We start from the raw sequence: 113,097 nt of genomic DNA on the forward strand, positions 1-113,097 counted from the left end.
TCCTTGTCTAAATCTATTATCTCATTAGAGGTTACTAAATGGTGATTTTGTAATTCTATCATTCCATTTGCATTTGTTAGCCAGAATTTGTCGATGATAAACTTAGGCTTAATCATAGTTGTTTTTTTAAAAAAAAAAGAAGGCAGGATAAATACTTGACTATTTTCTTTCACTTATCGGATAATGATATTTTGTACTTTCCTGTATGGAACCCTAATAAATGCTGGATTTCTACATGGTCAAAGCTCTACAAGGTTTGCAATAAAGAATTGCAAATAAGGAATTACGATCCTGGAGCCAGAAAATACAGAGTTATTCCAATCTCTACTTGGGGAATTACGGGGAGTCCACTTAATGCTCCACAGCAATACTTCATAAAAGTCCCCCTACTTTTCCCTTCTAACTTTCCTTCTCCCTCTCCTTCCTTGTTCTTTATTAAATAGATCAGTTTAGCCTCTCTGCCCAAGTCCTTCCTTTTCCCAGCCTCTCAGACTCTACATCTCTCTCTAACTACTCCCTCCCCCCAGTTCTGATTCTGCATCACAAAATGTCCAGGAACTGGGCTGGCAAAGACTGAACCCTCTAAACTGGAAAGGGGGAAAGTGGGATTGGATTCTGAGCTGGAAACCTTTTGGTGGACGGGTAAGTTAGGAGAGAAAAAAGGGAGGAACACTCACACTAATAAACCTCATTTCCATAACATGTATTTTCTGCAATGAACGTGCATCACACATGGTGTGATAAAAATTAAATACATAAAATGTTTTTAAAATAAAAGAGATGGTAGGGAAGGAAATGAGCACTATTCTTTTTCACTTTCCAGTTGCCCTTCCTTTCCAAATACACTGCCGGCTGCATCCTTGACTTGCTGTTCCAGGGAAAGTGAAGTGGAACCTTGCCTCTGACTCAGGATTCCAAGTGTTTCCCACCTCCACAGCAGTGGGGGTGGGAGTGATGGAGTCTGCTCATGTAACAGTGCAGAGGAGCCTCTGAGAAAGGCCACTGGGAGCCTGCGCAGCTGGAGAGACTGCTGCTTTCAGGTCTCACTGGTTCAAATTGTTGGGCTCACCATCCTTTCCTGCAAGAAGCACCTTCCTGGGTCTTAAGGAGACCTCCTGAGGGCTATTTAATTTATACATCTTTGTATCTCTTAGGGAAATCTCAAGGCATGAGGAGGGTGGTAATGTCTCCTCTAGGTTTCCTCCCACCTCGGGAGTCTGGATGGGAGCCAGAGCCCCAAGACACAGGGCCCCGTGTTACCCAGGCCCATCCGTCCAGGCCCTAGAAAGACGCTGGTGGCAAGTCTGAACTAAACCCAGTGAATGCTCCTGGCTGGGTTTTCACCTGTGTGGCAAAACGCAGGGAAGTGCAGGTGTGGGCAGATATTTGTGGTCTCAGGCTATGTGAGCAGGAGTCCCGGAAGGTGTGGAGAAGCCTTGGTGGCAGCAAGACAGTGTTGAGCACATGAGTTCTGGAGTCACACATCCAAATTCTAATCCCTCACTCTGCCACTTACATTACTTAGTGATCACAGGCAAGTTCCCTACTTCTCTGAGCCTCAGTTTTCACCTGGAGAAAATGGGCATAATGGTTCCGTCTCACTGGTTTGTGGTGAGGATTAAATGAGACCATATCTGCTGAGTGCTTGGCCCACTCCCATTGGGAGCTATTGTCATTGAGGAGCCCCATAAACCTCAATTTCTTTTTCTCTAAAACAGGGATAACAGTAGGATCTATTAAATGAGATAATAAATGAAGCGGGGTTGACCCGCTATTAACTATTAATAATATTAACGCATTCCCTGTTTTGCTTGAGGTGACAATCTGATAGTTCCCCCTCCTACTGCTTCCTCCCTCACCCTGCCCCAGTTGCCAGGACATGACTATTCTGGTCTTTTTGGACAAAAGGACAGAAGTCCCACGGAAAGAAGAATGACACCCAGAAAAGAGCACGAGAGGAGATCAGGGGCCTCTCTCCCTCCTCAGACTGCCTCTCCTTCCCTCCTGCTGCACTCAAACCTCGGGCTTTCCTACTAGCCTCTCTCCCTAGCAAACCGCTTGCCCAAGGGTTCATTTTAGAGACTTCTATAATCCCCAGAGGATGAGTATTAATCTTCCCCACCTACAAGATGAGTGGCAGCTCGAAGCCAAGTGCTTCCCGGCCAGAGAAAGAAATGGAAGTTTCCTTTTTTGCTCCGTGTCTCTCTGCCCCTCCCTTCTGCGGGGGAGCCGTATGTGCTCACTCTGGAGGGACGAAGCCGGGGCTGGCGCTAATGCAATTTTGTCCAGATGAGGCTGGCAGCTGGGAACCACTTTCCCTCGGCTTGCCCTCTGCTGGGGAAACTCCATGACGGAGACAAGGCAGCTGGCAGGGGGAAGACGCAGGTTTGAGGATGAGGACACTGCTGCTGCTGCTGCTGTGCCACGCAGGGCCACGCAGGACCCCGTGGCCACAGAGACTGATGCTGATGCCCATTTCGTTCCTGAGGACCTCCTAGAAAGGCAATGCCTTGGGACCTGGGGGCAAGGATTTCGTTATCAGTAGCACAGTCACAAATACAAAGGAACACAGGACTTTTGTGTGGGATTGGGAGTCTGAAGACCTAGGTTCCAGTCTCAGTGCTACCACTCCACGGCCACGTAGTTTTGGTTACGTTGCTTAAGATCTCCGCCCAAATTTTAGTTTCCCCGTTTGTAAAATGTGTTCTAATACCTCCCTCAAAGAACTGTGGGAAGAATTAGTTTAAATAATATATGGGGAAACTGGAACACGGGAGATGGTTAATAAATATTCATTTATTCCACAGAGGGACTGAGGAGAGAGGAAATCACTGGATTCTGGAGGCTTTTTAGCTTATCAGCTTATTCTACAGGTTTAAGCACCGGCCATCATGCATTTGTTGGGTGCCTGATTTTAGTGAAGAAGTGTGTTTATCATTCACCATGAGATCCTGAGTGGCTCCCTAAATATTCTGGGCCTCAGAGCTGGTTTCTCTGGGTGGCCAAGAATCAACATGTAGGACAGAAGGAATCTGTTTCTCAGAGATCCAGTCAGCATCTCCCTTAAGCCCTTTGCTGCCCTCCATAAACCAGTCCTTCTTTTGTGCCACCAGCACCACGTCCCCATTCTGGAAGAGGCCAGAATGACACAGCTACATGTCACCCTGTGATCTACACGGGGTGGGGGGAAGGAGCTATGTCCCTGCTAGAACTGAAAAACATCCTTGAGGGCTGCAACTTTTACAGGGAAGGTTACCATGCCAACGACAGGATGAAAGGAAACAAGGCCGTGGGTGACACATCTATTGTGTGTGTCCACAAACTTGCCTGGAACCTCTTAGGGGCTGCTAACTGCAGGATGGGTCTGCCACCGAGAGGCAAGAAGGTTCAGGTTAGATTTAAGCGGAACTCCAGTACAGGCAGAACAGATGAGCGCAGGGCAGGGCCAAAGGGAGGATTGGGGAATGTTTCTCTGAGATTGATACCCATCTCTTGTTGAAATGTGTGGGTGTGGTACTGACAGCAGGTGTGGGAGGGGATGATGTCCTAGATACCAGTTTCTGGCTGTGATGGGAACTTCAACTTCCTCCAGGTTATTTTTGCCCTTGCCAGCCTGTCCAGGAGGTCAGCTAGGCTCTGGGGTAGGTAGAGAAGAACAGCAGGCAAGGAGAGCAGGTCATTGGGGTGGTGGCTGAACTGAGAAAGGGGAGCATTAGAGGCACAGATACGCCTCTGGAAGAAGCACCAAATATTGGCAACAAGTTCCCATAGATGCCAAAGAAGGGACAGTCTCCTCCAAGAGGGCAGGACTTCCAGGAAGAATGGCCAAGCTTACCTAGCCCTTCTTATCTCCTTCTCCCCATCCCCCAGTTGGGAAAGTGCACAGAGAACTGAGGAACTGACATGAATTAAGCACCTACTTCGAGTCAAGCACTTCTCTTTCTCTCCCTCTCTCTCTCTCTCACACACACACACACACACACACACACACACACACTCACAGACGCCCCATTTCGTTTCATTTGATTACCACAACAACCCTGCAAATCAAGAATTATTATCCCCATTTTACCGATGAGGAAATTGAGATTTAGAGAAGGTAAGTAGCTTTCCCAGCATCAGTCAGCTGGAAGGGGAGAAGCTGGGATTGGAACCCCGTCTGTCTGAATCCCACAGCTTGGAAGGGAAAACTCTAGACCCTAAGGTAGCCCCATTTTCTTCTGGAAAGATATCTTCTGGAGGCGTCAGCTCCACATAGCCCCCAGGCACCGAAGTGGCTAGGGAGAGGCTAAAAGGACACAACAGGGGACTGGGAATCCCTGCCCCCATCCCCGCCACACACAATTGTTAGGGTGAATGCGCTGCCCCTGCGGGCCGTGCCGCTCCCGGACGTGCTTAACAGGCATCCTTCTCATTTTTATTCCCCACCCCTCGGAGGAGAGGAATCTGAGGCTCAGAGACTAAAGCGTTTTGCCCAAGGTCACAGAGCAAGTGCCTGGAACCGGGAATCAGTCTCGGCTCGGTCAGGCGTCAAAGGCGGCCTGGACCCCGCCTCCCGCCCCCACTTCCCGTAGCTCCGGCACCGAGGGAGCTGTGCCGGGTGCTGTGCGTACCTCCCGGGCCAGGAGGGGTTGGGTGGGGGATAGTGGGCCTGGCGCGGGGTGGGGGTGGGGTGGGGTGGGGCGGCGCGGCGCGGCTCCGCCTTGCGGCGGCGGAAGCAGCCTCCATCCCGTGCGCGCTCCTCGCCCCCGGCCCGCCCCTCGCCATATATGGCGCTTCCTCTCGGGACCTTGCCAGACGCTTCCTCCCTGCCTGAGGCCCATACAAGGCCCTTCCTTCCCGGTGTGTCTGGCAGACGGCCCGCGGGCGGCTGTGGGCGGGAGCTCGGCCCTCCGGGTCCGCCCGCGCCCGGGAGCCGGCGGCCAGGGGACCCGCTGCCAAGGAGGGGGCGGCGGCGGGGCCGGGAACGCGCGGCCCGGCCTAGCTGAGGTAAACGCGGGACAGGCGGACTTGGGCGTCCCGAGAGGGTCTGAGGTTCCCACTCTCACCACCGGTTTTATATTTTGTCCCGCTTTTCCCCTTAATTCTCTAAGAGCAGCTGACTTTGCTGGAGTTCCTCCCGCGGCTCCCGGCCCGGGGCCTAAAGCCTGAGCTTGCTGTGAGGGCCTGTCCTCGTTCGCCGCGCGCCTCCGCTAGCATTTTGCTAGTCGGTCTTCGGTATTTCTCTCGCCCTGTCTTCCCGCTTGCTGTTTCTCGCTCCTCCCTGCCTTTACTCAAGCTGTCCCTTCTGCCTGGAATGCCCTTCCCACACCATTCTGGTAGAACTGCTACTCACCCCTTACTTGTTTCAGGCCTCTGGCCATCTGGAAGTCCTTCCCACCCCACGGGCCTGGGATGCACCTAACACATCGGTTATTTATTGAGACTGCGATTCGATCTTAACTTCTCTTCGCATTCCTGTTGCCTGGTTCAGTATGTGAGAGTTGTTATTATATCTGAGCGAGGGGAAAGAGGGAAAGGACCCTGTTGTCAGGGTAGCCACAGTGCCTTTTCACCTTGGACAGGGGTCCCCGACTTTAGGTCCAGCCGCTAACATCTTCACCTGCTACGCTCCCTGTGGTCTGGAGCTTCATGAGCCCCAGAACCCAACATGAATAGTTTGTGTGGAAAGTTGGAAGGTTGGGGTGGGGGAGACAGAGACGGGGCAGGTGTACACCTGCAGTGCCACTGTGGTCTGGAGTGGTGCCCACTGGGTGCCTCCACCACCCAGAATGGCTTCACTTGCTCAGCCTGACAGCTCTGGTTTATCCACTGCAGGAGCCAGCAGGCCCCCACAGGCCCTGGTACAGTGCCTCCAGGGACTTAAACCTGCCTCAGCTACGTGATTACCCTGATCTATCTGCTGGGAGAGGGACCAGATCTCAGCAGAGACCAAACCAGCAGCAGTTCCTGAACACCCACCCCCCAGTGCTTCCAGAAGTGCAACATGGACCAACCTGTGAGCATTTGCTCCTCCTCAGGTGAGGCAGGGAGATAAAAGCTCAGAGCTTGGGAGTAACAAGTCAAATAATATGCCAGGGAGGGGGCTTTTGGCACTAAGAAGCCTCTGGACTTGATCCAGAATAAAATCACTCACCGACTTCCAGTCTCTGGTGGTAAGCACATGCACACGCTGCGAATAAGGCCAAAATAGAAGGAGTTTTGTCTGTCTCCCTGGCCTCAGGGAGTGCCTGTGAATTGGGTGCATGGAGAGGAGATGATCTCTAAGGCCCATGACTGAAGGTTTGGGGGTTAGATTTTGGAAAAAAAAAACTGGGTCTGGGCCTGGGCTGCACACCCAGGGACTAGGACGCCTCTGGACTTGTTCCTACCTAAGGCTGCAGGCCCCCAGCGGCCTCTTCTTTCCAGTTATGATCTGGGATTGTGGGTAATGTAGTCCCGTGGCCAGCTTCTCTGGGGTGGTGGTTCTTGCCCTTCCCTCATCTAGTCTCCTTACACCTGCCAGCTACCACCCCCTTCTGCTCTAGGCTGAGGGCAACACAGGGTGAGAAGGCGGTGCTTACTCGTTGCAGGGCTGGGAGATTCCCAGCTGGAAACCAGCAAGCTATTTATAGCTGAACCTAGCAGAGGAGGAAGGCCTGAGAGAAGCTGGGGAGCTCCGGCAGCCTCCTCTCCAGCTACAGAATTTGCAGGAACCCCAGACCTCTGCTGGGCAGGCCTTGTGTTCACTTCTGGGTGAGAGGGCTTTGAGCCTGGGAAAATCCTATGGAGCAGTAGCGGTCCTGGGCTGCTCCCTGTCTTGAGAGACACAGATACTCCAGTGGCCCTGGGGCCCAGCTTTTAGGCCTCTGTATGGTGGGGATATTTGGAACCTGAGTATCGATAAGCTGAGACTTTTTGCAAAAAAAGCGACTGTGACACCCAGTGTGACAGTTGCCTAGGATTTCTTTGCATTTTTCTTCTCGCTGTTTTCCTGCGCTTGCCTCTTCAACCAAATTAAATTCTCTTTAAGGACAGGAACCAAACCTTCTCTTGCCAATGGCACCAACCCTGTCTTTATGCTATAATGAGTGATCTTGCCCAAAGAAAAGTCAACCCTCCCTATCAAGACTAGGGGTGTGACTTTTGTTCCCCCACCCACCTAATCCTCTGCCAGCACCCTGTGCTTTTCCCATCGAAGCACTGAATCTTTGCTTGACTGGGTCCCCCACTAGATTAGGCATTCTGTGTTGACATGGATGACGTCTGTCTTGTTGACTGTCATATCCCTATTACTTGCACAATAAACAATTGTTGAATGAATGACTATGAACCTATGATAGCTAATTCCTTAGATGGAGTATTTGATACATGCTTCCTTGTCACAGCGTTTTACATATTGGGAAACAGTTTCGGCCATTTAAATGTCTTTCACCAGGACTTTCCTGGTGGCTCAGTGGTTAAGAATCCACCTGCCAATGCAGGGGACACGGGTTTGATCCCTGGTCTGGGAAGATGCTACATGCCGTGGAGCAACTAAGCTCACGCGCCACAACTACTGAGCCTGTGCTCTAGAGCCCGCGCGCCACAACTACTGAGCCTGCGCGCCCTAGAGCCCCACGCACCACAACTACTGAGCTCATGTGCTGCAACTACTGAAGCCCGTGCGCTCTAGGGCCCGCGTGCTGCAACTACTGAGCCCACATGCTGCAACTACTGAAGCCTGCGCAGTAGTTGTGGCACACAGGCTTAGTTGCTCCGCAACAAGAGAGCCCGTGCTCCGCAACAAGAGAGCCCGTGCTCCGCAACAAGAGAAGCCACTGCAATGAGAAGCCTGTGCACCACAATGAAGAGTAGCCCCCGCTCGCTGCAACTAAAGAAAGCCCGCACAGCAATGAAGACCCAGCGCAGCCAAAAATTTAAAAAAAAAATCAAAAAAATTCAAAAAAAAATTTTTTTAATTGGAAAGAAATCTTTCACCAAGATCTTGATTAGTGGTAGAGCTGTTAGGAACTGGTGTCTGACTTCAGAGTAGCACTTAGCCATGGCATGAGGCTGCCTGCATGCTGGCACCCAGTAGGTACCTCTGGCTCCCGAGGAGCGAAATGGGTGAGGTGGGTTAGATGAGATGGGCAGACATGGTCAAACTGGCCTGGCCCCATGATGTACTGGTGCAGCCAGCCAGGAGAGCTGCCAGGGAATCCTCCTAAGAAGCTTAATGAGAAAGACCTGCTCTGATCTGCCAGAGGGGAAGTCCTGACGCAGTGGCTGTGGGGCTATAGAGAGGGCAGACAGACTCTGAGATCTGAGCAGCAGTGTTTGGGGGCTCCTTAGCTGTTACCAGGGACCTCCTGACTCTGAGTTCAGTAGATTTTTTTCAGTCTTCATCTTCCTTGAGTAATTCTCAGCAGCATTTGACTTGTAGGTGATGATCTCTTCTTGAAGGCCTCTCTTTCATTGCTTACACATTTTGACATACAAGGCTCTATTTGGATATTAAGTGTTCCAGTACTTCAGGACTCAGCCTCATGCTCTCTTCTCTAACTGTACTGTGTCCAGAAGGATCTCTTTGAAAAACAAATCTGAATTTGTCACTCTTCTGCTTAAAACACCTCAGCGGCTTCTATTCTTCAGAATAAAATTTCAAGTTCTCAGCAAAGCCTTTGAGTCTCAACCCAGTCTGCCCATGCTGGCCTCTTCTAGCTTCATCTTCCACCACATTCCCCTTTCATTCTCTGAGCTTCATCCACACTGCTCTCCACCTGCCTCCTCAGCTGTACTCTCTGCCACCCCCTACATGTTCTCACTGCCTGGGATGCTCTTCCTCCTCTTTGCCTAGCTAACATCTCCTGTGCTCAGTTAAAGCACCAGTGTCTTCAGAAAAGCTGACAGCCAGGTCAAAATGCCCTGTGACAGACATTTACCTGTGGCCCTCCCTCAGGTGTTAATTGCAATTAGGGTTTCATATTCACTGGAATAATGCATTGGAAGCTCAATGGCTCTTTTGCTCATGACTGCATTGTAGGGTTTAGCACAATGCTTGGCTGTAGTAGGCTGTAGTTATTTTATGTAACAAATGAAATAAAAGCTTAGTTTATTTAACAAAACACGCTATTTAAACCTTGAAGAAACTGAAAGAAGTTAAGTATGGTCATGCAGCTAGTATATGGCAGAGTGGGACTTAGATATGGCTTCAGTGTCTGTGTTGTTAACCCCCTGCACTATGTTATCCCTCCACCTGTTAAGTACTTTCTGAAAGTAAAGAGAAATGGAAGAAGGGAGAAAGTATGTGAGAGAGACAAAGGGACTCCCCTTCTCTCCACTCTAGAAATAGAGTGGGAGATTAAGAATAAAAGATTACGTTTCACCAAAAAAGACATATGAATGGCTGATGAGCACATGAAAAGATTATGAAAAGATGTTCAACAACATTAGTCATCAGGAAAATGAAAATCAAAATCAGAATGACACCAGTGAACAGTCTAAAAAGGAAATTAAGAAAATTCCATTTACAGTAGCATCCAAAATAATAAAATACCTAGGAATAAATTTAACCAAGGAAGTAAAAGATTTATACATAGAATACTACAAAACAAAAGAAATTAGAGACTTAAATAAATGGAAAGACATCTTGTGTTTATGGATTAGAAGACTTAATATCTTTAAGATGGCAATACTACCGAAAGCAATTTGCAGATTCAGTGTGATCTCTATCAAAGTTCCAATGGCTTTTTTTTGCAGAAATGGAAAAGTTGATCCTCATATTCATATAGAATTGCAAGGATCCCTCCCAGTACCTTAGTGTGTTCACCAAACTGGAAGCTCTCTGAACTCCATAATTTAGGAATTTTTATGGAAGCACCATCATGTAGGCATTATTGATTAAATCATTGGCCATTGGTGATTCGATCTCAAGCCCCTCTCCCCTCTCTTGGGGTGGGGCTGAACCTTCCAACCCTGTAATCCTGTTTTTTTTGGCAAGCAGCCCCCCTCTTGAAACTATCTGGGCATCTCACTAGCATACAAAAGACACGCATCACTCTAGAAATTCCAGGGATTTTAGAGAAGCTGTGTACCAAGAACAGGGGACAAAGACCAAATATATATTTCTTACTGTATCATACTACTCAACGATAAAAAGCAACAAACATGCAACAACATGGATGGATGTAAAAAATCCATCTAAATGAAGGAAGCTAAGTGAAAGAAACCTGATGTAAAAGACTACATATTGCACTATTCTAGTAACATGAAATTTCTAGGAAAGGCAAAACTATAGAGACAGAAAGCAGATCATTGGTTGCCTAGGGTTGGGAGTGAGCAAGGATTGACTAAAGGGGCACAAAAGACCTTTTTGAGAGATGGACACTGGATTGTGTAATGTTTGCACAACTACGAATTTATTTCAAAAAAATCACCAAGCTATACTTACAGTGGGTTGAGTTTATAGTTTGTAAATTATACCTCAGTAAAGCTGTTAATAAACAATCAAGAACAAAAGTGACAGCAGGGTGAAAAAAGTGTCCTAAAATCTGAATGGTTTCCTGGCCTTTGGGTCAAGTCAGGACCAGCACATCTGCCTTTCCAAACTCGCCTTTCACCTCTCCAGGCTGACCCTGGCTCACAGGGCAGCTTGGCCACCCCCAGATGAAGTAGGGGTGCCCTCCCCTCATCCTCTAATACTCCTCAATTTTATTGTCATTCTTGCTGTCTCCCCTGCTGGAGTGTAAGTGCTGAAGGGCAGGGAAAGTGACTGTTTTTCACCACTGTATCCTAGCATCTTGCACAGGGCCCAGTACACAGGAAATGTCTCTCAATGCTTGCTGAATGAAGGAATGAGACCAGAGTTGATCCAAGCACAATGTAAGGAATAGAGGTGGCAATGAGCTATGTCTGTGGAAACAGAGTCTGGAGGAGACTGAGTTTCTGAGGGCCTTTGCTCAGCTCCCCAGGGAGGAGCAGAGCCCCTTCCTTGCCATCTCTCTCTAGAATCCAAGTTAGACAGGGGTGTGAGGGAGGGCCTCTAGCCCTGAGCACTGGAATGCAACTCCTCTTCCTCAGGTGACATCCTGTCCTATTACAAATAGAGTCCCCCTTTGCAGGCCCTCCACTGGGAATTGTGATGTGAGGTGATTGGTCCATCCCACTCCTCAGCCTAGCCTGGGAATGTATTGGGTTGGCCAAAAAGTTCATTTGGTTTTAAGCAAAAATAAAAGACACATTTTTCATTTTCACCAAGAACTGTATTGAACCATGTATTCCTTAACCAAACGAACTTTTTGGCCAACCCAGTACTTAGGTCTGGACAGCCATATAGCTTGGGGCAGGCATTCCAGCATCAAGACCTGATTTCTCCTCGTTCTCAAGCCTGGCTCCCACCTCCCTTCCCCCATGTAGCAGAATATTCCTGCATCTTGCCTTTACCTCAGAAGATACTTGCCATTCCTGTTTGCAGGGCCTCTCTCTGAAGTTTCCACCCTCTTTTCCTGATCTCCAGCCTTCCTTGAAAATGGGTTTGCCCCCTAGGTTTCCTTTGGGTTAGGATGAAGAACGAAGCAGAAGAGGCTGAGCCCAGGCAGGGTATCTCACCCAAGTGGAAGAGCCGGAAGTCTGACTGTAAGGGAAACCTAGATGGGGCTAATATGGAACCCTGGGGGCTGGAGAAGCAAGTTAATCTACACACTCAAGCCAACCCTGACTCACAGGGAAGTGACTTCAAAACAACTTTCGTAACTCCACCTGGATGTTGGCCACCTTTCCCCTCCCAGCTCTGTCTTTGGCTTCAGGCCACTCCCTTACTCTCTCTGATCCTCCCTTTTCTCATCTCTAACAAGGGGGAGAAGGGGCTTAGATGAAGAATAACAAGATCCTCCATGTGTTAAAGAGTACTGAATTTGGAGTTGTAATATCAGCTGCTCATGTTGGCTCTTGTCATCTGCTGCATGAACATGACAGGTCGTTGTGCTGCTCTGTGGGCTTCAGCTTTCCTATTCCTAATTAGGGGATTGGAATAGTAAGGTCCAGGGCCCTTGTAAGTGCTAAAATTATGATTCCTTAAGAAGTGAAAGTATGGGGCAACAGAAGGGTGTGGCTGTAGATAAACAAGTAGAGTCTGATGACACTTGTCCCTTCTGTGAATGGGTTTTAGGCTTTCAGATACAGCTTTCCCTTCTTCCCATCACCCCCTTGGTTGCTCAGTGAGCCAGGGGTCAAGGGTCCCCCAGGAAGCCCTGTTCTTCATACTGTCTCATCTCACCTAGCACTGGTCCAACCCCAAAGCTGATTTCATCTCTGAGGAGTGTGATGGACAGCACTCCTCTCCTGGCACTGCCTCTGCTCGCTTCCTTCCAGTCTGGGCCCAATTCCCAGGCTCAGCCCCCTTGCCCCTCTGGCTGACTCAGTAGGGGTTTCTCCTCAACTGCGCACCCTGCAGCAGAATGAACTCTTCTAGATGCTGATGTCTGAGTCAAACCCAAATTCTGAGTAAAAACCAAACTTGAATGAAAAATCAAACTAAAGTGTTTTAGATACCTTGTGAATCAGTTAGAACCTAAACACTCATTATATCACACTGTTCTATGATGGGTGTTCATGATGACCCTAAAATGTTAAATGATGCTTTTATGTTTTTCTTCCATATTTCTGAAATTTCAAAAATTCCCTTAGTGAATGTCTCATTTTAACCCCCGATACTTCAGTGTATATTTCCTAAGAAAAAGGGTATTCTCGTACGTAACCACGTATAGTTATCAAGTTCAGGAGATTTAACATTGATACAATACTTTTATCCATAGTCCACATTCCAATTTCATTAATTGCCCTACTGACAACGTGTTTTTAAGAGTAGGGGCAGATGCCCTAGTCGCTGAGAAATTCCGTTATGTGTGTACATTCTTCTTTGAAGATGCTGGATAAATTACAGGGATCCTCTAGAGTCCAAGGGAGCTCCTTTTATCCATTCTCAACTGTGACTGTGGGCTAAGCTGGGCTGATCAGTCAAAAGGTGTGTGTCCTGGGGGAAGGACATAACTTCTAGATGGATGCCTTCCAGTTGCTTTCCAAGTTGTTGGTTGTCTCTGAAGGCACAGAGGTTGGTGAGGTGAGTCGACTTGTCTTCTTAGCAGTACCAGCACCTGTTCTCTTCTTGAGTGAGGAACAACCTGTATTTGCATTGACTTTGGAACCACATGGGCAGATATACAGCAGTATGTAGCACATTGTTTTTCTAAGAATTAAATGAGATGATGCATGTGACATGGCACCTTGCCCTGGTGCATGGTAACCGTCCAACAAATGTTACTGTCGTTATTTTTCAGATGGGTAGCTTGAAGCCCAGATTGAGACTCCTGTTTCTCCTCTCTGTTCACTCATCCCTACTTCCTTTGGTAGTTTCCCTTCTCCATATAGCCAAATTTTAAAGGTAAGCAAGCTGTCCCAGTCACCTCTTAATGCTTGTCAGAAATCTCCCCACCAGAAGCAACTTTCTTCCACAACCAGTATCCTTAACTCTAGCACCACCTCGTGGTTGCCATTGCAAACTCACCCAGGTCACTTCCTGAGGACCAAGGTTAGGATCATCTCCCATCTGAGTGAGCCCTTGCTAAGTGCCAGGCATTGTACTATGTGTATTTCACGTGACTTACTGCATTTAATCCTTACCACAGTCCTTATGGAGTAGGCATTGTTACAGGTAGGGAAATTGCTGCTCAGAGACATGGGCAAAGCCTTACTGGCAGGATCTCTTTTCCAGTCAGATGTCAGATCTCCTGCTCACCATTATATCCTGATAGCTTTACAGCTGGAAAGACTTAGATTCAAAGTCATCCTTACACTGATAAGGAAACTGAGGGGTAGGAAAGGACTTACCTGAAATCAGAAGTCCAACTAATGGCAGAGGCAGAACCAGAGATGTTTGTCCAAAGAGCTGGCTCTTTGTCCTGGGCTCTTAACTGAACCCCAGGATGAGCTTGCCAAGCAATTTCAGACTCTACCTGAAGCAGAGTTCCCAGACACGTTTGAAGCTTATTGTCAGAGAACCTTGGAGATAAATGGTTTTCACATATACTTCTAGTGCCAGTTATTCAGCCATACCCTTAATAACTCTGGCACCCATTGCTTCCACACTTCTTGGCTGGTCAGTTCCTATGTCCCTGGGAGGCACAGTCCCACCAGGGTGGGACTTGGCAGGTAGGAGTCCCAGCAGGCGCTCAAATTGGCAACAAGGGAGAAGCTGGCATGAAGCTTAAATTCCACCTTGGCATTCAGCCCTGAATACACTGTGCCTGTCTGGGAGCCCATGGCATGAGAACTGGAGCCAGAGAACAAAAGATGGCAAGTGCTGCAGGCCCAGACAGGCAAGCACAACAGCCCACATAATCGGCACTACTGTGCTGCCTTCTAACTTTTCACTTCAAACAGCAGCTAGGAATGCATCAGGAGAAAAAACTGTACCTCCACCATGCATGGGCATGTCTGCCCCTTCCCATAGGGTGATTGGGTTTCATCAAGGCTATCATCTAAATCAGATGAGAAACTGGGCAAAAGTATGCTGAAAAAGCAAAGTGACACAATAGGTTCCCTTACTGGTCAATTTTGTTAAACATTGACTTCTCAAATTTGGAGAAATTAAATCACGTAGCACCTTGATACTTCAACTAGACTTCCTAAGCTACCAAATAGGAGCTCTAAGTACCTCCATTTTTGGGAAAAGCAAATGAAACAAAAACCCTCTTCTGTTTTGATACAGCCTAGAAGCCCTACTCCACTGAGCCAGCCTCTGACTTGCTCTCGAATGAGGTTATTGCTCTCCTACCCGGTGCCAGGTATGCAAGGTCAAGGTGGGGAGGCTTAGTTTCTGTTCTTCCATCTGGACCATTCTATTGACTCAAACGCAAGCTGATACAGAAAGAGAATCAACTTTGGAATTAGGCCTGGAATAAAATTTGGCTTCACCACTAAAGAGCTGCTACTTAACCTCTTTTGGCCTGTTTTATTATAAAATGGGAAGCACCATCTACCTCCATGGAATGTTGAGGTAACATGGCATAACACCTTTTCTTAAAAAAGGGCAGGTTTCCCTTTGGCATGCATGTAGAATAGAGTAAGATACAAATTAGTTCGGCCCTAGCAACTGGAACCTCTTTCCTCTGGTGTTAACACTGGGATCATGACCTCAGATACCCTTTGCATATACCTTCTATAGGCAAATGTAGCCAAAGACAACTAAATCTAAGGCTGAAAAGTTAGTAACTATGATGAAACTGACATGTGCCTTAGAGAGCTCACTCACTGTTCTCCACGGTTCAGACCTTTCTTAGGAACAGTCCTAAAGAATCTCAAGCACACAAAGTATATTCTTAAATATGGTTTAATACTCTTCTCCATTTCTGTACATCACAACACCAAGATTTTGCTGCTTAGGATCTCTCCGTAGAGGCTATAGAGAATGCAAAGGCTACGGTTTTCACCCCCTCTTATTTATGTGTTTGTATGTGTAAGTGTAATACATATCAGTATATATTGATACACACATCAATATATAATGCAATATATATCACCAAAGAGAACACATTGATTAAAGAAATACAAAAATTTGGCATCATTTCCAAACTTAAATAGTAAAAATAAAAACTACAAAAGGAGCTGCATACCCTAAATGTATCATGTGAAACAACAAGCATATTCAAAAATGTAAATTTACATCCAATTTCTCTGGTCTTGTCATATCACATTAGACCCATTTACAATGGCAAAACCCTAAGGTACTGCTATGAAGAGAGCATGTTTGCTTGCTCTTGGGTGTTCTGCAAACAAACAGCAGAGCCCAAAGCAAAAGCCTGCTCCGGTGAAGCCTCCCGCGTTGGTGAATACCAAAGAATTGACTCTTCTCACTGGGGGTTGAGACATCAGGTTATACATAGATAGTCATTTGGACCTCAGAGTACAGTGTGAGAACCAGAAGCTTTACATTTAAGACATACTCCCTTCATTCAAGTGAAACAGGATTATTGGAACGATAGGCAGGTCTGTAACCTGGGAACAAGGAGCTGGTTCAGACCAATAAAGCTACGAGTGACTGAGTCAAGTCAGTGAAGAACAGCAGTCAGGCACTAAAGTGTTAAAAGTACCCAATTTGAAAACCAAATGCACCCCACTACCCTAGCAGTGTGGGGTGATACCAATTGACTTTTAAAACCTTTGGTCCTTCAAAGTCCATTTGGTATACTTTTTTCCATTGCTACCGCTGGGCACGTCCTACACACTTTGTTCACTGTCACCACCTCAGGCACGCCATGACCTTGCATGTCAGCTGGGGTCAAGTCCGATTTACAGCCCAGCTGTGAAGCATAAGCTTCAGGTTTTCAGGCCCACTTTTGGATCCAACGTGGTTAAGTCCTTGGTGCCAGAAGCTGTGTCCCATCCCTTCCCACCCATGCCCTTCCCACCCTCCTCCCATAATTTCTCCTATGAGAGGTGCTTGTAAGTCCCATATTTGAAACAGATGCTCCAACCCCACCAGGACGTCAGGGGTTTACAATTACATGCACAGTCATACATGTCTTGTCTGTCGTTCCTGTGAAAACCTTGCAGTTCATTTTTAAAAAATCAAAACATTCACATAATCTCATGCCATCCAACACAAGGAAAACATGACCACCTCCCTTTTGCCAAGGACAGACCCAAGCAAAATAAAATATTCTTTAAATTTCTTTGCTTCCACTTAAATTGCATGTTTTATTTCTCCCAATCCCAGCAATAGCACAGAAGCCCCATCATATCCATCCCAAGCTGGTTTCTAGTATGCAAGATTATGCAAACCCTTGTCAAAGCAATTGATGCTAAGGGCTCCCAAACCCCGGGCACAAATGCGCCTGCAAAACAGATGGAAGGAAACAGAGCACTGGCCCAAATGCTTCATGTGTCAGTTTATCTTTGCAATACAATCTGCATCCTTGAAACTGACAGTCTGGAGGGGAGGGGTAGTATGAGGGAGTAAAGTTGAAACTGCCTCCTATTAGCTCACCCTTTCAACATTAAACAGAGACCAAGAGAGAAATGGTTCCAACATTTCACCACATGTATTTCTTCTTATGCAGTCTAAGCTGAGAATGCCATGTAAATGGGTCACTGCGAAATGCAGCAATTTAATTTTTCTCCAATCAAAATAAGAAACAAACCAGTATGATCTCATTTCTATTAACTTTTGAAGGTTTACAGCAGTTAAAGTATTTTGCTTCTATGTATGAAGGTTAAAAAAATCATTTTTTTTTTTTTCATAAAATACAAGAGCAACCAATTTCACCATCAAGTAAAAGTAAAAACTGGGATTCTTTTTTAAATTAGTCCAAAGTGGCATTTAGGAACTTAGTTGTAGGCTGCTGCGCTGACACCATGACAAACCAAAGTGTAGGGTTGGGTCTGGTTTTTGTTTCGCTTTTCTTTTCAATATCCAATGCTCATGGACTAAGTTCTGGAAATGTTCCAATTGTAAGGCAGGGATCTGTTTGGATTCCACCACGGGTATGCTCCTTGGGTTGGATGCTGGAGGGTGAGGCACGTTTTGCCGGACCCATGTCGACTACCTAGTAGTCATCAAGGTCAAAAAATTCATCATCTCCTCCTTGGTATTCCATTCCCTGGAAATCTACTCGGTACCGCAAGATACCTGGGGAAACAAGCAGAGTCAATAGCTGTGGTTCACAGAACTGGGGGGTGGGGAGCACGTTCCCTCTATTAAGGGAAGCCCAATCCCCTTGCAGAATTATAGAAAGCAAAGAGATGATAAAAAGTGGTCCCAACCAAGGAACCTGCAGCCATGTGCTGCCTCAATCCCCTGCCTCAGTGGATGATGAGCACACCTCACCTGAAGTTAACGTTATTTTGGGATAGCCAGGAAAAGGCTGTGGCCCGAGACCCTGGCTATTAGTTTTCTGATTTGCTACTCACCTCCAATTCCACCAAATCCTTTCACAAACTGGGATCCTTCTTGTGACTTATCTGTGACAATTTCCAATGTAGCTCCAAATTTTTTATAGTTGTTAGCAAACCACTCCAGCAGGGGCATGCTCTCAATCAGCTCATGTTCTTGTCCTGTCTGCAGGGGCAGCCACGATACAGAAACAATGGGATTAGGATATATCAAGACAGGAACGCTTGCTCCCTTGCCTGCCAACATTCTCCTTGTCCCTGTCATTATATCTATGTGTGTGAAACTAAGCAAATTACGGTTCTGGTGATATAATTGCAACAGCATGGAAATTCTGATTACTTGAAACAACATTCCTCCCCAGGCTCTAGCCTCAATAATGAAATGTTAACACACACTTAGCAGTTTTTCAACTTATGGTTCCTCCTGTTGTCTAGAAGTCAGGCTGTTACAAAGTGTCTCTAGGCAGCACTCATTCAACAGCCGAGACACGCCAGAACTGCTTTTTGGAGCAGCCTTGTAAAAACCAAAGTCCTTCAACTCAGAACTTGAAGAAGCTACCAATTAAAAGGGACCTGTGCTGACCAGGTAACACTTGAAGCTGTGGTGATGCAGTTAGGCCAAACCTGTAGAAGCTGCTGTAGTAGAAGAGCTGGTAAAGTAAATGAAGAAAGCAGCACAGATTTCACAGTGCAGGAGAGGAACTATTTAATTAATCTTCCTCTCAAACATTTTTCAAGTATGAGAATGTTTTCTTTTAAAATAAGGAACCACAGTAACCATGACCTGGCCTCCTTCTTTGGAATCAGATCAGTATGTGGCATACAGGAGCTGACCACCTCCCGGTACTCCCCCCTGCCAGCAAGTATGAGGTTTGGTTTTCCAAGGCTGATGCTACTCTGTGCTGCCAGGGCTCTAACATACGGATTTATGTTTCCTTGTATGGATCACCAAACCAATCACATACCTCTTTGTCTGTAAAATGAGATTTATCCTTCTCTTGTTCTGGAGTTAGATAGAGAATTTTCTCCTCTGCAGCATTGGGGAAAAAAGAATGTGTTAACCTGCTTCTCATATACTAACAGGTTTAAGTTCCATGAGATGAAATCAGGTTAGATGAAAGAGCTCCTGAACTCATTCTAGCAACCTTTTCATAAGAACATTAGTCAGCATGCAATGAATGAATGTCTACCAGGTACACTGCTCCTATCATAAGGAAACACCAAAGATATTTAAGATATAGCCCTTGTCCTCAAAAAATTTAACAATCTTAGGTAGACATTTATCAGTTCAATTGGATACAGACTGAAAGACTGGGGAACACGGTATAGATCTGCCTTTTGATTGCTCCTGAAATCAGCCACCTTTCCCAAATCTCCCCCCCAGGCTTCTTGAATACACAGGTCAGTAATAGTCATCTTATTTTCTAATTCTCATACCTTCTGTGCCTTGGCAATGAAGAACATATCTCATTATATCCAGATTTTCATAGACTATTAGAATCTCTACAGCTCCCATTTCTAAAGCCTTTAGTGTATCTTCAACTCCAAAACAGTACTTGCCCGTGTCCTGGCTGATTTCATCAAAGTATCGCCCTGTGGTTAGGGACAGGTCATTAAGAACATATATTAAGGTTTCTTTTGTAGATACAGAGCTTCTTACTCAAAATCAGGGAGAGAAAAAAGTCAACTTAAAAATAAGTAAGTGCCAAATGTCAGTGAAAAATCACACTGCTAGTTGAGGCTCCAGAAAATGACTCTGAAGAGGTAACAGTTGGGCCAAATACACAATCATTTGGAAATGTGTGTCAAATTAGAAACAAAGCCAAACAATGGCCCCATTAATCTTTAATTTGAGCTCTCTATTCATCACTCTATTACAAAGGATAATTAATATGGGAAATCTAACTGAAGTTTGGTTCCTATTGCCAAAGGGTAAAAACAGTAGAAAAACAAACACATTTATTAGACTTAACAACTAAAGAGAGATTAATGATTCCACTGAGGAGGACTTAAATTAAAATGCTAAATCTTCCTTTTACCTTTTCAGTGTTTTGTTTCGTACATATATAAATACACATATACATACAAAAACATTTCACAGTAAGTAAGTTGCATTTCACTGATACCTATTAACTTCTTCTCTTGAATGAACTTCACGTTGGAGAGGACTTCAGTAGATAACTCAATAGCTTGGTTGAATCCATTTTCACCACCATAAGATATATCAACTAATTTTAAAACTTTTGATTGCAACCTCTGACACAATTAAAAAAAATTTAAAAAGCACATCATTAGTACTTCGAAACACCCTTACCAAGACCCATTACCTTTTAATGGCATGCAAAACTAGCAACATGATCAGTGAAGCCTCAAGAGGAGAGGAAAGAGCCCAATTTACTCTTGAATAGGTCTCACTGAAGAACACTGCCAGGATAAACTTCCTTAGCCAACGATACCACACATTCTGTCAGACCTATAAAAGCCTAACTCATTAAACACAAACAAAACAAAGTATCTTGTGAAGGAAAGGAGGAACTATTGGTTCCTGCTATATAAGGTGGTAGAGTATATAAGACAGCTTCTTTAGTGAGCCTTCTACTGTAATGCTACTACCCCACACCAGAAGAACACCTTGGGAATGTGTTATGGCCAGCCCAAGTCATAACCCAGTAGAGCTTTCTGGATTAAACACTTTAGGCTTAATCAGCTCTGTCATATTGCTGCGAGGTTCAATGCTTTACTTACCTCCAGGAATAAGTTAGAAAAAGACAGGAAAAACCAGTCCTAGTTTCTTTGAAATCAAACTCCATTTTAAAGCCAATTATGGCAACCCACTAAAATCAGGGGCCAACATAGGGTCCAGAAAGATACCATCCAAAAAATGGCTGATTTCAAAAGAAAAAAAGTCCAGAAAGACATGGGGGAATATCTCCTAATATTCCTAATAATACACATGGAATTTTGTCCACTCAGAGCTAGGTTTTTAACACAGAATTTTTCACTGTAAAAGTAAAAAAGATGTGCATGTCCCGCACTCAAAGAACTCAACTACTCCCACCTAAAAACTTACATAAAGGAGCATCTACTTCTCACTTACCTGATCAAACATATCAGATTGACTTAGTTCAGTTTTAAAGTCAGCTGATCCAGCTAAAACAAGACCAGCAACATTCACTTTGTCCCCAGAAATAAACAGCTGCACAGCAGTCTCAGCTACTTTCCGAACATAGTTATGTCGCTTTTCCATTCTTAAACGGGCAAAACGCAAGGCTGATTGACCTCCTCTACCTTTGACAAAGAAAAGTGGTGAGAGAAAAAGTCAATTATTAAGAAGTACAAGATGCCCTGCTAATTAAAAAGTAACTATATAATCATGCTATTCCCCAAGGAAAGGAGAAAGAGGAAAATCACTATTCCCTTAACTTAAATGTTTGGTATAAGCTATTACTGGCTTTCACAGAGTGACCACTAATTCTCTAGTCAAAAGAGCCACAAGCACCAATGAGTCACTGCATGATGCTTCTCCCATCATCTGGATTTACTTTCCCCTATTTATACAATTTGCTTCTTTAATGTTAGACAAAAAGCAAAGGTGCTCATGTTCTCTTCCTAGATTACCATGTTTCTTTGGGAGATCCACGGTGAATTTGTGCAGAACTTCTCTTGTATTTCCTTGGAGTGTGCCAAAAAGTGCACCACTACCATCTATTACAATGAAGCCAAACTTGCTATCATCTGAAAGTAGTGCTGTAAGAGCCTGAAAAGCAAACACAGGTACCACACAATAAACCTCAAAACTTTGCTAAAGTCAAGACAAAAATCCAAAAGGACATATACAAGCCCTCTCCACTCACTTAGAATGGTATGTGTACTACAGAAAAACCATTTCATGGAGTAATTTATAGACTTCAGCTATAAATATGTAACTCATATGGACAAATTTGAACCAGATGCAGGAGAAAACCAACAATATCAACGTGAAGCCTTTTTACAAAGCTGACCTAGGCACAGGAATGCAAAACTAATACAGAGTTACAGGGCTCAAATTCTTCCTAGGTCCTTGATTTTAGACTGATGATGGTCTAGGGAACATAACGTTCAAATTCAAAGTCTAACCTCCAAAAGTTGACTTTCTGTTACCATTAATAACCCCAGCATTAATAGGCGGTGTTCACTATGGCAAATAAGAGTATCTTGTAAATCAACTCTAGAGTAGTACTCACTGAGTACAAAACCCAGAAACAGTGTATAAAAAGATCTAATTTTTAAATGTTTTATTTAACTATGTCTTGAGTATCATTAATGATATCAGGATCTAAAACTCAATTGTATATTGAAGGTACTACAGGTAATAATTCTGAATTTTTATGGGGGAAAATCCTCCTTCTGGGTTAGCATTATATCATTGTATTTCTGCCTCCTGAAAGAGAAAATATTTAAATAGTCCTGGGACCCATATAGATGGGCAAGACTTTCCATGATGGAGTTTAAATTCTATAGACTTGGTGGATGACTAATTACTAGGTGGCAGCCTCTTTAGCACTAAGAAATTATTACCCATACCATTTAACTGAGGAAGAAAACAGCTCCTTCAGGAACTGACTGGAAAGCAGATTAATCACTAAGAATCACCCTTTAACCAAAGCACGCCTGATAATTAGCATTAAGACATGAATATTGGGCTTCTCTGGTGGCGCAGTGGTTAAGACTCTGCCTGCCAATGCAGGGGACACGGATTCGAGCCCTGGTCTGGGAAGATCCCACATGCCGCGGAGCAACTAAGCCCATGTGGCACAAACTAGTGAAGCCTGCGAGCCACAAATACTGAGCCCATGTGCCACAACTACTGAGCCCACGTGCCACAACTACTGAAACCTGTGCACATAGAGCCTGTGCTCCACAACAAGAGAAGCCACCGCAACGAGAAGCTCGCACACCGCAACGCAGAGTAGCCCCCGCTCGCTGCAACTAGAGAAAGCCCGTGCACAGCACTGAAGACCCAATGCAGCCAAAAATAAATAAATAAAATAAATTTATAAAACAAAGCAAAACAAAAAAAATAAAATAAAACGTGTTGGCGGGTATTAAAAAAAAGACATGAACATTGCCCACGTTAAAAATTTTGCCTTATCCCAATAACCTCTGATACGCAGCTTGATTAATTTAGGTTTTTAACAAGCCTGCTCATCAGGGAATAGACTTATCCCTTATAAGAATGTATAAATATCCCAATTAAACACGACACAAGTTGTATTGTTCAGTATGCCACATTCGTATGTAGTTATTGACATAACACCTTAAAGCCAAAATAAATAAAGCTAGCACGATGAAATGGTGTCTTGGAAGAGGAGTTAAGGTTTAGAAAAACCAATGAAGCTAACTTAATAAGTAAGCTAAAACTAGGTAACATGAGTACCAGGTACTATTTAAATCAACAAGATTTAAAATCTGCTTTCATCAAACCAGACAACAGTTAAGTGGGAGAGGGTGGCAAAGAGCTTCTCCAATGAAGCTTTTGCCAGAAGGAGGCTATGATAGCCAAGAGAAAATCAGTCTCCACCATCTATGCAACCGCTCAAGGTCTGACTGGAACTGAACTTCCTGTCAAGTTAGCAAAATCATCCATTGTAAACTATGTCGAAATGTCAGTTCTAATTCCACTGTAGAGGTTTTCCCCTAGGTCGATGAAAGGCAAGAGACTGAACTAGGAGCCAGCTGTGAATTCCTGATTGTTCTACTGTTGACTGATTTAGGTCACTCTAATGAGGTTTCCTTTCCACCCTTAATGTTCATCATATTATGGCAGCTCTTGTCACTCAAAAGTTTTATGGGGGGGGAAAAAAAGCTCTTATGGACCTGCTAATAAAGATTTTACAATTTGTGAGCTGAAAACTAAGAGAGCGAGAAATGTAGGCAAGTATCATGGATACATAGGGAGACATGGAGATCAGGTAACCAATTATTTCTTTGCTTCTAATTAGTTCTTCAAACCCAGCTTAGCACTTTCCTCAAACATGCTGAATGATCATATCATTCAGTGCCATAATAATGTAAAAAAAAAAAAAAAGCCAGCCTTGTAAAATGGCACAATTAAAACAGCCTGGCAATTCCTGAAACGGTTTAACAGTTAACCATATGACCCAGAAATTCCACTCCTAGGTATATACCTGCCCCCAATGAAAACATATGGACATACAAAAACTTGTACATGTATGTTCAAAGCAGTATTATTCATAACAAACAGTGGAAACAACATACTCATCAAATGATGTTAAATAAGTAAAATGTGGCAAATATTATTTGGTAATAAGGAATGAAGCACAATACATGCCACAACATGGATGAACCTTGAAAACGTGCTAAGTGAAAGAAGCTAGGCACAAAAGGCCACCCATTCTATCATTCCATTTATATTGAAATGCCCAGCACAAGCAAATCCACAGAGATAGAAAACAGATTAGGGGTAGCCTAGAGCTGAGAGATCTTGGTGTATGGGGGAAGGGAGGGAGGACTGGGAATGACTGCTAATGGGTATGGGGTTTCTTTCGGGGTAATGAAAATATTCGATGAACTTCTTACCTCTGTATGGAATTTGTTGTCACACAAATACAATGAAGTATTAATTGGTTTGAAAGGTTCAAAGTCAATGTTGACTTTCTTTTCTTTTCCTTCTTCTGTTACAATTGTACCACAGTAAACAACCAGGCCATTTGGAGGTACTGCAAAGAACACAAACAATTTCTCTACTTATATCCACACCTAATTGTCCTCAATTAATAGAAAATGTTCCCACAGCCTGTTGTTCCTGCCCCTTTAAATCATAATTTAAATAAAGTGGAAATATCTGTAAATCTCTCAGGCAGATTTCTCTCCCTAATTTTGAAACTTGAGATGTGTTAAAAAGGAGGATTTATTATTTTAAGTACAGTGAATACTACTTAACTTTCAAAAAATAACTTAGGGGGGAAAAAAAAGACCAAAGGGACAATGCTTATGGCTGGGTGAAGAAAACACTAGTGACCAAAAGCATCATGGCAGGATCAAAGTGGAAAATACAACCAAGACAAACAAAGTAGAGGAGGTAAATGATCAAGCTCCAGATTACCTTTGTTATAAAGTTTGAGTCTTTGTTGTACAGATGTAATGGCTCCCAGGACTGAAAGGCGGTTTACTCGTGACTTAATGTTAGATGCAGTTCCAAACTCATCTGCTAACATTTTTGCCACTCGTGAAATCTGGTCTTTGGGAGGAATGATCAATGATATCATGCTTGTGCCATTGCTGTCGAAGAAAGCATAGCATTAGAGGTTTAAGTACCACATAAGTAAAGAGTTATCATTAGTAAAGGGAGTTAAAAGTGAGACGCCCCTAAAATAGTAGAAATAAATCACTCTCAAGGTGACCATGAAGGTAGGGGCTACACCACTGTAATCAAAGTGTACCCAGAGCTAGGAATTGTGTTCAGAATACAGTAGGTGCTCCAAAAACAAACATATATAGAACAATGGAACAGAATTGAGAGCCCAGAAATAAACCCACACACCTACAGTCAATCTTTGACAAAGAGGCAAGAATATACAATGGAGAAAAGACAGTCTCTTCAGCAAGTGGTGCTGGGAAAGCTGGGCGGCCACCTGTAAATCAATGAAGTTAGAACACCCCCTCACACCATACACAAAAATAAACTCAAGACGCTGAAAGACTTAAATACAAGACATGACACCATAGAGCTCCTAGAAGAGAACACAGACAAAACATTTTCAGACATAAATCATACCAGTGTTTTCTTAGGTCAGTCTCCCAAGGCAATAGAAATAAAAGCAAAAATAAACAAATGGGACCTAATCAAACTTGTAAACTTTTGCACAGCAAAGAAACCATAAACAAAACAAAAAGACAACCTACTAAATGCGAGAAAATATTTGCAAATGATGAGACTGACAAGGGCTTAATTTCCAAAGTATACAAACAGCTCATACAACTCAATAACAAAAAACAAACAACCCAATCAAAAATAGGCAGAAGACCTAAACAGACATTTCATGAAAAGATGCTCAACATTGCTAATTATCAGAGAAATGCACATCAAAACTACAATGAGGTATCGCCTCACAACAGTCAGAATGGCTATCATCAAAAAGTTTACAAATAACAAATGATAGGGTGTAGAGAAAAGGGAACCCTCCCTACACTGTTGGTGAGAATGTAAAATGGTGCAGCTACTATGGAAAACAGTATGGAGGTTCCTTAAAAAACTAAAAATATAACTACCATATGATCCAGCAATCCCATTCCTGGGCATATATCCAGAGAAAACTCGAAAATTTGAAATGATACACGCACCCCAATGTTCACAGCAGCACTATCTACAATAACCAAGACATGGAAGCAACCTAAATGTCCATCGACAGATGAATGGATAAGGATGTGGTAAACACATACACACACACACACACGAATACTACTCAGCCATAAAAAAGAATGAAATAATGCTATCTGCAGCAAAACGGATGGACCTAGAGACTATCATACTAAGTGAAATCAGACAGAGACAAATACCATATGATATCACTTACATGTGGAATCTAAAAATATGACACAAATGAACTTACTTACAAAACAGAAACAGACTCACAGATGTAGAAAACAAACGTATGGTTACCAAAGGAGAAAGTGGGTGGGGGAGGGATAAATCAGGAGTTTGGGATTCGCAGATAGTATAACTATAAACTAGTATATATAAAATAAACAACAAGATCCCACTGTATAGCACAGGCAACTATATTCAATATCCTGTAATAAACCATAATGGAAAAGAATATGAAAAGGAATACGTATGTATAACTGAATCACTCTGCTGTACAGCAGTTTGATTTACAATCAACTATACTTCAATTAAAAAAAAATATGGTAGGTGCTCAATTATTTGAATGAATATTAGTTATGTAATATGTAAAGAAGGCACTTTAAGGGGTTCTTGGGAAACACCTCATTCCCTGAGGAATGAAGAGAGAAGCTTTGATAAGGGTGTGACAACAGGCTTGAGTTTGACCTTGAGTCTATGGCAGAGGCTTGGAATCTGGTGGTTCTTCAGAGGATGATGCCATCATAGGATGGTGCAAAAAGTCTTTCCAAAGTCTAGATGAAATACCAATTTAATATCCTGGTCCCCCCCTTTAAAATTCCTGGTGGTCCAGTGGTAAAGAATCCGCCTTCCAATGCAGGGGACGTGGGTTCGATCCCTGATCCCTGGAACTAAGACCCACATGCCGCGGGGCAACTAAGCTGCGCACCACAACTACTGAGCTCGGGCGCCTCAACGAGAGAGCTGGTGTGCCGCAAAACTACAGAGCCCACGAGCCACAACTAGAGAAAGAAAAAAAAACCCACACGCCGCAACAAGAGAGAAGCCCGACATGCCACAAGGAAGAGCCCACACCGCAAAGATCCCGCATGCCGCAACTAAGACCCGACGCAGCCAAAAAAATAAATCAATAAAATAAATATTAAAAATAAATAAAATTCCAGGCTCACCACGAAAATTTATAATCACTAATTTAGCACCCTAAGTATCCTTATAATGGGAAACGAGAGCCTTGGATTCACACAATGTCACACCCACACACACACACCTCTCTCTAAATAAATGTATCTCTAAATATATTTTACATATTAATCACTTTTGAGTTTGATTAAAAAGAGCAATGCACTGAAAGTCTGATCAACTCTGGGTACTCAAGCAAATTCAAGTTTCTACAACTAAAAACCAGGACTAAACCCTGACCTATGGAGGACACCCCCAAGGCCTTGTCACATGGGAGGTCCCTTATGAGCAGCCACCAGCCTCACTCTTACCTTAATACTGATGCCAGCAACATATCTTTTGTACCTAGACATTCTCGAGATACTTACTAGCACCACCAGTTAAGAAATACCTCATTTCAGTATTCCTAGTTCTCCTTGAAGCAAACATAAAACTACATTATCAGGCTTCCCTGGTGGCATAGTGGTTAAAAATCCACCTGCCAATGCAGGGGACACGGGTTGAGCCCTTGTCTGGGAAGATGCCTCATGCCACGGAGCAACTAAGCCCGTGTGCCACAACTACTGAGCCCACGCGCCTAGAGCCCGTGCTCCACAACGAGAAGCCACTGCGATGAGAAGCCGGCACACCGCAAAGAAGAGGAGCACCCGCTCACCACAACTACAGAAAGCCCACGCGCAGCAACGAAGACCCAATGCAGCCAAAAATAAAAAATAAATCAATTAAAAGAAATCCTATGATAAACCATAATGAAAAGAGTATAAAAAAAGAATGTATATATGTATAACTGATCACTTTGCTGTAAAGCAGAAATTAACACTGTAAATCAACTATACTTCAATAAAAATAAAGTAAATAAATAAATAGAGTCAATTTATATTTTGAAGGCAAAAGCTGATCTGATGAGTCAAAGCATGTTAAGAAATGTGATTATCATTTTACAGACTGTTTCTACATGATACTTAATGAGTCTGTAGGAAAGTTACTTCCTGAGATTCTTATAGATCATGCCCCTAAAGGCTATGACAAGTTTAATCATTACAAGTATTAGTGTCATAATGAAATGGGTGGGGGCTTTCTTTAGATAAATTGGGAAGACTGCCAGAAACACCTAAACTTTCCCCCAATCACCGAGAGTATGTAATCTCACATATCCAGTGTCTGGTGGACGTTGGCAAGAAAAAGAAATTAGAAAGATGGGTACAGTGTCAAGTCAAATGGGCTTATGTGCCAAGTGGCATAAGAAAGAAGGGAAGAGACAGTGAGGGGAACAACATCAAAAAGTAGAGAAAACCCCTCATATTAGCTTTGTAACTATAGGTGTTTAAAATCTGGAAGTGTCTGGAAACTATCTTTCTAGAGTAAAATTAACTTCACAAATGTGCACCTTGGTACCAGCATTGGAAAGGGACCTCACTTACACAAGACCCTGCCCTTTGAAAGTTTTCTCCTAGTGGTAAATTCCACAAGTCCCTTAGTCAGACAAGTTTTCTTTAGAAGGAGACAAGCTGGCTATCAAGGTCTTCCACTATCAAAATAGTTGCTCTCAGACTGTCAGCTAATGTCTGTCTCCAAAAGCACCACTGTTTCTGTTGGGGTATCTACTCCAAATCTAGAAGGCTGGTTCACAACCTTTGTGATACTTCCCCCAACAAACTACAAGTCGATTAATGACAGTACATGGTAAAGTATGGTGTGTGCTCTGCTGCCACCCCTTGGATAGGGGAGCAAATATTCTAGCCAAGCCAGAGAATCAAACAAATTTATGATAAGTAGCTTTAGTTGTTACCACAAACACAAGCAAAATGATCATTAAAAAAAGCTGCTTCCAAGATACACTTCATGTAAGATAAAGCATATCCACACACCACACCTGATCTGTAGTTATTTCTTCATCTATATAAATGTATATCTAGTTCCATTATTTAAATCACCTAAAATTTCAAATACAGTACTGACAAACCAGAGTGATTCGGAACAATCCCTTGCTCATGCACACACACATTTACACTAAGTCAGATGTATCGCTCTCATACAATTCTACCTGTGGCCATGTTCCAGTTTCTGAATTAGATAGAAAAAGAATTCTCAAATGAAACGAACTGGTATCTTCTATTACAAAAAAAGAAAAATGATCTTTACAGTCAGTGAGGAGTATGCTCTGGGTCCTATTTTTCAGCTATCAAATGTAACAAACTGCTTTACTTCCAATATTTATCTTGCTAAGTTCCTGAAGAGGAATTTCCAAAAAACTTTTTGATAATTCCTTCTGGAGTTCTGCCAAATCTTATAGGCCAAAGAGGAGAAAAGGAGTTTGCTTTACCTAGGAGGGGCTGGAAAAATTGGGCAAGTAAATTTAACTTCAAACTTGTTCTAGGTTGTAGGTGCCACCTGTATAATATGAAAATACACAAGACAGGGAAAAAAGAAGACAGGTTAAGCTGCAATATGGGCTTCACTGGCTTGTATTTGTTTTCAGATGAACAATTCTCAAAAGAGCATATTTGTCTACCCCAGGGCTTTTGGAATCTTTAGGGACCAAGGGAGTTAGTTACTTCTCAAAAGAAGGGCTCAGTTTTAAAAAGCTCATGTGCTCTGATTTACAGAATAGTTTCCTAGGAGATGGAACTGCAAAGAGGCAGTAAGTAGGAAACGTAATGAGAAGGGGCTCCAAGGATAGCAGGGGTGAAGGCTCAGAGCTCAGGAAGCTAATGCGCACCAAACCCCAAAGGATGTAAAGTTGGAGGCTAAAAAGGATGTTGGGATAAATTAACTGAGTGAACCCAAAATGCCTAAAGGAAATCCCTAAAGCAAGATAATCAGGTGGAGGACAAAGCAATGACCTTAAGATAAGCAGCTATTTACTTTCCACTGCAGATAGGTTAAGAAGATAAGCATCCATTAAGCAACTTCACTGTATAGCAACAGAGTTGGGCAACCTTGCACTCACATCCATTTAACATCCTAGAGAGGACAAAGTGGTAGAGATACCTAAGAACATAATCTTGTTATAGGATTCCACTTAAAAAAAATGGTTTGGAAGTATAGCTTGCCAAAAAATTTTGTTTGGTAGATTTCTACCAAGTTGCTAAATCTGAAACACTACTTGAAAGTTAGTCTTGGCTTCTTACTCATTTTGAATTTTGACTAATATTTAAAAAAATTACCTTTCACTAGTTTCCCCTTGTGCCTCTCCCTACCCAGTCTTAAGGGGGAAACCTTAAGTTTTTGAATTCATCTGACACCTGACTGGGGATGAGGAAACAAGGATTATTTAAATGGATGGCTTTTACTTTAGAAATTTAAAGGCCACATTATAATCTCTGATGTTTTGTATGTTGGGTTTGATACAGCAAATTAAAGTTTTTCTAGGAATTCCCTGGCAGTCCAGTGGCTAGGACTCTGCATTTCCACTGCAGGGGGCATGGGTTCGATCCCTGGTCAGGGAACTAAGATCCCGCACGCTGCACCACGTGGCCAAAAATAAATAAATAAAAAAAATTGTTTTTAATTAAAAAAAAAAAGGAGGCTTCTGGTTTTAAAAAATAAATTAAAAAAAAAAAGTTTTTCCAGGAAAGCTTCCAAACAAAATAAACAGTCCTCCCTGCCCACACCCCCCCAAGCCAATCAAAGTTGCTAGACCAGTTTGTGTAAACACCAAAATAAAACCAAGGAAGCTGAGTATTTCATTTAAAAGTAGAGCAAACAGTCCTAAGGGGAGAATGAGAAATAAAGCTCTCACTAAGGAGCTGCTGGCAGTGTATGCAAACTACGCCTTTAATTTTAATAGTTTTCATCCACTCCTCTGCTTTGTCACCATGTCCCTTTCCCAAAGTCAAAAGGCTCTCATTCAAGAGCCAGTGAATTATGAGGTATACAGCAATGATTCACATGCAGGTTGTAAAAACTGAGCAAAATAAGACACAACATACAATGTGCCATGTAAGGCCTCTAGGGGCCTCTGTTCTCAGATCCCTTCTTGTTTCTCATCATTTTAGGGGCACTTTCCCTTTTCAAAGGAGAATTCAGCAGTGCTTCCACCCAGAGGACTAACTTCTGAGAAATAAAACAGCTGGGAGACAGAAGGAAGTAGCTGTTAAGTAGACTAAATACGGACAGTAAATAATACTAGACAAAACTCAGGAAGGAAGGGAATTTAAAGAAATAGCTGACAGCCTTCTGTTCCCTCATTCTCAAAGGTGACCGTTGAAAGGAAAGTTTCTCTCCCTAGAGTAGTACCACCAGTCACTTACCTAATCCAAGGTTTCATGGCCCCTAAAAACTATGGACAGGGAAACATAAGGTTCAGATTGTCAGGACTGAAAGGTCTCTAAATAAGAAAACACAAGGTAAGCAGAGCAAAGCCTGGGCTGTGGGGTATATGTTTATGTAACTTTGCGGCTCTCAGGGTTCCAGCCTTAGGATTCAAGAAGCCTGCTGATGCAGATGGTCATAAGAGTGACAAACAAAAAGAAAAATCTAGGTACTCTTTGACCTGTAAAGATCTCACCAGTGCTCATCATTAACAATGCTCAAGAACACCTTTAAAAAGGTAGGTAGGAAGAAAATGTGGTACCCACAAGCTTGTCCACTGGCCAATTTGCATGAGAGTCCCAGAACCCTTGGAGAGCTTTCTAAAAAAACAAAACAAAAATGCTCAGGTACAAAAAGATCCCCCCTTCCTCTATATTCTGACTCAATAGCTCTTGAACAGGGAGAGTGAGGGTGATAGTGATTATGGGTTAAGAGAGTCTCAGTTCTCAAATGGATTGATTTAAACAGAATCAGGTAGATTTTAATGCATAACTAGGGTTAAGAATCACCGTGTCTGGGTTGCTTTCTATGCCTTTAAGCAGGACCTCTTAGCCAGCTGAAGTGGAGATTCCATGACTTCACCCCTACCTAAAGAGAAACTCAGAGCCCAATTGCTGCAAGTAAGCTGCTGTCATTTACCCTAGCAGTAACACAACTCCAGTGAATTGTGATGGCTCAGATGTGCCCAACTTTTTCCAGCCAGAACCCTCTCATCAAATCCCTGCCATCCATCTTATCACCCCTACATAACAGAACTACGTTCAGGTTAGGGCCAGGAGCATTTTAGAGACTGCCTACTATACTCTCTAGTTGGGACTTACAAGTATATGCCCCCCAAGAAGCTTTCATCTCAATGTTTGTCTGGGATATGCCTAGGATATGGATGGCCAAGGTTTCCTCTATCGCCTTTCAAGCTCACAAACCTCAACTTAAATCTCAGACACAGCATTCTGAGATTCACTAAGCTAGCTACATTATATGGATCACCAGCTGAAAATCAATCAGTTCCTCTCCAATTACTACTCCTTTTGTCATTTTATTCACCATGCTTTTATATGAGTTTAATATGGGAACGTAATAGGAGGGTGGTTATGAGCAAAGGTTTCCGAATCAGACAGATTTGGGTTCTTGTCCTGTCCTATCGGCACAACCTAGGGCAAATTACACATAAATCCATTTGGGACTCAGTTTCTCCTTACTTCACAAGGTCATGAGGATTCTGTAAGAGAATATATGTCAAGTGCCTAGCATGGAAGCAGACAGATTGCTAAATGGTAACTAGATGGAACTTGATAGCTTCTTGTGCCCTACCCCCCCCACCCCGCCCTTAATAGTAAAAGCCAGAATTAAGGGCACAGCACAGCTGGGCAGGGCGGGGCGGGGTGAGGTGGGGAGCAACACTGTTAGGTGGTGCTGTAGTCTTCTTTGAATCTGAGTAAGTCCAAAGAGGGAGATAATAGTTGACTTTGTGGTAGGTGGTAATCACCTTTATTGGGTTACAGAACCTGCCAAATCTTCCAACAGAACAAAAGAACCAAACCAAAACACAGTTCAAAACAATATGGTCAGAACACTAGAAGCTGTTTTGTAATTTATCACAAGGGAGAAATACAGAAATTCATTTCCCTCTAAAACTTTAAATAGCTTAAGTGGCTTCATCTTACAGCTGTGGCATGGGTTAAATATTCTGATATAATTCAGAGACAGTCACTTCTATCTGGTTATCAGTCACTTCAAAGATCTGACCTGTTTTCTCTTCCACCAAGCAACAGTGAAACAACACTTACTTACTGAAAGCAGAACTCATTTCAGGACATAGTGGATGCTCAAACATTTGAGAATGAATAAATGGTTAATTGCTAACATAAAAAATAGGGTCTTCTCTACATAGTCTCTTCTAAGTGGACACCAGAGATTTATTTTAAGCTACTAAATAAAATACCAATTAAAAGTTTGACAATCTTTGGAGAGGAACTAACATGTGCCTAGAAATGACTAGTTGTCCCTGCTTTAGCTTCACTAAAATGCTCACACCATCCCATCAGTCTTTTACCACAACAAAACTAACACTTTCAGAATGCCTTCTTTTGCCACCTTTAATTGGTTCATCCTCACCTTGATGCCTGTCCCCCATATTACCTATGATGCAGTTAGGAGGTGGATGGGGCTGCTTTTTATAAAGAGCTTGTAGAATACCAAACTAAGGGAGGATTCTGTTACTGTTCAAAGAGGCTAGACAAAGTTACTAGAAACTGGTTTTGTGCAACTGACCTCAGGGTTAGATGCCATTACCAGATGGGACAAGTACCAATATCTGAACATGCTGAGACATTAAAGCAGTCTCTATCCTAGAGGATACAATAACTCAAGATGTCCCAATATTTTACAGAAAGTAAAATTTACAGAAGGTTCATTTTATCCTCAAAGCACTAGGATTGCTGTCCTCCAAAACAAAAATGTATATATCTAGTAGAGTATTTTTTCTACAATTACAGGAATTTACTTTGTCATAAAAAGAAAACTAAAAACAAACAGATCGACCTAGTGGAATATTCCACCAGGGAGCAGCAGAAGCTGGAAAATTTCTCTCGCATTCTCACATCAGTGCAAAGCCAGGAGATATCAATCACAACCAACATTAGGGACTTACTAACAACCAGTGTTCTACACAGGACTGTATAAATGAGAAAGTCCACTTCTTATCTTTCTTGGCCACTATGCAAGTACTTTTCAAATAAAAGAAAAGCCACAGCCTTCCTGTTAATCTTCTTTCTAATACACAAATGAGCTTCTGGGGAAGGATTTAAAACTTAAGTTTTTTCCCTCACCAACGATCCTCATTAAAAACAAACATGTTAAAAAAAAAAAAACAAACAAAAAAACAAACATGTTCAGTACCCAAATTCTTCCTAGGGTAGATTTGCAAACAGCGTGCCTCTTCCCTTTTATCTTTACTCCTCAGTCTCCACAGATCTGCTCCCTCTAGTAAATTGCAGATCTCCTTGGACAAGAATCCTCCTTTCAGAAGAGAACAGATGTTTCTATTCAGCAAAAGAAATACTAATCAAAGAGCAAGGCAGTGTGGTACAATAGTTAGGATCAGAGGCTCTGGAATCAGGAAAGTGGGAACAGAATCTAGTAGCACTGCCCCGTACTAGACTGTGATACTAGGCAAGCTACTTAATCTCTCTGTACTTCAAATTTCTTCATCCATGAAATAGCAGTAATAGCTTTTCTCACAGAGCTGTTGTGAGGAGCCAAAATGTATGCTATTCAACCCATCTTCAGAAAACTAGTTTCATTATTTGATTAACCCTGTCTTTCCCGAGGAGCCTTCTTGCTTAAGTAGAGTCATAAAGGCCAGAAGATGCCAGAGAATGGGATAGCCAAATAGGAAGAAAACTTTTTTTCTTCTTCAGTAAAAAGCTAAAAATATCCAGAGGTATTAAGGAATTAATGTTTGGGGATCAGTACATTTTCACTACCTGCAAACTAAAGTTTATTTAGGCTGAAAGGCAAACTGGTGTTGGGACTGTCAAACTCTGTCAAGCCAACTTTACCAACAAGGCACATATATGCAAATACTCTGCACTATTTCAATACTCCGACAGCTCACCAACCATCGACCAACACAAAGCTTTTGAATCTAATTTTAGGCTAACTGGTTTTTAATCAAGAATGAATTTCAGTGACCATTTCAAAGTCTCAGATCAGTTACAGCTCCACTACATCAGTGTATCAAAGATACCGTATCAGCCAAATAATACCAGTGCCCACAGTAACATTCTTTGAAACACTTGCCTTGCCTAGGAAATCTGCTCAAGTAGTTAAACAATCTGTCCGTTTTTGACAACGCCCAATGCCTCATTCAAGACCCAAATCATCTGCTTACACTACATCTCCTTCAACATGTACCATGTTATTCTGGGGCCAGAAATGGTTCATATTATCACTCCAAGGTTGTGTATCAGACCATTCTCACGGTATTACACACTGCTCCCCTAAATGTATAAATGTCCAACCTACAGCGGATGTTTGATGAAGCTTGTAAGCTGACTGGTTAATAGTAAAAAATACATTTGTGGGCTTTGTTTTTCATATACTTAGATGTGAGTTCGGGGGAAAATCTAATTTACAAGGCCACAGACATGGCAAGAAAAAGACAATCTTTTGTTTTGACTAGGATCATTCTTCTAAAGGAGACCTTAAAGGATAAAACAAAAATGTGAAAACAGAAGAGTACAGGACCAGTACCCCCCAAGTTATCTGCATGACAAGAAGTTGTTGTCAGGCACCTGAAAATGTCAAGTCCCCTGAACTGGGTAGAAAAGATGGTGATGAGTAAAGACAAAATATACACTGGATGAAAGCTACATGTCTAAAAATTGGTGTTAAAAAAGACATAAAACAATTTGGAGGTTAAAAAAAAGGACAAAGCGAACATGTAAATACTTATAAGACACCTATTACATACAAATTAAGGAGATAAAAGAGAGACGGCTGGATTAAAGCACAGAAAGCTTGATCAATCTATCAATGTAAAAGAATCAAGTGTTTTTATCTTTGTAGCCAAAAGAATAATAATGAAATTATGGCTTTTAATCAAACTCAGTTATGTTTAGAAGTGAGAAAAAGAATAATCATTGTTTATCTCGATTCACTTAGATTCAAAGAAAAAGATACCTGTTCAGAAAAAGAAAAAAAAAGAGGAAAGTTTCATTCCTGATAGGCAGTAAGCTAGGGTTCGAAGTATGTCCAGTGGCATAAGAGAAAGCTGTTATCAGAGGGAACTTCATCATGCTCTCTGAGGACAGCTGCCCCAAAGAGAAATCTCATAATTTCCAACTTGCTGGAAAGAGGAACCTTGAATCCCCTCTAAATCCTTTCTCCCCCTCACTAAAAGAGCAGGCTGCTGAAGAATTAAGAGACACCTATCGAATGTATTCTAGAAGAAGGTTCTATTCTGAGATCCCTGGAGAACAGGCTGGACTCAGAAAAAATTTCTGCTGCCCAAGTTCTCAGAGGGACAGTTCCAGCAGTAGGTCTAGGGAAAAGAGGCAAATTTCTCCTTCTGACTCTTTAAATAGGATCTAAAACCATTTAGCACTGCTACAAAACCCACATTTTAAGTTTTCTCACAACCAAACATGTTCTGAAAGGTTTGCCACACTGAGCACACCCGCAACCCCAAGCTCAAAGAAAAAGGGCCCTCTGCTAAAGGGGTCCAACTGGTGTGTGTGTGGTTGGGGGGAGGGGGGAGAAGGGGGGGGCCCTGGAGACCTACATTGCATTCTGCCTTAAACGGTATTCTAATTAGGTACTCCTGCTTACCTAGGAATGTGTCCAGAGCAAGCCTTCCTTTCCTGGAAGGGTAAGTGTATCTGCCATTACAATGAGAAGTCTGTCAAGAGTTGAAATTCAAAGAAAGTAATTGTTCATTAGGTTCACAGTGCACAGAACACCATGCCAGAATACAGCGGCTGTTAGGACTAGATCTGAGTTAAGCAGGCCTATGACACTTGGAATGGACTGAGGAACACCACCACACCCTACTCTTATCTCCTCCTCTTCCCTTTACTACCTCTTTCTTGCTCTCTTCTCATGGCTCAGACCTGTTGGTGGCATCTGTATTTTGACCCCTTAGTGAGAAGCCACCAAGACCTCTGTAGTTATTTGTTCTACACTCATCTCTTCTCAGGAAATTAAAAATATTCTAATTCTTGACTTTTCTCTAGTGGGGTCTTTTACCTGTCTGTTAACAATCAGAGACAGGAGAGGCAGGGGAAGCCAGAACACAGGATGAAAAAAGCCTTTTAAGAGCCTGAATATTCTGGTATCAGTATGAAAAACTACAAAGTATCACTCTAGTTACAGTCAGCTCTTTAAGGATATGGAGAACAAAAGTAAAAATAAAAGTACCTGAAATTCATCGCTTTGAGAACGTTCCAAGTGTCATTTAGGTGAGTGTTCTACTAATCAACAATTTTCACTTGGGAAAGGTACCCAAACACATTTTAGATACTTTAATTTATTCAAATCATATAAACAATCTGTCTGTATTATTTGTCTTTAAGATTTAAAAAACCTATTCAACGATCTCATAAAATTACTAACTTCTAATTCAATATAATGTGAGGAATTTTGTGGAGATTTTGGTCTTTGTCCCCGGCTTTTAGCAAAGCTCTTAAATCCCTTAGAACTTCCTGAGATGGGAGTTTATGTTATTCATACGGAGTGCCAATGAAGTGACTTAGGTTGGGGCCCCTAGGCAGACTTAGGATGGAGCTGGCCACCAGAAAGACCAAGTTTTTTGAGGGCTGAACTTTCTGCTCTATCCACAGACCTATGGGAAGGGGAAGCTGCAGAGTAAGCTCTATAAAAAAACCTCTTGAACAAGATTTAATGAACTTCTGGGTTGGTAAACCCAGGTGGCATACCCCAGTTTCACAAGGACAGAAGCTTCTGCACTCGGACCCTTCCAGACCTTGCCCCATGTACCACTTCATCTGGCGGTTCGTCTATACCCTTTATATATCCTTTGTAATAAACCGGTTAACATAAATAGTTTCCCTGAGATCTTTGGGCCATTCTAACAAATTACTGGACCCAAGGAGGGAGTCATAGGAACCCCCAAATTATAGCCTGTCTGAGAAGTAGGGTAGGGTATGACTTGCTTTGGCATCACAAGTGTGGGCAGTCTTGTGGGACTAAGCCCGTTACCTAGTGGAATCCGACACTAACTCTGGGTAGTGTCAGAATCAAATTCAACTGTAGGAATGCTCAGTTGGTGTCCAGTGAGAATTGGAGAACTGCTTGATGTGGGGGGAAAAAACCACACATCTAGTATCAGAACTACTCAGAGTAGAGGAAAAAGAGTCCCCCCACCAGTTATATTTGGGGGCAGGAAAGACAGTCGTGTAAAGCCAGGTAATTTATTTCCTTCAAAGTCAAGATATCTACAAGTTGTTTTTAACAAAAGCTTTAAAAATGCCCAAAGACCACAGAAGACTCAAATGAAGCTGAGAAACTGCACTGATCTTCAAACATGGGTTATCTGACTGGGCCCTCATTATATATGAAATATATAAGACTCCCTGCCGAAGGTAAGTGAAAAAATATTCTAATACCCACAGACACAATTTAGCCCAAGTTAACCTTGTCTGTTCCCTGGTTACATTCACCACTGTCCTTGGTAGTAACAGGCTCTGGTTATGATTTTATTACCTGAAAACTATAAAGCTTCCAACACAATTTCTGCGGCTACCTCAGAAAACATTAGGAAAAAACAACCTAAATTTCCCATCTACCTTTCTCCTACATATCTTCACCTGGTTTAGTTCCTTATTCAAAATACCCACAACCATGGTTTCCATCCACATGGTCCTAGTTCCAGTTGACTTATGTACACATTTATCCTTATTAAGCCAACTACAGAGAATACGCCAAGAGCAATCGTAAACCGGGAAGAGCTATCATTAACTTTAAGTGGGACTTATATATAGGAAAAGAATTAGCTGGTTATTTTACTAGCATACACAGAAACCAACATTCTACCAGGCTTATACGAAGCTAAATATGTAGGTTCTACCCAACTTAAATTCAAGTTATATGTGTAACACTCTTTTTAACTCAGAAAATTAAGTATGACAAAAAGACTACAAAAAGACTCCTAGCAAGTTCCCCATTTTAGTCATTTTGGCTCCTGTAAGTGGTCTTCCATAGCATAAAACAGTCTGTTATAGCTCAGATTACAATTTGAGTAAGTGTTGTCTTGCATTTTTTTTTTTTAAACATAAAATATATCCATTGGGCAGTATAGCACATTGGTTCAAATCCTGGGCATTGCTACATTCCAGAAAGTAAGATATTTAACCTTGCAGCCTTAGTTGGCCTTTCCCACCAAATGGTGGCAACACTTCTTGTGAGGGTTAAATAAAATAATGTATTGCTTAACACAGTGTCTATAACATGCTAAGTGAGCAATAAATTATTGTGCTTAGAAACTTCACTCTGTTCAGATGTACTTAATCAGTGAGACCATTTTACAGGTGGTTCCCCTTTAAAAAAGCTACATTACGTTGGGGTCATATATCAAGATAATCACATATTGACTATCTCAATTTCAAAATTACTCTTATCCCAGCATACCTTAAGAGCCAGGGTTAAAAACAAACCAATCTGTGATTCTCATGCCCAGAACTGCTGGGGGGTGGGGGGTGTGTCAGGGCGGGGGGGGGGGGGCGGGGGGGGGAGTGGAGAAGAAATCTTCATTTCCAAAGCCATTCTACTAATCTGCCAGTAAGTGCTAATAACCATGTTTGAACACAACCTGTTTTCTCCTGAAACCCACAACTTGCCCCTTAAACACCAGCACAGATAAATTCATTGTGCCATCCAGTTTGTGCTTAAAGGCCATCACGCTTCTCCTATTAGTATTTTACCATTAGGTAAAGAAGGAAAAACATTTCTCACTGTACACTATGATAATCTAATGAGTCTGACTAACACAACTCAACCATGATAATACAGTCTTGCTGTTCTCAAAAAGAAATTGGTATATACCAAGAACCGTTTGAGTCAAACAGAAGAAACTTGTGACTCCCTTACTGATACCCAGAGATGGCCAAGATTTTACATTTTCATGGGATCAAGATGTAACCAAATCCTGAATAAAAGCAAAGTAGGCAAAGCAGGACATGATTATGAACCACACTGTTTAGAGGACAGCTTAATCTTGTATAAAAACTACTACTTCGAAAAAAAGTTCTGCAAAGAGAACCTCATTTTTAGCATGCTTTAAACTTTACTGGACTTTGCTAATCAAAGGACTAAAGTCTTTAAAAGCTTTAAAAAGGAGCTTAAAAGTTTCAAGTGGCTAGGTAACATGGGTAGGAACAAATTTAAGAATGAGCTTCCTTCATCAAGCAGTAAAAGGAATGCTGTTATTAAGCACTGTTATCTTCAATGTCACTTCACTTGGACAAGAAGCAAATTATAGTTTGAATTCATATTTTAGACTTCCTCAGAATATGTAATGTATTCAAATTCTAATGTGTGAACCTGCTTTCGAGTTAAAGTAACAAGAGGGACTTCCCTGGTGGTGCAGTGGTTAAGACTCCACGCTCCCAATGCAGGGGGCCGGGGTTCAATCCCTGATCAGGGAACTAGATCCCACATGCATGCCACAACTAAGGAGCCCATGTGCCGCAACTAAGACTGAGCGCAACCAAATAAATAAATATTAAAAAAAAAAAAAAAGTTAAACTAATAAGAGAACAAACCCAAGGGGTACATCCAGCTTGAAACAACAGTAACAACAGCAAACTGTAAAAGCCATACTCAAGTGAAGGATTCAAGTAACGTAACAGCAGGTGCTAGTGAAACAAAAGAACCCGGCTAATTCCTGGGAGTGCATCATAATGGGTCATGACCTATATTGCTCCTCCTGTACAGTATTCTCACACTTGGGGAATAATTATTCATTCTACCATGTAGCAGACAATCATCTGTGTTCAAGTTCTGGTTAAGATTATTATCTAGGTCTGAATGTCGTATTAAATTCAAAGAAAAACAAACCTACGGAATGAAAAATAAGCTGCTACCTTCAATTCATATCAGAGAAAGTGAGCAAAAGTCCCAGTAACTGAAGAGGACTAAACTTTCAGAAGTTTCACCCCAAACAGAACTGTCACTAATTACTAGGAACAAAACACAATGGCAGAGACTTCCCTGGTGGCGCAGTGGTTAAGAATCCGCCTGCCACTGCAGGGGACACGGGTTTGAGCCGTGGTCCGGGAAGATCCCACATGCCACAGAGCAACTAAGCCTGTGCGCCACAGCTACTGAGCCTGCGCTCTAGAGCCCGCGAGTCACAACTACAGAGCCTGCGTGCTGCAACTACTGAAGTCCGCGTGCCTAGAGCCCGTGCTCCGCAACAAGAGAAGCCACCACAATGAGAAGCCCGCGCACTGCGATGAAGAGTAGCCCCTGCTCGCCACAAGTAGAGAAAAGCCCGTGTGCAGCAAAGAAGACCTGATGCAGCCAAAGATAAATAAATTTAAAAAAAAAATAAATTTATAAACAACACAATGGCAAAACTGTTAGCCCTGGGCCTTCAATGGAACTAAGCATACTTTATTTCATAAAGCAGTAACAACTATGAATTTGATGAATCCTATCATTGCAAATCTACCAAGCAAAGACAAACCTGGGCTGGAAACCAGAATGTCCAATTCCTGTACTGAAAACAACTTTTAACATGGCCCAGGACAAGCCACTCTGCTATTCTAAGAATGCTGAAGACGTACAAATATGTCATGTTCCAAACACTTTTTCCCCCCCACTTCCTGTAAGTAAAAAGTTTCTATGACTGGGAAAAGAACAAAATAAAGTAATATAGTGAGAGAACAGATATACCTCTGACACACCTTCCCCCAAAGAACAACTTTTTTTTTAATTAAAAAAGAGCATATAAAGTCAGTTTTAACCTAGTGTACCCTTCCCAAAACGGACACACCTAATAGTTTCTTACCCAAATTTACAAAAAAACCCTCAAAGCCCGCTTAATCCAGTTCTGAATTTCAACAAGCATTAATACTAATACATCAGCACCTCTACCCCAAGAGTTCCAGAGAGAGGCCAAAAGAGACCCTGTTGGTACAGTTCACATGAACGGCCCCATAACTGGAATTTCTCCTGTATATACAGATACACACCTGTCAACCAAAGCCTCCCCCACTCCCCGACCCCGCACACATTTTCAGTTTATAGGGGGGTCCTGTAACAGCTAAAACCAAGAAACTACGGAGTAATTAAAGGACTTGGAGGAAGTCATATTGGGAGAGTTGTAAGACCCAGAGAAATCAGAGGAAGTCAGAAAAAGGTTGTCCCTGACAACCCCTCCTTCCCGCCCCATCCAAACTTCACCCACTCGGGTCTCAGAAGCCCGGGAGGGGGAGGCCACTCGGGTCTCAGAAGCCCGGGAGGGGGAGGCCATTTTAATGAGGCTTGGCTGAGAAAAGTGAAGGAAGGAGAAGAGAGGAAATCAGGGAAGGCGTTCGGAAAGCAAGGCCGGGCCCTTTTCCCCAGCAGCACCCGAGTTGGGTGGCAGCACCTGGAGCTCAAAACGGGAGGTTCTGGATTCAAGCGCCTGAGAGGGGTACAAAAGTAGCAGTGGCCTACCACGAGGGGGTCGAGTGGCCCGGGCCCCGGGAGCGGGACCCCTTAGCCCTAACAGGGGAAAGGGCCCCTTCTCGGACCAACCGCGCAGACCCTCGCCCCTAGGACTGGGGCTACTACCCAGAGGTCCAGAAGGCGGGAGTTGGCTAGTGCCCGGTTCTCCTCATCCGGCCATGCGGCGCGGGGGCGGCCATCCTGAGGGGTCCGGAAACCAAGAGGGCATGGGGGGCCCAGACGCGGCGCTCACCCGCGGGCCGCCTCCAAGCTCTTAATGAGCTTTTTGATCTTCCATATCTCCACGTTCCTGTCGGCAGCACTGGGGTCGTCCGCCATCTTCTCGCCTCCTCCTCCCTAGAGCGGCCCGGCGGGGCCCGGAGACACCAAGACCACAGAGTTAGCGCCGCCGCTGGGGCAGAGCGGCCCCCTTCCTCACCACCCCCGAGAGTCCCTCCTCTTCCCGCCTTGCGCGGCCCGCCGCGGTGGTCGCTGGCCTTTCCCTCCCCATGGCTTACCTAAGGGCCCAGTCCTGGGCGGCAGCGGCTGCTCCTCCCCGGCGGCGGCTCCGCGGCGGCGGCTCTGACGTAGGACACCGGCTCCCTCTTTCCAGGCAGCTGCATGTGTTGCAATCCGCTCACATGGGGCCTGTGACATCACTTCCTCCGCCAGGGGCTGAGTGGAAGTCGGCAGGCGGAAGAGAGGGGGCCGGTGAGGAAGAGAGGAAGCTCTGCGCGCGCCGCGACTTTCCATTGGCTCTCTGGGCCGTGGCCTAGAATGAGCTCGCCGATTGGCCGCAGCTGGGGCCGCGCTGCCCTGTGAGGTAGAAGCCGGGGGCGGGGGAAGTACCTCCTTCCTTCCGGTCCGGAGAGCCGAGAGCAGGAAGCGGGCGGAAGCAGGTGGCTCTCGCGAGGATTTACTCGGAGCCCCGCCTGGCTCAAACGGGGGTGTTTCTTAAAGGGCAAGGCGCGTGGGTCGTCGTGTTTTCTGTCCCACCTTCTTGAATAGAATGGACATCTGAGGGTCTGCGACACGCCTTTACGCTCGAGCCGGGACGCGCGGTTTAAATTGCGTGTGAGAAATCTCAAAGAAGCGCCTCGCACTTTGCTGCTTCATAGCTAACGAAGCGCTCGGGCCTGAGTGCGTCACGGCTGCGCGGACTAGTGTTCAGACGCTCGGCCAGGGTGTCCGGATTAGGAAACTTCTCCTGGGTAGTCCGGCACCCCGACACCCGCAGGGGCAAAAGAGGCACGTTCCTTCCCGCCCCAGGGCTGAGGGGTTCTCTTTGGACCTGGAACTTTATGGGGTGGGGTATGGAGAAAGCAGGGGCTGTCTGAGGTTGGAGACCTGAGGTATCTGATGCCATGAATGGTTTGGTCTGAGCTGTTGAGAGTGGAGGTGGGGAGAGTGTTGAAGCAACGTGGGCAGCTGTCTTTTTGAGTTAGGAGTTGTAGTTGGCTACTTTATGTCTCCACCTTAGCTGGAGTCATTCAAATATTTGGGCCTAAACTGTGTGCCAGGCCTGGTTTTCATGAGGAGAACCGAACAAATCACAGTGCCTACCTTCGTGGAGCTCTTAGTTTAGTTGGATTTATAGCCGTTTGTGATTTTATACGTTTGTGTAAGAAAATAATTGCACAAATACATAAGTACTTCAAAATGGTGTGAGAGTGCAATGAATGAGGAGTGAGTGAAAACTCTAGAATGAGACCCAAAGGGTGAACAGGAGTTTGTCAGGAGGGAGCATAGCACATTTGAGGAACTGCAAAAGCTGGTGTGCTGGAGCAGGGTCAGTAATTTGAGAGATAATTGTAGCTTACATTAGGGTGATGACAGTGCAGATAGAAGTGAATGATATTTGAAGGTTAGAATGGATAGGACTGGATGATGGGTTGGATGAGGAGGAAGAGCAAGAATGACGACGGCCAGAGTACTGAAATGGTTTCCTTTACTGAGATGGGCAAAATGAGGAGCAGGTTGAGGGGGATTATTGAAAGTTTCATCTTGTGCTTATTAAATTTGAGATTGCTTATGAGACATGCCAGTGGTGCTCTCAGGCGGTTGCATTTGTGTGAGCTTTGAATCCTTTTTGCATGTTATCTCAACTTTGTCCACACCTTGGAAATGGGGCTTTTACCCCCATTTTCATACATTGGGAAGCTCAGGCAAAGAAAGGTAAAAGGGAGTTGCTCAGGGTGAGGACATGGAGGGCAAGTCTTCTTTCCCCCAGCAAATGAATTCCCAGAGTGGAATCTCTTCTTTAGGTTCCATTTTGTAATTTTCAGCATATGTTAACTCATAATATTTATTGTACTTCTACTGTGTGCCATTCACTCTGCTTAGTAATGGGCCTTCTTAAATGGTCATAAACACTGCTTACTGACTGGTTGTCTACCATGTCCTTTGATTTTCCCTACTTCGCTCCCTTTGCCCCAATTCCTACTTTTTATGCTAGGTTGCCTTGATTTTCTTTTCCTGCTCATTTTTATGTTTATAGTGTTGCTTCAGGTCCATGTGTGATGGCTTTACAGGCTTTCTAGACTAGCTCACAGGCTTTTCTTTGTGATTCATGCTGAAGTAAGCATGGTGACATCCCAGATAGAATTGCTGTTTGTTAACCTTTGAATCCTTGAAATTCGGTGATTACCAAGATATGCAACTTGGTTTTTTTAAAAATTTTTATTGCAGTATAGTTGACTTACAATGTTGTGTTAGTTTCTGCTGACAGCAAAGTGAATCAGTTATACATATATCTACTCTTTTGTAGATTCTATTCCCTTATAGGTCATTACGGAGTATTGAGTAGAGTTCCCTGTGCTATACAGTAGGTTCTTATTAGTTATCTATTTTATATATAGTAGTGTGTATATGTCATTCCCACTCCCCCAATTTATCCCTTTCCTCCCCTTTCCCCCTTGGTAACCATAAGTTTGTTTTCTACACCTGTAACTCTATTTCTATTTTGTAAATAGTTTCATTTGTACCATTTTTTTTAGATTCCACATATAAGTGATATAATATTTGTCTTTCTGTGTCTGACTTACTTCACTAAGTATGACAATCTCTAGGTCCATCCATGTGTCTGCAAATGGCATTATTTTGTTCTTTTTTTATGGCTGAGTAATATTCCTGCAATTTCTTTCTTAGAATATTCTAAATCCAGGCAGTTTAACTGTAGCCCTAAAAGCTTACTTGCCTAGTTGCTGCAAATTCACCATCTCTGCACTTAGAGTTGGAAATCAGTGTGTTAGAGACAAAAGCTGGCATGGATCTCTAGTAGAAGAGATTTGGGAGGAATAGAACAGGGATGCTATTTCCTTTGGCAAGGAGGAGGCCATGACCATTCAGTGTTCAGGAGGAACCTCCTGTAATATAACGGTGATAAAGATTTTTTTCAAAATGCAGAATATATAACCTCTCTAGGCACAGGTTGTCCTCTGAAAAATGAAGGATTTGTTCTTGATGACCTCAGAACTTTTCCTCCAGCTCTAACATTAGGTAATAATTTTAAATATGGGGTATAGGTGACATTCCTAGTAAATAGGTGGGGATTCAGGGGAAAGGAGAGGGATGGATTGTTTTGATGTTGAAAACACCTATAGCAGCTTGAGAACAAAGTGCTGTTAGGTACAGAATGAAATAATTGGTTGCTAATGTGGAGGCCAGTTTAGGAGTAGCCAAGTTGGAGAAGGCGGGAAGGGATGGTTGTGGAAAGGTTTGCTAAGGCAAACCCATGGCTCTTCTGGAAGTCAGTGGGGTTAAAAGAATTCTGGAGCTAGGAAGTCTTAGTGTTGAGGCTTCACTCTCCTCCTTACCTTGAACAAATCACTTCTTAAATCTTGCAGAATCTCAGTTTTCTTGTCTGTAAAATGGGGATCCCATCTATTTTGTTGGGACTATTGTTGGATTGAATAATTTGTGTGAAGTTCCTAGTACCATTTACAGCAAGCATGTGTCACCAGTGAATTTTAGTCCTCTTTTTAGTTTTTCCTAATTTGTTCTGTCCTCTTCTGCTGTTTTCTATACTCTTTCTATTGAGGATCTGTGACACTACTCACTTCATCATTCTCTAGCAGAAAATAAGTTTGAGAAACTAAAGGAAGAACAGATCCAAAGTACAATTCTTAGGGATTTTTTCCTTCTGGTGGAAAGAGGGGACCAGTAAAATAGGTCTGTGGGATATTATCTGCTGCTTCTATGGCTGGTGTGTTAATGATTGTTAGAAATTTAGAACTTTTCAGAGTTGGAGTTTAAAATATTGGGTATTTATAATCCTAACTATATTAGTAGAATGGATGACGTTTTCCTAGGTATCTTAGTAACTGCGTGTGTTTTCCCTAACCCCGTCCATCCATCAAAGAGTTACATATAGTATGTTGTTCAAAAAGAAAAAAAAAATGTTTCTTTGCCTAGAAAAATAAAAAAGTTTGAAAAATCTCTGGATTAGACTATCTCTAAAGTGCTTACAGGTTCATGAAGTAGAGGTCAATAATGTGTAGTCTGCCCTCAATTCTTGGCTGTACTTAAGCATAGTGAATTTAAGGACTGCAGTTCTGTAGATTCCATCTTTAAATAAATAAAAAAATCTTACAGTAAGTAAAAGTCTATGAAGAAGACCTATATGGTACAATATAAAACTCAAAGGATTGAAGATTTGTGTAAATTGACATAAGGCACAGTTGCTTAATTGTGGAGTGCAGATGTGTGTGAAAGTGACTTGAAATGGGCCAGTGTAAGGTATCATTTCCTCCCCTGTGGACACCTAGTGGTGAAATGTAACCTTTCAGTGGGAAGGGGGACTACAACTAAGGAATGACAGCAGTTTCCTCTCTGGATAACCAAACATCTTTACACTAATTTGTAGCCTTGTTAAATTAAGCAGATATGGACCATTAAATGCTTTACCTTATAATGATTTCCAACTTTAAGAAAATGCACATAGAGAACTTTTTTTCTCATTCTTTCAGCTCTAGAAAAATTTTTTTTTCTTTTTTTAGAATCCTTGTTCTAGGGAGCATTCACTAGCTGGAGTAGGTCTTCCCATAACACGAAAGAATAATTAGCAGAGTGAGATTGAGCCATGCCATTGGACCACCTGGGGAGGAGGTAAGTGCTTAATGTTTCCAGTGCTGCCTGTCTTGACTCAGTAGAGATCCTTGTAGAATAGCTAGACAGATGCTGATCTTTTAGTTCAATTCCGTAAATACTTACCGCGTACTAGTTTTCTGTCTAGCAGAGTGCTGGGGTAAGTGCTGAACATTCTTTTTAGAGGTAGTGCAGTCCTTAAATTTATGGTCTTTTTTTAGGGGAGAAAAGATATAGGAATGTTAAACAGATAGATAACTGTATAAAAGAAGTAGCTGTTTATAGGACTGAGGCAGAAATGAACAAATTGAGCCTGAAACACTTTGCTATATCAGTAAGAAAGGAAAGGAACAACAAGACTACTGGGGGTCTTTTTTTTTTTTTTTTAAGTACTTTTAATACCCCGATAGACTTTTTGTTTTTTTTATTGAGGTATAATTGACGTATAACATCATATTAGTTTCAGCTATACAACATGATTCGATATTTGTATATATTGTGAAGTGATCACAATAAGTCTAGTTAAAATCTATCACCATATATAGTTAAATAATTTTTTTTCTTGTGGTGAGAACTTTTAAGATTTACTCTCTTAGCAACTTGCAAATATGCAATATAGTATAATTAACTACGGTCACCATATTATACATTACATCCCCAAGACTGATTTATTTTATAACTGGAAGTCTGTATCTTTTTGATCCTCTTCACCCATTTCACTCAGCCCCTGTCACTCCCACTCCGTCACTCCCACCCCACCCCCAACCCCACCTCTGGCAGCCACCTATCTGTTCTCTGTATACATGAGCTTGTTTTTTTCAAGACTCCATATATAAATGAGATCATACGGTATTTGTCTTTCTCTGTCTGACTTATTTCACTTAGCATAATGCCTTCAAATTCCATCCATGTCATCACAAACAGCAGGAATTCATTTTTTTTTAATGGCTGAATAGTATTCCATTGTATATATACACCACATCTTCTTTATCCATTCATTCATCAATGGACACTTAGGTTGTTTCCATATCTTGGCTACTGTAAATAATGCTGCAGTGAACATGGAGGTGCATACATCTTTTCAAATTTCTGTTTTTGTTTTCTTTGGATAAATACCCAGAAGTAGAATTTCTGGATCCTATGGTAGTTCTATTTTTAATTTTTTGTGGAACCTTCATACTCTTTTCCATAGTAGCTGCACCAGTTTACATTTCCAGTCATAGTACACAAGTGTTCCCTTTTCTCCACATCTATGCCAAAACTTGTTATTTCTTGTCTTTTTGATAATAGCCATTCTACAGGTGTGAGGTGATACCTCACTGGGGTTTTGATTTACATTTCCCTGATGATTAGTGATGCTTAGCACCTTTTCATGTACCGTTTGGCCATCTGTGTGTCTTTGGAAAAATGTCTGTTCATGTCTTCTGCCCATTTTTTGATATTTTTTTGCTATTGGGTTGTATGAGTTCTTTATATATTTTGGGAACTAACTCCTTACCAGATATATGGTTTGCAAATATTTTCTCCCATTCAGTAGGTTGCCTTTTCATTTTGTTAATGGTTTCCTTTGCTGTGCAGAAGCTTTTTAGTTTGGTGTACCCCCCCCTTGTTTATTTTTGCTGTTATTGTTTTCGATTTTGGTGTCAAATCCCAAAAATCCAAGACTGATGTCAAGGAGCTTACTGTCTATGTTATCTTATATAAGTGTTATGGTTTCAGGTCTTAACGTTCGTGTCTTTAATCCATTTTGAGTTAATTTTTGTGTATGGTGTAAGATAGTGGTCCATTTTCATTCATTTGCATGTGGTTGTCCAGTTTTCCCAACACCATTTATGGAAGATACTGTCCTTTACTAATGCGGTCTTGTCAAAACTAAGCCAGTAGGAAAAGCCTGCCAAGGCCAAAGTTAGAAGAATTTGAGCATTAATAAGAATAATTGCAGTGAATTGAAGCACATTAAATAAGTTAAAATCCGTGAGTTCACAAAGACACCCAAGAAATCTCACTGGTCTCACCTTTGATTAATACTACAGATCTAACTCATCCTAAAATCCAGTACATAAAGAAGCCTTTCCCATATGAACTCTACCTCAGGGTAACTAGTTACTTGTTATGAGGGGAAGTTTCTCACTAGAGAGGTATTCCATATAAAAAAATGAAGAAAAGATAGAAGTAGAATAGTATACCTTTAATGAAATTAGAGATCTAGGTAATGATCATCAGTGGCTGCTAACATCACAAAAGAGCCAACCAGAATTATATACCCGCTGATGAACTAATCTTGTCAAAAAGCTTAACTTGAGTCAGACCAAGTGGGGATGGAAGAGAATGTTAAATGACATCATAAGAATGCAATCAGTGAAATGTAGAATGTAGGAGATTACAGGACTACAGGACAGGTGGCACAGTTTCTTCAACAAATAAATTGCAAAGCAGAGGAAAAAGAGGCAAGGAAACCTATAGTTTAAAAGAGACTTAAGGGGGCTTCCCTGGTGGCGCAGTGGTTGAGAGTCCGCCTGCCAATGCAGGGGACACGGGTTCGAGCCCTGGTCTGGGAGGATCCCACATGCCGCAGAGCAGCTGGGCCCGTGAGCCACAATTACTGAGCCTGCACGTCTGGAGCCTGTGCTCCACAAGGGGAGAGGCCGCGATAGTGAGAGGCCCGTGCGCCGCGATGAAGAGTGGCCCCCACTTGCCGCAACTGGAGAAAGCCCTCGCACAGAAACGAAGACCCAGCACAGCCATAAATAAATAAATAAATAAAAATTAAAAAAAAAAAAAAAGAAGAAGACTTAAGGGACATAACCAATATAGGGTATGGCCTTTATTGGCTCCTGACTCTTTAACAGTTGAAAAAGTTATGAGACTTCCCTGGCAGTCCAGTGGTTAAGACTCCACGCTCCCAGTGCAGGGGGCCCGGGTTCAACCCCTCGTCAGGGAACTAAGATCCTGCATGCCACGTGGCGTGGCCAAAAAAAAAAAAAAAAGTTTTTGAAAATATTGGGATAATTTGAACATTCAAGTTTTTGCCATTAAGGAGTTGTTAATTTTTTTCGATGTGATCATATTGTTATATTTTATAGAATAACCTTTTTAGAGTTACAATGTTAGAGTAAAATTATGATTTCTGGAATTTGCTTCAGAATAATCCAAAGGAAGATGGGAGAAAATATTAAAAGCTATAGTAAGTTCCTGAATTGAACATTAAAAAATTGAAAAATAAGAGTATAAGAATTTGAGTGAAACAGCCAGTGTGGGCTGAATGGCGAAGGCTTCATAGAAGAGGGTAGACCAAGGATACCTAAGATATGGAAAGGCAAGACTGAGGAGATGGCTAAAGGCAAGGGGGACGTAGACCAAGGCGTATGGCTTGAATTTAAGCAGTTAGACTAGTAAGGTAGATTGGTTTCCCATTTAGGAAATCTGTGGTTCTTAACCTTTTGGTCACAGATTCCTTCAAGAAATCAGTAAAAGCAATGGACCGTTTCCCCAGAAAAATTAATATTTGCAGTCTTGCATTTTATAATCAGTGGTTTATGGACCCCCTGAAGTCACTCACGTGGACTCCCCACTTCCCAACCATTGCCCCAAATCTCTACCCTCTGGGTCAGGGGCTCCAAGAACCTGTTTAAGAGCTTACGGTTTAGGTGGAACATTTCCTGTTTCCTGGGATCTCACTCAGCTTAATTATTAAAGGTTGGTTCAGCTGCAGTATTCTCTTTAGTGTGAAGATAGATTTCCATTTCCTGACTTACTGCAGCAGAAATGGGATTGATGGTGCATTGTAATTAGGTTTAACAATATGAAATTGGTGATATTCAACTGTTTTTGACCTACTAAAATGGCTGTTTCAATGGTTCTTTCTGTAAATGCTACATTACCTCCTTCACAGGTTGAATAATGTAGGTTGCCTTATAGCTCCTCTATTTAGGGCTTTCACTCATTTCATTGTTCTTCTGATACCAGAGGAAGGAAAGGTAGAGACATAGCCTTAACAAAGCAGCCTTAGGACTGGAGAATGGAGTCACAGTGGTATCTGAAATAGTGAAGGGTCTTTGCTTGAAGCAGTTTATTTTCAAATTTTGAGTTGTCTCTTTACTCCCGATCTTCTCATGTACCATTTGTAAGGACTTGCTTTTCTCTTTACTGCTCCTTCTTGCTATAGAATCCCTAGTATAAATGTTATACTTAAAATTAAGCCATCCCCACAGATTACTTATTAAAGGTTATCTTAAGAATGAAGTGTGGAGCAAAGCACAGAATTGATATCTTGTTCTCCCTGGTAATTGATGCATTGATTAAGACACAAGACTTACGTAGTATCCCTACCAATAATGTGTACATGACGCTGAGCACAAGGAAATCAGCAAGTGAATCTGAACAAAGGGCTCTTCTGTAAAACAAATGGCCTGTACCCTTCAAAACTATCAACATCATGAAAAGACAAAAAGGCAAAGGAACTATTCTTAGGAAAAGGAACTAGAACTAAATGCCATGTGCAATCTTTGATTTGACCTTAGATGAAAAAGTTGAGACAATCAGGGAAATTTTTATATGGACTATATATATGGTAGTTGTATATCAGTGCTAAATTTCCTGATTATAATATTTGCGGGGAGAACGTTAAGAGTGCTGAAACATTTAGGCTGAAGTGTCATGATGTTCAGAAAACATTAATAGAGTGAACACACACAAGTGTGAGAGTGCAAATGTGGCAAAATGCTAATTGAATCTAGGTGAATGGTGTTTTATGTGTGTTCATTATACCGGTCTCTTAATTTTCTAAGAATAGGTTTGAAATAAAAAGTTGAGTAAAAACTCCACTTGGGTGAATTTTTTCAAGAGAGTCAGCAACAGAATTGGAATTTATACCTAGGAAGTATAAAAGAGGGTTGCGCATTTATTCTGGTCATTGGTATTCCCCCTTTGCTGGCCCAGGAATACCTCAGGCCACATTTTTAGTCCTCTAAACATTACTATTAATTTCTCCTTGAATTCTTTTCCTAATTAAGACTTATCTTTTACCAGTTAAGTTCTAATTTCTGGGTTTGGTTTGTTGCCCCTAGAACTCTTGACAGATGAGAGTATAATCTATACATAAAAATTAAGGCCTTTCTCTCTCAAGCGGAGAAACCAAACCACCCAAGAGTTTTGGACAGTGGGAGAGACTGATTTGACAAAAGATTTGAGTGCTTAAGTGCTAAGCATTGTTCTAATGTTGGAAAATAGCAGTGAACAAGTTTCTGGCCTCTTGAAACTTAAAATGGTGGGTCTTAGTCCGTTCAGGCTGCCATAACAAAATAACGCAGGCTGGGTAGCTTATGAACAAAATTTATCTTGCAGTTCTGAAGGCTGGGAAGTCTGAGATCGGGGTGCCAGCATGGTCAGGTGAGGGCCCTCTTCCAGGTCATAAACTTAAATGTGTCCTCATATGGTGGAAGGGGATCAGGGATTTCTAGAGCCCCTTTTATTGATCTACCACCTCCCAAAGGCCCCACCTCCTAATAGCATCACCGTAGGAGTTAGGATTTCAACATAGGGATTTGGGGGACCTAAAAATTCAGACCATAGCAATGGGGGGAAAGACAAATTAGGTGGTAATAACTGCTGTGGAGAAAGAGTAGGGTAAGGATAGGAAATGACAGGGACTTGAAGGCAGCATGTTTTATGACATTTCAAAACCTTATGACTAAATTAAAAAAAAAAAAAACCTTATGACTTATGAAAAAAGTGAGGGATGAGTCAGGTAGAAATCTGTGGGAAGACTGTCCAAGCAGGGTCAAAGTGCAGTAGGAGAGTAGGGGAAAAGAAAGGTATTGAGGGGTCAGATCACGTGTTGTACTGTTGTGTAGCAAGGGTGGAGTTTTAAGTGGGGAAGACAACTGGAATAATCCCAGGAAGTTTTCCTTTTGGAACCTATCAAGCACTTGTCACCACAAAAGGAAGACTGTATCTGAATTTAAATTTTTGTTCAAGGCTACTTGTGCTGATTATTAGTTTTATTAGTAGGTAACCGAAATACTACTATATTAACCACTCATGGCACAGCTTGAGACAGTTATCTGTGGGTACCTGCCCAAGCAGCTCTTCTCCCCACCTCTCTAATAAAACCCATTTTGTTCAGGGCATGCTTGGCTCCTCTCACTGATCTCAAAGATGAATCTTGAATAATATAAACCAGTAGTTCTGAATTGGGGTGCTTTGGAAATGCTTGAGAGGCTTAGTTATCAAATGATTGGTAAACACTAGACGCATTTAGTGAACAAGGGCCAACCAGAGATGCTAATTATCTTCCCCAGCATGCCACAAAACAATCCTTCATAAAGAATTACTGCACATCCCACAAGGTTCCCACCAAGTGGTCATGTGGCTGAAAATTTGAACCTATTATTTCTCATATGAAACCTCAAGAAGCTTTTAAAAGGGTGTTAATAAACAATTTTCCAGAAACGTAATTATCACGTAAACAATCTCAATTTTTTTAAAAAATTTATTTATTTTTGGCTGTGTTGGGTCTTCCTTGCTGCGTGCGTGCTTTCTCCAGTTGCGGTGAGCGGGGGCTACTCTTCGTTGCGGTGCGTGGGCTTCTCATTGCGGTGGCTTCTCTTGTTGCGGAGCACGGGCTCTAGGCGCGCGCGCTTCAGTAGTTGGGGCACGAGGACTCAGTAGTTGTGGCTTTTGGGCTCTAGAGCACAGGCTCAGTAGTTGTGGCGTACGGGCTTCATTGCTCCGTGGCATGTGGGGACTTCCCGGACCAGGGCTTGAACCCTTGTCCCGTGCATTGACAGGCGGATTCTTAACCACTGCGCCACCAGGGAAGCCCTTAATTTTTAAGAAATAAACTTAAATAATTCTTAAAACTTCTGAGTTCTAAGATGCAGTCACCTTCCTGGTTCTGAAGTTGTTAGCATGTGATATTTAGAACTACATAGAGAAATTAGGACAAGGCAAGTCACTGAGGATGAAAAAGCAAAACTATAGAAAGAATCTGGGTTCCTGTTATTATTGAGCCACTGAAATCACCTTAGGACTTAATACTAGACGTGTTTCATTACTGTAAGCCAATTCTGGTTGGACTTATTTAGAGCAGAAAGCAGCCTGGAAATAGAGGCCTGATTTTCATGTTAGAGAGCTAAAGACTATTTCAACATTCCAAACCTCAGATGGGGCTAGGGAGGGGAAAAAAAAAAAAGCCTCCTCTGAACCAGACTTGTCTTTGGTGATAATGCTTATTATTATACCGGCCTTCCCAAGTTTTCAATTTGTTAGAAATTCAAATGCCAGTGTTAGAAAATCCTGTATCGAGGTCAGGGAGTTGGGAAATGTGATTTATGTCATATTTCTGAAGCTAAATCTCAGAGCCTCACCCCTCACAGAGAAGAGATCAAAATGCTTTTCCTATTTATTTTTTTAAAAATCCAGAATGGATCAAAAAGAACAGTCATCAGGGATACAGGTGCCAGACACAGGCCAAAGGGTAGCTAGGAAAGTATGCCTTCAGAAAGTTTGGGAGACTTGTGTTTTAGAAGCTGGACCTCACATAAATAGCTAGCTTAGTTTTCCATTGATTTAGCTTCCCCTGCCCTACCTCCCAACATGGCACAGCTGGCTTGCCTTGCAAGGCCTCAGTTGAAGAACTCCGTATACACACAGGCTGGTACAGCAGTACTTAGGTAACTAGAAGGATCTCATCCCCCTATGGTCTCATTCCAGATACTGTCTTCAGTGTGTGAGATGGTTTCACCTCTTTGAAAATACAGCCACTTCAGCACAAAACAACGTTAAATCTTTAGAATGATCAATAAATCATCTTTCCCCCCATTTTACATGCAACTGAAAAAGAATGACAGGCTAGGGACAGAATACTGTGAACTTTGTACTGTTGGGAACTATCACTTGTTAAATGATCATTAGCTAATGGTCACTAAATTTACATATTCAGGAAATTATATATAGAGTACTGCAAAAACACAGTAGAAGACTGAAGTTTTGCCCATTTCAGCTCAGGAAATCCCTTCACTCCCAAGCATCATAATATGTTGTCCTTTCGACTCCAAAGTTTACTGCTGTTACTGTTTCTCTTCCTTCTGATCTTCCTTTTGCTCCCCAGTGCCAGAACTTCCAGAGCCTTCCCGTTCAGATGCCATCTATAAGAAAACATGAGAGTCACTTGTTTAATGTTAAGGGTGACAGTTTGCTCTCTGATGAACTAAAAACGAAAAAGCCATATCCTGACTGTTCCACTCTCCCAGTTTTAGTGATTTCTTCCCTTTGACCTCACCCTCCCTCCCTCCCTCCCTCCCACCCAAAGTAGTCAAGAAGGCAGGAAGAAGGATATTTCCAATTCCAATACTCCCAGTTCCATAAATGGCTATGTAGGAGCCATCAGTGACAGTAATCAAGAGCAGTTACATCAAGTTAGGAGCAAAATAGTCATTGAGTAAAACAGCCTTGTACCTTTTTGTATGCCATTTCGAAGAGCTTCAATGATGCTTGCTGAAGGGAAGATGCTGCCTGTCTTATGTTTTGTCCTGTTTCACTGTCTTTTCGAGCGAGGAGCTCCCTCATTTTGGAAATCTCTTCTTTTAGCTTGTGGCACTTAAAAACAAAACAAAACCAGACCCTCACTTTTTCTGGTTCTTATCCCATAACACAGCAGAATGTTTAGAAACATTTTTTAAAAACTAAATTCCTATCAAGACCCATACAGAAAAATGACCTTCACTGACATTGGTAATGATGCCTCCCAACTTCTTGAGCTATTTTAAAAGAGGGTTTACCTCATCAGCAGGCAATTGGTCCTTGAATTCTTCCATCTTGGTTTCTGTGTCATGAATGATTCCTTCAGCCATATTAACTGCTTCAACTCGTTCCTAAGAGAAATTAAAAATGTAATATGAATGAAGACTTCCCAATCAACTAGTTGGCTGAATGTCCTCACTAAGAAGACAACATGAAAACCGCGACATACAGTTAACAGAGTATAAACAGTTAAGAGGGAGATATCACTGTGGTCTGAGATGTCTGTTAAGGTTTTAGCTGGATTCTGTAACATGAAAATTTTGATATGGGGAGTCTGAGAATAAGAAAGGCATTTCACATAGAAGTTATGAGCAAAGTAATCACCTTCTTTCGCCGGTCTTCCTCAGCATACTTCTCTGCATTTTTAACCATATTTTCAATATCATCTTTGCTTAACCCACCGGAAGACTGGATCACAACTATAGTGAAAAGAAGGCACCTTGTTATTTCCCAGGAAAATTATATGCTTCTTCCTCTACTGTATTAAAAAAAAGAATCCTCCTCTTCAGAGTAGCTTGATGTGCATTATGAAGAAGGGGAATATCCTACTGTCCTACAATAAGCAGAGGGAAACCAAGGGTCTAAAATATACAGAGAACAACTAACTGTCCTACCTACCAAAACTTCAGCAATCCAGAGGCTCAGTGCTTGCCTTTTTTGGGGACATAAACACCATACCTGTTAATGTGACACTGATAACTGAGGAGAAAGAGGGCAAAGAGGACTCATCATCCTCCCCTGAGGCTAGGGGAAAAGATAATGCCCAATCTAGAGGGTCTAGTTCCCAACAGAGAAAAGTCCCTCACCTCACTCTTAACAGTCTTAATAAATAAAGAGTACTTACTCTGCTGCTCGCGTCCTGTACCCTTATCTTTGGCAGAAACATGTACAATCCCATTGGCATCAATGTCAAATGTAACTTCAATCTGAGGGACTCCACGAGGGGCTGGGGGAATCCCAATCTAGAATAAATAAATACCAGAGTAAGCTCCTCTCACAAAGGGGTCCAGTGCTCTATTTCCAAAACCTATACGGTCTTCTGGGGAAGAAATTACTTGGTTTCTGGGAGGAACAAGTGAAACTTTCACTTAAATGTACAAAAACATGAGTTTGTCGGTGAGGGTGGTAATTTCATTGCTGCTTGAAATAAATAGGACTCATACTAGTGAAGGTTGGCTATAGCAAGTAACCACAATGGCTTTATGTACCTAAGGACACACAATGTGTGAAGAGTAAACTTTTCCATCATTCATCCCAACAAGCAATAAGCGATGCTGACTAGAAGCCAGAAACAAGGGACTTCCCTGGTGGTCCAGTGGTTAAGACTCTGTGCTTCCACTGCAGAGGGCACAGGTTCAATCCCTGGTCAGGGAACTAAGATCCCACATGCCACAGAGCACAGCCAAAAAAAAAAGACGACGATGACGAAGTAGCAGCCAGTAACAATAGCAAATGTCTTTCAAAGTAGTAAAATAGTAATCAGGAATTTCTTCTAATAAGCACTGTTTATTAACATTTCCCTGGCTCTTACAAGCTTCTTTATTTAGTTCCTAAGGCACAAGAAGCAGGGCTTTCAGGTAAAAACTGAAGCCATGGTTATCCAGTTGCAGAATTCATTTGAATACTATGCTAAGATAACACAGACTACGTCTGTCAGCAGTTTATGGTAATATTAGGGGTTAGAATAGTGTAACTTCACCATAAAAAAATGAGCATAACATTCATGATTCCCAATACCTACCAAAGTAAACTGTCCAAGAAGTTTGTTGTCTCCAGCCATCTCTCTCTCACCCTGACACACTTTAATCTCCACTTGAGTCTGTCCATCAGCAGCTGTAGAAAACACCTAGGGAGAAAAAGGAAACTTGCTGGGTTGGCAGCCTGATTTTTTCCCCCCAGCCTACTCCCCCTTACAAAGTGCAACAAACCAAAGAAAGAAATTCACATCCCAACATTGGAAGAATCCTAATGTACACTATGTTCAAAACAAAGGCTTATGTCTTTATAGAGAACAGGAGTAGGATTAGCACAGCAAAAGGGCATACAATAGCTATTGTTTTCAGCTAAGCAAATGCATTGTACAAAGATGCAGCATTAGCACAGAAGGCCTCAAGAGAAGGAGCTATAAAAAGCGAGATGTTGAAACATGCTCATCCAGAGAAATGGGTCAGAGAGAACATTTATTTTATGCTCATAGTATTAGGAAATCACCACACACTTTTCTTCAGAATAATGTGTTGGCAATACATCACTGCAAACATAGCAATAGCCATAGTTCTTTCAGAAAAACACCAAAACTGAGAAAGGAAATAATTCTTAATCTAAGACCAAGCCATTGTCCAAATAACCCTGGCTTGATATCTCAGAACCCCTATCATTCTCCAGGGAGACAAGCACACTCCCCTGGTCTCGGCCACGCCATTCTTTTTACTGCCTTTGAGAACAGAAGAGTATAGGAATTTAGTCTCAAATGATGAGGCTCCTTCTGGCAATTATTATCCTGAGAAGGAGAGACTATTGATGACTTCCCTAAAATCATCACCACTGGCTGACAGGTAAAGAGAACTTTTCCAGGAACAAAAGAGAACAAAGGACAATATTCTTACCATCCCTCAACATTCAACTAGTATGGACTGCAAAACAAAAAGGAAAGTTTTCTAGGAAAAGCTCACAGAAGTGGCTACAATCACATCCTCACAGAACCTAGTATCTCTGTGACAGATAGGGTGGGGTGGCTTTTACCTGGCTCTTCTTGGTTGGAATAGTGGTGTTCCTGTTAATAAGCTTGGTGAAGACACCTCCCAGAGTCTCAATACCCAGAGACAGGGGAGTGACATCCAAGAGTAGCACATCTGTGACATCACCAGCCAACACACCTCCCTGAATGGCAGCTCCAATGGCCACAGCCTCATCAGGATTGACAGCTTTACTTGGGGCTCGGCCAAAGAGATCCTGCACAGTCTGCTGAACCTGAGCACCAAGAAAAAAGAACCTTGTCACTCACTACTCAGGGCAATTGCCTGAGAAGGGGAGAACAGCACATGTGTCCTGAGACCCCACCAGATCCAAGAACATTTACCCAAATTATTTTGTAGTTGAGTTCTTGTTAATGAATTAAGTATATTGTTTGGTTACCCATACACTTTACTCTTGAGTATCTCATTCATAGCCCTTTTAAATTTGGGAACAATTTGCCAAAATTTTGTTATCTGGTTTCCCAAGCAACACATCAAATTAGAAATACAAGGTACAAGGCAAGGGGACTTAATTTGTATAGTCCAAGTCCTCTTCTACGTATCAACTAAAAATCAGCTTAACAGAAGCAGTAGTAATTCAATACTGGTGCAAGTATGAGGCATGTTTTCCCCTCCTGCTTATTTTACTAATGCTAGGAAAAAGTTCTATTTGAATAACATCTGGGATAATTTGTTAACATAAAGATATCTGCCTGGTTCAAAGTCTCTCCTTTTCACTTCAGATTTATTGTATGCATCATTTTCCTAAGCACAAGTACTCCAAATGAAAAATTATGAAAATCAAGACCCAAGATAGTTCTATTCAAGATATAAAGAATTACACCATCAACAGGTTCTGTGCTCAGTTATTAGTTTTCCACACACCTGTCTTTTCAGAATGATGTGTTGATAAAATGCATCATTGCACAAATCTCTGTTGAAGAGATGCCTTTAGAAACCCCAAACATTATACTGCAAAACACATGTCCAAAACTGCCCATAGAGGCTAGTTAGTACCAAGATGTTAAGCTGTCTCTGACCGCAAACTTTCATTCCTAAAAATTCTATAAAACTGAAGTTCAGGATCCTCCTTGCTGCTACCCCAAAGACATTCTCCCCTTTCCTAATCCTTTTTTTAAAATACCCTTTAAGAACTCTTTAGCAAGGGCACAAATTCATCCTCCTTTCAGGTCAGCATGGTAGAAAGGCCACATATTCATGTCCTTACACAACATAAGCCATATGTCATGTCCTAAGAAATAATTATGTGTTGGCCCTCTCTGCTCTCTCTGTCAAGAATTCCATGGGTCCTTACCTTGGGCATTCTAGTCATGCCACCAACCAGAATCACTTCTCCAATGTCACTTTTGCTGACTTCTGCATCTTGCATGGCTTTTTGGCATGGAGCTATGGTCCTTCTGATTAGATCAGTAACAATCCCCTCAAACTGAGCCCGGGTCAGCTTCATATTCAAATGCTTGGGTCCAGAAGCATCCATTGTAAGGTATGGCAAATTGATGTCAGTCTGCAAAGGAAGCAGGGAGACCAGTAGTGAAGTCTCTCTATTACTTCAATTAAAGACTATACCCTAGGAAAGGAAGACTGTGAAAGTCACAGGGAGGGTCAGACACTTTAAATGAACGGCCACCAAAGACAGTGACTCTTTAAGATTCAACCTCTTATCTTCCCAGAAGTAAACACTATAAATCTCTTATTAACAATGAAGAAAGGAATAGAGAAGCAGGAAAAATCCCCCATTCAGGAGGTGAAGAACAGTCTGTCCTGCCATTAAAAATATATTAAGAATCACACTACTGTGTTCTTTTACCAAGTTTTAAAAGATTTCCTTGCACATTAAGAAAAATGTGAAAGGTATGCTCTGAACCAAATAATCTGCCACCAAACCAGGGCTTTCCAAGTTTCAGGAAGATGGTTAAGAAAGCTACAACAAAAATACTAAAGAGAACTACAAGGACCGACTACTGCTATCACATCCCCAGGGAGTAGCTAACACTGCTACAGTCACACCATGTAATAACATACAGTACTTAATAAACCTAAAATCCTGATAAGGCATGGATTAAGAATATTTAGACTAACAAAACTCACTACTAAACATGCAGAAACAGGTGTCTCGGGGTGAACCCCCAGGAACAGAGTTTGTGTATGCTGCCCCTCCAACTTCACAAAGCAAGGCCAACAGGGAATAAAGACTGAAGGGAGCAAATCCTTAACCAGCTTTCTTCAGGTAGAGTACCCTGGACAGATAAATGCTTTATAGGGAGAATCAACACATCTTTTGTAAAAACAGTGATATTGGATATAGTTTCAAGAACACCAATAACAATTTTCTCTTTCTTTGCAAAATGTTAACAAACCGAATCAGTAAATAAAATTATCTATAGTAATGCAATCCAACAGAACTTTCTATGGCAATGGGAATGTTCTCTATCTGTGCTTTTCAATCCAGCAGCCACTAGTCACATGTGGCTGAATACTTGAAATACAGCTAGTGGAACTGAGAAATGGAATTCTTAAAAATTGTATTTAATTTTAAATAGCCACATGTAGTTACTGTATTAGTGTAGTTCTATATGCTATATATTAATGACCAGGTGAAAAACTCCAGGGTTCTCCACCCTTGAAAGCCAGTTCCACCATGAAGTTCTGTCCCTCTTCTCTCTCAATTCCAACCATGTATCTCTCACTACCACACTCTGGTCCAAGTCCTTCCTCTCTCACCACCTGGTGTGCTGCAATAGCCTCCCAACATTTTCCCACACCCACTCAGGCTGCCACAAAGAGCACTCCACCTCAGAATGCTTTCCCCAAATCTGACCATGTTACCGGCCCACCTTAAAATTTTTCAGTAGTTGTCATTATCTCAGGAAAGATACCAAGTCCCCAGTCTATAAAGCCTCTAGCCTTAACTTCTATGTTCCTCCTGCCAGTCTAGTCTGTACTTCAGCCACACTGACCCTTACTCAGGTCTTTACCCGAGAACCTCATACTTACCTGACCCTTTCTCTCTTCCTGATTAACTCACCTTTCAGAAGCTCTCCTAATTATGTCAAACACCTGTCAGGTTCCTTTATTATAAATCTAACTTTGCTTTTTAAAAAAACAAAATTAATACATACATTTAGAGTACCACTTACTATTTTTTACATATTGTCCTAAGCATGTTACATGTATTAATTTACTAATCCTCACAACTCTAAGGGGGAATGGAGCACCATTTATCCTCATTTTATAGACAAGAAAACAGAAATGTTAAGTAATTCATTCAAAGTCACACAGCTAATAAGTAATGAAATAAGGACTTCATCTCCACCAGTCTGCCTGCAGAGTAACTCTTAACCTCTACATTACTTCTGACATTTATTAATATAATGTTCTCATTAGTGTCCACCTCCCCAAACCACATTATAAACTCAAGGGTAATAAGTGCTTCTATAAATTTAACCTATAGACTTACAATCACATATGCACAAACATTAATGTACAAGGATGGTCAATACACCTTGCTATAATAGCAAAATGGTGGAAAACAATCCAAATACCTATCAACAGGACAGAGCCACAGTAAAACTAACCAACGTCCTGTTTCATAAAGTGACAACCCCTGGGAAGAATTATAAGCTATCCTCTGGTAATGCCACATATTTCGGCCCCAACCATCGTGCTGCAAATTCTGACAGCAGGACGAGGGAATACCATCAACTTCATGGATGACCCTGTACAGCTTTGTCACTCCTTATAGCTGCTATTAAAAAGAAAAAAAGAAAAAAAAAAAAGAAAGAAAAAAGAAAATCCAGATGTGACTGAAGGTCACCCACTTTACCAACACAATGACAGATGCTATAAACACCTCTTCCCTTCCCAGAGTGCTAAAGTTGCTCCAGTTCTGAAAGATGAAGCCTCCCTTTGCCTTAACCACTAAGAACAGAACAACAGCATGTTAGGTCCGTGACAGGGATATAGCAAGATGGCAGGAGATCTAATTCCAGGTTCTCATGTGGCAGCAGGAAAGCAAATCATAACCTGATTTAGGTGCTTCAGCTCACCCATAAAAAACATAATGCTCCTTTGCTAATGGAAAGGCTTTTTATCACCAACCAGAAAACTGTTAAAAAAAATCTGACCGACATTATGCCAATTAGAATATGCTATTCGAGTAAACTCAGGCTGAAAGGATCCATCAAGACTGGTGGAATTTGTCCACGTCTCACCTGCACAGATGAAGAGAGTTCACACTTGGCCTTCTCAGCGGCTTCCCGAACCCTTTGAAGCGCCATGTTGTCTTTGGTCAAATCAACCCCTGTCTACAAAGTGAAGACACACAATATATTAGTGTTAAGAAAATGAATACTACTTAAATTGCAGAGGTAAGGTGTAACAAAACAAAATAGAGCCATACCTTTATAAACAAGCAGAAATTACTTATTGCCCTTAAAAATCTATAGGAAAAAAGAAGACCTACTTTGAAAAAGAAATATGTGTCTGGAGTTAGAGGATGAACTGTTCTCAGTTCTTTCCAGCTGTAGGATTCTAGCTCAAAAAAGGAGTTCCCATAATTCATTTTCCAATACAGGTATCCCCCCACTTTTCCAAAGTTTGCTTTACACCACTTCCCTTTTATAAAAGATCTATATTAGTACCTGTTTTTGCTAATCAAATGAAATCTAAAAAGGATTTTCACTTTTACAAAAAAGGCAAAAAGGGCAAATAATGTTCAGCGTTTGCTTTGCAGCGAGCCATTAGAGGCAGTGTGCACCCCAAGCTCCTTCCCCAGTAACTACATTTATCTGAGCACCAAACCACCACCATAGCTTTGAACTGTCTGTGAGCATACAACCATTTATATTGTGCATCCGTTAGCAAAATGTGTAGCTTCACGACATTTCAACTTATCAAAAGTTTCGCAGGCTCAATTTTCAGATAGTGGGGGAAACCTATACAGTCATCCCTTGGTATCTGTGAGGAATTGGTTCCAGCAACCCCTGTCAAATGCGGATACCTCAAATCCAAAGATATTCAAGTCCCTTATATAAAATGCCACAGTACTATTGTACACCAGGTGCTATAGCCTTTTAATTGTTATTTGTTCCCAATTTGAAGCTACGATAACCAGAATAGTTCAGAGCACCCATGAAACTGAAATGCAATTTCAGTGGCCTATTCAACACTCTCTTAAGGGAAAAAAAATCGTAAAAAAAAAAAACAAATAGCAGTACGAACAAAGAAATGCTCAGTATTCCAATGTGTACATATTAACCACACTGGTAACTAACCTCTCTTTTGAACTCCTTCACAATGTGACGCAGCAAGGCCTGGTCAAAGTCTTCACCACCTAAAAAAGTGTCTCCATTGGTGGATTTCACCTCAAATACTCCTTTCTGAATTTCCAGTATGGAAATATCAAAAGTTCCACCACCTAAATCATATACGGCAATGCTAGAAAGAAAAAAGGCCATCAGGAACAAAACTCATCACAGCGTATGGATTTCAGTAACCAAACCAACATAAACTTGGCTATTTCCCCCCCAGGTATAATTATGAAAGTTGATGACTGCATAAGTGACATATATCTTAACAGGTAGCCCTAACAGCAACATGTAAAACACACATACAGTTAAAATGAAATGTTAAAAAACAAAAACCACTCTTTTGGATGAATACTTGCCAACAGGCATACCAAGGGGAAAAAATGACCACAGCCAGTACTTAAAAAAGTAATCAAGGGACAATCTTGAAATGAATGAAAAACACAGACCATAAAAGCCTTGGGAAAAGGTCAAGGCAGTACATTTCCAGTCTAAGTATAAGGCTCAAATCACTATGAAATCAAGATGATGATTTAGGATAAGTTTCAAGGTTCCATGAACTTAAGTCTCACAAATCTAGGTGGAATTTACTGCACAAACTTACATTTTGTCTTCTGATTTGTCTAGACCATAGGCCAGAGCAGCCGCTGTGGGTTCATTAATTACCCGAAGCACATTTAGTCCAGATATCTGGCCAGCATCCTTAGTGGCCTATAAAAAAAGAAAAAAGCATTTTCCACCGTGTCCCAGGTACCATTAATTTCCTGAATAAAAATGCTAATTGGGGGGCTTCCCTGGTGGCAGCAGTGGTTAAGAATCCTCTTGCCAATGCAGGGGACACGGGTTCGAACCCTGGTCCAGGAAGATCCCACATGCCGCAGAGCAACTAAGCCCGTGCTCCACAAGAGAAGCCACCGCAATGAAGAGTAGCCCCAACTCGCTGCAACTAGAGGAAGCCCATGTGCAGCAACCAAGACCCAATGCAGCCGAAAATAAATAATAAATAAATAAATAAATGTATTAAAAATGATAATTAAACTCACCTGTCTCTGAGAGTCATTGAAATAAGCTGGGACGGTGATCACAGCATTTTTTGCTGTATGCCCCAAGTAATTTTCTGGAAAAGCAATCAATGAAAATCATTCATGAGACCCTATCAGATGAAACAGACTACAATTACTAATGTAGCCTAACAACCTGTGTCACTCTCTTGAGGTCACAAACAGCACCCAATAGTTTTTTAGCATATGACCTAACATGAAGAGACCTTGTAGGAAAACACTCCAATTTTAAAAACCCAAGATCTCACCTTTAACATGTTAGTGAAGGCTCACCAGCAACAATGACCTACTTTTAGATTTAGAAGAGCCACTAGTTTCTTAAATGGGAAGTTTTACCTAACAGACACAAAAGCTTAATGTGTAGTCTTTTGATTTCCCTTCTGGAAAAAAGAAACAAGCAAGCCACCATTAGGAAAACTTGGAAGAGAAATTCAATTTGTAGGGAAAGAGTAATAAAGTTTTGCCATTCCTAGGTATTCTGTATAAAAGCCACTGCAGACTCATCCAGAGGACACTGAGGTATGGAAGCCAGTGATCTCAGAGGAATCATGCAGTTCTCTGAATTTTCCCAGATATGAACTAAGCTTTCTCACCTGCAGTCTCTTTCATCTTCATCAACACAAATGCTCCAATCTGACTTGGGGAATAGAGTTTTCCATGAGCTTCAACCCAGGCATCGCCATTAGAGGCACGGACAATTTTAAAAGGAACATTTTTACTGAAAGACACAAAAATTATACTTGAGAAAACATGCCAGCACAACCTACCATGAGGTTACCATACACCATGAAAGCCCATCTTCCACCCCAAGAGATCCATGGCCAACAAATGAGAACTTCAGGAATTTGTTTAATGAAAACCTTCAGAAAGCAATCATTAACATGTAAAAACATCCTGATGAAACCTGAACATTCTTCTCACCAAAAATTTATGCAGCTGCTTTGGAAAGCGGTAACAGAGATACCATATGACCTACCAATTCCATTACTAGATGTCTACCCAAGAGAAATGAAAACATATGTCCACACAAAAACCTATACACAAATGTTTATGGTAGCATTATTCGTAATAGCCAAAAAGTGGAAACAACCCAAATGCCCATTAACAAACAGATAAACAAAATGCAGTATGTATGCATACAATGGGATATTATTTAGCCATAAAAAGGAATGAAATACCAATCCGTGCCACAACAAGGATGAACCTTGAAAACATATCCGATCAGTATCAAGATGGCACCTATGCCATTATCTACCTTATGTGTTTAACTCCAATTTATGTGGTCCAGGAATGACTAGCCAAATCTTCATATATCATGTCACACATAGCAAAGACCTAATCTGTGAAGGCAGAATTGAATTTTTTGAAGGAGATACCCTTTTGGCAGGAGCAGGGCCTGTCCCCAGGGATCCTGCTGGTAAGATTCATCTGTATAGCCTTTGCATATAAATACATTTTTGCTATTACTCACATGTCTTTTTGAACTTCTGAGTCATCATATCGCCGGCCAATGAGACGCTTGGTAGCATAGAATGTGTTGTTCGGGTTGGTGACAGCCTGTCGCTTGGCCGGCATGCCAACAAGTCGCTCACCATCTGCTGTAAAGGCTACAACTGAAGGGGTGGTTCTGGCACCTTCAGCATTCTCTAGCACCTAAAACTCCCAAAGTAGGACAGAGAATGAGGTTCCAGTCACCACTAGTGTCTTTGTACCAATCATTTAAGACACAGAACAAACACTAAAAAACAGTACTAATGGGCATACTTTTCTGCTCTGTGAATGCTGATATAGTAAGCAGCTACTATTGCAGATTCAAACAACCTACAACTAAGAACATCCAAAAAACAGGAACAAATATAAATCACATCTTTCGTACTCAATGTTTGCACAACGTAATCTTTCCTTCCATACGGAGAGTTAAATCTACTTCTGATTTTTTGGTGATGCCTACAAGTTTCAGGCATTAAAAAAAACTGCCAACAAGGAATTCAAAAATCCAGGTGCTCCAAGTATTCTTGAGGAGAACCAGGTGGGAATAAAGATTTCACAAACAAAGGAGGAACAGCCTCTACTTCCTCTAGAAGGAAGAACATGCCTTACTTAGGATGCAGCCCATGCATTATTTGGAGCTCCACTTGCTTCTAGACTGTTCCTGCACCTTTAGCCTTTGTTTAACTGACTTACAAAAAAGCAGAACTTTAATTACAGAAGTAATCAACAGTACAAGTCATTCCAATGGGTCCTAACGGTAACTCAGTAGTCTTACATCTATACTAGGACACAGTTAAATCCTGGGAAGTCAAATCCATTCATTTATTACCAGCATACAATTAAGCACAAAGATTCACCTCACAAGAGTCTTAAGAATTATAAAAGCAGCTTTGAAAATGTCCCTTATCTAAGCCAAAGGACACAGAATTCTGAATTGTGTACTGGTTACCACTACATGATCCAGAGCTTCCAATCATGCTCACCTTTGCTTGTTTACCTTCCATAACTGCCACACAGGAGTTGGTAGTACCCAAATCAATACCAACAACTGCTCCCTTGATTGCTTCTGATCTGTAAGACATTTAAAACAATGCTATGATTAGTTATCTTAACAGTGATCTCCAAAATGGTTGTAGGAAAACATAAGAAAACAATATTTGCTACTGTGGCAAAATGCATACTCTATAAATAAACTTAGCTGTGTCTTTTTTTCTGAGTGAAGTAATTAATCACAAATTTAGAGACCATTGCCTCTGGGGCTTAATATTTATTATCTAAATGCTAAAGGAAATGAAATTATACTTACGCATAGTCCCGCCTTGAAACAATTCTAAAAGCTTCATGACTAAAGCCATTCCAGCCATCCTTAAAAAAAAAAAAAAAAGGATCAGCCATGAACTACATATGAAAACTTGCGCTTGTTTTAATTATTCTTCTGAAGAATACATGAAAGGTTGAGACTTTCAATTCTGTTCACTGAGTGGTTACCATGTATAAAATATACTGAAATAAAATATTTCATGTCTAAGAGACGTTATGGTACTGAAACAAACAAGCCTAATAAAGTACAAATATTCCCAATGAAATCAGAGAAATAAATAGATATAAAATTATCTTGAATTGCATTACCAAAGGGTCTCTCAACCTTAGCACTATTGATTGTGAACAAAATCTTTGTTGGGAGCTGGGCCGTTCTATGCACTGCAGAATGTTTAGCAGCAACTTGGGCCTTTACAACTAGAACCCAGTAATAGCATGGCTACCCAGGTTGTGACAACCAAAATTATTTCCAGACTCTGCCAAATATCCCGTGGAGAAGTAAAAATATGTTAAAATACTACTCAATTTCATCATCAGGAGCAGTGTCTACCTAAGACCCACATATGTTACGTGTTGCAGGTAGAGATTTAACTTAATCAGAAACATTTTCTCTGACCTTCCCGAACTACTGCTTTAAGAGAACTAGAATTAGTAATTTTGTGAAGTCAGTTTACGAGGAAAAAAAAAGTCAGGAGTGGCTTCCCATCAGTGTCAAAGACCTTTGTTACAATCTCACCTCAGGCTACTTCCAAGTCTTCTTTTACCCAACCTGAGTGCAAAGAAACACAATTCTTGTTTCCCCAAAGGGTACGTTTTTACTCTTACACGATAATGAACAACCACTCCATGGCCTTTTCCTGATTTGCTTATTTTTTCTGAAATAACGAAGGACAAAATTCTGGGGAGCTAACTAGTCAAATATTCGTAAGCAAGAAAATCAGAGCTTGATTTTTAATTTACTGCTCAGATGCTCTTTCTTCCTTCGTTGTATCACAGCAACGGAGTCCTCGCACACTCTGCATTTCACAGCGAACAATCGTCCTTCTACTCAAGACCAAAACTGTCTAATCGTCTCAAAAGGACTAATCAGGACCACTGCCCGCTACCTGATGAGATAAAACTCTAGGCTCCCAAGGAGTGTGACTCAGCAGGGCCTGAGACAGGAACGCCAAACCCTGAATAAGGCCTTGAACCGGCAGCACTGAATACTGAACGTCCGTTATTTTCCGTCTCTCCCCGTCTCTCCCCGAGGATTCTGACCCCGAAGGCCGTGGCCTGCCGCGCTGAGTCCCAAGGCCGTGAGCCCCTCGGGGAAGGCCCGGCAGTCCCTTACCTGGTGGCGAGCTGCTGTGGGGCCCCGGGAGGCTGCGGCGCCGACAAGACGGGCTACTGCGGCTCGGCTGGCGTTTATCATGGCTGCTAAATGGTGGAAATACGAGGCAGCAAACACGCGCTCGGACCGCCGAGAACTGCGCGGCACGGTAGTGCTAGCACTTCTGGAAACCTCCAACTACGTGAGGTGGGGGGGCGGGGTTTGATCGCTGCGGCCTGGAAGCCCGCTCTTCCGCTGAGGCGCCGCCCGCGCTGCCTGATAAGAAAATACCTGAACGCTGTTTCCGGAGTCAGGGCCTATGGCTAATACGCTTCGTGGCATGATGGCAGGGAAAAGCGTGTCCTCCCGTGCCGGCTGCGGCAGGTTGGGCTCTGTGAGAGACCACAAGGCTAAAAGCGGTATAAGGCAGAACCGTGGACAACCCCGGTCCTCGGAGGCAGAAAAGACTCAAGGTCACACGGGATAAATTGCGAACAGTCCTTGCGTCAATTGCCTGAGAGGAGGGGCCTGTTGCGCCTGCGCAACTGGCATCCTACTGAGGCCCTGCAGCGCATGTGCGCAGGGAGTGGCGGAAACCGGGGAGGAGTCTAACTAGAGCTGTCATAGGACGCTCCAGCTCACGTGAGTTTGGTCCCAGCGTTGCCCTGGGAGAGCCCCGGGCGGATACACGCTCTGCGCGAGTTGAAGTTTCCTCCTCGCGGAGGGCGCCATTTTGTCCTGCGTCTTTGTTCAGTGTGAACCTGGGGTTCAAAATCTTTGTTGCTCAACCTCGTCATTTTTTCGTCTTCTGATCGCTTGTTGCTATTGCGGTAACTTGAAATACACCTACATATGCAGACTTTCGACAAATTCTTTCAGAGTTTTACCACAGGGACCTTGGGTTTTGAGCTACTAAAGCAGCCCTTCATTCAGACAGCATTCGGTTGCCTTAGGCTAATTATCTTGCAGACCCTCCCGAGAAAAAATACCTGAGCTCAGGATCTTACCTGCCCAGGTTTGCTGGGCCTCACTGAGGCTCTGAAGCAGAGCAGGACCCTGTGGGCCCACCTGGGCACAAAAGCCTTTCTGTGTCCCCCATTTATTTTTTGTAGGAAATAGGCTTCATTCAGCCTCTTTGACCGTCCCTTAGTTCCAAAAGGCAGATTCAAGCAGTTGCTAATCTGGGAAGGGAAACAAGGGAGGCACAGTCAAGAAGCAATAGCGCAACCCTGGCTCAGGGTCCTGGTTCGCAGTCAAGGACTATACATAATAATATCTGTGAGTTCTGTGGAAACTATCCCCTGCCCAGATGGAGGATGGTAACTTCAGGCTGAGGGCAAGATTCCTGGAGTGCCGCCCTGTTACCTCACCAGGAACTAGTCAGAAGAAAGTCACACGCCCTGCAGCTCTCACCCCAAATTTTGCATATAAAATCTTCCCCCAAAACCATCAGGGAGTTCGGGGATTTTTTTAGAGCATGAGCCACCCATTCTCCCTGTTTGGCCCTGCAATAAACCTTTCTCTGCTCGAAACTCTGATGGTTTGGTTTGTTTGGCCTCAGTGTAAGTCAAGCACATGAACTTGTGTTCAGTGACAGCTCCTCAGGCCCATCTCAAAACCTTGTTGCTTGGGACAGACGGTGTGGGTTCTGTAACAAGATGCCACTGACCTCTTTGCTGTGACCACTTTCAGATTTGTAAGAAAAACAATTGATTGATTCAACAAATATGTCCTGGAATGCCTTGATTTTAGAAATGAAGCAATTTGTCCTTAAAGTCTCAAAGTCCAATTTCAAGAGAAAGATGCTCCACTGTTAAGTGACCACCACTGTGTGAGGAAGTATGAAGGAAATTTTGGGGGAAGTTTGGGAGGGAAAGAAGATAGCTGAGTTCACATTGTGAGGGGGGAGGGAAGTGGGAGTAAGAAAATAAAAAGTTAAACAGAATATTGGTTATAGAATATACAGATCCTAAAAAAAAAAGTACCCTCACACTCTTATTTGTTAGTTATCATTATATTATCTTTACTTGTCTACTTCATACTTTCATTTCTCTTGTTTTCTTAATTCCCTCAGAGGTAGACTTTCCTGAGGTCATCCAAGTTACAGTCTAATGACCCCTATTTTAAAGAGATTTGTATGCTAAAACAATACACTGATGCTAAAGAACATGGGGGGGAGGGATAAATTGGGAGATTGGGATTGAGATATACACACTATTATATATAAAATAGATAACTAATAAGGACCTACTGTATAGCACAGGGAACTCTACTCAATACTCTGTAATGACCTATATGGGAAAAGAACCTAAAAAAGAGTGGATATATGTATATGTATAACTGATTCACTTTGCTGTACACCAGAAACTAAACACAACATTGTAAATCAACTATACTCCAATAAAAATTATTTTTAAAAAAAGAACATAGAAACATAGAGAGGAGTGACAAATAAATAATATTAAACATGGAAGCAAAATAGAAATTGAAAACTTCACATCCCTACCTTGCATATGATAAGGAGGGAGGAGGGCAAGTGGAGTAATTGGAATAACTGCATTCTCACTTCCCTCTTTTCTCTACTGGTTCTCCTAAGAATTTGCTTTTTTTCATTCTTGTTGCATATACTTAAACACTGCACAGTGTTAATCAAAAGAATCCTGGAATCAAATGGTGTTAGCTAAAGGGTGTCAGAGATGATGATTCTGGGGGTACACATATCGCTGAGGTTCCTGGTGCTTTCCCCAAGAGCCTGGCAAATACTCAACATGACCACAAGGGGGATGTTGTAGCTCTAGATACTATTCAAAGCAGGAGCCTGAGAATGGGGCTGCATGTGTTGTATTTGCCAGTGTGAAGGACAGGTTTTGGGGTTGCTTTGCAAATTAATATAGCCTACAGCCTGATGGCTTGAAGAAATAAGCATGAGTCTAAAAAGAGCTGGCTGCAAATGAATAAGAGTGGACGGTTAGATCCACGGCTGGGTGAAGCAATTATTCATCATACAACACAGCACTGTATTTCATTTCTCTGTTGTCATTTCAGTGTCATACTGGAAAGTGAAAGGAGCTGGTACATAATTTGCATGTGGGTAAATGTTTACCAGACAGAACAGGTGGCTGTCGAATACCTGTGCATACTATATTTTAAATTATATTCTAACTGGCATGATTTTTATTTTAGCGTATTTGGAGAGAGGAAACCAGTTTCAATGTTTAAGTATTTAACTCCCAGTCATTAATAGGAAATGTCATTAGATAGTAATCACTAATAGTTGTCAAGTGTCTACTTAAGTGCCCCACTGTCCTAAATGCTTTCTAACATTATTTAATGGAATGATCAAAACAATGGTTTCAAGGGAATAATACTATTAGTATTCCCATTTTGCAGATGTGGAAACTGAGGCTTAAAGTGGTCAAGTATGTTATATAGGTCACATGGCAATTGAATGGTAAAGCCAGATTTGAAGCCAGACTGTCTGACTCCGGAACCTATACTGCTAACCACTAGGCTCTGCTGCCTCATAACAAAACTGGGTCTGATCTTTTATCTCCACATATACAGAAGATGAGTTTTGTAACACTGGCCTAATCCATTATTAACAGCAGCTATTTTAGGCAATTGAATTAAAGTTATAAAAGAATTTTTATGTAGTTTAGGTTCCAAGACATCTATAAAGAAAGTTCAATCTGTAATAGAACACATAAGATCAAGCTTTTATTTTTAAAGCAGTCGCTTTAAACTGGTGACTCAGATGACGTTTTATTCAGTTTTCCCAAAGATGAATATCATGCTGTGGCACTTTCCATCTTCATGAAATAAAATGTGGCATACTGCAGGGATTTGTCATTTTTATTCTCCTTGGAATTTTTTATGTACCTGCGGCAGATTTCAGGAGACAGTTCCCACTTTTCCGTTTGGGCATTAGCTACACTACATTGGAGTACATTACACAGTGTCACTTCACTCAAGTCTGATTCAACAGAGCTTGCCCCAGTGAAGTGTAGGAAGTATTATGTCAGGTGATGTCTCTGTACCTGGGGTTGGTGACAATTAGCAGGTTTCATTTTAAATGGAATGCCTGGTAACCCACCAACCCGCCTTCCTTCTGATAGGAGAAAAGAGAAATAGAGGATGACCCTGAAAGAAAACTGAGGTAGCAATAAATCAAAATAAGATGTCCCTTTGTTTAGGTTGGACATTTACATTCCAGTGATAATGCAGTCTCATTGCACAGGGTAAAAATCAGTCAGTTAACCTCACTCGGATTTTCATTCAGGTTTGGAAAACAGTTGGCTATTGGATAGGTCCAAGGATCTGTGTGTGAGGTCCCTATTTGGGGAGGGCGTAGGACTGACAAAAGCAGAGATTTGCTCTTTATGAAGACCCATTTAATAATTAATTCTTAAGGATGCAGGAGCCTTTTCTGAATGCTTTCATTTAAAGGGCCAGAATTTTAATTTATTCTTGATCAGAATGTTATAGCGAAAGCAACCCTGAACTAGGACTTGAGCCTGAACTTGGGTTCCAGAAACACAGAAAGGTCTTTAGATATCACTTAAAATCTAACCTTTTATTTAATAGATGAGGAACTGAGAGAATCAGTGAATTGCCCAAGGTCACACAGACAGTGTTAGCTTCTGTTCTACAGCCTCCAGTTTTACTTGGTATGCTTTTTAGAAATCACCCACATGATTTCAGACTAAATGGTCAATCAGTACAGTTTTTCAAATGCTTACAGACAACTCTGGCTCATATACCCGCTTCCTCCTGTCTCAACCTTACTCTTTAAGGTACACAATTAGTGAAATTATATCAGCTATCTTTTCAGATCTCCTGGATTACATCCTCTCTCTATGTGAGGGGCTTTAGGTTTCTAAGGTTCCCCACCTCGGCTCCCCAGCTGTCAGGAGAGGAGGTACCCAGGCTTCCTTAGGTGATGAGGATTTAATTGTAGACTAGTTGGAAGAAGTACAGGCATTGTCTCAATACCCATAGAACCAGAGTTCTGGCAGAACAAGTTAGGTGGCTCCTCCTCCTTGGTCAGGCCCAAGCAGGACCTGGCTGTAGTGGCTTGTTATCAGGCTTCTGACGTTCCCCTCTGCACTGACTCTGCCCTTTCCATAGCTCAGCTTCTTTTTGTCTGCTTCTCTAATTCTTCTATTGCAATAGTTCCTACATTTCAGTAGGCATCAGAATTACTGGGAAGCTCTTTAAGCATACCAACCCAAGAGATTTAGGTCCTGTAGGTCTGAGGTGGGTCAAGTAATGTGCATGTTTAACAAGTTCCACAGGAGATTCTGATAGGGATGGGGATTAAGGACAACACCTTGCTTAGAAACACCCCAAGTATCATGGTGTCTTCTGGTCACCACATTTTTTCATTACACATCCTATTAGAAAAATATTTGAGGGACTTCCCTGGAAGTCCAGTGGTTAAGACTCCACACTTCCACTGCAGGGGGCTCGGGTTCAATCCCTGGTAAAGGAACTAAGATCCCGCATGCTGTATGGTGTGGCCAAAAAATAAAAAAAAAAAAAAAAAATTGAGCACACACCTCCATTATGTGTATATTTATGTATTTAGAAGCTAGATATGCAGTGCTATTATTAAACATATATAAAAATGGAAAAAATAAATATAAATACATTTGAATACTTTCTTCCTGTACTCTAATGTATCCCCAGGGCTGCTTGCACTACCCTTGCTACCTTTCTGTGTGGCTTGAAGTACACCATCGTTATGGAGTGACTTTATTGGGCAGAGTAAAGGCACAGAAAAGTAGCATATTGTTTCAGGGGTCACTGGGTCAGCTCATAGGCCTTTGGTTTAGGTGCCAAGTCTTTGTTTTATTGAACTAGCGGTTGGGGTAGGGGTGGGAGTGGTGACTGTGTGTGTGGCATGATGTAAAGAAAGCTGGTTCACCTAGAAGGAGCCCTGTGACCCCCTTCTTCAGGGGAAAGGGAGAATCTGTGAGCATGATAGCTGCCGTGGGTCTCATGAACACTTGTCTTTCACCGTAGACTAGTGAACTGTTTCTAAGCCTGTCAAAGTGTAAACGTGACTCCACGGAGGCTGTGGATGAGGCTACCCTGCGAGTGCCCTCTGCAGCTTTCCATGACTTCCCAGAAGGAAGTCTGGTTTATTCTGGGCTGTTGTGCCAGGATGTGTGTGTTTGTGTGTGTGTGTATGGTGCTTGCCCACTTCTCTATCATTCCATTTATAGCATAGCTCCCTGGCCTAAGCTGGGGAGGTTGCTCTCAGGATTAAAGAGGCTTCACTTTTCCTGATGCATAATTTGTAGTTCTTTGATATTGCTCTCTCTCCCTAGGGCACTATTTTGTGAGTGGAGCATCATTTCCGTGAGTTAGAGCAACCACATTGGGACAAGCAGACCGAAGGCATTATCAGAGCCCAGAGTCAGAACTGGACAAATCCCAGGCACATTTCAGAAATCAAGTGACTTATAATAAGTCATTTAAGTTGGAAGTGGGTTCCCCACAATCTTTTTTTCCAAATAATTTTCCTACCCTTACTTGGAGACTTTTTGTGTCTTCAGCTTTCTTATGTTACCTTAGGTATTTGAGTGCTGGTGTTCTATACTCTCAAAGGCCATGGAGAGTGGGCCACTGTTTTGAGCTCTGCAGAGGAGAGAGGGACGGGTGCTTCTTGGATTCAGGGCCGTTAGCAGCCGTGCATATGTGTCTATTTCCTGATTGATAGGGATATTTGAAAATAAATTATTTAGAATTTCATTGTTTTTCACTTAGCTTTATATTATTGAAAATCTCTAGGCTGGAAACACCATTTTTTCTGTCACTTTGCGTTTTTCCAGTCAGCATGTGTGCTTGCCATTTTTGTGTTCTGCTTTTTAATGCTTAGAGTTATCTTTTCTAAAAATATATACTTGTCAACCTGGTCTCATATACTTGTCATTTTTAATGGCGGTCTATATAATCTTATTCTTTCTTGAGATTCATAAGTTTATTCCACTTAATCCTCTTTGCTTCTACTATTTTGCAGGTTATGTGGAGAGATTTGCTGCATTTCTAAAGAATCTCAGAAAACAAGCTTCATTTCAGAACCTAAACCAGCATTTGCTTTTCTTCACTTTGAGGGAGCACACAGGTATTGAATTCTCTGCCACTGGGCACACCAGGGTATTGAATTCTCTTCTCTGAAGTCCATGTCTGTGGGTCTGACTGGGCCACTTGATCAGCAAGAGGTCTCAGACACCAAACTGGAGAATAAATTAAACTGACAGAGTACTTGATATTTCCAAAGAGTCACTTAGGTTCTGTCTATTACTGCAGTGTTCAAAACGTAGACATAGTTCATTGCTGTGATTAAAGTGACTTTCACCATTAGCCTCTTTGTTCCTGTAAGATATAGCGGTAGGCTATAGCTGGTTCATCATTTGGGGGTGTAATGGTTAGCTAAAGCTATTTTTCTCCAAAGGGCCAGTTATAACTTTAGTTTTTCTCCAAAACTTCAGCTTTAGCGGGAAAGAGCCATAAATTTTGTGACATAGCTGCCTCCTTATCTGTCTTGGGAGTTATAGACTGCACATATAAGACAATTCATGTACCTCTGCATAATGAGGTAAGCTTTAAAAATCATCAATCTTCACTTAACATGCAGGTGGTGTTGGGTGCCAGCTTTAGAAAAACTGATGTAGTTGCCAAGTTCATGAGTGTCATAAATCATTCATGCTAAAGTTAGCCCAGAATCATGCTGTCCTCTGAGGCAGACCAATTTCAAGGTGGTTGTTAAACACAAAAATGTGAGTCGGGATGATTGTTTTTCAAAATCAAATGCACTTTTTATTTGAAGAGGAAAACAAAATTATCTTTCTTTTTTAAGTTGAAGTCAGTTTTCTAAGACCCTCCCTTCACCCTCAAAGAATCTATCAATAATAATACCTTTTCTTCCCTGATCCCTGAATTCTGTTAGAAATACATCACAAAATATATAACTTGTACATTTGCAATCCAGACCATTAATGTGCTGAAAATGAGATTCAGATGTCTCAATAAATCTTGAGGCACATTATTAGGGGAAAACTCTATTAAAGTTTTTTGGGGTATTTTCTTCTTGTGCCATTATTTTACATGAAGTTGAAACCGCACAACTAAGATGGGACTCGAACCCAGCCAAAACCCAGATTGGGAGTTGAACCAACGGACTGGGACTCGAACCCACTGTCTTTTAATTAAGATTGCACAGCTGGTCTTAGGACTTAATGAAGCTCAGGTTCGTTTTGTCTCAGCATAGAAGGAATTCAGCGAGAGGCAAAGTGATAGGTAAGAAATGGATTTATTTAGAGAGATATAGATTTCATAGACAGAATGCGGTCCACCTCAAAAGGCAAGAGCAGCCCTGGGAGAAACACAGTCCACAGACAGAGAGAAGATGAGAGGCGTGGAAATATGGGTTGGTTAGTTTTTATGGGCTGGATAATTTCATAGGCTAATGGGTGGGAGGATTATTCCAACTATTTTGGAGAAGAGGCAGAGATTTCCAGGAATTGGGCCACTGCACACTTTTTGGCCTCTTATGGTTGGCATCAGAACTGTCATGGCACCTGTGAGTGTGTCATTTAGCTTGCTGATATATTACAATGAGTGTATAATGAGGCCCAAGGTCTACTGGAAGTCGAATCTTCGCCATCTTGGACCTAACCGGTTCTAACCAGTGTTTGTCGTATCCTCAATGTCTACGTCTTTCTTTTAAAGGTTGTGCTCTGCCTCCTTCCCTCCTGTTTCAGAGTTACAATGGATAGTAGGCAGGCGTAGCCCTCTTCCACCCTGCCCGAGTCTTCAGGGCTAAAGAGAGGGAAGTAGTAGGGCCTACAGAGAAGTGACCCCTGGGACAGAAAGCTTGAAGCTGAGCAGTGTGATGTGCCCCTCTAAGTCATCAGGCTTTATCCAGGTTCCTGGAAGATGGGTTTTAAACTGAAGTGTTTTATCTGAAAGTTGCTCATTTGATAGATGAAGAAGACTATGAGGTTGGATATTATTGAGGAAGGAAAACATGCTAGTATTTTCAGTGAGAAGTCTTCAAAGAGAAAAACAGAGAGAAAAATGAAGTTTTGCCTGAGGCTATTAGGTTCTCAGTGGGTAGTTAAGTGTCTGTATCCCTTTGTGTAGTCTCCAGCACAGGGCCATACGCCAGCTGACATGTGACTTCTCTTTGGTGTATCTCAGAAGTTCTTTTGAGGTCAATGTGTTGATCATATGGGTAGCCTTGGTTAAAGATTGTAGGGGCCAATTCCAGGCAGAACATCTTTTTCACTGAGCGTAATCTCCCACTCCCCCACTGCAAACTCACTATTTCTTTATGCCTCCATGCCTTGTATATACCTTTCCCACTATTTGACATGCTCTTCTATTTCTTATCTAAATGTCGAGCTCCTACTTATCCAGTAAAACCCTCTTAAATCTCACCTTCTCTCTAAAGCCTTCTCTGGCTTCCTGAGATGGAGCTTGTCACTTGATCCTCTGTGCTTCTAGAACATTTATTCACAGTCTTGTTATGACACACACATGGGAGTTAATCAGCATATTCATCCCTCCCACTAGACTGTGAGCATTTAGCATCTAAGGACAAGAACAGAGTTTTATTAATGTAGGTATTGCTAGTACCCACCATATCTGACACCAAGTGGAAACTCAATGAAAAATCTCACCCTTTTTTTAAAAATTACCCTCTCCACCGGAGCACTAACATAAAGCCTTGGGAGAGAACAAAGCTTTTTAAAGTTATATTTCATCATAATTTGTGAATGCTAAGACTAACTCACAAAGTGTTTACTTGAGTCCCCTATAAAGATGCCTAAGGGTAGAGAGCGACAGAGGCAGGGAGAAATTTCCTGCATTCTCACTGTGTCCTGGGATTTTCTGTAGATTCTGGGCAGAGTAAGTTCTGTTCCTTCTTCCTGCATAATATCTCTAGGACTTGTATGCCTTTGTCTTCTCGTTGCAGTCATTCTGATCTAGGTGACATCTTTCCACACTTGAACTGTAGAAATTATAGCAGGTATGACTCTCAGTTTATAAATTCAGGTGTAAGGGAAGTATCACATTTATTTATAAGCTTAAATAAAGGTAAACTCCAGTTGTATGCTCCTATCCCATCTGACTAGTGGGAAATTTAACCTCATTTATATTTCATCTTCAGACCTGAATTGTGCTTCCAGTATCTTATATTTTGCCATGAGATTGGAAGGGGCTTTGAGTTGCTGGTTATTGCTGAGACACCTGCTGTCCCATTATTTGCACCATCCCTTCAGGTCCAGGGCCTGAGTGTCTGATCTTCCTCCTTGACTCACAGAAACCTTCTGTGGGGCTGTGAATCCTGCAGCCTAGAGTCCTGTCTCCTAGTTGTATCATGGGGCCAGTCTTCTCTAGGGTTGTGTTCCCTCCTCAGGTGCTGCCAAGGAGCAAGGCCTGGGTCCCCCTGTGGTAGGTCCTACAAACCCATCTTCATCTACAACCCAGGGGAATCTCTTTCTAGTCTGCCTGGAGCACTTCCCTGCATTATGCTGCTCTGAGGCTAGTTTATCTTGCTCTTTTATAGTAATCTTAATGGTCTTTTAAATCCCAAACCCCTATCACTACAACCAAAACTTTTATTTCCTTTATCTTAAATTTCCATGGAAGGTTAAGGGAAATATCTGTCATCCAGTTCTTTCAGCCAAAAAAGAAAAGAAAAATTTTAAATCGTGTCATATGCTGATCTCCTAACTGGCTTCCTTGCCACTTTTTCCCCTCTCTTCTCCATTCAAATTATTTTGTATGTTCCAATCAGAATAGTTGTTCTAAAACTCTTGCCCAGAAACCCTCAGGGACTTCTCATTGTCTCTAGAATAAAATCAAAGCTCCAAGCTCCTTAGTCTACCATTAGGGCTTTTCATGATTTTCTTCACCTTTGAAATGCGACTTCCCATTGCTCCTTTGTCAGAGACCCCTGGCCTAACCCTGTTCCTCTAACCCCACACTGTCCCACCTCCTCACCACACCCGACTGATGTGACACCCAGAACAAGTGCCAGCTTCTTCAGAAAGCTTGGTGGTTAGCCCACTCCACAGTGATCTAGTCCTCCATAAACCTAGTCCTCTTCCGTACATCCATTTGGTACCTGAGGCTATGGTTTATCATCTGGTGCCTGTTTCTGCCTTTCTCATCTAGATTTGTGAGCCTCTCAAGTACCGAGACCTCTACTTTCTTGTATCCTGAGCCACCACAGGGCTCTTCATAGTATGGGGTGCTCACTAAATGCTGATTAATGAATATCATGACATGGACACATGGATCCTACCTAAGCACACCCAGCCCTGCCATATAGTGAGAAGCAGGAAAATGAAGGGGAAAAGGGGCCAGGTTTCATTACCGCCATAAAAATAATGAGTGTTTCATTGTTGTCTACCATCAAGGAATAGCCTCCTTGCTTGCCTCCAGCACCAGAAGAAGCATTTGCCCTAACAATGACAAACAAATTCCACTATCAGAGTAAGTGGTCCAGAGCTCCTCTGGGTGGTGGGCTCTCTGGCTTTGCCATCCTTTGGCTTTTCCACAGGCTGCCCTTCACAATAGGTTTCTCTGTCATGAATGCAAACTAGCCAATCACTCTTGAACAAACCAACCTCCCTGACACCTGCTCAAAGTAATTCTTCTCTCACCAAGCTATGGTTAATAAACACAAATGATCGCCATTCACTTCTCCTTGGCCAATCCTGTGAGGGCGTCTTCACACAAATAGGCAGGTTGACCAGAGAGGCAGCTCCAGCTCATACTGTGGGGAAATGGAGAGTTTCCTGCCTCAGCCCTTGGGGCTTCAAGAGTACTTCACATGCTGCTTATACCAGCTTCCTGTGGACAACCCCCCCGCCCCATGCCAAGTCCTTTCTGGCCTTCATGCATGTTGATCTAGTGATAGGGAACAGGCAGAGGGGATTCCAGCATCATCCCAGTGGTTTGACTGGATAACCTTAAAATTCCTTCCAGTACTTCAAATCTTTGATCTTATAATTTTCACTTGCATTGCTTTTAATCAACACTTAAAATCTCCAGCTTTCTGCTGATCCCTTCAACCTCCTCACCTCGGCCCCTTTTCCACTTGATTGATTCATTCTAGCCATTCAGACCTTCTCTCAGTTCCTTCATTGTGTTGCTTCTGCCTTCCGACATGTCCTTTCTGCTCCCTAGGTCCCTCTTCTCACCACCAGCCATTTGTCTAACCCTACTTAGCCTTCAGGTCCCCCCATTTCTTTTTTTTTAAATTTATTTATTTTTGGCTGAGTTGGGTCTTTGTTGCTGCACGTGGGCTTTCTCCAGTTGTGGCAAGCAGGGGCTATACTTCATTGTGGTGCGTGGGCTTCTCATTGTGGTGGCTTCTCTTGTTGTGGAGCACGGGCTCTAGGCGCGCGGGCTTCAGTAGCTGTGGCACGTGGGCTTAGTAGTTGTGGCTCGTGGGCTTAGTTGTTCTGCGGCATGTGGGATCTTCCCAGACCAGGGCTCGAACCCGTGTCCCCTGCGTTGGCAGGTGGATTCTTAACCACTGTGCCACCAGGGAAGTCCTGGGTCCCCCCATATTTTAATGTCACTTCTGTAGGCAAGCTTCTTTAACCCCCAAACTAGATTAGATTCCTAATGCCCAGACCGGTCCTGCATATTATCTTCAACAGCGTTTTGTGCACTTGTATTCATTAAACTACCTTTTAGTAAAAATTTGTTTGGTGTTTATCTTCTCCAGTATTTTGAAAGCTCCATGTGCACGGGGACTGTGTCTGTTCTGTTCACATTTTTATTGCCAGAACGTAGCCCAATGCCTGACACCTAGTAGCCATTCAGTAAACGTTCATCAACTGGCCAACTCTGCTTCCCACTTCAATCATGCATTTCCCCTGCTGTTCACTGACGTATTGGTTTACTGCTGCTTTTCTGCTACTTATGCGTTTATACTTACCTGTTTAATGTTAGCTGTCTTAAGTTGTACTTTCCTGGAGGGCAGAGAATCCATGTATATAATTTTCTTTGTATAGTGCTTTGTACGTGGGTGTATGTGGCAGTAAGTGTTACCATGGAAGGGACTCTGAAACTGTCGTGGTGACTTATGACTCCCCGTGTTACCCCTGGGAATGCCCAAGGTGCAAGAGGCAGGATATGGGGCAGGAATGTAACAGCACAGGAGGTTTTAGGACACTGTTAAAAGTAGCTTTGCTCAAAACTAGTAATACTGCAGGGTAACAGGAGGAAAGAATAGAGGATGCTTTGGGAAATTAGGAAAAACAGGGAGAAGTGGCAGAGCTTAAATCCATAGGCCTCATTTTCCACAAGGACATTAGAGTGCTATTAAGCCAAGGAGAACCATTAGCTCTGACAACAGCTCCTCTTGTTATGACCCCTTTGGTGGTATTTTTATTACTTTTTAAAATAAAGGTTGAGGATTAACTTTTACAGTTGTAACTAGAACAATGATAAGCAGGACTCATGGGGTGTAATCATAAAAAAAAGAACTTTGTTTTTGGCTCCCACTGTTCCTTTAAACTTGCTCAGTTGTGATGGTCCTAACTCCATTCCTGGACAAATGCTTTTCTTGCAGGCATTAGGAAGCCCTCTAGTCACTTTATGTAATAAAACGTGATCTCAGTTAGGTACTTAATATGTTCAGCCCAAGTATTGTCACTGTTTCCAAAGTTTTTCAGCTTTAAGCTATTTGTCCTCCTTCATCCTGGGTTTGCTATGAGTGAAAAGAGGGGTGTGGTCCTTCTTTCTTTTCTGAAGTTTCTGACCCTTCCAGGATTAGAGCAAGGAAGTATGAGAGAGCAGGAAGTATTGTACTTGTCTCATGTTGTTGAAGCTGGCTTTGTGTTCTCCAGGAATGGCCAATGTTTAAATTTAGCTTTCTCCTGGGGCACTTTTGTGGGTTCTTCAGAGATCTGTACTCCCCTCCATATACGCACACACACACTTGACCTGGGCAAGTACACTTTCCTCTGTCAGTTGCTTTCTTCCTCTATAGCCCCTAATAAATCAACACTCCATTTCCAGTTTCTCTGTGAGAAACCATTTTTTTGCTCACACAAGCTCTGAGACTATGGGCGATCCCAACATTGTTAAGCAGCTGCTAGCCCATACAATGGCCCCTACATTTCTTGGGCTGGAATCAGAAATTAGTCCATTCTGCCCCTCTAACTGCATGAGACACATATCAAGCTCTCTGAGGGTTCCCCTTGAAGCTCTTCTCAGTAGGCTTGTGGTGAAATGCAGGCACCATTCTTTCTTTGGAGGGGGAACCCACAGCATACCAATGCTTCTCACTAAATAAATTTTTTTCCAAAAAATTTCTCTTAATTTCCAACAACTTCTTAATATGGGTGAAGATTTTAGCATTTCATCACTGTTTTTCAACAGTTTTCTATGAAAACTTGCATCTTTGCTGACACCTCACTTTTGTATCACATGGATATGACATAGTGGAGCCTCTGTTGAAACTTCCAAATAGCACTGTGTACTTACTGTCGTTGAACAGGGATTTCAGGAACTAAGTAATTCATTTCTGTGTAAGGGCAGATAATATCATTTTCTCCTCTCTTCTGTTGAGGAAACTTAATTATCCTTATCTATGAAATGGACCCCCATCCTTTCCTTGCTTCGCTAAGGGTAGGTAAATAAGAAATTGTGAGCGTAAAGATGACTCTGGATGGACAGGCCCTGGGGAAATAATCTGCAAAGGAAGAATTTTTTACAAAAAAGGCAAGTAGAGATGAAGGGCTTGATGGAAAGAAGAAAAGAAAAGGCCCAATATCATCAGTGTTTTTCTAAACCCCATCCTAACCCCTCCTACCTCCACTTTGGTTTGGAGCTGTCTTCTTGTTATATTCAGGTCCCTATTATAGCCCCAAAACAATGGTTGCCCAGAGCAGAGACAGGTCCTGTTAGATCAATAATCCTTGGCTCTATGTTTTCCAGCTCTATCTGTGTCTGTGTCTGTAGGTTTAAGGTGGGAGGGGTAAATGTCATCACTTTTGACAAAATGTCTGAATATCTTTTCTCTATCATGACAAAAAGATATTTTGGTCTCCTGGTTCAGCACCAGAGCCTGCCTTACAAGGAGTTGAAAGGCTGCAACCCAGGGTTGCTGTCAAACCAGCAGATGGAGTAGCAGTCCTTCTCTGTGTACCTCTGGGCCCACCTGGGCAGGTGTGCTGGGTGATGCTAGGCCCAGCTCTGCGGGCAGAAGGGACAGGGAAATGAATACAAATGATTGTACCCCATTGTCATAGCTGTTGTTCAGTCTGCAGAGGAGTTTGGTAAAATATGATCCTGGGAAAGTTGCTTTCATGTGCCTCTCTGGAATCACTGCAGAAGCAATTGTAAGGAGGAGTGCTTGTATGCCTGAGATAGCTGTAGGGCATAAGAGAAGGAAAGCTACAGAGTTGACAGAATCAAGTCCTGGGCAGTGGGAGAATATGACACAATCCCCTCACCCCTCAAAAACCTTGGTGAGGACACAGGTATACAACCAGTGGCTCTTGATGGAAAAGGGCAGGCTTAAGAGGAAAGTTTGGACAATGAAGCTGAATTACCATCTGCCTAACTCCTTCTTCTCTGTCTGAATTGCAGGCACTGGAGTCCCTCTTACTAAAGTCTGTAGATTGCCTAAGAAATTTGCTCTGGGGCCAGTAGTAGAATTTAAGCTTCCCTGAGATTGCTTCTTCCTATTTTCTAAGAATCTACCACACAGCTAAATAGTTGACAGCTCTTAATAAATTATGGAGGCATTAATGGCACTTTCATTGAGAACTTTCTTCTGCCCCTTTCAGGCCTACAGGACCCCGTCTGTGAAAGGGAGAGTCCTCCTACCTCCTCCCCTGTGAATGGAAAAAGGCTTCAGAATGGAAGATGGGCAGGCAGTGGATAGATTTCTACTTTCTGAGGGCAGGGCCTGTGTCTCTCCTCCCTGACTTCCCCTATCTAAATAACCCAAATCCAGAAGTAGGAGTCGATTGGGGGACTCAGGATAGCCTCCATAACCCACGGCCTAACCACTGCAGACAGCCCAGGAAGCCAGAGGGAAGGCGTCCTCCTGACTTGTCCTTTGCTCAATCCTGAACTGAGGGGAGTTGAAGGTGCTTGCGTTATTAGCTGCAGAGCAGGTGGCACAGTGTGCTCTTCATTGAAAATCGAGAGGTGTCTGGCAAGTCTCTTGGCCACAGGCCTCCCTGGAGCCCAGAGCTCTTTGAAGAGAAGAAATAGTTCTAGGAAAAAGGAAGCTGCTGCTCTTGATGAAAAAGTTGAGAGGGAAGAAAATGAGACTAACAAGGGCTGAAGAGAACTGTCTGAGGCTGAAGAGAATGTTAATGGCTCTGCTTTGGAGCTTCAAAGCTTGAGCTGGATAGGATTGCACACAGACGCCTCTGCTGTCACCTACAGAATACTTACCAAGGGCTGAGGCTTGCAAATAATCACAGCCTGACTTTCCCAGGGCAAGAAGCAGTGCCTGCTGAGATGGAGAAAAGAGAAACTGTTGGGAGATCCCAGGCCCAGCTCAGCTAGTTGGGGTCTAACTGGTCTTTTCTGCATCAGACAACAAATGGGATTCCAGAAGAATTTAGGTGCAAGGGAAATGGCTCTCATTGAACAAATCTGGCTAACAGTTGTCTCGTAAACAGGGAAACTGTTTATGAAATGATAGCTGCTATGGATTGAATTTTGTCCCCCTAAAATGCGTATGTTAAAGCCCTAACCCCCAATGTGATGGTATTTGGAGAAGGGTCTTTGGGAGGTACTTAGGTTTAGATGAAGTTATAAGGGTGGGACTCTAATGATGGAATTAGTGTTCTTATAAGAGGAGACATCAGAGGGCTTGCTACCTACCCTACCTCACTCTCCCATTCCCCCACACCATGTGGGCACACAGCAAGAAAGCGGCCATCTATAAGGCAGGAAGAAAGCCCATGTAAGAACTCAACCACACTGGTGCCCTGGCCTCAGACTTCCAGCCTCCAGAGCTGTGGGAAATAAATTTAAGCCACTTACTCTATGGTATTTTCTTAAGGCAGCCAGAGCTGACTAATACAGTAGCTCTAATAGATGCTGTTGGTACCCTGCCAAAGTTCCCTTACCACATCAGTGTATCCATTTCCCTAGCTGCTGTATTGAGTTCCAGTGGCTCACAGATGCCCCCTTCTCCAGAAAATTGCTCTTGGTGGATGGGAGACACCTTCTGTACCACCTATAGCTTTCAGACAAGGAGGTACAAAGGCCTTGAGGAAGGATCATTTCTTTACCCCAAAGAAGGATCAATTTTTTGGTGCCATTCATGCTCCTGAGTTGTCCCGTGGGATCAGGGTGAGGCCAAATACAAAGCTGTGACCACATCCATCTTTCTTACCATTTCCTGCTTCCTTCATTCTCTTTCTCCTGAGGGCAGACCTCAACAAATCACATGACCTGAATCCTGTCTCAGGCTATGCTTCTGGGGAACCCAACTTAAGGCAGCACTTCTCCCAAGTGGTAGAGTACTGAGCAACCTAAATGACTCTATAGTGCTTTGTGAGTATAGTGATGGTGATTAATGCCCAATGATAATGAATATTGGGAACAACAGCCCTTATTTCTGTGTCCAAAAAGTGTAGAGGAATAAAGGTCCACAGAGAAAGAAGATGAGGATGTGTTCTTCTAGCAATAGATGGCTTCTTCAGCAGGCATCTGGTGGACAGCTGTGCTTTTCTTGCCAGCAAGGGTTTAAATAGCCTTGTTAGCACAGAGCCACAGACTGAGGTTCCACATGGGCTTAACCAATTATGGAAGCATCTTGACTTCAAGAACCCTTGAGCCATGACTAGACAGCAGAGTCAACTGGGCAGGTCTGTGCATTGATTGAGAGCCAGCCAGGCTCTACACTGCCCTGAGCAGGGTCCAGAGTTCTCTGAAAGGAGAAGCCCAGCACCTGCCCAGGGAACTCTCTGCTTTGATGGGGTGATTTAGATACTTGGGAACTGTCTCCTCTCTGCTATGTTTTGCTCAGTCTATTGGCTTTTTCATGATGCTTTTTTGTTCTTGGGAGATTCTTTTTCATTCTTTTTTTGTAATAGTTCCCTTTGTTTTCCTTCCCTCTTCCTTTTCTACCTCCTGCTTTCCTCTCTGAGTGCAGGCTTCATCATCAGAGCCTCTGAGATTTGGGACTGGCTCCATCTTAGGAGAATGAGGGTGGATTCTTACATTATCCCAAGAAAGCCTCCACCAGACAATTTCTTCCTGCTTCTGGTTACCTCTTAGAGCTTAACTTCCTTATCTCTAACAGTGAGGATAGGAAGGGATGGAGTAGGTGAAGGGGCAGAGAACTCTCTCCTGACATGCCACTGGGTCATGGCATCCCACTGACCCACCTTGGCCCATCTATTTTGATAGTGGCCCTAGGAAATATGTGTGAGAGAGCATAGTAAATGCTTGTCCAGATGCTCTCAAAGATTTAGGGACATGCCTCAAATATCCCTAACCTCTTTAACAAGTACTTAGTTGCCTCACAGGAGAATGAGAGTGGCTCCTGATTCTTCTTCTCAAGAGATCTTGTGTTTAGATCTAGAGATGAAAGGGGAAATTTTGGACAACTCCTACTCATTTCCATAACTTTTCTCCCAACATATTTTGTGGGAGGGAATAAAATGGAGGTAGCATGAGGACCTTATATCAGACAACTGAAAGGCAGGTATCTGCTTTCTTCTCAAACATCTCCAATGAAGAGTAGACTTGCTTCAGGAAGACTAAATCCATGAGTTCAAATGCTGCATGAAGGTGTAGATTATTTCCATCACTTGCTTTTGTTTGCTGCTATATTGCTTCATTCTTAGATAGGCTCTCCACACATGGCAGCCAGATGGCCACCAGCAGCTCCAAACCAGTGCTACCCTTAGAACTCACCATTCCAGAGGGAAAGAGCATGTACCTTTCCCATAACTCCTACAAAAGTGCAGAGAAGACTGTAATTGGTGTGGTCTTAAGTCATATGACCTTCTCTGAACTAGTTGCTGTGTGCAGAGGTGTGGAATAATCTGATGAGCTAGTCCTGGATCCTGTTCTTACTCCTGAGGTTGGGGGGAGGATCTTACCCCTCCAGTCTTAGAAAAACTAGGGGATGGGAGAGACTTCCTTAAGGAACTGATGCTTGGGGAGGAACGTGTGTCCTTTACAGCACGCATTGTCTATTCTTCTCTTTGACTATGGAGTATATCTAGCTCGTTCAAATGAAATTGCTTATGAAAGACAAATTATGGGTGAAGTAGTCAGTTGTGAATAGTGCTTTCTAGACTCAGGTGTGAAGAAGGCAAACTCAGCTGAAGAAAGGATCAAATCAGTCCAGCTGGTTTGAGGAGCTTCTGGTCATAATGTCCAGGGAACCAGCTGGATAGGGGTGTCGGAGAACCACGAGGAGGAGTCAGTCTTGCCATGAACTCAAGGGCTATACCAGGAGGAGCAGGCTGGCAGATAGTAGCACTCAGTTAATATTTGTGGAATGGCTTCTCTGAGAATCACAGGTCAAAGATAAAGCTGGGGGACTTCCCTGGTGGTGCAGTGGTTAAGAATCCGCCTGCCAATGCAGGGGACACGGGTTTGAGCCTTGGTCCAGGAAGATCCCATATGCCGCAGAGCAACTAAGCCCGTGTGCCACAACTACTGAGACTGCACTCTAGAGCCCATGAGCCACAACTACTGAGCCTACATGCTGCAACAACTGAAGCCCGCACGCCTGGAGCCCATGCTCCACAACAAGAGAAGCCACCACAATGAGAAGCCTGCTCACTGCAACAAAGATTAGCCACCACTCACCACAACTAGAGAAAGCCCGCGCACAGCAACAAAGACCCAACACGGCCAAAAATAAATAAATAAATAAATAAATAAATAAATAAATAAATAAATAAATAAATAAATAAATAAAAACAGTCTGTCTAGAAGATAAAGCTGGGGGAAGCAGGAAGAACCAAGAACTGAAGGCAGAGTCCCACGCTAAGACAGAGTTCCATTTGATCAAGCCGTATTCCCACAATTTGCCAGACTGTACACAGCTGATACTCTAGGATTTTCCCATACTGTAATTAAAGTTATTGTTTTGGGAGTTCCCTGGCAGTCCAGTGGTTAGGACTCCATGCTTCCACTGCAGGAGTCATGGGTTCAATCCCTGGTCAGGGAACTAAGATCCCGTAAGTTGCATGGCTTGGCCAAAAAAAAAAAAAGTTATTGTTTTGTTGTCTTTATTCTAAATAGCTGGTAAAGTATATGACTTTCTAGTAACTCATGGTGGAGGTCAGGGTAGGTACCAGATAACAATGACAGGTGGATACTGGTCTCCTGTTTCTTCAGAAACAGGCTATGGTCTTCTTGAGAGTGGCTTTTAGACTTTGTGACATTGTAATAGATTGTCACAATTATAGATAAATGCCAGAGAAAGATTCCACAATTGAGGCTTTTTTTTTTAAAGATTTTTTTATGTGGACGATTTTTTTTTTTAATAAATTTATTTATTTTTGGCTGTGTTGGGTCTTCATTGCTGCTCATAGGCTTTCTCTAGTTGCGGAGCGCGGGGGCTGCTCTTCGTTGCAGTGTGCGGGCTTCTCATTGCAGTGGCTTCTCTTGTTGTGGAGCACGGGCTCTAGGCGCGCGGGCTTCAGTAGTTGTGGCACGCGGGCTCTAGAGTGCAGGCTCAGTAGTTGTGACGCATGGGCTTAGTTGATCTGTGGCATGTGGGATCTTCCCGGACCAGGGATTGAACCCGTGTCCCCTGCATTGGCAGGCGGACTCTTAACCACTGCGCCACCAGGGAAGTCCCCTTATGTGGACCATTTTTAAAGTCTTTATTGAATTTGTTACAGTATTGCTTCTGTTTTATGTTTTGGTTATTTTGCCACGAGGTGTGTGTTATTTTAGCTCCCCCACCAGGGATCGAACCCGCACCCCCTGCATCGGAAGGCAAAGTCTTAACACTGGACCGCCAGGAAAGTCCCCCACAATTGAGGCTTTCTAAGCGACATTTCCTTGGACATGGTTGGGCTTTGGGAGATGTGTGCTGATTTATCCTTTCTTCTATCCTCCCTCCCATGTCTCCATGCACCACTTCTGTGGCTGGTGGACAGGCAGGCATCAGTGTGTGCTCTAGGGAAGCATGTGGGCTCTCAGACAGGGAGTTGGCACTCAGTGACCTGGCTGAGGCACAATGTGGAAATGAAAAGATAAAAACCTGAGATATGTGATGGGGGCTGTAGTTTGGAATAAATGGGTTCAGGCCCTCTGCCCAGTCAGCCTAACACTCTGGCAGCTGCTGCATTTAATGGACAACTCCATTAACATCTTCTTGGATAGAAGGAAGGAGAGTGAGGGAGAAAAAGGGAGAGTGGGGGAGGGAGAGAGAGATAGGGAGGAAGGGAAAGGTTGGGGGGAGATGAGAGAGAGAGAGGTGAGTGTGTGTGTGTGTGTGTGTGTGTGTGTGTGTGTATGTGTTGGGAGAAACTAAAAAAACTTGGAGCTTTCCTCCATGTCCCTGGGGGGGAACTTTGTGTGGTTCCCTTAGTCTGTGTGCTGTCTCAGGCTTTGACAGCTGAGGTGGAGCTGGGAAGAGTAGCAATCTGGATAGGGTAGAATGAGGGCTGAAACAACCTGCCTTCTCATCCCCACAGGATAAGGGGAATGAGAAAGAATACATCCTTTCCCCCTTGTAATGAAGAAATTGTAGGTCCTAGAATTCAGAAGATAAAACATGGGGGATTTGGGGGTGCCCTCTGATTCTGTGATGAGAAGAGGGGAAAGAAGAGGTGAAGTGAGCCCAGGATTCAGAAGCTGGTTCATGAGTGAGAAGAAACTGGTTCCCACTGCAGGAGGAGAGGAGGGACAAGTCTAAAGAGGAAAACCAAGGCAACAGATACCCATCATCTGCCTGAGCGTGCTTAAGTTCAGGCCGCCTCTGGAGGCTAGAGAAGGATGAGATGCCTCATACCATGGCTAATGAATGAGACTCAAAACCTATGAAAAAAAAAAAAAAAAAACCTATGAGATAATCATGGTGCCCGAGACTTTCTGAGTCCCCAGCATACCATGGGACCATGAAGGATAGTAACAAGAAACCACGTTTCCACTGAGGGATTTTCAGTCTTAGTATCTTCCCACTCTAGCCTTTTAGCTGCTGTCAGACCACATCAGGGCAGAATATTGAAGCCAACTATATCACAGCTGCTGGGGATCTCCCCAGAGGAGAGTGTATGACAAGAGTGGGAAGAGCAGCTCTGATCCAAGACTTTGCTCCTGGCATCCCTGAATGCCCTTGCCAGCTCACTTCCTCTCAAAAGTCACTTCCAGAGGCAAGCTAGGTATTTGGGGTGCTGCCTACCCACAAATCCACAGAACTCAGAGACAAGTCTTCAGTCAGATTAAGACTGTGATTCTCGAGTGTATGGGCCTGACCCCTGAGTCCTGGGTCGAGGTGGAGGCCAGATTGGAGGGTATGGTGAATAGGTCCCTGGCTTAGAGGTCAAAATTGCCAGGTTCTGGTCCTGATTCTACCCTATGTAGCTGTATGACCTTGAGCTATTACTTGAGTTCTTCAAACTTTAGTTTTTCGTCTGTAAAATGGGGATAATAATACCTTCCTCAGAGAGCTATTATCAAAATCAGATAATATACAGAAAGCACTTTGTGGGCTTCCCTGGTGGCGCAGTGGTTAACAATCCGCCTGCTAATGCAGGGGACACGGGTTCAAGCCCTGGTCTGGGAAGATCCCACATGCCGCGGAGCAACTAAGCCCGTGTGCCCCAACTACTGAGCCTGCGCTCTAGAGCCCGAGAGCCACAACTACTGAGCCTGTGTGCCACATCTACTGAAGCCTGCGTGGCTAGAGCCCGTGCTCCTCAACAAGAGAAGCCACTGCAATGAGAAGCCCGCACACCGCAACGAAGAGTAGCCCCCGCTCGCCACAACTAGAGAAATCCCACGCACAGCAACGAAGACCCAACGCAGCCATAACTAACTAACTAAATAAATAAATAAACTTATTTATTAAAAAAAAAAAGCAATTGGTAAAATGCTGTATTGGTGGAAAGGAATTATTTCCCCATTCCATCATTCTGTTTTCCAAATCCAAAGGCCTCTCCTTGGAATGTATGAAAGCTATTGGGTTCAAGGTAAGCGTCTGGAAAGGTGTGTGTGTGGTGAGGGCAAGGAGATATAAAAGGAGGGTAAAAGATGCGGTGAAGTGGTGTTCCCTGTAGTCATAGAGGATTTGACATGAGCTTCTTACTCATACAGTAAGAGTCTATAAATACTTATTGAGTTGATCCCGGTGGCATAATAAGAAATACATATTTGATCATTGTCTCCAGTTTCTGACAAAGAGCTCCCCAAACCCTTGTAATTTCCTGAGTGATGGGGGTGATAGCAGCATCTTTTGTTTCTGACACAGAGCTCCTAAATCCCTTGGAATTTCCAGGGTAATAGGATCCTTTTTTGTTCTAATGAAGTGACTCTTGGTGGGACCCTGGATAGCTTCAGGATAGGGGCTGGTCACCAGAAAGACTAATCTTGATTAGAAGCCTGGAACTTTCATCCCACTCCCCCTACCCACTGAGGAGAGAAGAGGGGCTGGAGATTGAGTAAATAATCTATCATGCCTACGTGATAAAACCTCCATAAAAGCCCCAAAATGACAAAGTTCCAAGAGCTTTCAGTTTTGTGAATGCATTCACGTGCCAGGAGGGTGGTGCCCCCCAAGTCCATGGGGACAGAATCTCCTGCATTTGGGACCCTTCCGGCTCTCATCCTACATACCTCTTTATCTGGCTGTTTATATGTATCCTTTATAATATCCTTTATAATAAACCAGTAACTGCAAGTAAGGTGCTTTCCTTAGTTCTATGAGCTCTTCTAGCAAATTATTGCACCTGAGGAGAGTCATGGGAACCCCCAATTTATATCTAGTTGGTCAGAAGTAGAGGAGGCCAAGGGCTTGCAACTGGCATCCGAAATGGGAAGCAGTCTTGTGGGACTGAGCCCTTAACCTGTGAGACCCGATGCTAATTTCCAGTAGTTAGTGTCAGAATTGAATTGAGTTGTAGGACACGCTGCCGGTGTCCAGAGAGTTGGAGAATTGGTGTTGGTGTAAGGAAAGCCTCCCACACATTTTGCAGGTGTTCTGAAAGTAGAAACAGGTTTTAGCAGTGGTACTGCAGCCAGGAAACCACTGGCTTCAAATACCTGGGGGCCTGACAGCTCTCTGATAAAGGAAAGGCAAATGGAGACACCAGAAAATGGGAATTTTGGCACGGAGAGTGAGGGGCAGACTCTGTACAAAATTGCTTTTGCTGTGATTCTTATGCCTCCCCCTGGCCCCTCTGTCCTTGATCTTTTCAGCTTTCACTCTAGCATTAATCATTTAGCCCTGTGTCCCATTCCTAATTCTCCAAAGAGAATCTGACCCCTTGCCTTTTCGTACCAGGCCTCGCCTGGTTGCCTCAGTTCAGAGCTATGGTTGGAGGGCTTGGGCTCTCATCGTAGAATACTTGGCTGCATAAGAAAAAGAGTAGCTCATGTTTATTGAGGGATTACTATGTACTAGGCACAGTGTTAAGTGCTCTTCAGGGCTTATCTCACTAATATAATCCTCCAAACAACCCCACTGAAGTCAGTTCTAATATTTTCCTCATTGTGTAGATAAGGAAACTGAGAGGCTAGATAACTGTTAAGTGGTAGAGCTAGGATCTGAATCCAGGCAGACTGGCTTCAGGGCCAGAGCTTATAAGCAGCTTCTGTACTGCTTATGAGGTAGGGCTGTGGGTGAAGTTACATTTCTCTCAGCAAGGGCGGTGGGCATGCAGGCAGTGTGCTCTACATGTGTAGTCCAGACGCATCCTACAGGAGGCATGGCAAACAAGTTTGATTCCGGAGTCTTCCAGCTGTTTTGTGAGTGTTCCTTTAAGAGCTGCGAATGGGTATGGCGTGAAAAAGGCTCCAATGCCATTTAAGTTTGATAAACACTGGGGGTATGTGTGTGTGTAATATGGCCCCCTTGAGATATTAGGATAAAGAAATGGCTTTGCCCTTTGTTGAGTCTGGAGTTTCCCAAAGTTATCCGAGCAGATAACTCATTTATTTTTCTTTGCAAGATGACTACTAATATACAGTGGACCACTGTTCTAGGACTACTAGGTTGGGAAATATTCTCCTAGACTTACCTTCCACCCCACCAGCACTGAGCCCCCTCGAAGTAACAGCTTCACGGAGGATGGCAGCTACGGTTTCTCCAGAGAGCAGAGTGCTCCGGTGGCCAGTCAGCTCAGATGGCAACTGCAGGATGCTAATTAACCAGGGTCAGGCAGAGGCTGATATTTCCTAGGCTGCATGAAGAAACCATCCAACAGGGGCTTCCCTGGTGGTGCAGTGGTTGAGAATCCGCCTGCCAATGCAGGGGACACGGATTCGAGCCCTGGTCTGGGAGGATCCCACATGCCGCGGAGCAACTGGGCCCGTGAGCCACAACTACTGAGCCTGCGCGTCTGGAGCCTGTGCTCCGCAACAAGAGAGGCCGCGATAGTGAGAGGCCCGCGCACCGCGATGAAGAGTGGCCCCCGCTCGCCGCAACTAGAGAAAGCCCTCGCACAGAAACGAAGACCCAACACAGCCAAAAATAAATAAATAAATAAATAAATAAATTTATGAAAAAAAAAAAAAAAAAAGAAACCATCCAACAGAGTTGGGTGGTTTATTTCTTGCTTTCATTTCCCCTTGTCACTGCTCTTGTCTAGACCCTTTACATGTCAAGCCTGGACTGTCAAAACAGCCTCCTGACTAGTCTCCCTGCCAGCTGGCTCTCCCCTCCAGTCCATCCTGCACACCTGGCCAGATCTGTCTTCTTAAAATGCTGCCGCGAGCTTGCCACTCTCCTGTCCCAAATGTATTAATTCAGCTTTCAAGACTGTCCTGGATGGCCCTGGCCTACCTTCCCTGCTCCCTCCTCATACCTTACATTCTAGATAAAGCTGAATCATTCCGTGGCCCTTTGTGCTCTGTGCATGCTGCTTCCTCCAGCCAGTGCTTAAACAGCTGCCTCCCACTTCCCTGTTTTCTCCTGTCAGAATCTTGTGTTCTCATTCATTCCCTTATCCATTTAACAAGAATTTATTTTGTGCCTTCTGTTTGCCAGGTCCTGTGCTAGAGAAGACACAGTCCTTAACCTCAAGGAGATAAAAAAACAGATAAAAACATTCGGGGTGGTGTGTAATATGATGGAGTGATGCTCAGGGTTTCATGGGCAAGGGCACCTATCCCTGCCTGAGGCACAGGAAGCAAGTCAGGGCTTCCTGGAGAAAACGATGTTGATGCTTAAAGGGTGAAAAAGTATTAGTCATTTGAGGGCATGTGGTATGGGGAAACTGGCCAAGGATGTGTTGGGTACCCAGATCTCAGCTGCAGGGCAAACCAGACAGGTTCTCCCTAACCTTCTTGTCCTCACGGAGAATCTAGGCTGATCCTGTTGACCTGGGGAAGACAGGTGAGGGGAAAGCACTTGTACTCATCACAGGAGTGGGGTCTGGGGCTGGGAGGAGGAAAGGAGGACACTAACTTACATGCTGCCTGCATCCTATGGTTCAGTGACCTCCCCCAGCTCCCAAGTCTCTTCTAAGAGATGCACTCCACTGGAGCAGCTTGGTTGCCAGGGGCAACCCTGGAAGGCAGCCTCATTACAAAGGCAGTCACTGAAGCCCCTTGCCCCAGGGCCTCATAAGCCTGGCTCTGATAGACAACAGGTAGGTGGCTCATCTCAGCCAGACCCCTCTGTGAGGTTACAGGACAGGGCTAATATACTCAGGTAGGTCTGAGTGAAGGGTGTGGAAGATAGCCTTTCCAGCCACTCAGCAGGATCCTGAGAAAAGAAAGGACTTGCAAAACAGTAGATTGCCTTTTAATCCACACAGATACTTAATATGAGTAACATAACCTGTTTTTCTGAGACATGGCCTGATTTACTTCAGGCCTCAGGCTTAGTAACAACACTGACAACCTGCAGTTTGATGTATGTGTGTGTATGTCTGCAATGCTAATGAGATTGTACAAATGGTGGTTTTCTCTTGCTCACAGTTTTCCTACTCTGTTGAGGTTGTCCACCAGTAAGTTTCTCCTTTTCCTGAGCTAGGACTTGGATGTGGGAATATGGAGCCTATCTAGGGGAGAAGGCAGAATGTGTAGGCTCTTCTGAAGAGAGAGAAAAAGCGAGCGAGCTCCTGGTGCAACTGACATGTAATTCGTAATTCGGTTTACTAAGGCTCCCTGTGTCTTTCTCTGGTTCCTGCTGTTCTGCTTGCTTGAATTGCCTGCTGTTCTCCCCACAGAGGGAAGCCTACGCTATGTAGATTCAAAGCACCTGGGTTTCAGTTTCTGCTCTGTGACTTAGACAATGTACGTAATCATCCTGAGCCTCAGTTTCTTCACGTGTAAAACGGAAACAGTAACAGCGGCCCTATCCAATCACAGTGTTAATGTAATATCAAATGAAATAGTTTATGAGAAAGTGTTTTGTAAACTGTAAGTAGCAATAATAGGAATAATAAGAAGCAGCTGCTGCTGCCAATTATTGGTTGGTTACTGTACCAATTGCTGTCCTCTTCATCCACATTATCTCCCTTTAATCAAAAAATCATTATTTTTATTCAGATCCTCCCTGTCCTTTAAGACTCAGCTTATAATTCACCTTCTCATGAGAGCTTCTTTGACAGCTCTTGCTCACGTTGGTTCCTAGCTTCTCTGAATTAGTTTATACCCTCTAGGTTAACCCACCAGTATTTCTCAAGTTCAAGTTGTCTTTCCCCTGCTGGATTATAAACTCCTTCAGGGTAGGGACTAGGTGCTCTAATTCACTTGCCTTCTCCAAGATACAGAACACATAGTAGGTACCCTAGAAAACTTGAGATTGAAAATTACTGGCCACAAAGCTATTGCGTAAATTGAAAATTCCCTACATTTTACAAAGCAAAGTCCTGGGTGGAGAGTTAGTTATTACTCTCTGACTTTGCTACCAGGAAAGGACCCATCTACTCAGTTCAGGTTGGTAATTATCATCTTTACAAAGCCTTTACCAAGCTCCTAGACTGAGAATTCCGATTGTAAGATCTGCCTCTAGAAATGCTAATCATTACCCTCCTCTCCCCTTCCATACCCTTGTACTGCTCCATACCTTCCTCCATGCTCATACAAATATATACAACATATACATACAGATGGAGTCTATTATTAAAAGACAGAGTGGCCCCTCTTTAAGACGCAAGAGGATAGCAAAGAAGACTAGAGTTGGATATCAAGAATGACTTCCTTCTTATCCCAGTATGGAGACTAAGGAGCACAGGATCTGTGGACACTATAGAGCCTTTAAGAGGAGAATCTTCCGGCTTCCTTACCTCAAATAACTGCCCAGTGTGCCCCAAACACATGAGCCTCCTTTCGTCTTAGGACCTACCATGTCTGGTGCAGCTTTAGGGTTTTTGTACTACCTGTTCCCACAGCCTGGAAGCTGCTGCTCAGAGACCTTTGCCTGGCTGGCACCTTCGTACCATTCGAGTCTTAGCCTAAATTACAAGTCTTTCCTGATCTCCCAGTTTAAAATAACTTCCTTGGGGGGAAAATATAGACTACACACAAGTATTTGCTTTTTAAAAATTATTTATTTATTTATTTATTTTTGGCTGCATTGGGTCTTCATTGCTGCACTCAGGCTTTCTCTAGTTGCGGCGAGCTGGGGCTACTCTTCGTTGCGGTTGTGGGCTTCTCATGGCGGTGGCTTCCTCTTGTTGCAGAACATGGGCTCTCGGCGCACAGGCTCAGTAGTTGTGGCATGTGGGCTCAGTAGTTGTGACTCGTGGGCTTAGTTGCTCTGCAGCATGTGGGATCTTCCCAGACCAGGGCTCGAACCTGTGTCTCCTGCATTGGCAAGCAGATTCTTAACCACTGCGCCACCACGGAAGCCCTGTATTTGCTTTTTATGTGAATAAATTTCTCTGGAAGGATGCATAAAAAATTAACATTTGTTGCTTATATGGAGGAAAACTGGATAGCTGGGAAACAGAGCTGGGAGACTTCTCTGCATATCCTTTTTATTTTTTCTTTTAAATTTAGACACATTGAATATATTATCTATCCAAAAAAATTTAAAAATACAAATAAAAGGAAAAAATAAAGTAGCTCCTTGCTGAGTGTTCTTTATTTACTTTATAAATTTTATTTACAAAACTGGCAGTGGACCATAGTTGGCCAATCCAATCCCTGTGCTATTATACCATCTTTTTAAAAAAATATTTATTTATTTATTTATTTCGTTACGGCTTGTGGGCTCCTTAATTGTGGCATGTGAACTCTTGGTTGTGGTTTGCATGTGGGATCTAGTTCCCTGGCCAGGGATCGAATCCCCGGGCCCCCAGCATTGGGAGCACAGAGTCTTAACAACTGCACCACCAGGGAAGTCCCTATATCATCTTATTTGATATTCATCCTGGCACTGACTATTGGTTTAGTCGTTTCTTATCCACCTTCTCCCACTAGAATGCAAGCTCCAGGAAAGCAGGGTTCTTTTCTGTCTTATTATCACTATATTCCTCCACCGGTAACAGTTTCTGGCTCATAGTAGGTACTCAATAAACACTTGTTGAATGACTGAGTATTTGAATGAATTATGTTTCTCTGGACTGAAGGGAAGAGCAGCCCTATTTTGGAAGGAGATAAAATGAGATAAACTTTTGGTGGCAGCCCCTCCAGGGGGAATAATCTCTACTTTGGTCATCCTCAAGAAAGCCCAGGGCTTCCCTGGTGGCACAGTTGTTAAGAATCCACCTGCCAATGCAGGGGACGCGGGTTCAAGCCCTGGTCCGGGAAGATCCCACATGCCACGGAGCAACTAAGCCCGTGCACCACAACTACTGAGCCTGCGCTCTAGAGCCTGTGAGCCACAACTACTGAGCCCACGCACCTAGAGCCCGTGCTCCACAACAAGAGAAGCCACCGCAATGAGGAGCCCGCGCACCGCAACTAGAGGAAGCCTACATGCAGCAACGAAGACCCAGTGTAGCCAAAAATAAATAAATAAAATAAATTTAAAAAAAAGACAGCCCAACCTGTAGTTCTTGCCTCAAGGAGTAGCTACTCATGCAGGCTTCCTGAATGCAGATGCAAAACTGAGTACCTCTCCTCCTAGGACACGTTCCAGAAGGTAGAGAAACCAATCGATTCACTACTTTTCAGTTTAGGGAGAAAGAAAAATAATGCACACACACACACACACACACACCTGGGGAAGCTGCTCAGGTGGCAGTTTGAGCTTTGCAAACAGTCGCCCCTGAGGGAGTGAGGGAACAGACTCTCATGCCAGAATGACAAGGGTAACAGGCAGGACCTGGGGAGGGGGAGGAGCTGGGGGAAGGGGAAGGAGGGAGTTTGGCACATTACAACATAGTGGCACATTGCCCTGAACAAACAGCCTGCATCACCATGTGCTGATTAATTTTTAAATGTTTCTGAATCAACACATTCTCTGCATGTCCGGGGCTGGGCATTTTGCAGCCATGCAGCACACTGGCCAAGAAAGTGTGGGGTCCTGAAGGAGAAACAACTCTAGATGAATCACCCGTGCTACTGGGCACAGCCTACTCAGGGCGGGACCCTGCTCCAAGGGATCTGGGCTCATCCCACAATGCTGGAGCTCAGGCAGAGGTCAGGAGACCCAGGTTGCACTACTTTTTTTCTCCCTTGGAAGAAGGTCAACGTGTAGGTTCTTCCTCTTCTACCTCCCCAACACTATCTTTACTACCAGACAGTCTCACACTCACTCAGAGGCAGATGGGAGGGTTCCCAGTGGAACCCTTGAGAAGCAGTGGAAAGGGCAAAGGTTTCGGAGTTACCCAGACATGGGGTGAAGGCTGGCTCTTTCTCTTGCTAACCAAGTAATTTTGATCAAATTGTGTAAAATCTCTGAACCTCAAGCTTTCTTAACTTTCTCTTCAGTAACACTCCATGGAGTTATTTAAATTAATGTGCATAAAGTACAAAGAATAATGTAGATGTCTAATAAAGAGAAGGATTTAGGGAGGCGAAAAGGCAGTGTACTTGCCTAGCAGTGGCTTGGAAGGCGAAGAATTGAGTCATCTTAGACTGGCCACTTTCAGCTGAGCTCATAAAGCCTCATCTCACACAGTAGAGGATGTCCTTTTGACTTTCCTGTTCAGGGTCTAGCCTGGCAATTTGGGGTCCTCTATATTTCAGCCTAGTGTTCAGATGTGTCAGCTGGCTTTCATTGGCTGGTTCTCCTGGAGCTTTGAGAGAACTTTGAGAAGTCATTGAATCCTTTCTCCCTCTTTCATGTCTCTACATGGGCCTCTCCCTCAGACAAGCCTGGGACATCAGCCGAGGCTGTGGGGAATGAGGAGGCCACAGCCTGTGGCCTATAGCCCACACTTCCTCTGCCCCCTAATCAGGATTTTGGTCTGTGTTTTCCAGGGTGTGCTGCTGGAGCCCATGGGTGTTCTGAGTGGAGACTACTAAGGAGAGGGTTGAGCAGTCTGCTGGCCCTACCACTGGTGGTCCCTGTGTTTGAAGTGCTGAGTAATAACGGAGCCTATGCACAAATATGCCCAGCATCCAGCAGCATTCTCTAGCCCATCAGAAGGGAGAGGGATCAAAGTAGGGGGACCTGGGGCATAGATTGCTTTGGGCAGATCTGTGCCAATGTGACATGGAATTTCCTGCCTGAGTGTTACTGAATGCATGGTTGTGCCCATCAAGTTCCAGTCCTGCATATGTGTGTGTGTGTGTGTGTGCGTGTGTGTGTATGCGTGAGTTTGGGAGGTGGTGCACAGCACTGTGTGTGTACAGATGCTATGGGTATGTGTGAGGTTCAGCACTAGGGGGGCCTCTAGGATTTGTCTGTAGCTTAATCTTGACCCACCCTGCTCCTGGAGGGGGAGCTGTAACTCTGCCCTCAGGCTACCTAGCTGCACTCCCCTCCCCCCAACCCATCAGCCTCTCATTCTGTCACAACAAGGAGCTTTGGCAGAAAGGGAGGGAGCGTGGGTGCTGCAGAGAGAAAAACACCCCAAAGTTTCAGTAAAATGGCAAGAGAGATGCCAGCACACGGGGAACAGGAGCCTTCTGTTTCTCACAGCCTGCACTGCTGGGCTGGGGAACTTATACCATGATTTCCTTTCCTTCCTTCCTCCTTCTTTCCCTTTCCTCCCCACGAGATATTTAGGAAAGGGAAACCTGCAGTAAGGGAGAAAAGGAACAAAGATGCTTGTCTGAGGGACCAACATCTTTTGTAACCACTAGAATAGGCAGTTCTGGGCCTGACTTGCTTTGGGCAAAGTGGATGTGTGTGTGTGTAAGAGAGTTTGTGAGTGTGTGTGAATGTATGAGTGTGTGTGGTGTGTGTGTGTGTGTTTGGGGGGGACAATAAAGATAAAGGGCAGATAGAACAGAAAGAAGCAAACACAGTGTTGGTTAGATATCTGCCTTGGACAACCCACACATGAATAATTGAAAATTGACTGTATTTGTGTAATAGGTTGGCCATTACCCAATATTTTGCAACATTAGAATAAAGATGTATAAAAGGAAAAATCTCAAGATCGACATTTTTCCTCCTGCTTTTGTAATTAGAACATTTCATTTGAGCAATGGCCCCTTTTCTATAGGCTAAAAACCTCTTTTACTCAAAGCTCAGAAGTACAGTACTGTGATCATTTCACCTAAATAAGAACTGGAGTTCAGCTTAGTACTATTTGCTTACAAAATATTTGAATTTGTAAACAAGATCCCAAGGGGAATGTTATCCCACTCAAGAAAACAAGTTACTTCTCACCTCTTTGAAATATCTATTTGCATTCCAACAATATAGTACTTATAAATCACTGCTCTAGCAATTCATTAAAGCAATTCCTAGAGGCAATGCTTAAAAAAAAAAGGCTGTATTTCTTTATTTAAAAGCCTATAATGAGTGAACAGTTTATGTGACTTACTGATGTCCATTCATATATGATCATAATAACTTCTAATGTTTACTGGGTGCTCTTCATGTACCAAGCACTGCATTAAATGCTTTACATCCATATTCTCATTTGGTCGTTCCAACCAGGGAGGTACTGTTACTTTACAACTAAGACATAGAGAAGTTAAGTAGCTTAACCAAGTTCATGCATGTAGTAAGTATCAGGGCAGACTTAAATTTGGGTTTTTATTCCAAAGCCCCATCCCTTACCCCACATGCTCTATTGCATCTCTTTATATTTACTGCCCAAGAATGGCAAACCATGCCAGCAAGAGGAATGACTATGCAGGTGCCTACAGAAGGGCTTGTCCCCACAGAATTCTTGGCTCCTGGTCCAGACACAGTCTGCAAGGCCAGTGCCTTGGTATTTGGTGTCAGCCCAGCTCGGAGATGATAATTCCTGTTGTTGGGGTGGGAGAGCTGGAATATGGTCCGTGTATTCCACTGAGATTTTTCAATTCTCTCTGGGACAGCAGGTTTTTGTAGGGTTATCTCTGATAGATGTACAGCCTGGGACATTGGCATGAGGAAATCAGTGAATGCAAAGCATATCATAAAGTATGTATTTAGCACTGTGATCATTAACCCATCTGAGGATGAGCTCAGAAGGTTATAGGAAAAGTGTAGGACTCTGAGGAAGGGCAGTGACCCTGAACTCCATCTGGAAGGGGTGAGGGTAAAGAGGCCAAGGGGGAAAAGGAAGGTGATGAGAAGAGTTGGAGGGGAAGGTGTGAGGGGTATGTGTGACTGGGAGGAAGCATGGAACCTGATGAATAATGGAGAACAGCTTTATTACTTTCACTTTTTGAAATAAGAACTGGCTTATGAAGGTGGGGAGGGAGCAGCCTGGGAATAAATGAAATGAGAAAGGAAATTGAAAACATCATTTCTGGCCTGCTGATGAGCAGATGTCAGCATGTCCTTAGCCTCTTGCTGTATTGCGTGCTTTTCTAGAGATAAATGGTGGTGCTCAAACAGGTTCCAGTGGGGCTCTAGAATATTCTGATTATGAGAAAAGAGGGCTGGAAATTGGGGACTAGTCATCTAGTCTCTGAAGGACTTTTTTTACATGAGCTGTTTCACTATTAGCATTGGATTTAACTGTGAAACTGAAGGGAGGTCAAATAAGAATTTATAAAAGAGTAGGTTATAAGTTGCTGGGGTCTCTACCAAGATGACTCTAGGGATCGATTTTTGGAATATCTAGAAGGCAAAGAGTTGGAAACACCTGCACGAAGCCATTGAGAAGCCTAGCAGAGCATAGAATACTTGGAGCAAGCCTGCCTCTGGCCTCCCCTCACAAGAAGCTAGACCAGAGGGCAGGGGAGAGAGGCAGTTCAGAAGGGAATAGAGAGAGAGGCTGGCTCTGGGAAAGCAGCCACTGTGCTGAAATTCATGAGAAGTTCTCTGTGAGGACTCATTCCCTGCAAGGGGAGACAGGCAGTGTATACTTCAGACTGGGCATCTTCATCCAGAATTTTTTTTAAAATAAATTTATTTATTTTATTTATTTATTTTTGGTTGCATTGGGTCTTCATTGCTGCGCGCGGGCTTTCTCTAGTTGTGGCGAGTGGGAGCTACTCTTCGTTGCGGTGTGTGGGCTTCTCATTGTGGCTTCTCTTGTTGCAGAGCACGGGCTCTAGGCGCGCGGGCTTCAGTAGTTGTAGCACACGGGCTCAGCAGTTGTGACTTGCGGGCTCTAGAGCGCAGGCTCAATAGTTGTAGCGCACGGGCTTAGTTGCTCCGTGGCATGTGGGATCTTCCCAGAGCAGGGCTCGAACCCGTGCCCCCATTGGCAGGCGGATTCTTAACCACTGCGCCACAAGGGAAACCCCAGAATTCTTCATTTGACTCTTCTCTGCATCCAGCCAAAGGGAGTTATTTACTAAAAGTTGGGAGAAGTGGGCAAATATCACAACTTGAGGGGTTAACCAAGGTCTGTGGCCTCTTTTGGGGTGTACAGGCCTGGCACAGGGAGCAGTTTTGCCCCTGGGGTAGATTTTGCTGCCTCAAGGTCTACACAGTCTGAAATCCTGCCTCTGACAGACACGATGGAGAACCTGGGATGGAAGAGAGATTAAGGAGTGTTATGAATGCCAGAATCCCAGTCCCAGGATTCTGATGAACCAGACACTTGGATTCTCCTGTTGAAAGCCTTGTCCATAAACAGTACTGGAATCAATAAGTACTTCTTGAGCACTTTTGGGGGTTATATGAGGGATACATGAAAAAAGTATGGGGGGCTTCCCTGGTGGCGCAGTGGTTGAGAATCTGCCTGCCAATGCAGGGGACACGGGTTCGAGCCCTGGTCCAGGAAGATCCCACATGCCGTGGAGCAACTAAGCCCGGGCACCACAACTACTGAGCCTGCACATCTGGAGCCTGTGCTCCACAACAAGAGAGGCTGTGACAGTGAGAGGCCCGCGCACCGCGATGAAGAGTGGCCCACGCTCGCCGCAACTGGAGAAAGCCCTCGCGCAGAAACGAAGACCCAACACAGCCAAAAAAAAAAAAAAAAAGTATGAGAGGGACTTACCTGGTGGTGCAGTGGTTAAGAATCCGCCTGCCAATGCAGGGGACATGGGTTCGAGCCCTGGTCCAGGAAGATCCCACATGCTGCGGAGCATCTAAGCCCGTGCACCACAACCGCTGAGCCTGTGCTCTAGAGCCTGTGAGCCACAACTACTGAGCCCACGTGCTGCAACTACTGAAGCCTGTGCGCCTAGAGGCCGTGCTCCACAATAAGAGAAGCCACCGCAATGAGAAGCCCGTGCACCGCAACAAAGAGCAGCCCCCACTTGCCGGAACTAGAGAAAGCCCGCGTGCAGCAACAGAGACCCAACACAGCCAAAAAAAAGAAAAAAGCAAAAAAAAAAACACATCACAGTCTTTTTTTTTTTTTTTTTTTTTAAATTTTATTTATTTATTTATGGCTGTGTTGGGTCTTCGCCTCTGTGCGAGGGCTTTCTCCAGTTGTGGCAAGCGTGGGCCACTCTTCATCGTGGTGCGCGGGCCTCCCACCACCGCGGGCTCTCTTGTTGTAGAGCACAGGCTCCAGACGCGCAGGCTCAGCAACTGTGGCTCACGCTCAGCAACTGTGGCTCACGGGCCCAGTCGCTCCGCGGCACGCGGGATCCTCCCAGACCAGGGCCCGAACCCGCGTCCCCTGCACTGGCAGGCAGACTCCCAACCACTGCGCCACCAGGGAAGCCCCACATCACAGTCTTAAAAAAAACAAAAGTATGAGACTGCCCCTCCTCTCAAGGAAGTTAACGTGTCTTGTGATGAGATTGGCGCCTTCTCCTTCAGCCATTTCCTTCATTGTTTTCACCTATGTGATCCTTTACCTCTATACTTCCCCTCCTCTTTTCTTTTCCTCTGTTTTCTGGCCCTTTCTTGTTCCCTTCGGTCATTTTTCTCTCTGAATATCTTTGCTTTCCCTCTCCCACTTGATCTTTCCTTGTCTCTTGGTCTTCCCAACTTCCCTCCTGCCCTGGGATAAGCTGACTGCACTGTTGGCTCCAGATTGCTGTAGGCCTCCAGCGGAGGTTAAAATTCTGTGGTCCTGCACGTGTGTGTAGACTTGGACAGGCACAGGTATCCCTGATTTCCCAGAGTTTAGAAACTGTTTGAATGAACTAACCTAATCTGTCAAAGGCAGGTGGAGCCTGTGTCAGAGGAGTCTTAACCATGTCTAAGTAATATTAAAGACATGAGTCAGGAAGCACATCCTGCTCTCGCTTTTCAAGTCTAATGGCCCAAAGACAGGGAACAAGTTGATATGGAATGATGGGGGACGACTCATTAAAATTATAATAATAATTAAGAACAACCAGATAAAGACCGTAGAAAAGGACAGTTTCATGGGTGAGACATTCTGTTTTCCCACATTTTGTACTTGGTGAGTGTGTGCGAGTGATCAACACACCCAGACTCTACTTACTCTTCAGCTACGACTTCAGTTTCAACAAAACCTAAATTTGAAGCCCTCAACCCGGACTCTTTTCCTTTACTGAGCACCAAGGACCCTGTTGGTGTTCTTGGCATTAGTAACTTCAAGGTAGAGTTGAATGGGTTTGTGTAAGTGACTTTGTGTGGAAAATGACACCTGAATTTTCCTTGCTCAGCCTCAGCAGTGCCTCGGGCACTAAAGGTAAAGAAGTACGCACTGGAGTTTTAATCAGGTGTCTCAAATGGCTTTTCATACCCTATGGGAGAAGGAACCTGAATTTGTTCCCCTAATCCACAGTTGCCACACTAACTCTGGACTGCCCAGCAAGAAAGGGAGGTTAGCTGGTTGGTTAATTGGGTTTTTTTCCCCCCATTCACTCATTTACTCACAAACAGTGCCAGACACTGGAAATGTGAGAATGGAAAAAATTACGGTCCCTGTCTTTCAAGAGGCACAGTCTTGTGGGGGAGACAGGCATAGAAATAACCACAGTCCAAGTTGGTAATTGCTATTGTACAGGTAACATGTGATCTCAGAGGAGGGAACAACTAACATGAAAGAGGGAGGAAAGGAGGCACTTAAGCTGCTCTTCTTAAAGGATGAGTTGAGAGTTGGCCAATCTGAATGGAGGGAAAAAGCAGATTCCAGACATCGAACAGGAATTACAAGGACACAAAGGACTGTGGTGAATACAGAGAACGGTGAATTTATATGAGTAGAGGTAAGGAATATGCTGCAAGAGTGTCTGAAAAGAGGACTAGAAAGGGAAGTTGGAGACCAATTGTGAAGGGACTGGTGTACTCTGCTAAGAAGTTTGGACTTTAACACATAGGCAGTGGGGCACTACTAAATGCTGTTAAACAAGGGAGTAGGGTAAGCAGCTCTTTTCTTTATAAAGAGGTCACAGAGTGGAGTCGGGGTAGAGACAGTTTGTTCCAGGGTCCCACGTACATTAGGGCTTGACATCTATTTCCTATCATCGTTCCCAGTTGGGGAATTCTTTCCTTCCTCCGTTTTCTCCTCTTTTATTCCACAAAAATGTGGTGAGCACTTGTCATAAAGCAGGCTCTGAGTTAGGTCCTGGGAAAATACAAATGAGTAAAAACCACTCTCTGCTCAGAGAAGCTTATAGTCTGGTTTAGTTATTCCCAAACTCCATAATAGAGTATTCACTGGTCCATTTCACTACCATGGTGAAATGAGAAAAAAAAAGAGGACAATGCAATTAGTCTTTAAATAAAGCTAAATATATTCAGTATAAAACCTCTCCTCTTTAATGTGAGGTTACATTCGTATGTTCACACTTTCCTGAAAAGGTGATGGTTTTTTTCTTTTAAGTTTACTTATTTGGCAAAATGAAAAGTCAGCCATATCTCAAAAATTGTGTGTGTGAGGGAAATCTACTGGTGAAGGTTAACTTCCTCATTCCAGCAGTGAGACTAAGAAAAGGCCTTTTTCATCCAAAGGAGTGGACCTATGCAGGGAACAAGGATTTACCAGTAATGACTGAGACAAAAGCAGGCTCTCATGCTACTTCCCACCCTCCCTAGACTCAGAAATAAGGGAAGGGGAGAGTCCCTGGTCCTAAGAGAGTCATAAATAAACCCTAAGAGGGTTCATAAATCTCCTCTCTAGAGAGCAGCTGCTTCTCCTGACAGCATTGAGGGGATAGCTGATGTTTCAGGAGCTCATAGGCCCAGGACATCTGGGTTCATCTCCTCTAGTGGGGGGAAGGACAACAACTCTACAGAGAGATCCAGCAAGTGTAACAGGAAAAGCTGGTGAAACAGAAACAGTCTGCTCCAGATTGAGAAGCCTCTGGCTCTGTCTTTTATGGGGTAATGGAATGTGGTCACCAGCTTTTATCAAAATTAACCAGGCATTCAGGTTTTCCATGGCCCAGGCACAAAAAACCCACCCACCAATCCCTTTAATCATATCACTTAGCCAGTCTCGCTCCTGCGATCAGCAAAGCATTAGCACCTAAACTCAAACTACTGCACTATAACAAGACTGCATCATCCTGTTTATAGCTTAGGGCTTATGGGTTTGAACTAATTTAGGAATCTGTTTGGGGACCAAACAGAGAAAGTCTTGTTGTGAGTTTGCAGTTTGCTTAGTGAGTAGGATGCAATGCATGCGTGAAATCCAGAGGTTGGGGAGCCATTGGTCTTGTAGGAGAGTCAGACATATAAGCAATTATTTCAGTACAATGTAATAATTGCATGTACAAAGGCACAAAGAACCGTGGTATAGGAGGAGAATGATGAGTTTAGTATGAGTAGAGGAAAGGTATATTTGGTGGGAGTTTCTGAAAAGGGGACTAGAAAGGAAGGGTGGAGTCAGATAGTGAGGGGCCAGACCAGGATGGATTCTTAGGAAGCAGAGCTGAGGCGAGAGCTGCTGACCAAGGGACTAGGGAGGTGGGGGGAGGCTTTCCCAAGGAGCAGGCCCTTGGGATGGGTCTCTTGCCTAGCCCTCTCTTTAAGGCTCTCTTCTCTTCTTCCTTTCCTCCTGCCCCACATTTCCTGTGATGCCAGGCCCAGAACATCCTCGCAGCCTGCTGCTCTAATTACTTCATTCCATTTTAATTCTGCTGAGTTAGGAGCCTCTGAACTCAAGAGGAAATTCACACAAAATACCCGACAAATTGAATGTGCTGGCATTTCAGAAATACGTCTGACCCTATCTGCCCCTTCATGTTCCCTTCCTCTAGCACTGCCTCGACCAGCAGCAGATTGAAAAATCAAGGGTAGGATGTGCTGATGAGAAGAGGTGGTGGAACTGATGGAGTAAGATTTTGGGTTTAACTAACTTATTTGAGCCATTACCTTTTAGGGGAAGAGAGAAGGACAGGGTGAGGTCTTTCTGATAGGTGGCTTTCCCTAGACCCTTTTGGAAACTTATGGGGTCCATTTCTGCAGCTCCAAAGCATTATGGGTATATGTGAGTTGTAATGTTTCCTCTTCCCTAGAGATATTTGCAAATTAGGAGAGATACCTTATTCCAAGCTGTTTATTGATGGAGATGGATAGAATGACCTCTTAAACTGAGGGGATTTCAGTTTATAAATCAGCAGTTCTCAAATTTTTTGCTGTCAGGATTCCTTTACAGTCTTAAAAATTATTGAGGGGACTTCCCTGGTGGTCTGGTGGTTAAGATTCTGCGATTCCAGTGCAGGGGGCACGGGTTTGATCCCTGGTCAGGGAAGCAAGATCGCACATGCCAAGTGCCATGGCAAAAAAAAAAAAAAAAAAAAGAAGGAATGTGATTTCCAGGTAAGACATCTAATCTAAGATACGCTTACTGTTTTTTTTTTTTGTTTTGTTTTTTTTAAAGAAATTCACGTTCTTTTATTTATTTATTTATTTATTTATGACTGTGTTGAGTCTTCGTTTCTGTGCGAGGGCTCTCTCTAGTTGCGGCAAGTGGGGACCACTCTTCATCGCGGTGCGCGGGCCTCTCACCATCGCGGCCTCTCTTGTTGCGGAGCACAGGCTCCAGACGCGCAGGCTCAGTAATTGTGGCTCACGGGCCCAGTTGCTCCGTGGCATGTGGGATCCTCCCAGACCAGGGCTCGAACCCGTGTCCCCTGCATTGGCAGGCAGATTCTCAACCACTGCGCCACCAGGGAAGCCCCATGCTTACTGTTTTGAATTTACACTTACTTAAATAAAATTCGCCTTTAGAAAAAAATTATTGAGGGCCTCCCAGAGCTTTTGTTTGTGGGTTATACTATCAGTATTTACTGTACTAAAAATTAAAATTGAGAAATTAAAAGAATATTTATTAATCCATTTAAAAAGAACAATAAAGCATTACATGTTTAACATAAATATTTTGGTGACAGAAAAACTATATTTTACAAAACAAAAAAATTAGTGATAAGATTGGCATGTTTTATATTTTTGCAAATCTCTTTAATATTCAGCTTAATATTAGAAGATACCTGGATTCTCACTTCTGCTTCTGCATCCAATCAGTGTCAAGATGTTGTTTTGGTTGAAGTATATGATGAAATTCTGGCCTCAGAGAGTTGGAAAAGGAAGAAGTATTTTAGCTTTCAAATAATTGTGGTTATTTTTCTTTGATACTACACCAAAACTCGATACATGGTAATTTCTTTTTTTTTTAAATTTTTTTAAATTTATTTTTTATACAGCAGGTTCTTATTAGTTATCTATTTTATACATATTAGTGTATATATGTCAATCCCAATCTCCCAGTTCATCCCGACACATGGTAATTTCTTAAAGATCAGTTGCAATGTGGAATCTGAAACCATATCAATCAATTCCTACTCTATTACATTAAAATCCATTGGTTTACCTTGCACTTTAAATAAATTTAGTAACATCATGCATTGGTCACTTGGAAAATACAGATCCTCTGAGTTATACAGATCTTCCAAATGTTGATACATTTCATTTACAGTATTTTAAAAATCACATTCATTGTATCACCATCAATCTCATCAGAGATATCTTTAAGCATTGGGAAGCCATCAAGTTCTTGGTGGCAGATATAAGTGTTCCAAATTCTAATTTTCGCTTGAAATCTTGAATTTTATCATGGGCAACAAATGCTGTCAGTTGTTTTCCTTGAAGTGACAGGCTAAGTTTGTTCATTTTTGGGAAACTGTCTGCCAAACACTCAAATCTGAATAATCTTAGTTTGTCTTCCAGTCATTCTAACAAGTAAAAATGATGTTCCATGAAAAAGGAGGGTAATTCAGCTTGAAACTCAAAAAATTGCCAAAGTGCTTTTCCTAGAGACAACCATTATACTTGAGATACAGCAGAAGTGCTTTATGTGTGCTTCCTATTTCCCCAGACAGAATATTAAAAAGATGTGCTCGAGGGTTGAGATTTAGTAAAAATTAATAGGGTTTACAGTTTTATCAAGGACAGTCCTAAGTTAAAGTGAAAAATTTTTTTACTGCAGTGAAGAATACAAGAACTACTTGTACAGTTTAGTGCCATTGCAAGGTGCAAGCTATTTTACCCACTATTGCTTTTGCACCATCAGTGCAAATGTCAATACAGTGAAAAAGGAGAATAATGTCTTAACTGTGTTATGAAAATAGTTTTGACCTTATGGACCTTTAGGGTCTTGGGGACCTCCCAGTGGGCCATGGATCATACTTGGAAAACCACTGCCCTAAACCCTGTGGCCACGTTCCTCAGGGTTTGACTCTAAGTCCTCTTTTCTTCTCACTCTCTGCTCTCTCCTTAGGCAAACTCATCTACTGCCTTTGAACTGCTTTTGAACAAAGGACCCACACACTTATTATCCCTAGCTCTGACCCCTGCCTGGAGCTGGAGACTCATGTATCTAGCTGTCAACCTTGGCGGTTGGATGTCTCAAAGGCTCCTGAAGCAACCTAAGACTTTGCTTGTGGTCTTCTCCCTGGTTTTCTTGCATCAGGTTATACAAGCTGGAATCCTTGTTTTCACCACATTTGCCCCCCTCCATATCCAATCAATCACCAAGTCCTGTTAATTTTACCTCCTAAATATCTTTTTAGTCCATAACTTCTCTCTATCACCACCACCACTACCGAAGTTAGAGGCACCCTTATCTCTTGCTGGAATTACCACAACAGTCTCCCTTCAATCCATTCTCCTCATGGTAGCTGAGTGATCTTTTCAAAACACATATTTGATCCTGCCAAAACTCTGCTTAAACCCTTTAATGACCTCCATTGCTCTCAGGATGAAGGTAAAAATCTTTAACACGGTCTGACTCCCCAGTCAGGGGAGGTTAGGTTCTTTGGTATATGCTCTCCTTAAACATGATCCTTTCCTTCACAGTGTTCATCATGGTTTGTACTTATATATTCATGAGTGGAATTATTTGGTTAGACTGTAAATTCCCTCCTTGATGAGACTGTAAGTTCCAAGAAAACAGATATTTTATAAATATTTACTGAGTTAGTGATCAAATGAGGCCTAGGACAATTCCTTTGAGCATAGATTAACCACTGAAAAATGTCGTCTGCTCAGGTC

General features: G+C 43.0%; 2 protein-coding genes, 1 long non-coding RNA gene and 2 other non-coding genes across 6 annotated transcripts; 1 reads left to right on the forward strand and 4 right to left on the reverse strand.

The window, feature by feature from the left end:
- Positions 1-15,330: 15,330 nt before the first annotated feature.
- Positions 15,331-43,596, reverse strand: ETF1 (eukaryotic translation termination factor 1). The gene is made up of 11 exons (XM_068535959.1): positions 43,456-43,596; positions 43,191-43,294; positions 25,013-25,188; positions 24,487-24,626; positions 21,526-21,664; positions 21,005-21,195; positions 20,034-20,163; positions 19,345-19,500; positions 18,873-18,937; positions 17,926-18,073; positions 15,331-17,644 (listed from the first exon to the last, which is right to left on the reverse strand). Exons 2-11 carry the CDS (start codon positions 43,274-43,276, stop codon positions 17,562-17,564), a joined length of 1,314 nt encoding a protein of 437 aa, XP_068392060.1. The 5' UTR covers positions 43,277-43,294; positions 43,456-43,596; the 3' UTR covers positions 15,331-17,561.
- A 301-nt stretch (positions 43,597-43,897) lies between these two features.
- LOC137759574 (uncharacterized) lies at positions 43,898-77,193 on the forward strand. 2 transcript variants are annotated; one of them, XR_011073113.1, is made up of 3 exons: positions 43,898-44,185; positions 47,935-48,043; positions 77,095-77,193. It is a non-coding gene; the product is annotated as an uncharacterized lncRNA (long non-coding RNA). The 2 variants fall into 2 exon arrangements; XR_011073114.1 differs by lacking the exon at positions 77,095-77,193 and adding an exon at positions 69,755-69,851.
- HSPA9 (heat shock protein family A (Hsp70) member 9) lies at positions 55,413-70,282 on the reverse strand. The gene is made up of 17 exons (XM_068535960.1): positions 70,092-70,282; positions 68,745-68,803; positions 68,422-68,509; positions 67,419-67,600; positions 66,541-66,665; positions 65,930-66,003; positions 65,491-65,597; positions 64,854-65,016; positions 63,792-63,884; positions 60,875-61,084; positions 59,567-59,794; positions 58,566-58,670; positions 57,669-57,786; positions 57,149-57,243; positions 56,803-56,895; positions 56,480-56,620; positions 55,413-56,169 (listed from the first exon to the last, which is right to left on the reverse strand). Exons 1-17 carry the CDS (start codon positions 70,170-70,172, stop codon positions 56,092-56,094), a joined length of 2,040 nt encoding a protein of 679 aa, XP_068392061.1. The 5' UTR covers positions 70,173-70,282; the 3' UTR covers positions 55,413-56,091.
- On the reverse strand, positions 59,011-59,081 carry LOC137760348 (small nucleolar RNA SNORD63). The gene has a single exon (XR_011073302.1). It is a non-coding gene; the product is annotated as a small nucleolar RNA SNORD63 (small nucleolar RNA).
- On the reverse strand, positions 60,417-60,487 carry LOC137760347 (small nucleolar RNA SNORD63). Its single transcript, XR_011073301.1, has one exon. It is a non-coding gene; the product is annotated as a small nucleolar RNA SNORD63 (small nucleolar RNA).
- Positions 77,194-113,097: the final 35,904 nt, after the last annotated feature.

The sequence above is a fragment of the Eschrichtius robustus genome, chromosome 2 (genome assembly GCF_028021215.1).
Source record: "Eschrichtius robustus isolate mEscRob2 chromosome 2, mEscRob2.pri, whole genome shotgun sequence".
Taxonomy (NCBI): Eukaryota; Metazoa; Chordata; class Mammalia; order Artiodactyla; family Eschrichtiidae; genus Eschrichtius; species Eschrichtius robustus.

What these genes read in the sequence shown, in the direction of transcription:
- ETF1 (XM_068535959.1), bottom strand. Translation starts at nt 43,276, where the DNA reads ATGGCGGACGACCCCAGTGCTGCCGACAGGAACGTGGAGATATGGAAG. An exon ending in GGATCTCCCAAAGAAACATG is followed by an intron (nt 21,196 to 21,525) that starts GTAATCTAGGAA and finishes TCTTTGTCAAAG; the next exon opens with GTAGAGGAGGTCAATCAGCC. An exon ending in AGGATTTGGTGGAATTGGAG is followed by an intron (nt 17,645 to 17,925) that starts GTGAGTAGCAAA and finishes TTGTTTCCCCAG; the next exon opens with GTATCTTGCGGTACCGAGTA.
- HSPA9 (XM_068535960.1), bottom strand. Translation starts at nt 70,172, where the DNA reads ATGATAAACGCCAGCCGAGCCGCAGTAGCCCGTCTTGTCGGCGCCGCA. An exon ending in GAAGATGAAAGAGACTGCAG is followed by an intron (nt 66,004 to 66,540) that starts GTGAGAAAGCTT and finishes TTGCTTTTCCAG; the next exon opens with AAAATTACTTGGGGCATACA. An exon ending in TTCTTGGACAGTTTACTTTG is followed by an intron (nt 57,787 to 58,565) that starts GTAGGTATTGGG and finishes TATTTATTCTAG; the next exon opens with ATTGGGATTCCCCCAGCCCC.